Genomic DNA, 116,864 nt, shown 5'->3' with positions numbered 1-116,864 from the left:
TGTTTCATTTACTTTGTGTGTATACTGTTGTGAATAAAAGGACTGTCTGGGCTTCGGTGTTTCTGCAGTGTTCTGAAAGTGTTTATGCTCATGTTAAAATTAATAGAAACTAAGGCTTGTTGCTAGAACCCTGGAGATACAGCTAGGTTCTCTTACCCAGCCTCTGGAGGGAAAAAAAAATTACTCACTTCAGTCCCAATTGAGCAAATAGGCCCTTAAATAAAAGGACATGAGCAATTTCTCTCGAGTACAGGGAAAGCCTTCACGCATCCGAAGTTAATATGCACACAGGAGCGTGGATAGGGACAACCTCCCATCATTTAGTCCAGGCTCCTTAACTCAAACCTTTTGTGGTCTTCCCCCCCTTTTCCCTCCACTCTCATGGCTGCAGGGAAGTTGCAGCTTGCTGGGGCTGCTCCCGTGGGATGCAGCTGCGGCATGTCCAGCGGCCGAAGCCCGGGCTGAGCCCTCCTGGCCGGCTGCGGCAGGGAGCCACGGACGGCAGCAGGACCCCGCTGCTACTCACACAGCGCAGAGAGGGAATTTGCTGAACGCGTTTCGGAGCAAATCCATCCGTGGGATATTTCCTTTGGTTTTGGTTGAGATGGTCCAGCAGGGACACCTTAACAGGGTGTCTAAACTAGTGAGTACTTCTCAGCTCTCGTATTCCAGCTGTGCTGTTCTTCTGATTGCTCACAAATGAGATGGTGGGAGTGTGGCTTTGTTTTTATTGGTAATAATTACAGAAAACTGTTCCAGATGGAAAAATCTATTTGCTCAGACCAGTTCTCTAAAGAGTAGCTTCTCTAAACTGCAAAATAAAACTTTTCTGTTGCAATTCAAAATCTTTTGTACTTTCAGGAAAGCCAAGTGTCTTTACAAAGGTGTTGTTTCATTCAGCCCTTAGCAAATTTGGTCAGAAAGAGCCAAGAGATAGAACAATAACCTGTGACAGACATTATTCTACTAAGATCTTGTTATGCCTTCCCATTCATAATGGTCTGGCTGCATCCAGGTGCTGCAGGAGGACAGGTAAGTGGGAAGAGAAACCAAATACATGACATAGCAGAACACTATTGAGGACTATAGTGCCTGTTCATTTTACTTGTCACTGCTTTTATTTGGCTGCACTATTCAGCCCATGGCTCTGCCAGTTCAGCTGCTGTACACAATTTGCTTTATTTAATAGGAGAGAAGAAAGGGAACCAGGAATTTGCTTAACAGCATGGTGAGATGGTTTTGGTTACTCACATCTCTTGGCCCACACAGCAAAATTTAGGGAGGAAAGAAGTCCTGTAAAAACACATAACAGCATCTTGACATTTCAGGGCTGGAGTGGAGTTTGACAGAGAAAGCCTGGATGGGAGACAGGCTGCTTCAGCAGATCACACCTGAAAGTGATCCTGCTTAGCCCTGCTTCAACAGTGTTTCACTGAAGTGGAAGCTTTTATGGCAATTTTCCCAGTGAAACTGAGGTAGAATATAAAGAAAAGTGATATGTTGTCTATTGGCTTGACAAAGCAGAATGAATATGTTTCTTCAAGATAATAATGAGGTATTAGGAGCTTTGCTTCATGTCGTGTATGAACACATCCTTTGATTTATTAATTCAAAACTTATTTATTGTTAAAAATAGCTCAATTCTCTTTGTAGAGGGGAAGACACTTTTCTCTTTTCACTTTCCTATTTGTAGTGGATTTTCACATTAAAAGGAGACTTGCAGGGATACGCATTGCAATGTTCACCAGGCACATTGCCCCATCAATCACTCTCCCAAAGAGATGATATTCTTCCTCAAATCCTGCCATGGTCCAATGGCTTTGTGGGGAGAAAAGTTCCACCCAATGATAGAGGTGTTTTCATCCCCTCCAAAACTGGAGGACAGGAGGACAGAGGGAGCCAACCCACCCACTGGACTTACCCCAGACTATGCTGGGTATCCCCTGACAGAGTACCCACATGGACAAACCAGCATCCCAGCTCCCATCCCCACTTGTCATGGTCCATGCCAGTGCACCCCTTTGCTGGGCAATGGGGGCTGTCAGGGACCATTGCCCATCTCAGAAGGAGAGGCAAGAGGTGCTGGGATGTGGCCACCTCACTGACCTCTCAGGGGTGAAGGAGGCATAGGGGTGTATAGGAGGTTTCCTGCTGACAAAACAGGAAATTCTCTGTGTGCCCCCCCAGCTTGTCTGACTCTACAGCAGCCTCCTGTGCTACAACTTTTGGGGGCTATTTAAATATAGCTCCAGCCTTTCCTCTTTGGTGCACTCTCCAGCTCATACTGCAACACCATCCAACATGACCACAAAAAGAGAAAAAAAGAGGGACCTAGGTATAAACAGTTAATTTAAGGCTTTTCTATCTGAAAGTAAAATGGTCACCACAAGTTACAAAACCATTTCCAACTCACCACTCTCCTTAAAGCTTTGGTTCTTTCACCTTTTCTAATCAGTGTTTAATTATTAACAAAAGAGTAATTTTTGGATAACAAGTCCTGTCTGCTGACTGCCTTCATGTATGTGGCCTGGAAACACTGATCTCCAGAGTGCTTCTCCATACCCTCTGCACATCCAGCTGACCATCCTCTCAAAGCAAGAGCAGATGTAGCATCTTTTGGATGCACTGTACCGGCTGAAGCTGAGCTCCTCTGCCGCACCTCAGGTACTGGCTTGTCGAGTCCAGCAAGTTAATTTTCTGAAAGGCAGCAGCTGGCCCTGCTGAGCTGTTTCTGGAGTGCAGCTCATCCATGACTCATGTCTCCTGCAGCCCATCTCACTGCACTTCTTTTTTGACAAGTCATTTCTGCCACTCTGGCCGTTGCCCTACTCTCAGGTTTGCTAAGCCCGCATAACTGAGACTTTCAGAAGTGAGTGGATAATCAGTGTCAGGGTCTGAATAAGAAACCTTTCATGGCACAGTAAAAGCTGACATCAATTTTAAGTAATCTATTCCCAGAATCTTCCATTGCTACTGGTATCTTGATAGGGTTACAAGGGCATTATGTGGCATATTTTTGAAGAAACTGCCTTGAGTTCTTCAGAGAACTGCTGTAATGGAGCTGGGAAAATGCCGAGTTGGTATCTGAGCACAAGGGATCTCAATACCATGGACAGGGCTGCTTTATCACTTTAAAAGAAAGAGGTCGTGGGAGGGTAGGGTGGAGGAAAACTCCTGGCTATTAATAGAGAGCATGAGTAGGAGCTTTATTTTGAATGGCTTCTTTAATTAGTGACATGCAATGCAGAAGCAAGGCTCGTGATGCACTGTACCTGCTGACTTCCCAAGCACAGATCAGAGAGAGGCAGACAGATAAAAGACCATTGCCATGCAGGGGAGTTTTGAATAGGCCAAGCTAAAATGCCCAAATTAAAAAATAACCAGGAGATCAATCAACCTTGATCTTCAGAGGGACTGTCTCTTAAGGTAGGCTAGTGGAGTCAGTGCCAGACTCAGGAAATTTAAGTTACCTTCCCAGTCTTGCCTGTCTGCTATGAGTTTTTCTCATTACCTTTCTTTCTCTCAGACTACATGAATGATAAGTTCCCAGAGATGACAGTTGTCTTTTACTCAGTGTTACAGTGTCTGGTACAAAAGTGTGTCTCTCTCCCAGGAACCCTGCTCTTGTGCAGTGCTGCAAGAAATAATATTGCTTTGTACGGTGGTTCTCCAGTAGCACTGTTAATTTGTGCTTGTGTTTTTAGAATTTCAAATAAATCAATAACAACCAGAAGCAACAATTTAGGCAATGTAAATCTAGGAGAAATGTTGCTTCCTTAGCTCTGTAAGTCATGGCCTGACACCTGGACCCATGAAACCAACTGGATTTCAGCAGTACATTATGATAGTGGGTCTATTTTGAAAAATATAGTTCAGGTGCTTGTGGTCACCGTTTGCACCTTGCTTTCAGTAATTACATGTGGGGTGGCAAATGCTCCTTCTAATGGAAAGAGTACTTCACAGGTATGCATGTTATGATGCTTATAAGCAGTAACCAACCCTGTAGGTAAGCTTTAGTATGCAGATACCAAAAGGAGAGGCAAGAGTAAACAGCTACCAAGCTGAGGCAGAGTTCCTTCTTTCACAGTAGTTCCATGGGAATGCTGACTCACCTGCTCCCTGTACAATAGAGGTGGAGAAAAAGCAATTATGTATAATTTCACTGCATTTCTTTTCCTCCTGCACTGCCATTTCACTTGTGGAGTGGATCTGGCTGAAGAGTCAAGAGCTCTCTATATGGGAAGGCCTTATAAAATGATACCTTGGCTGGATAGGTAGCAGTCTGATAAGCAGGTGCTAATAGTTCCCAATCAGTTTCAAGGAAAGGGTGGTGTCTCACAGCTTGGCAAGTCATATCTTAATGCACATAAACCTGTTGTAAATAGTTTGTAGAATAGTTGCAGAGAACATTTACACAAAAGCTGTAGAAGATCTGCTGGTAACGTTTGTGCAGCCTTCCTCACCCTTTTCCAACTGAAGTGCGCATTCAAGGTTTTCATCACATGGTCTCCCCTTTCTTCCCAACCTGGGGAATCTTGTTCTTCTTCTTGAAAGAAGAACATTTCAGCTCATCTGCAAGTACGTGCTCATCTGCTGGTACTGCTCTGTGACCAGTTGTCCAAATCAGTGTGACTTTTAGCACCTGGCACTCTCAGCAACAACATTTCACTTCACCAGTTGAGAAGTCACAGCCTGTCCCATCAATGACTTCTCTCCCTTGGCCAGAGCCAAATACCAGTGCATTAAATGGTTTCATGTGCAAAAGGGAGCAGACATGGAAGATAGCTCTGAGAAGAGCTTCACCACGTGGCCAATCATCCCCTCTGATTATGTCAAGAACTTCAGCTATACTGTTGCTTTCCTGTCCCTCAACGTGACAGCACAGCTTAACTATAATACCAACCAGAACTGATCAAGATACACGATTGTTTTTTCTGCTTAAGTCACAGGGTCTGGATTCATAGAATCAATAGAATGGCTTGGGTTGGAAGGGACCTTAAGGATTATCTAGTTCCAACACATTTGCCGTGGGCAGGGACACCTTTCATTAGACCAGATTGCTCAGACCCTTATACAATCTGGCCTCAAACACTTCCAGGGATGGAGCATCCACAAGTCCTTAGGGCAACCTGTTCCAGTGCCTCACCACCCTCACAGTAAAGAATCTCTTCATACCATCTAATCTAAACCTGCCCTAGTTCAGTTTGAAGCCCTTCCTTCTTGTCCTGTCACTACATGTCCTTGTAAAGAGCCTCTCTCCATCTGTCCTGTAGGCCCCCTTCAGGTACAGGAAGGGCCCAGATAGGTCACCCCCAAGCCTTCTCTTCTCCAGGCTGAACAACCCAAGTTCTCTCAGCCTTTCCTCATAGGAGAAGTGTTCCATCCCTCTAAACATCCTGGTGTCTCTCTTATAGATTCACTCCAAAGGTCCATGTCCTTCCTGTGCTGAGGACCCCCGAGCTGGACTCAATACTGCATGTGGGGGTGTCACCAGAGTGGAATAGAGGGGCAGAGTGACCTCCCCGGACCTGTTGGCCACACTGCTTCTGATGCAGCAGCTGTGATAGCCCTGATGAGCTGAAGAGATGAGGAAGGTAAAAAAAGACAGGTTGCTCAAAATGCCCCTTTGTCCCACTTGTTCATGGTTCTGGTGGAAACATGACCTCTCCCTAAAAGCCCAATGCTCTTCAGATCCTCATCTCCCACTTTGTGCCAGAACTTCAATGCTGTTCCTTGCTCACTAAGGCTGGTTATTTTGTTAACTTAAAGGAAATGCACAAAGAACAAAACCCACAGGGCTTGGAGGGCTCATTGAGTGTCCATTATCACAGGACTGCTGTCCACCTGCCTTTGTTATTCCATGATTGTGGAAAACTGGGAATAGTGGACGCACAGCCCCCAGCCCAGCTGACCCAACATGGCTGTCTGGATTTTACCAGGCCAAAGCCAGCTAGTCCCTGCTGGAAGTTAAACTTCTGTAAGACAGCAGGGCTTGATGCACTACCAGGTACCACAGAAGTCAGGGAGGCACACAGGTAAGACCTCAGGTAAGGCCTCTCTTTGCTGCCCAACACTGCCCTACGAGGCTGGCAGGGCTGACTGTGCCTTAAAATGCCTTTTCTCCCATCCCCTCCCAGCCCCCACTCAGGATCTCACTTTATCTCACTAGATCTGAGTTTCAGTTTTCCCATTTCACATTTCCCAAATGCCCCAGTGAGCTGAGTTGCAGAGTTTGGGGGTGCTACTGTGTCCCATGCACGTCTCCAGGCCGGAGAGCAAAACCAGCCTGGCCATGGGTGGCACCTGCAGTGCTGTTGACTTATGCCTGCAATCAGTGTTTGGAGTGTTTTGCAATATTTTTCAAGATGGCAAAGCAAATGACCCTCTGTTTTAGAAAGGAGGTAAATGGTGAACCCCACTACAGATACCTTATCTCTTGCAGTTATGGAGTGATTAGGACACAGTTGAAAAAAGAAGCCTGAAGTGCAGGAAGCTTGCCTCTGTATTTTTACACTTTTTCAGCTCTTTGGGTCCCAGAGGTTTGTGGCATTTTGCTCCAATCTTTTGCAAGCCCCTTGCCCAGAAATATCTTTTTGCTCAGAGCCACGTCTACATGTGCATCCATGCTGGAATCTCGTTTCCCAGTTTAAGTGTGATACCACCATGGGTTTTTTTCCTTGCTATCATGATTCAACTGCAGGTGTGATTCCAAGGGACACGGCTTAGAGCTCAAATCCAGAGTAAGGCCAGTGAATGAACTGGCTCCCAGCAAATTTCCCCAAAGCTTCATACTTGTAACCTAAATGCGAAATAATGGCAAGTTCAGTGGGGTAATTACCAGTCCTGTGAAGTGTAGATTCTTTTAAAATCACCTCCATCATTAAAATGAAGGAATAGTAGAAGGTCACAATGTCTTTGCACTGCTTTCATTCTGCTCAACTGCACACAGGTTTCAACACCCTGTTAGTCTCTGGGCCACTGTAGACACCTCTGAGGATCAGTGCAAGAACAAATCACCCTCAGCAGCTGTCACTCACCTTCTCCCTGGTGAAGAAACATGCACAGGAGTCCTTTGCCACAAGCACCCAAAAACCCTGATGAGACCTCACCACTTCGTATGTGTGGCATGAAAGGAACATAAACAGGAAGCAAAAGCCACAGGAAATTTCACAACTGAAGTTTCCCTGTTCATAGGGTTTGGGTTTTTTTCTAGTCCTATTGCTATGTCTTATGTCAGTAAAGAGTGTTTGCTTTCTCACTCTGTTTAGACCTTGGTAAGAAACTTACCCAAGGTATTATCTCTTTAGGTTATGGATTGCTTTTTGTTCTGCCTTCTGTAGTGTTACAACCTGGCAATACCAAGCTCTAAAGATTCACACCAGGGGATGCTGAAACCCACCCACAGGGATGCAGCTTCAGCCAGAACTTGGGGAGACTGTATCAATGGGAGTATTGCATGATTTAAATGGGTTTGTAGAGGGTTTGCACCTGTGAGTGTTGCTGCTGTCACTTGTGCATGCACTCGGTGTCACTAATAAGACAGCCTTGTTTCAGTCACTAGGACAAGGATGATAATTACTATTTTGTTTTGAAGTAAGGGGGGAAAAGATATGCGCTTTGTAGCATCTCTCAGAGCACTCTGTTTAATCCTTCACAACACCTATTTTTCTGTTTCTCTTGGTAAAATTCTCCAATCTATGAATTTCATAGATGAGCTGTTTTACTCCCAAGTATTCCCAACTTTCAGCAGTGAATGAGGAACACTCCATACTTTTCTCCTCCTTTTGTCCTGACTCACCTCTCCTCAGAGATTTCTTCATTCACAGACACAAACTCCCTTCCCTCCTGCGTGTCCCTGATCCATGATCCTGCCAAACTGAAACCCAGGCTGTACTGAGGCAGGACAGAGTGAAAGCTGAAGCTCCCAGGTCAGTCAGTCAGTCAGTCCGTCCTGAACAACCTCTCTCTCTGTCTGTGTGCCCGCACTGTGAGCTGGCAGGGAAGCAGCACGGGGAGACCTCAGCTCCTTTGCCAAGGGGGAAGCAGCCGAGATGGACACCAGCAGAGCTCACCTTCCCTACACACCTGCCTGCCGAGGGAGGACCGTGACCCGGCGTTTGCAGGGCATCCCGACAGCTACAACTCTTGCTCAAGAGCTCCACACCTCGGCTCCCGCAGGTGGTTTGAACCCAGGGACAGCTTCCTGGAGGTGGCTGTGCTGCTGGATTTCCCAGTCCAGCACTGGTCATTGCTCCCTCTATTCCTCTTGCATCTCTCTGCTGCTTCATTGCTCTTTTCCAAACACGGCTTTTTGACACAGCTTGCTTGTCTGTTTTCAAGGCCTTTCCTGGATGCCCACGCCCATCAAAGCCATCCTTTCCCCACTGCCCAGCAAGTGCTCCTCCACTTTCTTCCCAGCTGCCACTCCCATTTGGATGATGCTCTAGAGCAGAATCCTGCAAATCTCCGGGCATCTGTCCAGTTACTCCTTAAAATTTCTCTGTATTAACTTAGAAAAACCCACAGCAGGTCTCTTTCTACACTGCCTGGCATCATTTCCTTGCCTCCTTTTCTGCCCCACTGATACTGCCTGCTGTATCCTTTGCTTTTGAAGTCACAGAATCACAGAATTGTTTAGGGTAGAACAGACTTTTAAGATAATCAAGACCAATTTTTGACTGATTATCATCTTGTCAACCAGATCACAGCACTAAACACCGTGCTCAATCTTATCTTGAACATCTCCAGGGATAATGACTCCAAAGTTGAGGAGTTTGAGTTGGATGACTCCTGAGTTTGAGGCTGCAAAATTTGGGCCTTTCCAGGGAGCTTTCCTGGAGCTTTCCTCAACTCTCTGAAAGAGCACAGGTCTAGCAGCCCCTGCTGCTCAAACTCATGGCTGATAGAATCAGCCGCTCCTGGGTACATTTTGTGCCCATCTCACAGGGCTGGGCATGACTCTCAGCTAGAGCAGGTGCCTCAAGCTGCTGGTCACTCACAGCTTGCACTTCTCCTTCCCCACCTCCTTTTCCCTCTCTTTCCACCAAACGCCATTAAATGCTTCCACCTGAACACAATTAGTACTGATGGTTTACCTGGAGGTTTTTCCTTCCAATACATAGGGCATTCCCTTACTTTCAGGTTATCCTGGTTTAGTCTTTTTTGTTGCAGGTTATTGTTGTGTATTAACTCTGAGGTAAGCCTGGTCCATGCCTGGACTGGGGTCCCCCACAGTGACTGTCCTCCCTCCTTAATTTTCTCTGCTCCCTGGCCTGTTCCCCCTTGTCCCTCACCCCCAGTTTTGTAAGGCAGGCTGCTTCCTCTTTCCCCCTCTCCCTGGGATGATTTTTGGAGTATTTTTTCACTTCTGTTTTTCAGAAGATGCTGTGCAGCCATAGATGACAGAGGCACAGCATCTTTAGCAGACACTGGAGTAACCCTCTGCTTCCAACTGCCTGTGTGGCAGCCCATTTTAATCTTGTCAACAACTGCACAAACTATTTATAATCAGCTCTCTGATTACATTCCTGAGGTCACCATCCAAGTTAAAAGACTCAGAGTAGCTGATACACTGCTGCAAAGCCTCTTCCCTCCCAGAGGTTTCCAGAGCTGCTGGTGAGTAGCTCAAGGCTGCAGTCAGAGGTGCCACCTTCTGACCTCCTGATCAGGTCTCCCACCTCACTGCTGCCCTTCTTCCTTCCCCTGCTCTCCCCCTGCCTCTCACAGTGGTACCTTTGGGAAAAGCTGACCAAAACATGCCTGTGTTGACATGGCCCAGAGGGTAAAGCCTGCATTCCATATTCCCCAGCAGGGTGTCCCCAGCTCATCCAGCCTGTGTCTGGCCCTGAGGGGACCCAGCCCTTGCAGCACCCAGCTGGTGACACAGATTCCATTGCTTGCCCTGCTGCTGTCCCTCCCTGCTGCTCAGGCTGTTGTTCTGCCATCACCACAGAGCCAGGTCACTTTGAGCAGCTGAGGCCCCTCTTGTTTTTAAACAGATTTCAGTCTGACCCAAACAGGGACCCAGCCAGGGAGGCTTACACATCACATGCAGGCATAAAATACAGGAACTAGTGAAAGGGGTGGAGGAATCTGGGTTTCATTTTGCCTTTGAATATGGGTTGGTCACTCTGGTGGAGGGAGGCTCTTACTGCAGCCATTTAATACCTGAGAGGTTCTAAAAAAGCTGGAGGGTCTTTTTACAAGGTCATGTAGTGATAGGACACAGGAAAATGGCTTCAAATGGAAAGGAGATAAATTTAGATTAGATAATAGGAAGAAATTCCCTACTGTCCAGAGAAGTTGTGGATGTGCCATCCCTGGAAGTGTTCAAGGCCAGGTTGGATGGGGCTTTGAGCAATGCAGTCTGGTGGAAGCTGTCCAGGCCTGTGGCGGGGGGTGGTGAAACTAGGCAGTCTCTAAGGTCCCTTCCAACCCAACCCAAAACATTCTGTCAGTCTGTGCTTTCATCCAGCAGCATTTCTGCAAGCAGAAGCTACCAAACATAAGGCTGAGCTCCTGTTGTGCTGATGGAGATTCAGTAAAGCTGGATCCTTCTTCTGATGCTTCTCCCATCTTCCACAGATCTCAGGAGACAATTTTATCACAATAGTGCATGCATTCTTATATAGAACCCATCCTGGGAAAGAAAAGATTGACCAAGAATTAGGGACTCCTGGCTTTAAATGTCAAGCCTGAAGAGCAGTGAGATAAAAGCCCTCTTGGGTTTTTTAATTGGCTTCCCGAGGTCTTAATAACAGGCAGGCTGAATGAAGAAAGCAACACCTGTGGGGTCAACAGTTGCAATGGGACCACATGGCAGGTGGAGAAGCCACAGTGTTCTGAGTGCATGTCCAGGCTCAGGACCTCCTGCAGCCACAGCATCCCCATCACCTAAAGGTCATCCCTCATCCAGAAATCTCACAGCCTCACCTGAGGCCAGGTGGGAGTGTGCTGGGCACGGGGAGCCAGCTGAGGATGAGAAGGCAAAGAAGAGTGAAGAGGCTCAGCAGGAAAAGCACTCTGTGCAGAGAAGGTTACTCTTGCCTACAACCAGCCTGTTTGCATTGCACCATGCAGGAGAGGTATGGGCTGTGCATTTGAGGAAGTGGCTTTTAGCTGAATGGAATAAAAGGGAACACAAAATGTTCTGTGTTCAGTATCAGAAATAGAAAGAGGAAATACTTGTATCTGTTAAAAAGGATCTTGCAAATTTAAATCACCCTGTTAGTGTTTACTATTAATCATGTTTTAATGCAGCTGTTGGTAAATTGCACAGTGATGGCTCTTTCTACTATTCTTTGTAAAGGTCTTGTGGTTAGATAAATAGAAACAACATTTTTAATGGTCATGGAGTACAGTGGTTTGTACATCTTTGCATCAGATACTCTCAAACCACTCAGACAATATTACTACTGCTTTATGCATATTCTGGAAAACCTGTTACTGGTCATCCTGCAGAGGTCACGAGACAGATTTGCATGGTACTTTTCTGAATACCATTTGAAACCAGGAGGACTTATTAGACCATCTAGGTTGGTCTTCTAACACCCCATCCTATGGAATTTCATCAGGTAAGTCTCTGTAAACCTCACCATGTTCAACTAGACAGAAATATTCTGGTCTTGTGCTCAGCAGCAAAGGCAGAGCATCATTGCCAGTCCTTTGACAGTGGGGGCAAGCACTGGTGAGCAAGTTAACCTGATGTCAAATCTTGCCCGCAAACGCTAAGCAAAATCACTTTTGGAAAATGTGATTTTCTGTCTTGTGCATCTTGTTTTCTCTTGAGACACTTTAATTACACAACTGTCTTCATGACAGAACATCTTGGTCTCTAGGAAGAAAAGAACATTGCTTCATTTGTTAGGAGAAGACAGGTCCTAATTTTTTTGGTTTGTGATTACGCAGGAAAATCTGAACTTCAGAATTTGATTTGAAGACATAAAATTAAAATTAAGAGCTTACAAGGTTTTGTTCTCTCTGTTTCCACTAATTGACTGTCATGATGCAGGCAAAGTAAACTATTGCACCAGTCTTGTTTGAAGACCATCAGCACAGATACAGCAGAAACCTGTTTTTGGGGGGGTGCTGTGGATTTTTGAATTAAATGTAACAGGACTATCAGTGGTATGACAGGTATGCAGGGGGACATGCTCCATAGTTGGAAGTATTCTCTGTGTAGGTGTAGGGCAGTAAAGACAACACTTTTTGCCCCAAAATCAGCCAATTCTTGTTTACTCTGATATGCAAAAAGACAGTGTGGCTTTCTTGGGAAGCAGCAACACGATGTTCTCCATACTTTGGGTGCAAGTCCCAGGATGTAATAAACACACCAGCTGACAGCAACCAACCAGTGACAGCTGTGAAAGCATTGCTTCATTCAGCAGGCCTTTGGATTTCATTTTGCATGACTCATTGATGCGGGCTTTGGAGATTATTGTGCTATCTGCAGTGACACCCGGTGGTGATGAAGCAGTAGTTTACTTTCTGATCCCTCAGAAAGCCAGAGTTCTGTGACTGTTCTGCTGTCTGCAATCAAGAGCAGGAGGAAATACACAGCTGAAAGGTTGTTTTTCCTGGTAATGAATACCATTCCTTACAGAATATGAGGTGACAAGTCTTACTTTAGCTGTTACTCTTCATATTGCTAATATTTCTAATCACTAGATGTGATTTCATATGCATACTGCCTGGCTTTAGCAAAAACTAACTGGTATTATAGTTAAAAATATGAATTGCATGTGATTGTATTGTCATCCAGTGAATGTGTAGTAATGCAAAAGTTTAAGGACAAACCATATAAACTTCCAAGAGCAACACATCGTGCATGTACATGTTAACCATATCATCATAGAAGCAAAGAATTATTTGTGTTGGAAGGGACATTTAAAGGCCATCCTGGGGATACCTTCCACTAGAGCAGGTTGCTCAGACCCTGTCCAACCCAACCTTCAGCATTTCCAGGGATGGGGCTTTACTGGGTAACCTGCTCCTGTGTTTTACCACCCCCATCATAAAAGAACTTCTTCCTCAAATTTAATTTGAATCTACCCTCTTTTAGTTTAAAACCATAATCCCTTGTTCTATTGCAACAGGTCCTGCTAAAAACTGTCCCCAGCCCCCTTTAGATACTGACACGCTGCTCTAAGGCCTCCCTGGAGCTATCTCTTCCCTAGACTGAGCAACCCCAAATTTGTATTTTAAGTAAGTTCCATGGGTTTTCTTATGGAGCAGAGTACTAAAAGTGTGGATTTTGTTCTCAAGGAAAGACTGTTTCCATGGGGCTTACCAGCATTAGTGTCTGACTTGCCTTCTTTTCTTTTAACAAACTCATATTTGAAATGGGTACTCTCAGAGACTGTTATAGGAAGAAGGCAGACTGACTGCATTCAAAATAAGGACTTGCTTGGCCAGAAAGGAGTATTTGACCTGCTGTAAACCAGACAGCATGAGTTGCCTCCCCAGTTTCAGCCTGGGTCTTTACTTTCTCCCTCCTTCTGTTGCTTAACATTAAAAGTGTTTATTCAAAAAAGAAATTGGTTCTGGTTTTATTGGTTTGGTTTTTTGTTTTGTTTTACTAGAAAACAGAAAAGTTTTTAGGTACCTCATGTGCCATCTTTTTTAACTTCCTAACTACCTTTTGAAAAGTTTGTGATTACCTTCAGGTGAAAACAGTCGTTTGCTTTCCAGCTCAGCTTGGAAACTGCAGCCATGGCTGGCATGAAAGGCCTCCCTCATGGAAGTAATGAACTGTTCCCACCTGGGTAGTATACACTTTCATGGAAGTTTTCACCCAGCCTTTCACCTGACTTGGCTTGGCAAGGAGGTGGTGAGCTAGTGAGCTCATGGATAATTAGGAAAATGCGATCCAGTAAGAAGGTTGAATTTGGGTAGGAGGCAGTGAAAGATTATTGCAAATAGGTTGTTTAGGAAAGACATGAGAAAAATAGGAGAGACAAGTAAGACATGAGAAAAAAGGATGTTATCACCTCTCCCTCTATCTTCTTCAACAGGCTCTGTCTCTACCAGCAAGTCCTACAGACTGGAACACCATCCCTCAGTTAGAAGTACCTAGATACCTCCTTGGCATTGTGAAGGAACTAGTGACTTGGAGTAAAATGTGGCTCTTGTCCTGCAAGGACTTGATGTGAATACCTCATCTCCTAAGCCCTACCTCTACTAAATGACTGGTGCTTTGAGTATTGAAATTCATCAGAAAATAAACTCCCCTGCTTTCCAACTAGTCCTCAGAGAGGCTGAATGGGGCTAGGTTTAATTTCTGATTATAACCAACTGAGCACTGTAAGTCTGGCTGTGTTCAGAAAGATCTCAGATGGACAATGTGGGCTACACTCTAAGCCTGGTCTCATTCATGGCCACACATTAACAAATAGTGCAGTTCACTGGAGCAACAGGCAATCTAACAGATTCTTGTTGGATGGCCAGTGATAAATTCACTAGACCTGAGAGCACAGCACTATGCACAAGTGTTTCCAGGCATGCTCCCGTGCAGGTGGAAATCTTACCAGAGATGTCCCTGCTTTAGGGAGGAGACAGGAGCAAGGCCATCACCTAGGCTGCATGGCAGTCACATTCTCATCCTCTGCCATGGAAGATTTCAAATACTTTCTGGAGCAGTGAGACTATAGTCAAGTATCCTGTTACTGTCATCATGAACAGCAGGGTGGTCCAGCCACTTTTATACATAAAAGAGGGATATGGAGAGAGTTACAGATAGAGAAACTACAGAGACTGTGGGTCATGCCCAGGGTAGAACATGTAGTGTCACTCCCTCTTCCATCTGGCCAGCTGCAGAGCTAAGGTAAGATTAATGAGAACCCCTGCCCCCCATCACCAGGCCATCATGCCCACTGTAATCCCTCCAGCACCTATCTCATTGCATACCTCAAGAAATCCCTTTACCATATATGCCACAGTGTATCTCATGGCTGCAGACCTCATTCCTCCAACTGGCTACTCATTGTAGCCTAGCTTAGGTTTTGTTTCGCTCTATTTTAAGGACCATTGGAAAAGTCATACAGTAATTTTCTTTTAAAGGACCAAGATGAATTAAGACCAGAACTTATTAAATCTAAGGGAAGAGCAAACTCTGTGACAGGAGTTTTTCATAGCAAAATAACTAAGAACTCTAGGAACATCCCTATGCCCCATTACTCTGAAGCAGATAAGGAGAAGCCCTGTCAGTCACAGCATATAACCTTGCAAATGCTTGTTGTAATTCACAACCTACGAGAAGAGGAGGCTTATTTAATTTTTCAACAGGAGCATGGGCAAGAATCCGCCCAGACGTGAAATTTCAGGGAGTTAAAATAGACCTACCCTCTTCTCCAGAACATTTCTATAAGAGAGAGGCAGGATTGCTCCTATCCAGCAGGCAGTCATCAGGGAACTAATCTCCATCCCTTTTGAACCTGCATTTCCCATGTCTCAGTCACTACTCTACTACCTGGTTATACAATGGCATACAACACTTTAAAGTGGATTGTTTTCAATTTCAGGTGGTAAGGTCAATGGGGGAGAAAAAGGACAACAGCAATTTGAGGAAAGAAGGATAGAATGAAAGTTAAAATTAATCTGCAAAAGCTATCAGATCCTAAAGAAATAACACACATAGAAAAGCGTGAAACAATCCAGGAAACAGTATTTAATTTTTAAAAAAAACCAAGTACAAAATGCCTCTGGAAGTGGACATCAATTTGCCAACATTGTTTTTGCTACACAATTTTTAAAGGATTTCAAGTCTTGTTTTGCAAGCACCTATAATAATTTTATATTCTGTCTTCCACTGATCTTAAAAAGACTTCTAGAACTTGAAATATCAGCAAAAATGTTTTGCAGTTTTGTAAAAGTCTCTCACAAAATTCAGAGTCGAGATATAAATTTACTATTTGTAAACACATGGAATTAGCATTATGAAGTGAAATTTCTCCAGTACCACAAATCTAGGTTTTCACACAGATTACATGTGGCATACACAAAGCCAACCCATTCTTATTTAAGGCTAAAAAGAGGAAAGCAGACTGCTCAGAATGCAGACTTCCTTCTGCACTGGTTCTTATAGCCCCAAATATACCCCAACAGCTACACCCTTAGGGAGCTGTAGAAAAAGACATTTTGGAAGACTGGTCCCTTGGGTACTCAGCTTCAAGGTCAGAATACAAAACTGATTGTGAAACAGCTACCATGCTGATATAATTGTTTTATCTAATATTCCATATACAAAGTTAGTAAATTATCACAAATTATCAGGAAAAACTGACTGTACTCTAAACATGCTTCACAATTGTATGTAAAAATATGAAATGGCTGTTTTCCACAGTTTATGCCCAAAAATGTAGAAATAGTTTAGGTTAGTTTATAACCTAAACTTTAAGAACTTGAGTTAAGAAGAAATGTGTGATGACACTACTATCATATTACCAGCAATGATATTCTGAATCTTCTTTGTAAGATTTGAAACCAAACTATTTACAAGAGCAGTTTATTTTCTCTGCCCTTTCAGCCAAGTGAAATGTAGCACCAAATAGCTCCAATAAACGATCTGATCTTTCTCCAGTCTCCCTTTCCTAATCCTCTGCAATACTCAGAGCACTACTTTCAAATCTGCTTCAGCTACTCAGCTTTGCATTTCTACACAGCCATACTATGTTTTATCTCTAACAACAGACATAAACTAACTATGAGACACTTCACTGTGCCACACACAGTAGTGAACAGTTATTCAGATTTAAAAGTGGTATTTTGTACTAATATTGCATATGAAATGCAGATAAATAGCATCAACTGAAAATTTATTTTAGGCAGGGAAATAAAATTCTTTGGTGAGCATAGAGACAATACATGGAATCTGTTTCTTTGCATTAAAATCCTGTAGAGTTGAACAGGACTCATACTCTGCCACTTTGCGATTGACACGAGTTAAAATCTGCATGAGTTCAAGTTTCCCTGCATGTTTCTGCAGCATTTCACACAGTGACTGAATAAACCACGAGCCTTGAACTGCATTCCTCCAGGAGTAATAGCCTGTGGAAGAGAGCAATGTCAAAGTGATGAGACGGAGCAGCCTTTGATACAGGATAGGTCCGCAATTAGAATAACAATGCGTTGTTTCCAGTGGCAACCAATGTTTTAAAATAACTCAAAACTACCAACCAACAACATTTAGATTTTATAATCTCCACAAATTCCAATTCAAATTTTTTTTTCTAATCCTGTCATCTTTTATAATCTAAGAAAACCTTAAGTAGGAAGAAAATCAAAAGTCAGGAAAGTTATCTTCTGCTGCAGCAATCTTAGTCATTAATCACTTACTAATTTTTATGGGGTACACAAATACAAAGAGGTGACAGTACAGATGGAAAATGAGTTTCAGTGTCATTAGTTTCTTGCATATGTGCAGAATTAAAGACTAAACCTACTTCTGCTAAGTGGAAATAGGACATATGAAGGGCTCTGCCGCTACCAATTTTGCTTAAGGATGCAATACAAATACAGACAATAGACAAATACGCTGGTACTTATCATCCATTTCTGCATATCTGATTGTTTTTTTCTCTGAGAATAATATCTTTTCCTCTTGCTGGAAATTATTTGCACAACTCCAATTAACTGAATTTCCAAGAGATGAACACTTGAGGGTTTGCTAATGAGAAGGATATATTCAGGGTTTAGTAAGGTTTTTGTAGGAACTGAGAATACCAACTACTTCTACAAGAAATCAAGTCAAATTAAAAAAAGTGATTGAGGGAAGTAAATATTTATTTCCATGAAGGGGTGTATTGGGTCTGGCTGAGCAGGAGTTCATTTTCCGGCAGCAGCCCTCACCATGCTGTGTTCTGCACTGGTAGCTGGAAATGTGCTGATAACACCCCAGAGCTTTGGCTACTGCTGAGCACGGCTGCCTCCCCAGCATTCCCCCACCAAGGGGCTGGGACTGGGCAAGAGCCTGTGAGGGAACACAACTAGGACAGCTGACTCACAGTGACCAAAGGACATCCCACACAAGTGAATTCACCCACTGGCTGGGTCCCACTCCAAGCTGTAATTTATAGCATGAATACAGGCTGACATGGATACAGTGCCTCACCTGGAGCTGTAGAATAGGCATACAGGAAGTCTGCCTCTACAGGTATCTTCTGACACATTGTTTCTTCTGATCCACTGTCTGTCTCAATACCAGAATCTAATTCTGTCCCTCTACAAGCCTATTTGGTAGAAAGAAGAATGGAAACTAATGTTAAAATAGAAAAGTAAAGGCAGTGATCATTATAAAAACATTGATATTTTGTGTTTTGAAAATTCTAATATCGTGATTAAAAACCAGCAAAAATAACAAGAATTTATGTGTCACATTTCCATTAGACAGACTCAGAAGAAAACTAGTAACATTAATTTAAATCAACTACACAGTTTGGGTAAGATAGATATTAATTCAAAAGTGCACTCAGAAACTCATTAAAATATATCTAATAATTTATTTAATGCATAGAATTAATGCAATGCCAGCTGTTATAAATACAGCCTATCTAACAAGGAAAATTCTGAAGAGAATTTTACTCTGAAAGTAATTACTTTCAAATCTATTTTAGAAAGGATTAACTTTTTGCACTAATAATTAGTAGGAAATTAGGTTTTTTTTTAAACTATCTGGCTGATTTGATAATCATTGTCCAGCTGTACATCACCTGAATGAAAAAGAGCTTGGGTTTCCCTGCTAAGCTTCTGCACCTGTCACCTCTGAAAAGGCTTGTTAGTACTTTCAGTTCAAGAGGCCCATCTGTACCATAGATCAATCCTTCGTCGCCATGGCTTAGCAAGACGCAAACAAAACTGCTTCGCCTGCCGTGATCTTCTTCAGAAACTTGAAAGAAAAAAGAGACTTAACTTTCTGCACTCTGTAAAAATTTGGAACATTCAATCCTTCCTACGTCACAGAAGTCTTTAAGAACTAATTAGCATGTTTAGAAACCTCCAAAGAGTTTTCACTTCTGAACACAAGAAGCCTGCCTACTTTACTCCAGGAGGTTGGGCACAGGAAACCCCAAATTAAGGGCCAACTCTCCCCATTGCAAGACACGGCCACAGAGCTAGGCCAGGAACACTGTCAGGAGACAAAAAGGGTATTCCCACAGCGTCTCAAAGTTGGAATGATACACCTCATTCATGCAATAATGGTCAGCCTCGTGATCTGGGATTGGACTGATGGAATACTCTGGGTTTTGGGAAAGAAAGGAGAAGTCCTTCCTCTCTTTCCACTTGGGGATGCTTCAACTACTTGGATTACATGGGAACTAAATGTAGCATGATGGCTGTGGCTGCTCCTGCAGGTACTAGCAGTACACTTCTCTCTCACTTTTTACCTGAGGTGAGGTCTAGAAGGATTTCTGAGTCCTCCTAATTTCGTACTTACAGTCTTTTAAGCTTGATATAAATTGTTTGTAGTTTTATACTTTTTTTTCATCTTGTAGTATACAAATAGCATAGAATCTATATTCTCCAATGTCTTTTGTTGCCTGACATTGTGGGAAATGTACTTGAGGACCAAGACGACTTTTTCAAATTTATGAGAAGATACAAACAAGGTTAAAAGAAAGGATCCAAAAGAAATTATGAGTGGTAACTCAAAAAGATGCAAGAGTTTGTAGATGAAGAATAAAAACAGTCCCTAAATCTGAAGTCTTATTGTTTTGTGCTTAACAAAACACTAAATTTCTGTTCTGGGAGAAATGAATTGTTTCAACTTTACTCAAATGATGTACACTCAGGCATTTCTACAATTTATGGACAAGCACTTCATTTAGAAGAGTCACATTTTCAGCTACAACAATACTAATGAATTAGCCATGTCTGGGAACATTTTCTAGCATAAATACTAGCTGGCACTAAAGACCTACATCTATGTTAGCAAACACTTTCATTAAAACAAACAAACAAACAAACCAACCAACCAAACCAAACCAAACACAAAAACCAAGACCAGCATTGCTGCAGGCTAACTGCTGTTAGGAATAATCACTGGAACACTGTTAGTGTTAAAGTATGACCTGGAACAGTCTGGGAGAGCACTAGTGGGCATGAGGCCTGGTGATGGCAGAGAACCTTCCAAGAGTTAACTAGAATGGCCTGTGTTCCAGGGCTACTGATACCTCCAGGCACCATTTAATGCACGGGTCTAGATGTAGCCAAGTCCAAACAAAGCTGGACTGACACAGTAGTATGAAGCTCTCACTTGAAAGAAGGGTGTTTTGTTTCACAAGTTAAACAAAATGTGAGTTGTTTATCCAAAAGAAAATTCAGTCCACACACCTGCAGTTCTGGTCCCTCAATCAGAACCCCTCTTTGGGCCACATCACTAAGCATTAAGCACAGAAACCCTCTACCCAATCTAGCAGCTTTCTTTCCAACTCACAGAGCTTCAGTGATCCCAGGGTCAGAATATAAATCAGTCTGCATTTAAGTTTCAGCCTTTTTTCCAGCCTTCTTTAGAAGATGAGAAAGGATACGGAGACAACAGTCATGGCACAAAAGATGGAGAGACAGCTAAGATGGATAAACATAGAAACTATGATGTACATGTCATCCTTAGCAATAAATCACCAGAAGGTGTGAAATAGCATCTAAAAGAACCCAGAAAGAAGAGATGTGAGGGCAAGAGGTGTATTTGGAACAGTAGTTGACTTAATGCACACATACAACATATAATAACTTACCCTTTTTCAACAGTTTAAAAATGTCCCCACATGAAAGATCATTGTTGATCTTTACTTTATATCCCAACTTCCTAAAAACTTCTCTGACACTTGCAGCATCTGCATCTGTACCTGAACGGGGCGACATCCCTATACACAAGAGAAATGTGTTATTTTTTTCATATTGTACAGAGGGCATGGTCTGATTGAGCCAAATTATTTTTCTTGTTTATAGCTGTATCAGTCTGAAGTATTCCATTATTCCAGATCCATTTTAGCAGAGACAACATTGCACTGTTACATGGGCATACCATCTCCCACCCTCTGCACCTATTGTAGATTTATCTGCATCTTCTTTTCATACCTACTTAAGGACATAAGAAGAATTTCATTTGCAAAACAGAAATCATGACTAGAAGGTAAGACAGATTTATACTGCAGATCTGTTTTCTTCCTCATTACTGCTACACTCTGATGTGTTCCCTCTATGCATATTTGGAAGAATGGACTGAAATGAAGCACCCATGACTTAATTTTAGAGTGCAATCAAAACTGGTCTGCATATTTAATTTTGAAGAGTAACACACAGCATGAATTTATCTAAACTAAGGAAAAAAGTAAAAAACTTTTGAGTGGTACTGGTATGTTGCTGGAAGTTCTTGTTGTTTATTATTACACATTCCCCCATCTCTGGATAATCCATTCTGTAACTGTGGTCTGGCAGAATTCCAGAGTCCATAGACTTGCTAGCAGGTAGGCTCTTTCTGTATAGAAACCAGATAAAATTTAGGTGTTAATTTCTGATCTTTCTTTTCCAAATAATGACAACAATAGGCTATTTTAGCAAGCCAAATGAAACTGGTGAGGTTGCATTTGTAGTAACCTTCTGTGGAACTTGCAACAAGATTAAAATTAAAATAAACAAGGAAGAACTGTGTTTAAATTGTAATGCCTCTGCACAGGAGAATATGAAAACTATGAAAACTTAGTTTAAGGATGCCAATTACTGTATCAACAAGAAATCAGTTGGGCTTCTTTATGATCATCTTTTGAAATCTATGTACCGGGAGGAAAGGTTAGCTCTGAGAAAGTAAATCTGTTCTGAATTCTAAACAGAAGTTATTATCATTGAATTTCCACAAGAAAACATTCAAAAGCCAAAAATACGTGGCAGATGGGTGCTCCTTTTCTGCTTAAGCAACAGCCACCAGTGTGATGGCTACATCTGGATGTAGCTGGACTTTGGGGAGATAGCTAACACAACAGCTAAGAGCCATAAGTCTTCCTCAACATCTAAGGGCTAGCTGAGCATGCACTATCCCAAACATGGGTCATATGCAAGTATGACTTTAAGTCAGTTGTCCTACTCCACATACAGTAGGCTGCACACCAGGATCTCCCCTCGAGCAGAGATGCCTCTCTCAGTTACTCCTCGAGGCTAAGACAACCCTTGCCACAACAGCTTCTTGGTAAGTAACTGATAGCACGTTAAACTTTAAAATCTTAGCTCAGTGATATTAAGGATCGATTGTGCACGTATAATCCCTTAGACATAAACCGCTGACCAGACTTAAATTGAAGATTTAAACCAAAAGTACCTCACTTACCCTTTAAAACCTGGAACAGATTTTGCATCTGCCAGATCTTTCCCCAGATGTGATCCATCTCCCATGTCCGTCATTATTGCTTTCAATTATCAGCTTGAAAATGCAAGCACATAGAAGCATTATGACATTTCACAGAATAACTTTAGCCTAGGATATTAGTAGGTAAAAAAAAAAAAAAAGCTTTCTGAGAAATCTCTACACATTTTATATTTGAAAGAAGAACATTAATTATTGCCTTCTAAAAGAGCTCTGGGAAAAAGTCTGCAGATCCCTATGACCAAATCTTTGAAAAGACTTACAAAAAGCAAGGTAAGAGAGAAACAAATAAAAAACAATCTTGAAAATACTGTAATGTCCCCAGATGCATTACAAATTAAGAACAAAAATCAAGCCATACAAGTTATTAGATATGTGCAAAGACTAACATAGATTAGAAATTAGGTCATAGTAGTTTGAGAAACGAGTAATTTCTCTGCATTCCATTTCAAATGAAACATTACTGTGTCCCATTCTAACTGATGTACGAGAAGGCAATTGGAATAGTAGTAAAATAAAACCACAACAATGTAACTAAAATCCTTTAATGGAATGACCCCTATGCTGTGGGCTATTTACTTTTATAAGAACACAGGCCAATAAATTATAAAGGATACCAAATCAGAAATCAATTTAAAAGCATTAAACCTCCTCCACGGTTACTTTGTGTATACTCATGGAATATACTATCAAAAGTTACCTTAAACTCAAGTGTCAGATAACAATTATGCATCATAAATTTAAACCTCCATATAGGACAAAGTAATAATTGCTTAGTAGTGCCAAGACCTCAAGAAGGTCAAACAAGGCATTACAAGGCAAGAATTTTAAGAAAACTTACTTTAGCAGATTTATTTATGGTAAATAAGAAGGCACATGTAACCAGTAGCAAGATCTGCTGGTCACATATGATGAACATTCTTATTTAAGGCTCAAGTTCTTTGGGGCAAACTATATTTGCCATCTTACATCATGATAACATTATTATCATCATCATCTTTATCATATTAAGTCTCAGCTTTGTATCTGTATTCTTGTTAGTACAACACAAACACCCCTTTTTGTGGCAAGTTGCAGATGCATCAGAAGCACTAATTTGGTTATGTATAACCTACTTTCTTAACTTGTTTCTAGGAAGACATTTACTTACATTTTAAGTGGCTTCAAAAGATCTTCTGTGTTGCTCTGAATATTATTTCAGAGCACTGATGTAATTAAATCTTCTTCTTCACCAAATTATTCCAGACTTGACAACTGTATTATGTAATGCAGCAAACAGGAAATTTCCTGAAAATCAAATTACCAAAATACAGAATAAGCTTAGTATTTTAGAAATAAAATGTCTAAAATACATTTTATCATTATATTTTAGAAATTTACCTTAAAGACAGTATCATAGGGTAGGAACTAAATCTACAATGCTGAACTAGACTGCCTGGCCTCTTGATCTGGATTCATCAATCCTAACTTCAAAGTCTAATTCATTAAAACTACCCTGTGGGAAGAAAAAGGCAAGAAACTCCAAAGGGCAATTCAAGTCCCTGACCAGTGGCGTGCCAGTGATCCAACCCTATGCCCTAGAGAGCAGGGAACATTAGCACTGCCTGCAAAGTCTAGTCCACAGTGACAACTGGTGTGTGCACCCAGCTCTAACTGAAGGGCAGAGCTCCTGATCCCCAGCAATTAGAAAGAACACCTTTCATTGACAAGGACGCTGTGAAGTTCTCCTGCTCCAGCACAGCCCAGCTTCAGGATTTTCTATGACTTTTTCAACCATCCCTACTACAATATCCTTGGGTTTAGGTCTCAGCCTGAGCAGAATTTGTAGGAAAACATCCAAGCAGACTGACCCACCATTCTGATGCCACTCATACTCCTCCTTCTCCTGGAGAAGAACTGGGTGCACAAGCACAACCCAAACCCTTTAATGTGGCTGGGATTAATAAGAGAGATAGGGAAATGATTAACTTCCTCCATCTGTTCTTTGCCTAACAACAGTCATAAACAGCCACACCATATAAAAAAGCACAGCATCATGTGTCAACTCTATTATCAAAACCAGCTAGCAGGTGCACTGACAGCAGTGTAGCCATGTCAGCACAGAAATCAACTTCTGCTAAACCCCAGGTGCTGATCCCAGCTGTTTGGCACTGTGAAGTTCTGCAGTGCCAGTGCTGCAAGTCCATGAAGGAGAGAGTGTAAAGTAGAAAATATGTGCCTCCATAAGCTGTGGCTAGCTCCTGTTTATCAGATGAGCCACCTACCAAGAACTACTTGAAGAAAGACTCAGCCAAAGTACAGGGAAAGCTAACACTCTCTGGCCTACAGATGAGCCCTTGGAATCTTGAGGGAGGCTAAGTGGCTTATTAGGCTCTCCTGCATTCACATCAACCAAACTGCTGAACAGCAGCAGCCTCAACTAAACAAGCTGCAGACCCTGAGAGCACTGAATGCTTCTCACAACATAAATGTTAAGGCAGGATGCAAACACTAAGAGATTGTCAACATTTAAGTGACCTTAAAATAAGACTTATGTCCTTGACCCTATAGCGACCTTAAATTTTAAAGCTCTCAAACTGCTGCCTTTGATCCAGCGCCAAAGAAACAATGAAATTGGAAGAAGTAGCTAGCAAAACCTACCATTACAACAAACTATATTAGTTTCTTTATGAAAAAATTAAAACACAACTTGCAATACTGTATCATAAAAATATTTCTTACTAAGGCCTCTGGGAGCCTAGTTCACAGCCTACAGTTTCAATTGTTCAATGAAGTGTTAAAGCTTCCTGCACTCTACTTCATCACACCTGGGGCTTGTCTGAAAGACTTTACAGAAGCTATAGGGATTGTCTAGAAAAACTGGTTGTAACACGTTGAGCATTTGAAATGAACATGGTTTATCTTCAGAACAGAATCTGTAACTCACTTTTAATATCCATCAATTCCTGAGCACCCTCGGGCATCAGGTCACCTGCACTCTTTAAAGAACAAAAGACACCCACAAAAGAGGCATCCCTTTTGTTGCTAGGCACTCAAAGGCTGTGTTTGAGCCAGCAGGGTATTCTGTGCTCTAAAGCACCGGTCAGGGTAGCAGCAATGCTCTCCGGAGAATGGTGCTGATTCTGACAGGCCACTAAGAATTGCCTCATCTTGCTTTAGGTAATGCAGTGATGCCATGCATTTCCCTGTGGAGGATGATCTCATCCTGGTGGGGGGAGATGTGGGGGGAAGAAACCACGGCAGTGCTTTAAAAATTTATTACAGATTTTTATTCTGCTCTTTGATATTATTTTCTCTGAAAGCTTAGATAAAACGAGGTTTCAACTGTAAGGAAATATAAAAAACAAGTTCTTGAAAAGAACAACTGCATTTTTATAATCTAGCAAAATATATTCTGTAGATTTTAGGAAGCTTATTTTATAATACTGTATCTGAAAAAAATACAATTAAAAAAAAGACAGAGACAGCAAATATAAAGGTGATGCTACAATGATCTTTACATATACTAAGAAGTAAGAAATAAAGTGGCTCAAATAGGTCCCAAGCTATGCTCTGCAAGCTACCAAAAAATGAACAATGTCTCTCTGTGCAGCAATAAGAGCAAAACTATTTTTCCCCCTATATAAATGCAGTTTTCTAATGCTTTTCTTTTGGTAAGAGAAAACAATAAATAAAAAACAATAAATAAAACAACTTTTTACTCCATTCCAGCCTGGATTTACTTATTCTACCTGGACCTAATGAAAATAAATTCACATCATCATGTGTCACCCCTGCCATAAGAACCACCAGGTTTCTTTTCAAAGCAATATTTATTTGAAATTACAATCAACAACAAAAGTGAATGGTATAGTGATAAAAATAATACCAAAGCTTCTGAGACTGGAGAAAGCAAATAACTAAACTGTCTTTAGTTACCAACTGGATCAAGAAATATGCAAACCACAGGAGACAACACGTATTTAGTATATATCTGCCACTACAAAGCAATGAGTACAGCACTATTAAAACACATGTTCAAAATAGACATCAGCAATGTAAAACATCTCCCTAAAGATAGAAAAAGGGCAGTTTTCCACATCACACGACTGCAAGAGAAAATGTCAAGCCTTCAAAGAAGGTATTTTTTGTACATGAACATATATGTGACATATCATGATACTAATGCAGACATGCAAATCAAAAATTCTCCCCTCTACAATGTATAATGCTAAACAATAATTATCTGACTAATAACAGAAGGAAAATATAGATGCAGACTACATGAAAAAATGAAAAACATTTGAAATATATCATTACATTTTCTGTGTGACACTATCTCCCTACTAAATACTGCTACCACAGATGGAAGCAGGCTGAGATGGCTCTTCCCATTGCTTCTCGTCTGGATGCAGTTGCTAGAAAGCCCTGACACTAGGCCAGCATTCTGATCTTCCAAAACAAACAGACTTTTAGGTACTCAGCATGAAGCTGTAAAATCAGCTGAAATTACTCCGCATGTAGCTGGGACCCTTGAGTTACTAATTCACCTGTAGCTATTAATCACATCACCACCGCTATAAGCAACAGCCACATCAGATTCCTCAACACGAAGGGCACGGTGTGTTAGTTCCAAGCCTACCACCTAGCAAGCAGATACCTGAAGGAAGAGCTGTGAGTTACAGGGTAAAAGACTACAGAGGGCCAGCCCTATCCTTCAGCCCAGCAGGGAACAGACAGAACACAGCACACCTCGGGCAGGGCCTTTCACATCTATCAAAAGTCAGCCACAGTGCCTACCAGGCTCCCGAGCATGCTTTTCGTCAGTACAGACGGGGTTTAACACGCTTTGTTCTGGAAGAGCCAAACACAGCTTCTGACCCCGTGCTTCCGGTTAATGGGCTACGAGGGGTCACCAGAGAGCAGCTCAGAATTACAGCGCCTTTCTTTTCTTTTCCTTTTTTTTGCCCTCCGTTCCGACAGCTTCTCCACAGAGACAGGCTGAAAGGGAACAAACTAGCTACCTTAAGCTTTTGGAAAGCCAACACCTGAGGCCCCGCTCTGCCCCCCGGCGCTGGGCTGGCACCACGGCCGCTCTCTCCCGCCTGGTCTGCGGGCAAGGCCGGGGCTCATCCGCCCCCACCACCGACCGACCGGCCGACCGACCGACCGCCGGGCCTGCGGGGCCGGGAGCCCCGGGGGAGCGGTGCTCTCAGCCGGGCCCGCCCCAGGCGAGACGCTGCTGCCCTCCGGCTCCCCTCAGCCGACTTCCTCCGGGAGGGATACGGGCGGCCACGCAGACCTGGAGAGCCACAGCCGGTCCACCATCCCCGGCCCCCACCCCCGCTTTGCTCGGCCGCACCGCGGCCGCCGCCGCGGCCGCATCCCGGCACCGCTGGCACCCACCGGCTTCACCGCCTGCTCGCTGCGCTCAGACCGGCGTTTTCCAGAGCCTGGCTTAGCGGAGCGCTGCTCGGCACGGAAAAGCCCCGCCGCCGCTGCCCGGCCCGCCCGGCGCCCCGCCGGCCCCGCCCCGCGCGGGCCGGGCTGCCCGCGCCAATGGCGGCGGGGAGCGGGCGCTGGCGGTGAGTTTGTGCCGGCCGTGAGTCCGTGCCGGCCGGAGCGGCGCCGGCGAGGCGGGCCTGGCTGTGCGGGCCCTCCCGGCGCGGAGAGAGGCGTGCGAGGCCAGGCTGAGGGGCCACGGAGTGGCTGCTCTCTGCTCTGCTCTGCTCTGCTCTTCCGGAGGAGCTCGCTGGGCCGGGCCCTATGGCGGAACACTGAGCCGCCGCGCCCTGCGGGCTCTGAGCCGGGCACGGCTGTCCTTGCTGCTCTTGGGTGTGCATGGTGCAACCCAAACCTTGTTAGGTTTGCGCTGTTGCTTGAGTTCCTCTGCCTGTTGAAACAAATGTGCCGTTCTGGTACATTTATACTATGTTGGTGCAGCCTCATCTTAAATGCTGTGCGCAGTTTTGGGCACCGTGAGGATGGTGAAGGGCTTTGGGGGGAAGCCATATGAGGAGCAGCTGAGGTCACTTGGTCTGTTCAGTCTGGAGAAGATGAACAAACCAAGATGAACAGAGGCTAAGGGGAGACCTCACTGTGGTCTTCAACATCCTTGTGAGGGGGAAGAGGAGGGGCAGGCACTGATCTCTGTGGTGGCCAGTGACAGGACCCAAGGGAATGGCCTGAAGCTGTGTCAGGGGAGGTTGAGGTTGGATATTAGAAAAAGCTTCTTCACCCACAGGGTGGCTGGGCTCTGAAACAGGCTCCCCAGGGAAGTGGTCACAGCAGCAACCCTCAAAGAGCTCAAGAACCATTTGGACAACGTTGTTAGGTACATGGTGTACATGGTGGCTCTTGGAGGTGGTCATGTGCAGGGCCGGGAGTTGGATTAGAGATGATCCTTCCAACTCAGAATATTGTGTGATTCCGAAGGAATGGTGGTTTGTAAAGGAAATGGCTATTTAGAATAATCAGTGTGGACAATTACTAAATGAGCAGCCCCCTTCTTGACCTCAGTGAGCAAGATCCCTGTGGGTGAGCTGTCCTGTACCACAGCAGGACCTTCCCTTGGACAGGGTTTTTGCCCACCTGCATGGTGACTATCCCTGGCTGCCCACAGACCTGCCTTGCGCAACAGCGCTCTGACTCTGAGGGCTGATTTTGGCTTCATCATCAACTTTCAGGTCAGCTGGTTTCATATTTGTACATCGACCTTCAGCAGCAGAAGTCAGATAACATTAGAAGCTGTGTATTCCAGCTTCTCATAACAGGTACTAACCTACTTTTTCAGGTCTGATGTACTGAGTTTTGTACTTGCAATCTTAATTTGAGGAACAGGTTGTCCAGAAGAGTTGTGGCGTCTCCTCCACTGGAGATACTCAGGAACTGACTGGACACTATCCTGTGCCACATGCTCTAGGATGACCCTGCTTGAGCAGAGAGGTTGGACCAGATGACCCATTGTGGCCCCTTCCCCCCTGAGCCATTCTGTGATTCTGTAATTGTAGAGGCCACTTCCCCTAGGAGGAGGGCAAGATGAACATTTGTTGTTGGGAAATGAGTAGTGTTTGTTCATATGCCACCTGTCAGCTCAACGTAAGGATAGCTAGGCTAATTTAATGTGTTCTTCTAAGGCTGAATCAGTAGCTGGGAGAAAATCTCATGGATTTATTTGTGTCAAAGACCATGAATTCTGCCATAGAACTATGTTGCATGATACACACTGGCCAGGAAACAAGTGTAATGTTATTTTGAGTAGCAGTTGATTTGCATGTCTCAGCTTCAGTTGTCAGCAGGTGTGGGTAATATGTTTTGTTGATATCATGAGAAGTAAAGGGAGTAGTCTTCCATAGAATAGAGAAAATGAAATAGCAAGTTCTTTAAGTCATTGCTCAGGAGACATTTTTCCAGGCTCTCCATGCAGTCATCCTGCTGAGTCACTAACACTGAAGTCCAAACATGTTGGTGACAAAATTTCTTTCAGTCAAGTCAAACAAAAATAAGTACTGCTCTTATTTCTGGTGGGACATAAGAGAGGAAGATGAAGTGAGAATTTCCCAGTGAATTCAGAAGGCTGGTCTGTAAGTGTTGATTGTATGTGCTCTAAATAGATGTGTTGTGTTACAGTTCACTCAGGAATTGAAATTGCCTTGACAAGACTTTACATGTTGGACTCTTGAGAGACTGTTTGGACTGCAAGAACCTTGATAGGTTTCAGTTTAAAGTAAGGGTTATTGTCCTGCTCCGATGTTCAGATATCTTCCCAGCTGTGTTTCTGCAAAAGTATGGCCTGATATAATTAGAAAGTTTAAAATTAATAAAGAATTATATGGCTTCTCTTTCACTTTCCTTTTTTAATGGTCACCTTGTGGGAAAATGCTGATGTAGGGATGTCTTTTGCAGCCAGTTAATTTACAGCCAGCAACATCAAAATGAAAACGAAAGTTTTGTTAGCACTTCTGAGAAATGCTGATTGCTGTCTATAATCCAACTTTTCATTCCCAGAGAAGAAACTAAGAGCACAAAAAAGGAGTGAAGAAAATGCACAGTTCAGAAGATGGACGAGGGGGATAGAGGTAATATGTTTGATTCCTGTTGGAGAAAAAACATTCTGGTTTAAACTTGATGCAGGCCCTGACTATCAAGACGTTGGCAGGCTTAGAACAGTGGGTAGAAATGTAAGTGTCCCGGAACTTCTGCTGTGGAAAACTTGGAGGGGGAAATGAGAGGATCTAAAATCTGGGCTTTGGGGCTCCACAAGAATATTTTAATATTTAAATTTGCCTTGTGGATCCAGCTTGTTAAAGGTTTGAATACTTTTGAGTATGCTCATTTTCATTTTTATCTTTCACTGCAACCCAGGTGCTGTTAGGAGAACCAAGTGGTTGTGCTGGACAGAACAAGAAGATTCCCCTTCATGTTTGTTACTTCTTGCCTCTCTTCCTCTGTTTCACAGTTTCCTGGCCATGCTTTTTACTGATTTGCAGGTGTTCCACTTACAGATAATTGTACATGTGTGTGTTGATGCTTTACTACATTACTCTGCAGTATTTGGATTACTTTATGGGACTAGAAACTTAAAGGTTGCAGATAACAAGTCACTGCATTGTTCTATTTCTTGAGAAGAGATAAGATTGTTGTTTTAAACTTGTGAAAAATACACGAGCTTTTAGAGCAGGTGAAAGTATGAGTGATCAATAGCAAAGGTCAGCAATGGAGAATGGAGCCCTCATTTTTTATTTCAATTCTTTTACTTTGAGATACAGAACTCAGAGCTAAAGTCACAGAAGTCTTAACTCCTCCTATGAACTCAAATATTTTACTACTCATAAGAATTAATTATCTCATTTGTCTCCCCAACTATAAAGGAAAAATATTTTTTTACTCTTAGTATTTTTTTACTCCTTACTGATGTTATGTGCCTAGTCAACAGTTTGTATACTTTCTGAGAAGTGTAATACCATTCTGTAGACAAAAATGAAAATTCCTAAGCCTTCTTTCACTATCTTTATTCTGTTGTGTTTATCTTTGATAGTGTTAATATGAAGCTCTTGTACTTCCAAAACAGTGTAGAGACAATATTAAAATGAGTATCCTAGCAAGGCTGGGCATTGATTTGGAATATTGGCTACTCCCAGGTAATTAATAAATTATATTCAACTAAGCCAGAATGGAAAGCAGTGAGGAGTACAGGATATATTCAAATTAAAATTGCCTTGCAAATGGATTAAACTGATTTGACTATCTGTAATTGCTTTAGGAGAAATTAAAAGAAAATGGCAAGAAAGACTGAAGAAAGTGGAAGAACTAGCATCTCACTATGAAAGAAATCCTCTCCCTACAGTTTATAGACCAAGACTGTCCAAACCCTCTATGCCATCCTCTGTTTGGAGAATATTTTCTCGACAGGCTGAAGCTTTTAATTATGTAAAAACCTGTGAAGAGGTATGTTATGTGTTAAAGAAATGTCTCTACTCTTTATATACTTTCAAGATTGCCAAGTGAAGTCTTTATCAATTTACAAGATCTTTTTCTTCCCGATCCTGAAACTGCAAGCTGTTTTTTTTTTGTCCTTTTAAATCACATTGCACTGGAGGTATCTCTAAGTTGAAGTACTAGTTCTGTTCTAACATATAAGTTGATATGTGGTGTTAACTTTGAACAGTAAAAGTGCTTTTTGGGAACGTTGTAGTGATAAATTTGTTCCTTCTCAAGATGAACAAGCTGTCAGGGTGGGCAGGAAAATGGGAGGGTAGTGAGAATTGAGTAGGAAGAAAGAGGAGGAAAAAAATGAGGAAGAAAAAGAGATAAAGAAGAGGCAGAGACTAAATAAAAACAATACAACTCTCCAGTGGCATCTGAGTAGCAAGTTCAGATGATTAGAAGTGATTAGCCAAATAAATATTGTGTGAAAGGTATCCTTTGTTTTCAGTTTAACACTTTTTAAATTGATTGCTACTTTTAAAGAAAGTAATGTGTTTTTTTCCATACCTGTTCCAGGTATTAAAGTAATCCTAACAGCCTGTTTTCTGAAATGGGTTCTCATTGGCTTGGCAGTAGTTTTTTTCTATTTTCTTCTCAGATTTCCATTTTTTGATCTAAAAAACGTAATGTCTGAAGAATATTTGCCCATAAAGCTTATACTGCCATCATGTCCATGAGACTGCTCCTTTCAGGACATTGTTCCTCCTCCCTTTAGATGCACTTGATATTGCTCAGAAAAAACCAAGAGAAAACAGTTGAAATTACTGCACAGCAAAGAAAGCTTCAAAGGTTTACCCATGTAACTGAAATCAGAATGATGTTCTAAACTAAAACTACATGCTACTGAGTGTGGAAAAGGATAAGTGATCTGTTTATAGTTCTCTACTATTTACTAACCAGGAGGAACTTAGGAAGATTTAAACTGTTTTTTTGAATAAAACTAACAAAAAATGTCAATGTTTTTACTTAAAAAGGATGTTCATGTGTTTGCTTTGGAAAAGAGCACACAGAGTGGACAGAGGTTTTACCTTGTGACAACATATGAAGAGCTTTGGTTTTATTACACGTGAGTATTTGAGCGGGTGCCCTGTATGTTACTAAAAGTTAGGGCTATAGTGGATATCCTAGCTAGTGAGAGCTATCAGGGGATAGGTATTCCCAGGAGCCATCTGCTGCTCTGAGTAACACAGAGCTGTAATGGGTTACCTGAGGTTTCATCTTGGCAATGGGAAAAAATCTTCACGAGCACAAAACAATATATTCTATAGTGGGTTTCAACTTTCCTTTGAGTAGCAGGTTGCCATTATTTCCTGTGAATTAAGTACTCTGTCTGCTGAACTGAAATTTATTACCAGTAGATTTGCTTTTGCCGTCAGCTTTCCTCTGGGGATCATACCAACACATGACTAAAATGTACTTCTCTGACTAGTCATGCCCCAGTTTCAGTGGGTGTTAATGCAGATGTCTGGAAACTGATTTATGGGTTTGCATTTGCATGATGGAGTTCCAGGTATTGACAATTCAGTCATGTACTGAACTTTCCCACCCATTTGTTTCTTTTACAATAAAACATTTGGCTATGAAGTGAAAGAAATCTGAGACAATATTTATGCGTAAAGCCTGATTTTTTTCTGAAACTGACCATGGGATTATTTTTTAATTTAGTTAGAAAAAACTCCATATAATCTCTTTTTTTGTGCTAAAGACAGATGAGTGATAACTTAAGTTTTTTACTTTAGTTTTCATAGTTCCTTGGATTCTCAACATTTCTGTATGTATTGTAAGACTGGGGGGGGTATGAGGAGGAGAGTACTCTACAAAATTAAGTTCTAGGCCAGAGAATCGTTGCTGATACTTGGTGCTGGTGTTAGTTACAAATTTTTCAAAGCTGCTACATTTTTAAAATATGGATGGGTGATTGCAGAATAAAATATGTGGGATCCTTGTTTGCAACTGATAAGCATGTTTATCATGGTCATAATGTTTATCATGAGAGGTTGTGATTTGTTTTTGTTTCTCCTTAGCCAAGGTTGCAAAACAAGTCTTATGCATTGCTATGAAGTAATTCCTGAAAAAGATGCTTGCAAACTTTATTTTGATTTGGAGTTTTACAAACCAGCAAATCCTGATGCAGATGGCAAGAGTATGGTCATGAAGCTAATTGAGGTAAACTGGAGCAAAGTCATGCTGTGGATGAATATGAGTTCGTTGTTATTTTAATATGAAACCAAAGTATTTACCACTTTATATTAATTATGCTATAGTAAAATAAAAAGAATTGCAGACCCAGTGATTATTTTTAATTGAGTAAAAATACTATTTTAAATAAAGCAAGGGCTTAATCTAAGTGAGACAAAAATTTAATTGAAAGAAAAAATAAAGAATGATGGCTGTTGGTCTGTTTGTATTCATGGTAGGTTTACTGACATGGTAGGTTTACTTTTGAAGATTGTTTTATGTGCTCTGCCATTTCAAAGTTGTAAAACTGAAGGAATGTTTAGGGACCCTTTAGGTACTCATCAATAAAAGTTCCATTCATATATTCCTTGGTTCATTCCCTTTGCCTAATGGTGCAGTTGTATATCAAGGCTTAGATGAATCTCTCTTGTAAGTTTCTTTAGATGACAGTTCATTATAATTTAGTTAAATGATGATGTAGAGAGCATCATGGGAGTGCATTTACCAATTTGGTACCTAAAATTAAATACCTTTGCTAATTATCTATTTTTATTAAATAGTGCAGTTTCCATTTTATTGCAATTTTTTTGTAAATGAACTCTCTGCAAATTCAATATGGCATTCATATGTTCTTAGAAGAATTTCTTCTGTTTTAGTAAGATCTCATTGTGAGTGGATGTCTGTTTGTGAGACTTCTGTCACCTCCATGTCTCTAGCTAGAAGTGAACAAAAGTAAAAGATTATTGAGGTAATTCCTTCATAAAGAACCCTTCATTGATACAGAATCTTGAGGGGTTTATCCATTGTGGATTTCTACTCTGAAATGTAGAGATTCCTGAGGTTAAGAAGGGGATTTTGGATTTGCTGGGTGGAGGATCTGAGCTGCTAAAACCCAAAGCTTCCAGATCTTTAGGTTTTGAGTCCCAGTCCTAGACATGAGTAATCACTAGCTTGGTTTATAAAAGGGTTTTTTAGAGCTAATTTAGAGTGAAATCTGTTTTCTGCTTAGTTGTTGTTCATTGGGTTGTACCAATGAATCAGCTAAATCATCACAGTGAATTTGCTCACCGGTCCTGTGTATCATGACAGCCTCCCTCTTCCACTCCTGGTGAGTCTGCATTGCAAACATTGTCACTGTGGGTGTGAACTGCTTCATGGTGGAAAACACCTGCAGGGTAAAGCCTCCTAACCAGACTTTGACCTCAGAAACTGGACCTCTTCTCAGCTTATCACTGTTAGTTAAGTGTTAAGTGACTTGCATATTTAAGGAAATAAAGTCAAACTTGGTTAAAACGTCATATGGGTTAGTTTGAATTAAATTATTTGTATGCTCAAAATGAGGAAAAAAAAAAAGAACTTGAGAAAAATGTAGAATCTGAATTTGTGTTAGGTTTTGCAGATACAACTACTAGAGTAAAACAACATAAATAATGTTTGTAATTTCAGCTTGTCAGCCAAAAATTAAAAGAATTTTATGATGTGAATTGTTCATCAAAAGATGTCTTGAACTTGGATTCCAGTACTGATGAAAAATTTAGTCGGCATTTAATTTTTCTACCCGAAAAGACTGTATTTAAGGATAACACTCATATTGGTAAGTGTGTTCTTTTCTCTTACACCTAGAAACAAAAGGTGACTTTATACTGTGCCATCTCCCATATGAGTATTTATTTTAATGGAATTATATGTGGAAACAAATATGTATTCCCAGCATATACATAATTGCTCTCTATTTCATTAAGCCTCATTTTTTCTCATATTCTACTTTCTTTTCATATAATTAGCATGTGTTTACAAAACTGTAACTCTTTTTAGTGCCTGTATGTTTTATTTACAAAAATACTAATCTCTGTGAAACTGGCAAGTCTATGGCTCATTAATTCTCAGATTAGGGTCAGTTTTAACAATTAAAGCTGCTGGTTTTTGCTCTAAATACAGTTAATTTCTGCTCAGCATGTTGTCAAAAAAGCAGGACAAAGATGATTTCAAGCCACCTGTGCATAAACACGCTTATGAGAAAGCTGAAACCAACTTTAGTTGTTTACACGAGTCGAGATTTCTCAAATATGGCAACTCCAACACAGAGAATTGCCAGGGTTGTCTTGACTCATTTGTGTACCACACTAGTCCTGTAATGAATTACGAGGAAGATTATTTTGGTGCTTGATATGCTGAGTCATTCTGCTGATACGTAGCCTGGGAGGAACAGTATTTCATATTCATGTTCACTATGGAAGCTTCATCCAACAAGTGTAAAATCATCCTTGCCAATCTTCCTTCCACTTCATATTTTTTCCCTCACATCTGTATTTATTATCTTCTCTTGCTTTCTCCCCAGAACTAACTTGGCCATGGTTTTTATTTGTCTGTCTTTGGTTACCATCTAGCAAAGCCTGGAGTTACAATGGGAGTTGAATTACAATACTGGGAGTTTGAAAAGTCATTACAAAATACTTTTGTAAAAGTAATTTTTTGTTTAGTCATGCTCTTACATCAGTAAATACACCATGAAGCTGCAAGTAAACATTTCAATCATTATGAAAGTGAAATTAGGGAAATCAGTAGTGAGGAGGACAGTCACAGCCTTTTTAGAATCCTAAATCTGAGCTTGTTAGTGTTTAGGGTTTGGGGTTTTTTTAAAGAAGTTTAGTACAAATTCTTGCAAGGCACTGATTTCTCAGTCACTGGCCAGAACTATTATATACAGTGGGCTGGTCAAAAGATTTCTTTTTAAAAATCCAGAAGGGCTAAAAAGACCCTGAACTTCAACCACTTCCATCTTAGCTGTTTTGAAAAATGTTTGCACAGAAACCCTCTTAAGTTCTTTCTTAATAAATGACATTTCTTCATAAATGACATCTCCTGCTTCTGGCCTTTTTTGTTTGTTTTTAAGGTAACTTTGTGAGAACCATTTTGCAGCCTGCCATAATATTAATGCAGAATAGGGCTGCTGTGATTCCAACAGAAGAAGCAGGGAATGTTTTCCAGTGTTCTGCAGGAGCTGGATTAGACGGTTCTCTTACAAACCTCACAGCTGTTGAAGATGATTCTAAAGACACGCCAGCCATTGCTCATGAAACAAAGGATATGGAAATGCCACACCAGGGAGAAAATATAGATTTTTCCTTCCTAATAGTCAAGGATAAAGAAGGCAACAAGCAGCTTTTTGTGGATCTAGGTAAGTATAAGTGTTTTTAAACCTCTTTGGCATGCAACGAAGTTTAAGAATGAAATGTTCCTTAATCTTTGATTAGTGTTGTCCCTATGGTCAGACTTTAAATACATGCTGAAACTGTCATCCTAAGAGACTTTAAATACATGCTGAAGCTGTCATTCTAAGTGCTGTGCTTTAAAGGAGCCTTAGATTCATGGTCTGTTGAACTTCTTATAGTACTACATTTGATTATTTTGGTATGAAGTTTAGAGTAGTTCTTTCCACACAAGACAATTTTTTTTTCCCTTAAGGGCTTAGTGCTTCCATTTGGATTGAAAGAAGATAGCATATATATTGCATTTTGGTTATTTCAGTTGAATTAGAAGCTGCTTAATAAAGGAACAAGTCTTACAGGCATGGCTTTCTGTATTTTTCTACATGTATGAATTGAGCCTTCTTTCCCTGTTTGGAATGGCAGCTGTTAGCTTTCAGTCATAAAATAGTAGAAATTTTGGATTGGGCACTTCCTGGCCCAGCTGGGCACAGGCTGTTCATGGTATTAAAAATGTTACAAATCTCCAGGAGCACAACACCCATAGTCAAACTAGAGTTTGAAAGTTCCACCCTTCTTTAACTCCATATCCGTTTTTTGTTTTTTTTTTCTTTTTGCCTTATCTCAGGGAAATGAAAATAGCTTAGCACGCTTTTGCACAGCAGTGTGTTACACATTTCAGGACTTTACCTTGGATTTTTTCTTCAGACTCTTCTGAAGAATCTCCATTCCTTCAAATTCTTCTCATGGAATTCAGGATCACTTTTATTGTGGGCCTCTTCAGTATGTCTGATCTATTGAAATATAATCCCAAAGTTGGCTACAGTAGGCTTCTCTGTTACTGAGTCAGAAAGGTTACTTTCACCTACTGTTCATAATTCCTTCAAGCATATTTGTAAATGGAATTTAAATCAAAATTTGTTTCCTGTCTCACTTTTTAAGAATTTGATATTAGTTTCCCATAATTAACCATCCTCAGTATTTATCTTATACTCATTACCTCAAAATTGGAAAGCTAAAGTCAGTATTGCTGAACTACTGAATTATATCATGAGGCTGTAGTGACAGAAAGCTTTGTGATGTTCTTCCTGTATGAGCTCTGTAAGTGCTTTTCTCTTAATGAAAGTCAAATGCAACCTGCAAATAAAACTCACCTTCTCAATCAATTATTAGATAGATTATGCAATGGTAAGATACCTGATTGTTGTTTTGTTGTTTGAGATTGGAATTAAGCTTTCCTGATAACATGCCTCAGAAAAGCTGTGAAGTCCACAGAAAACAGAAAGTTTGGTTAAGTTCTTTCTGGTTAAAATAATTGTGCAGCTTTTTGGGCTCAGTTGTATTTCACAAAGTTATTGTGAAAGAACCAATTTCTTGTACTGAAGGAAAGCTTCTAACAATTCTAATGTCAGAATGATTAAAATGCCTACATAGAGGTGTTGAACATTTGTCTTAATTATTCTGTAACATAAAAGTGTACATGTGTGCATGATCTTGCTGTGTTGCATTTCTTCTATGGGATGTGAGCCAGTCAGTAACAGTTTTTGTCCATTCATTAGACCCTTAGCTGGGCCTAAGGAGAATTGTTTAATTTACAAGTGCTCAGTGTCTTAATTCCTAGCCAGCACTGCCGTGTTAAGAAATATCTGTTTTCCTGTAGGAGTTTATACAAAGAATAGAAATTTCCGGATGTATAAGTCATCAAAAGCAGGAAAAAATGTGATTCTGAAGATAGCAGAGGATAATAAGTTTATCCCCAACTGTGAAAAGGATGTTTCCTTGGAAGAAGCATATTTTCTTTCCTCTTTAATCTGCAACACTGGGTAATTACTTAATTCCAGTCAAATTTATTGTATTTTTAAATATCCATTTTAATAATAATTCTCCTGTAGCAGTTAAAAATAACTATTATGAATAAGCAATTATTCAATTAACATTGTTACAGTGTAATTTAGGAGTTCCTAGTAGAAATTCTTGGTTTTGAAGAAAAAAGTTTCTTGGGAGTATTGTCATTTTGTTAAACCTGCCTTCAAATCTGTTACAGCCTCTGAATTTTGCCTCATTTCTCTATACACACTCAAAATGCAAAATATAACCATTATTAAGTTGGTCAGATTCTGTGTAGTTCTGGAAGCAAAGCTTAACAGATTTCTAGTCAGTTAAATATGAGAAGTCTGAATATTTTTCAAAGTAAGATAAGAAATATAAAGAGTTTCTGTCCATGTGTTTTTGCACACCAGATTTCCCATTTGATGCAGACCCCTCCATTACAGACAATAATCAAGTTTTCTATATCTAATCTAAACCTCTGATATGACATACCTTAAGAGGATCCTAATCATTGCTGTAGCAGAAAGGTTAAAATAGTATTAATATTTTTATTGAAAACATGTATTTGTATTTATATCCTGAAATGTTTGTTATCCTGAACTGATGCCAGGAAACCACACAGTGTATTCAGATCATAGGCATCAGCTGAATACACCATAAATATGGATGAGAAATTCTGCTGTGTTGAATTCAGACTTCTGTTATCATCTGGCTTCCAGTTAGCAATATGGCAAGGAAAAGCAGTTCATTGTAGAGAGAGAAAAAAATAAAATGAAACCTTCCAAAGGGTATATTTGCATAAATATTACATCTAGAGCACATCCTGCTGTAGGAGTGTGGACCCGTAGTCATTAAATGGGAGGATCCTGGGACTCTGGCCAGGAACCAAATGTTGGTGTTGGGGAGGAGGACCCCCTGTCCTGTGGTGGGAGTCAGGGAAACTGCAAAGGCCAGAAGGGAAAGTGCTCCAGGAACAGGGAAAGGTGCACAGTGAGTCACAGGCTGGTCAAGGTTGGCAGGGACCCCTGGAGGTCTGCTGGCCCACCCCTGGGCCCAGGGCTGTGTCATGTTGTGCCACCCTGTGGGATGTTACAGGGAGTTATATTGTACTATGTTATGCTGTAAGAATCATACTCTTCTATTTGTATTCTCCCCTTTCTTTAGAGCGAGTGATGACATTAAAGTTCTGTCATCTGGCTTTTCAGAGGAGGAGAGAAAAATGTCTGCTTTTTTAAACAGTAAAACTTCCAGAAGCAGCAGAGGTACCTCAAGCCTTTCCTACTGCATAGAAAAAAATTCTCTTAATGTGGACGTTGTGTGACTTGTAGGCCTGGTAATTTCTGGGAGGGCCCTTCTTCAGCTGCCTTTCTGCAGGAGGCAGAGTACATCTGCACTGAAGGATGCTCTGCAGCACCTGAATGCACTGACCCTCCCTCCTGTACCACCGCTGTCTTGCTTTGTCCCAGCTCCCTCTGCATTTTAAAGACCTACAAGAAAGTAACAGTGGCTTTCTCCCTGGTTTTATTTGAGTGTGATTCATGTACATTTTCTGCCTATGGTCTATATAAAGTGTTACAAGGGTATATTACAGTGGCAAACCCTCTAACAGTGTATGTTTGTGGCCTTTGGTTTAACAGATCCCATTGAAGGTTACCAGGGTTCGCCATATCCAGAAATTGATAATTTTGTTCGTTCCTTGGTTAATAAAGATGGGCTACAAGGAGGTAAAGAGACCACCTTACTATTTACATATGAGTCTTCTGCAGCACTATTTCTAAAGAATTTAAAGTTTTTGGTTTTTTTTCCTCAGGGATAAGACAATGGAGTTACTTCTCTCTCAAAGAACTACTTATTTATGATATTTCTGGTTACCGTTGGTGTGAAAATATCGGAAGAGCTCACAAAAGTAACAATATAATGTATGTTCTTTAACTATTCAGTTTTAAACAGCTTTATTTATTCTCCTGTTCCACTGTTATTCTCTAGAAATACTGAAAAAACTCTTATGGATAGAATCAGCAACTGTTACAAATTTTGCTGCCTTGCTCTGTGGGGATACAATGTTTTAATTACAAAAAAAACCCCTACAAAACCAAAGAAACTACTTATCCCCTCCTCAAGTTTACTTTGTGATAACTGGACTTTTATTTTTAATAATTCTATTAAGTAATCTTCATGGTATTTAAAATATGGACCCAAAGATGCTAACATAGAGTATGTTAATGTTATTAAACAGTACTATGTTTTGATACTTGCCAACTAGGAAGCTGAAAAATAAGAAAGCAAGCAGACTGCCTTTAATTTAATTTACAGTGCTTCTTAAATTACATTATTATATTATTAAAGTGACTCTGTCATTTTAATAATTGAGAATTGCCATTTTAGAATGGTAATTCCTGCCACATAAATCAAGATGAGTTTTGATAGTAACTCTACAAGGACTCAGACTTCCTATAGTTTTAGCAAAATTAATGAAGTCAGTTTTTTAGATTATATTGGAATTATGGTATATAATTAGTATAAATATTTTAACTTAGAAATAATTTTATGTAACATTTAAAACCCCTGAAACATAAGGAATGTGTTTCTGAGAAACAAGGATATTCCAAAAACCCCACAGCTGGATGAACTTGCTGTTTCTCAAGTGAGTTGCTTGAAGTTTGGTGTTTCCAAAGCACAGCTGAAAAAGCTGGGTGGCCTAATCAGTAGACAGAAAATAGTGATTTTATGAGGCTTTTTTAATGAAGTTATCTGTAACAGCAGCAGCAACAAAATATTATCTTACCGTTAAGTCCCATATGCTAATCTTAATTTGATGACTTTCTCTTCCAAGCTTAATGTAATGAAATTGACTAAATTTAACTTTCAGATGTAATCTTAAAAATTTATTTAACTTAAAAAACCTGAAGTTTACTAAAAATGGTACAAAACAAGTATGTAGTAAGTATGCCAAGAGTATGAAAGCAATGTCCATAGATGAGGACAAACAAAACCTGTTCATTTACTGGTAGAGTTTCCTACCATATGAATTCACTTCATTTATGTACTGTTACTAAAAAACAAAATAATTTCATTCTTAGGATTCTGGTAGATCTAAAGAATGAAGTCTGGTATCAAAAGTGCCACGATCCTGTCTGCAGAGAACAAAACTTCAAATCACAAAGTATGTAGCCTGTGATCTCAGTTATACTTAATACATTTGGGAATGTTAACTTTAATTAATGTCTTGTATCTGATTTAGGTTTCCCATTGCCGCCCGGGATATGCCTCCCATCTCTTTTCAAAGAGGTATGTTTTTGTCCTATTGAGATGCTCAAGTTCTTCTGAGGCTCTGGAAGTCCTTGGATATTCCCACTAACATCCCAGTCTGCTGGGAGAGCTCCACACACTGTTCCAATGGTATAGAAGAGGTTCCCACACCAGCTGTGCTGGTGTGGTAGCTCCATATATTCATTTTTAAGTTCCCCAGCAATTCTAAGTTTCTGGAATCGTCTAACTTCACCTGGAACTAAAAACTTTCTGTTCGGATGTAAACAGCAGTTCCCAATGTCTAAGCCACAAGGTCGCTCCAGGTGCAGAACAGAGAAACTGCCCAAGTTTAGCTCTGCATGTCTGACTTCATGCAAGGTAAAACAGAACTGGTTCTGGCACACTTGAGTCAGTCAGAGTCAAATGTAAGCCAGCGACCCTCATTTCTGAAATTCATTAATCTCCACTAGGAGATTAATGCACTAAAGCAGCATGTTTCCCCAAACAGGCAGAATATTTAAACTGACCTGACCCTGCACCTAGGCTCTAGGTGAACTCCCTGAACAGACAAGTTTTTCCAGTGCTTAGGCAATAAGAATTGGTATTTTTTTCAATGTATAAATTTAACTATAGAGCTCTAAATGTCATACAGCAGAATGGCACGTAAAGCTCTACTCAAGCAGCTTATCAATAGCTATTAATTTTCAGAAAATGTCATTTAACTGTATTTTCAGGTCCTAATAGTATCTTTGAACAGACACTTTCTTAACCTTGTATTATTTTATGAAGCTGTATTCAACAGGCTACGTGTAGGGTGCTAGAAAAACAGTGGATTTCTACTCCTCTTAAGATAGGCTTCCACAGGTTAATGTGGCTATATATGAATATGCTGGAAAATCTTGTAGGGTTGGCCAGCTTTCTTCAGTGTCCATTCTGTGTGACAGCACAAACTCCAAACTTGCAGAGCAGCTGAAGGTATCAAGAGTATTTGCAAATGAAATAAGTAGTGTTCTTGTTTCTTAAAGGAAGAAGAGTTAATGCTAATGGATGACAGGGGGCACACAGAAGGAAAAGTACATCCACATTTGAATGTGTCAGACTTGTCAAAAACCTCAGTATCTCCAGAGACCAGCTGGTCTCAAGACTTCCTGTTGTCAGACAGTGAGTGGGAAAACACAAGAGATGATGCCTGTTTCCTAGAAGCTGCTGAAGATGTGGAACTAGCTGAAGCTGCAGATGACAGTCTGAATTATGCCATGGAAGAAATCCCAGATGAAGTTCTTTTGGAAGCATTAAGGAAAGAAGACCTCTACACTAAAGAAGGCAGCAAAGCACAGGCCTGGCCAGCAGTGAATGACACTTGTGTGGCGCATGCTGGTGTGAAAGTCCTGCGGGGCGGTTCGCAGGCACCACTCCAGAGCTGCAGGACAAAGAATGGAGTGCCTGGGTGAACAGAATGGAGTGCCTGGGTGAACGTCAGCAGGTGTGAGGAGATCATGGAAGATTACATGGGGGCTGAAAAGAACTGGACTAAAATATTCATTATGAATGCTGCTCCAAGCTTAGCACTTTTAACGCTCTTTGCTGTACAGGTTCTGTTTTGTTAGTTGTATGTCCAAGTTTTATTGAGAAGGCAACAAAACAGACTTCTTATTTCCATAACAAGATTAAATAATTTATTTCAAATGCAAATTTAATAAAACTATTTGTTTATTCATCTTTGTTGAACCAGAGTCTGTGTTCTCTTTATGGATATATTCCTCTCAAGATTACTTTACTAGGATAAGATTAACACCCAACATTGTTCCTAGTACAGAAAAGTTCTATTAACTGTGATCACTGTTTCCTTTCATTGATATTCTGAGACTATTTGACAATAAAAAGATATGATCTCTAAGTTGCTGACTTCTTTTAAACACTGAAACAAAATAGAATAACAAAGATTAAACAGCACTGACAATTCTAATAACTGTTCCTGCTGAATGTCTGAAAGTCTTAAAAGGACACTTAATTTTTCTTTGATTTCTGCTCTTTTTGTACAGCCAGAGCCTCTTCAAGTTTCATATTGATATTCTCAAAGTGCCTTTCTGCTCCTAGAATCCTCCAAGACTCCACCAGAAGAGCAGGGAGGCTGGAAGTTCCATACTGTTGATAAAGAAACAAAATTACAAGGCAACATTTTTAACTCTCGGAAAGATCACACATATCAGTATTTATTCTTCCTCTCAAGTGACACAGCATGACCTTTAAAAGTGAACAACAGCCACCATCAGAATGTCCTCTGAAATGCGAGGATTTCCCTTGCACAAGGCAGGTGTGTAAGCCTTGTCCACAGAAAATAGCACACCAGGTCCTGGGTACAATGGGAATGGGTTTTAAGGCTACATGAGAAGTTACTCTGGTCATGACATACCAGCACTGTTCTCAGCATTAAATATCTTACACAGAAGTGCCAGAGCTCTCCCTACTTCTGAACAACAACACAAAAAATTAATTACTTCTGTCCCACTGTTAATCTTCAATTTCTATTAAAAAATTACAACTAAGGACAACTGTTTTATTTCTATGTCCTTTGAATTCCTGGATACTGAGAGCAAGACAGCAGAATCTTTTCTGCAATACTTCAGCTTCTGATATGAGACCAAAAAAACAAGTGAGATACTACAGTAAAGTTCAGCAGTGATTCACAAGCTGCTTCCACAAAGACAATTAACATAATACTGCTACTTAAGAGATGTTAATAAATAAATTTCATAAATTAAAATAAAAACACTTAGAAAACTGAAACACATGCAGAATATGTACTTACTACCACTTTTTCTTTTGGGTTTTCTTCTTTATAATCCAAACAGTCTTGCTGTAGCTCCTTTAAATCAGTAAATAATTCCATTGTTTGCCTCAAGGAAGATTTCCTTTCCTGTAACTCTGCATATTCTCTTTGTAGTTGTGTCAGTTGCGGTTCAGCTCTGAAAGAAGATCAAGACTTTGATGCTTACATCGGCATATTTATTGCATGAATAACTATGACCCTATTTCCTTTAAAGGAATTCTTAAAAGGTTGGTCAGAAATACAAAACACAGGTTACTATGGAATAGTGCTCAGGCAGAACAAGCATAGTACTTAAACAGGGACATGAGTCCAAATACACCAAAAAGACCCAACACTCTCTTTTGAGTCTGTCACTCTTTCTTAAGCATTTACGTTTCTGAAGTGTAGTTTCTTAAATACAAGGTGTTCTGCTTCTGCACACCCCTACCTGCAAAACTCAGTTCAGTGCTTATGCTGAAGCGTATTCAGGATCTACAAACTACCTACACCTCTGCTAAGTAAACTGGAATGCCCAATCTATTAAAGTAGCACTCCAAAAACTGAGCACCAACAGTGATTTTCGTACAACAGGGTTGCAGGAAAAAAGCTTTCTTAAAATGATCAAAGAACTAAAAGCCAACATATAAAAATGTGAAGACAGATTTCAGGGGCTTCAAATAGTTCTCTGAGAAAAGCTTTCCATAGTACTACAAAGAAAAACACCTCTCATGGCCATAGAGAAAAGGTTTTTACCCTGTTTTTGTGGATCCAAGCTCATGGTTGGATGAGTTACCTTACAGGGTGTAAAATGCAGCTTCAGTACAAAGCTTGTCACTAGCAACCCAAGGGATTTGGGGAAGTCTAATGGTTCTTCCAAGCACATAATTCTTATGCTGTGTATTTAAATGACACTTAAGAGTAATGCCAAGTTAGAGAGGGGGAATTGTGTGGCCACATGAAAAGGAAATAAACCATGTACTAAGAAATAACCCTGACAACCTGCAGAGCTGAAATACACTCCCACCTCAAAATCAAAGTCCTCTATTACCTTGTAATTTATGATCCAGCACCTTTGTAATTCAAGTCCTAACACTGGTGTTCTTCCTATCAACATACGGTGTGAAACACCCTCCCAGTAACTAGAGAGCTAAGAGAACTTAAAAGAATGACTGCCTAGGCAACCGAAATATGTAAAGAGGAGGTTATCATGAGCTTTTGTAAAAACAAAAAGCAAAGTGGCAATTCCATCAAAATTAAATGAGAGAACAAAAAAAGTTACTTTCCCTTCCGAGTTACAAAATACCAGACTCTTTAAGTTCTTCAGACTATTATTGTCCATTGTTAGAAACACACCCAATCAGCTCTTCTCTGACTTGCACCAGTTGCTGCCTTTTCTTTTTGATGTTGGTTATTGCCTGAAACAAACAGTGAGCAAAGTCTGTGAAACAGTTTCTAAAACTTTAAAGGCAAACGACTCGAATTTTATTGCCTTTTTTTTCTCTGAAGTTTTATGCTGATTGTCATTGTGGAATATTCAAAGATACCAGATCTGAAAAACTGCGCTGTTACATCTCTATTTGAAACAATTCAAAGCTGTTCAAAGTGTCAAACTCTAATCTCCACCCAAAATTTTTCTTAAGAAACATTGGATTTACAAGCATACAAAAGGAGTTTGTGATTTTTTGATTTCAAACATTATGAACTCCAGGTGGTTTTAGGTTTAAAGATGAAAATGAATGCGAATGTATGTTCAGGATGATTGCCATAACTAAGTAAGCTTTCTTTAATATAACATGCAATTTAAAAAAAATTAACACCCAAAGCTCATAATAAATTTAAATTTAGCAACTAAAATTTAATTTTAAACAAATGTCTAAGAAGCAAACTAAGGATAAATCTGAATAGCTGTGAATGCTAGGTGTCTATAAGGATTTTCATTTTACGTGCAGGGCAGTTTATCATATCACCCCAAGTCAACAAGACTTAAGCATGTTAATTGCTACTTCCCAGGATAAGCTTTATGTTGACTATTTGTTAAAGCTATTTTGCCATTGAAAATTTTGCAGAGGATGTTAATTTGGGCAGACATCCAGACAGTGCCTAAGCTGCTCTTAAATCTCTCTTCTGTAGGGCATTCACCTCTCCCTGATGAAACCACTGCAATGTTTTTCTGCCCTTACACTAATGCCTCCTTCTGTCAACATTCCTATTGCATTTTCAGGAAATTCCTACTTGCTATAAATGAAGAGAGGACCTGTCTTCCTCTGAACAAAAATTCTGCATCAATTTAGGGAATGCAGCTGCCTGAGTCTTCCCTTCTTTAAATTAAGCAATCCCATTCTATCCTCACAGGTTGCTATCTCTGCTGCTCTCCTAGATTTTATATTCATTTATGTTTCTTTAAGGTTAGCTCTCATTATTTAACTGGCTCTCCAGAGGCCTCACTCATTAAAAAAAAAAAAAAAAAAAACAACAAACCAAAAAGCCAAAAGAGTAATTGACATGCACAGATCTTACCCATCCTAATGTGCACTCATTCTTTTTACACCATATAGCAGTAAACATCTGGAGTTTACAATCCATCACATTTACTCAGATCTTTTCCAAAAAACCTCCTGTGGTTTCCTAACCTCCATTTGTGCAGTTGATTCTGAGTACAGTACACCTTTCTGGAAATGATTTTGTCTCTTCCAGTCAAGTTCTCAACATTTCAGTGCCCACAACTGTATGCTCTACAATCTAGTGATATGTATGTATTTACCTTAGCATTTTTTTTCTTCATATTCTTTAATTCCTGGACTCCTGCTATCTACAGAGAAAAAGAATTACAGGTTGACAGGTCATCACTACCCTCCTAAAAACATGGTTGCAAGAATTACTCTGGAATAACATAAGAAGTTGGGGTTTTATTAAAAAAAAACCCTGGTTCAAAGGGACATCACCGCTTGTGTATTGATTCTTTCCTCTATCCTCATGCCAGAGGAAAATAGTTGCACAAAAGGAGGTAGAGCAAATAATACTCCTTGTACCAATTCCTATAATAATACCTACCTTAATTTTTCTGTATCTTTATATAGATGTATAAATCTGGTAATTCCAACACTTGTTACTGCTAATGAACCCCTCAGAACTATAGCTTTAGTACCTAGCCATTGTACTTGGCACAACTCCTGCAAAGTTCTGAGTTCATTTTACTCATCGTAATCACCTTAATCTTTCCAGCCAATAAATCCTAGGATGGCTCAGGTTGGAAGGGATCACAGTGGGTCTTCTGGTCCAACCTCCCTGCTCAAGCAGGGTCGTCCTACAGCACATGGCACAGGATTGTGTCCAGATGGTTCTTGAATATCTTACACTTACAGTTATGTTCAAAATGTTAATTAAAAAAGGATGATTTTCTTTGAAATATGTTAGAGGCCTTGCTAAGAAGTCACTGAGACAGCACAAAAATTAAACCCACCTTTTAAAACTCTAGTCAATGAGCTTTGAAAACAGTGTTTGACATAGCTGTATGCTTATTAAAATTATGCAGCTCACCAGTTTTACTACATGATTTAAATATGACCAACACTTCAGGATTATTGGATGCTTCCCTATTCTCAAAAGCTGACAATTTGGCCAAGTACTTGCATCACCCCAGTGTTGTGTCTAGAGGCAATTCGTATGAAAACCTGCACAGAGGCAGCCAACTCTAACCTGCACACAACAAATTGTGTTTTCGTACTACTTATACTGACAAGAGACTGGAAACCTCTACAGCTTGTAAAATGAATGTGCAAAGGGCAATATAAAACCACAGGTATTCTGACCACAAAACTGATTTTATCTCTGGTGTACTTACAAGATCAGTGATTTGATCCTTGAAAGCAGAAGAAAAGTCACTGATAGCCTTTCTACAAATGTTTGATTCTATGCTTTCTCTGGAGAAGTCAGAGGGACAAAATATTTGGTTTAGTAAAGCGAAAGACTCATCCAAAACTCTTAATCTGAGTAACAAATAAACCCCAAAGTTAACCATCTAGACAACTGCAGATCTTTTATATACTAGCAATAGCTTCATTTCTACCTTGAAAAATATCAGCTGAGATGTGCTGTTCATGTTGGGAAAAATATCAAATCCCTGGAGACCATGTCAGCGTTACATGTGAAGAAATATTTGTATCATACATACTTAATAATCCTTAACATCAGAATCTAACCATGCAATACTGATTCCCTAAAGTAGAGCCCATTACCAAAACCACAGCTATTTCCTTTTAAAACTTTGAATATCCAACCATGGAAAAGCAGAATATTTACCTGTAATTTGCTGCTATCTTCTCAACTTCAGCCAGAACAACATCCAGTTCTGTAATATCTCTAGGAGATCTCTTCAGGTCTTTGGGACACCAAACCTGTAGAGAATGTGGGCTATCCACTGGAACAACACAGTGAAACTAAGCATTGCACAATTCTGGTACACTTTGTAAAACAATAGAAAAACTCTTGTGCCCACCATCAAAATAACCATCTAAAAATTATGAGTATTTTAACATGAAATTTGAGAAGAGGAATATCCTAATGATTTCATCTGTCTTTGCCTGTGCAACTGTGATAGATTTAACTGGGAACACCTTAGAACTGGGATGATCAATGACATGTAACTTAATTCTTATTATTTATTGATTCAAGCAAGCCCAGGAACATGTTAGTAAACTAAGTAATAAACTACATATTGTACTGTGGATGTGATTTTTTGTGTTAAAAACTATTAGCATGAATTTGCAACTTGCATTACTCAAAGAATCACGAGCTTTTATATTTGTATACATTCTTTTAGTAACACCATGCATGCTTCAAAAACCCACTACACACAAACACATTTCTTTAAACCTTGAAATAGCATTATAAACCAATTCCACAAGAAGTTAAACCATGTTTCTTAACACACTCCCCAGTGTAAATCCAGTACTAAAACGTGATGGGGTTCTGTTCAAAGGAAACAAGATGACCCAAGGGACAGTTTCTTCCTACTGAAAAATGCCACTGTCTTGGAGCTCCGATAGCTGCTCCTGCACTGCAATCAGGGGCACTCCAAGTTCTGTCCCACAGTTGCTGCTTCAGCTTCCAGACCAAGGAATGTGCTGACACCTCCTACAGCTTCATAGCCATAGCTCCAGGCTTCCCTCCAAAGGAAAGCAGGCTGACTTAGAGGTAAAATGCACACCTATGCTTTACCCATTCAGGAGAGGAACAGCCAAGTCCAGGGATGCAAACCATGGGGATCAAATGGGGTCTATACCAAAAGTGAAACTGAAACTTCCCATTTCTAGAAGCACTGTGTTGCTACATTCCAGAAATGAAAACCATTGAAAAACTTCAATCTTGAAGGAAGAAAAGATATATGGGAGTTCTGAAAAGTGTACTTTACCAGAAGGATCTGATGTGTTCTCCTCTGGAGACTGCTCCATTTTTGCCTGGAATTGAGTAGTTTTCAGAGTTCTCTGTGACATGAAAAGCAGATTAACTTCCAGAAGAAACCCTAGGTTTACTCATCTGAACTCCTGAGAGATGACAATCAGGCAGCATGCAGAAAGCATTTCCTGACTGAAGCATCAGTAACATTTCCTTTGGCCTGTTCCACCAGTTCCAGCCCAGTGGTCACCCTGCTGCAGGACAGAGGCTGCCTGACTGCACTGGCCACCGATCCATCAGCCACTGGCCAGGCAGCAGGGCTGGAGACATCCTAAGGAGTTTAAGGACCCTTGGTTCAGCACACTCATTGCCCAGGATTAACATTTCTCTGATAAACAGTACCCACTCAACTTCATTTTCATCCACATTCTGTCCCAATCCTTTCTCTATTTTGACTCCTTTGTGACGCCACAACAGCACTTGTACAAGAGTGTTGTTTGCATCCAGCCTACTGATGAAAGACTAACACTCTGTACTGAGTGTACAATTCCAAAAAATTTCAATACATAAAAAACTCTGGTTCCAACTACTGCACAGCTTCTTTCATCATAGGTTACTTTCTTGAGACCGCAGACAGTTGATTCCTGCTGTATGTCTGGCAGTTAAGTGGGCCACAAGCATTTTACACTAATTGTGGAGTAATTGTTCAAAAACACTCATTCAAAAGTGAATGGCTTTTAATTCTAATACATATTCAAAATTAATTTTATCAATATTCTTTTTCCCATAAACCTGTTTTGCTTCAATACCAAACAAGAACAAAGGATTCATGTTCCATCTAGTATGCCATTCCTCAAGAACATATATTCCAGATACAAAGAAGATAATTGAAAAGAGGAAAGGATATACTCCCAAACCAGCAAGAGAATAGGCTACAGGATCCAGGAACACCTGGCTATTACATTCCTCGTTGACGTGATGACTTGCAGCTTTAAGCATTTCACTTGGCCACCTCACTGGAATGCTCTGAGGACTGATTATTTGGGATGCAATTAAGTACTAAGAAACAAATGGAAGTTCTTTTTCTTCCCCCACCCACTAATGCAGGCATGGCATGAAGTAAACTAAAATTAAATTGACTGATAATAATCATGAAACTTTTTTGGTACCGCAGTCTCCTTAAGAGGTTCCTCTTCAGCATCAGCTGCGTTGAATTCCTGAACTTCATCATTGGAGGGCTTTGAGCGATGCAGTTTTTTACTGGGAAAAGAAAAACATACACTACTACCCTCTGAGGAAGGATGATCCATATACACAAAACCTTGTGTTTTAGGGAACATTGTACAGCTGTATCTCATATGAGTACTAATAAAGTTCTTACTTGAATTAAATAGCATGACAATTTCAGATTTAAACCAAATTGGATTAAACATATGATAAATATACTAAAATGTTAATTAAAATATTTTTAAAATAATTTTCTTTGTTACATATAATTTAAATAGAACACTTTCCCCTTTAAATCTAAAAATCTAAAGATTAAATTAAATGCTGACAATTGTATTTTTTGCCAACAGACCGTCTGTCTGTATTTTGCCTTTGTGGTGCTGAAACACGACTGAGTGCCTCATTTTGTGAATGTTCCTCTCCATAAGAATCCACAGCAGTACTGTGCAAAGGGTGATCTATAAAGAACAAAAAATAAACTGTATGAGCACTGCTCCCATCTGTTAAGGCAAAGAGCACAGCCATTAAGCATTTAGTTAGAATATTTGTGGTTTGCTAACTAATAAAAAGGAAGTTCTCATTACAAGTATTATTTGAGGATTATGAAAAAATATACAGTGAAAGGTTTCATAGTTTCTGTACCCATCCACCTGCTATTTCTTTACAAACCCAAACCAAAGGTAGCTCAGCATGTACACATGGCCCAGAGCAAGCAAAGTACCTGGTACAGATTATTTCAAGTCCCTCTTTGCTATGGCATATGTAAATCTTCTATACATTCACACAACTACTTTCTTTTTTTTTAATATAGATTTTAAGCTGCTTTAGTGGATGCTATGAGAAGGCAATCACTGCTGCTACAGAATATTTGTAAATGTAGAATTCTTGAAGGTAGCTACCAAAATAGATTAGAACTCTGAAAAATTTAGGATTTAGCATGCCTTCAACAGTATAAATTTCTTTTTCAAGCACACTGCCACAAAACTTTTGTGTTAGTTTACATTAGTGTCCGTGGGTATCCTTTTTGCAGTCTGAATACATACCACAGAAATAAGGAAAAGAGCTTTTCATTTTGCAGCTTTGCCTTACAAACAGCGCTTTTGCTAAATTGTTTTTTATAGCTCATTGTCAATGCTGTTCCTAAGTCACATTTATATTTTGTAGTTTGCTCAGAGTAATAACTACTACAGTTGAGAAATAGCTCTTAGCATTTTCTCTACAGCTTCTAATTATACACTGGTTTTCAAAAAAAACCATACCCAGATAAAACAGAGGACTCCACACAGAGGAGCATCTATGTCATCTAAATTGATTCTCTTCCTGTATATTGAGGCTTCATTACAGAATTCCAATATAAAGCAGGGAAGTGGTTTTAATCCTTCACCAAAAATTGTATGGCTTGATATTTTTTTAAGTAACACCTGAAAGTGGCAGAAAAACACCTCTGCAAGTCTGCTAACATGAACACTCTTGCAATGGTAAAAAAGTCACCTCATAATTTGTGTAATTTAATAAAGAATAAATTAAGATATTGAACTTTAGTTTTTAACTGGAAGTTGTTACATAACTGCAATATTATGATGTGTGAGATGCTACCATTCAGACTATAAAGGTAGAATAGCCAGTATTTTTCCATTGACTTCTATTTGCACATACTACAGCATTATTCCTGTTACTCCCTAATTACAGAAAATAACACAAAATCCCATCTGTCTCTCCTCTCCATTACTTTCTCTTGCAAAGAACCAAAACCTTTTCCTAGGTAAACACCTGAAGTATTTTGTCCAAGTGGTTGGTTGTGAAAATCCTACATTAAATGACATTCAAGATAATACTAACCAAAGGAATCATCAAGCTCCTCAAGTTGATTTGTATCCACTACCTTCAATATCCTTGAGACATCCGGTTCCTCAAGCGGACGCGATTTCCAGCGAAGATTGGAGTTGGCTTTGTGCTTCTGGATGGGTATGAAATTAACAGCCACTTTACCCAGCTCTTTGAATGTACAACAGATTAAATGTCACAATAAATTTCAAGAACATTTGGCTAGAAATACACTTAACCAGAACCATATTGACTCCTAAGCTATGACATAAGGATTTGAAGCATATTTTCATCTCAGGCTATGGGGTTTTTCCCCTAAAAGAAGTGATGGTATAAAATGTTTATGTTCTGCTATTTGACACTGTATTCTACTGCAAGCTTTATCTTATTTCATAAAAGTGCACAAGCTTAGAAATCTTACAGCACTCTAATACCTGGTTTCTATGATCTGTAGTCTTTTTCTTTTCAGGCATTAAATTATTTATTCTTTCATCTCTACATCACATAAATTTCCACCCTTGTCCAATTTAATTACTTTCATCTTAAGAAACTGAAAAGCTATAGAATAACTCCTTATGAAAAAAAGGTGGAATTTACAAATCAAGGATTACAGAGATGCTTCTGTAAGGCAGAAGGGTAAGGGAGAATGACACTAGTTTATGAAACAGTTGTGAAAATAGTTGTGTGCCATTCATAAAATGCACAAGTGAGTTTCCTCACTAATTTCTGTGTGTACCTGTAAGGTGAATTATAACGAGAAAAGACTGACCTCTGAAGCTTTTTAATTTTACCAATGCTTAAGAGCACCCCAGCATTTCTATTATAGCACTAAATATACACATAAACTACTTTCTCTATAAATCTTCTTTTATGAGATTGTTTTTAAACTTTTGCCTGTTTGAAAAATCAATGGTCCATTTTGTGCTACTCCTAAAAGGAAAAAAGAAAACTCCACATCAGCACCCCAAGCCCACCCCAGCAGTTCCCAGTGCAAAGCAAGCCCCGCATTAACCCCTGTGCATCCACCTCCGGAGACAAGGCCATAACTGCACAGTAACACAACACAATCACAGAATATCCTGCACTGGAAGGGACCCACAAGGCCCTGCACAGGATAGCCCAAGAACCACACACCGTGCCTAAGAGTATACTCTCCAAACAGTCCTTGAATTCTTCAGGACTGGGGCCGTGGCCACTTCCCCGGGGAGCCTGGGCCAATGGCCAACCGCCCTCTGCGTGAAAATATCCCAATATCTAACCTCAACCTTTGAGGCCGCTCCCCTTGGTCCTCTCACGGGTCACCGGAGAGGTCAGTGTCTGCTCCCGCAATTCCCTCGGTGAGGAAGCTGAGCCCACGATGAGGTCTCCCCTCAGTCTCCAGCTGAGCGGACCAAGAGACCTCAGCCAGCCCTCACACGGCTTCCCCTCAGGGCCCTTCACCCTGCCCGCCTCTGAACACCCTACAAAACCGAAACACTGGCTGTTTGAATTCTGCCCTACCTAGCGAAACTTACCTCTAGCTTAGAGCTGGTATGATTCTTGTTTATTTTCTTCTTTGAGGACATTTCGCTGTTCAGTATGTACTGCTGAATACAAAACCGAGGATGAACTTAATGAAAAATTGTCCCCGATACAAATCGGCTTTCTTTGTGTCGGTACTTGGGAGAGAACGCGAAATCTGTGTTACTTCAAACTATTCCTTGTTCCTTCAAGCTATTATGCTCAGCTCACTTCCAAAGCGGTAAAACCCCGTTCCCGCCGGCCCGGCCCCTCAGGGCAGCCTCCCGCCGCCTTCGGAACGCGCGCGCGGCCGGCGGGAAGGAAGGGGAGGCGCTGCCAGGCCGGAAAGGGAAGCGGGACAGCGGCGGCACAACGCCGCTCTGCTGGAGCCCGCTCCGGGGAGCTCTGCTCACCGCCGCTCTCCTCCGTAGCTTTCTGTTAATGACTCTGATTAAATACAAAAAATAAACCGCAACAACTCCCCGGTTTTCTCCTCCCCTCTTCCCTTTCCCTAAACGGACGTTGTGCATCTGGAAAAGCAAGCGAAAGAGATCGCTTCTGCAAAGATAAAGTGAAAGCTATGGTCACAAACAGTTAAGAAATGAATTTACACAGCGCCAAAAAAAAAAAAAAAAAACAAAGAAAAAAAAGGAGGCTTTAGCTTGAAAACTTAAAATTCCATCTCTGGCAATTAAATTGTTCAGAGGAGATTTAGGAATTTGTCAAGTCCCGTCAGTTGAGAGGGACTGCCACACCTCTATCCATGGCGGTGGTGACACTGACACCCACACACACCCCTTTGGCTTAAGCCAGACAAACTAAAACAGTGAAATACACACTTTAGGCTTAAGAGGTGGTAAGCTCGCTTTAGACTTCTGTTTTGCTGGCTACAGCACCTACCCCCATGAGCCACAAATAGTACAAATTTGTTTATGTAGTGATAGATGCTTTTCCAGAAAGGTTTCTTCAATAGAATGTTTTTAAGAACATAAACCTTGGATCCAGTTCTCATCCATTTCTCAGCTATCTCCAATAGGAGACGTGTGGTGACACTTCTCTACCTTTCCAAGCAGCATACAAATTTGAGTAATTTATTCAATAAGTGACAAATTTGGTTTGGTTTCCTTCAGTATGGAAGAAATGTATAAAGGAATATACAGAATTACTTAAGAGGAGAAGCTCTACAGTGAGTAGGAGCATAAGTTTGCTTAGCATTTTGCACGGACATCTATATTCGTGGGGAGCTTTAAACAGTGTGCCAGTGGTGGTGCTTCCTCCTACCCTGGTCTGGTAACTCCATCCCTGAAATCTCTCAAACCTGATTTAAGTCAAATGCATGGTGTGAGGGCAAGAATAAGGAAACCCACTACCACCCAAGGCAAAATTTCAGAAAACTCCACCTTTCACTTAAGTCATTTGAGGTGATGGTAAGAACACAATTGCCAGGAAAAAGACAAAAATAAAAGATTTGCTTGTTTAGTAATGTACTGAAAGAGCAAGTTACATACAAGAGCATCCTTTTCTTACAAATATTGGCCAACACCTTAAACATAAAAAGTCACTTTCCAAAAGCAAAAGTGAACAACCAGCCTTTATACTGTATTTAGTATGTCTGTAGCAGTGGAGTTTTACAGCTTGTCAGTTAGAATATTACACCTGGGCTTGTTAGTCAGCAGCATTTTTCCTTGATAAACAAACACATCACAGCATTGAAATGCAGAAATATTTATTTTGGTTTCCTTCATTGGTTTTGAAAATTGTTTTGGTTTTATAAAACATAGAAATAGCCAACACTAAGCAAACATTTGAATTTCAATGTAAAACTACTGCTCTAACAGTTGACTTGGATTTGTGTACCTGAATTGTATACACATACGAAATTATGCTACAGAGTAGTGCATTACAATCACACACAAATCTTAGTGCAAACCTTGTTGTGCTTGTATTTTACATATATCCATGTTTTCAAAAAACAGCAATGAATGTTAATGCAAAACCAACTCTGTTAAGGATAGCAAAAGACTTATGCTGTAATAAGGCTTATTTCTGCTGATTTTTCAAACAAAAGATAATAACTAGTTATTATTTTGCAATTTATCTGGGAATTAGGTTTTTATCCCTGAACAAATACCTATCCTGGGCCAACACACAGTTCTGCTGGCATGTACAAATCATTCCAATTGCTGCAAAGCATCAGGCAAAAACATTCTACCTGACCTATTTTGCTATTCAGTGAAGAGTACTCAGTGGCTCATACATTAAGCACAGAAAACAGGTTATTTCATAAGATCTTCCACTTAGAGAGGGCCTGGCACATTTTCATAAAACACATTTGAAATACAAGTTCATTACAGGGAAACAAGTATCTGGTACAGGTGCAATGTTTACCCTGACTGTTAGCATAGCCCAGCCTTCAGATTTGGTTTTTAGGTCTCTAGTGTTCTTGCTGAGTTGGGATCTGCTCATTTGCAGGGCTGGCACCACTGCAGAATCATACTAATGTAGCAGAGGCTACACTTGCTGAATGAACTGCATCCACACAGTGCAGAACCACCATATGCAGACTCTGAGGAACTTCTATTTGTCAGTCTTTGTGTGGAGTGCTGACTTCTACCTTATAGAAGTACATCCCATAACTGGGTGCAGATGTAGAGGGGAGATACAGGTCAGATGCCTTGCCCCAGTTAATATTGGGACTAACAAAAGATGTGATACCAGCCATGCAAACTGTAAGTGTTTGGGTTTTTTGGTGGTTGGGTGGGGGGGGTTTTTGAACAGCTTAAGTAATTTTTCTGAGGATGCAAGATACTTAGAGGCATCTTCAAAGCTACCAAATCCTTTGTGGAATTGACAGCTGCAAAACACACTGCAGACAGCAAACATGCTGGCAATAAAACCTTAGCTCCTTGGCAACGGTGAGTCCCATTTTTGACCAAGGAAATATTAAATAACTTACATATAGTTACCATTTATAGTTAAGGCTCTTTTTGGAAATTGTAGGTCACCATAAAAACAGTACGCAACACGACTTGACAGTAAGGCAGTGTTCCATTTCTTCAATGTTCCTATGGCAAGTACCCATTTTTGTACAAGTTAATGATTGCACAGTTTCCTTCCCTATTTTTGCTGTAGTCAAAATATAGATACGAAGGCCAACAGTAGACAGACGCGTGCCACTTTGCTCATTCCACTCGCAGTTACATTTTGGCATTAGCATAGAGTTCATCTATCTGTGACTGGAAGTATTTTCGCAGTTCTGGTCTCTTCGCCTTCAGTGTTGGTGTCAACAGGCCGTTTTCAATAGAAAACATTTCAGTATGCAGGACAATGTCCTTCACCTGGAAAATAAATAGTTACTAGGTGAGCTGTATTCCTTGAAATAGATAAGACTATTAAAAACTTGCCCAGAGATTAACAAAGCCCATCACTTGAGAAGTTCTCCAGACACAAATTAAAAGCAGTTTTTGGGGAATCAGATCATATTGGTGTTGACAAGTTTAAAGAATTAGGTATTTGGTTCTCATAAGCATCATACCTGTTCAAATGACTTCAAACCAGATTCTTTCCCAATTCTCAGCATGTCCTCCAGAATATTTTTTTTTACATCCTGTGGATACAGAAATACATTGTATAGCTTCATGCTGCCATAAGCAGCAACTTGAAAAAAGTTGCTAAAGGTTCAGTTAGATATGCCTTACTTTGTTTCTGCATAGGTCTTGATAGGAGCCTTCAAATCCCTTTTTCTTGGCCCAGTTGTGCAGAGTATCAGGATCAGGTACCACAACACCTACTAAGAAGGCCTAAAAAAACAGAGAAAAGCTTGAAAAATTCCTAAGTCAACACTTTAGTTCCTACACATTTATTTGGGGAGCATTTCTGATCCTGCTGTAAAGTCAGCAGCCTTCTCTGATGCCTACCTGAACACAGCACGTGGAGTTCAGTTCAGCTGAATTGAAAGAATTAAGACCTGCATTTTTATTTACACTTGAAAACCCCCAAGATATCCAGGTTCTTTCTTGGTGTGCATGGGTTTTTCTGTTTTTCCCACTGCACACTGTTAGCAATTTATATACATTCATTAATATACAAATTAGTTCAGCTTCACCACCTGCTGTGAAACTAAATCCAGAAACATGCTATGTAACCACTGGAATACAATCAGAATCAAAATTCATAATAATAATAATTTACAAAAAAAATTTAAATTTCAGTCCCAAAGTCTGGGGTGAGGGGAAAGAAGAAAGGAAGACTTTTCTGCAGTCTTCCTTTGCATTAATTTTTAAAATTACCTGAAAAATGCTTACCTGCAAGCTCTCTCCATGGACAAACACCTGTGCAACAGCTTCACATCTCAGGTACACATTCTCTATTTTCTCTGGTGCTATGTACTCTCCCTGGGCTAGTTTAAATATGTGTTTTTTCCGGTCAATGATCTTCAACGTACCATTCTGTTGGCAGAAATAACTTTCACTCAGAGGAAGCACCTCAAGTGAAGAGCCAATCTACACACCTTAGGCATGCCACACTGGCACAGTAAAACTGTGCTAGAGCCACACAACTGTCAAACTAGCATTGGAAGAAAATAGGTTACATATCCATCTAATCTAAACTGCGGAAAGCCTCAGCACTGGCACTGTACTTTTTTAGTCCCAGGCACACAGATTCACCTACAGCAGTGATTATCCACAAATTCTTGTCTTTCGCTTAACTAATTCTGTTTAATACCAGATGCTTTCTAATCTACTTATTAAATTTCTGCCAGTAACTATGAAAGTATCATTCCAAATGTGTAAGTTAACTTACTGGTAGCCATTTCCCAATATCTCCTGTGTGAAGCCAGCCATCTTTGTCCAGAGCCTCCGCTGTTTTTTCTGGATCTTTCAAGTAGCCACGAAACACATTTACCCCTTTAACACACACCTGAAAAGAGCCATTTATTAATATATGCCACAATGAAGGAAACTTAGCAATCATTACTATCAACAAATGCTTCCTCCAATGGTTCTTAATGTCCATTAAAAAGGCAAGATGTAGTTTGTGTTTGTACAGGAACTTCTGCTCATGGTTTTTGGAGACCTAATGTTTTCCACTGGTATGAAATAGAATAAGAAATTGGAAGGATCTAATCTCTTCCAGTCTAGCAGTAGCCTTCCTACCCACTATTTGAATAATTGGAACCTATCAGAAGAAATTTGGTTTTATTTATGTGAAAAAAATGCTGCTAGATCTAGAAATACTATCTCTCAGCCTGGCAACACGTTCATTTCAGCTTTGGTAAACCGCAGGGGCATTGTGGAGGAAAAACCAGTTGTGTATCAAGCAAATGACACATTTGTTGTCCAAAAATTAAGCTAGAAGGAATTACTAATGTAGCTCAGCCATCAATTTTTGAAAAACTTTCAGTACCTACCCAGTATGCTGATGAACTACAATATAATGAACATAAGATGTTGTCAATAGGCGGGAGATCAGAGCATTAGTGAGGGTTCTCATGACCTTATGGAGACAGTACCAAACTTGGGACCAAACTAAAGTAATATTTTGCAAAGCAAATAACTTCTGTTCTAAAACAGACCTTATCTGTAAGGATTCAAGTAAAAGAGAACTCTACATGTCCCAGTCAAGTCAAAGACTGACCAATCAAATGTTAATTTTTCACAGCCCCTAAGATCACAGGAAGGCAGTAGGTGACAGCTTGTCCCAGGAGAGACAGCCAACCATTTATCTGTATCCTGCTAGCTGACACTGAGACCTCCTCTGCATATGCTCATATATAATTCTATTCACATATTTATTCTTCTTGACTGGCAAAAGTGAAAATCAAGGCTGACAGAGCAGAGAATATTGCAAGCTTACTCTCAGAGGAGGGGACTAGAAATATTTAACCCAGATGAAAAGCAGAAAATAAGGAAGAATATTTCTTTTAGGCAAATACATAAGGAGAGCCAATTCAAAAGCCATGGGCTTTGAATTCTGTGAAGCAAATTACAATGCTTTTTTGTTATATTTAGAATAGTTTATACTGAGGAAGTTAGGCCTGAAACACTAAGATGGCACCTGATACATTAAGGGGCTACCATTTTTATTCAAGTCCAAACTAATTCCTAATGCAGCACATTTTCACATTAAGTGAAAGCAAAACACTTTTAGGAGATTTTTAAAAACTATTTAACTATTTCTCATTATAAGAATTTGTACTCCATTCCTCTAGCAAACCAAGCTCTAAGAACATACTGAAAGTGAAGCAAAACTTGCTGTTGAAGACAAAATATGGAGTCATATGCAAGACAGAACAATTTTGATGTTCTTCACTTGCAGTTTCCCACCACGAAGGCCAACTAAATCCTTGAGTATTTCTGGGAGTTATAGCTCAATGCTTTGTTTCTAGTCTCATACGAATCACAACGCAAACAAATAATAAATATTATAAATCCTTTATAGCCACAAATTAGTTACTTGCTTAAGCCACTTTTAATTTCTCACTCCCCCAGTTGCTCCCACAGCTTCTTGAAAGCACATGAAAGACACCACAGTTGATCTGCTTTCGAGGCTTGGGGAAAATAAATTACTACATTAACATCTGTTCAAAGTACATGCAAAGTTAAATCTGTATACACTTAACTTTGAAAAGCATTTTAAAAGACAGCATTTAGCATCACATATAAAGCTGAGTCCTCAAAATGCAAATTGAAACCTACATGTTCAATTTGTGCAGATTGCATAAAAAAGTTCAGAAAAAAGTGCAGGCAGGCATCACAAATCATCAGCAAACTTCATGGCACTTGAACTCCATTTCTCAGAAGTTCCCAGCCACTTTAAATTACCTCATCTCACACATCACAAGCTGGGTAACTGGCTGTATGCATCGGCTGTTCTCTGGCCCTTGGCAGTAAGGGTGGGAGGGAAGCCCTCTGCCAGCATTCTGCTGAAGGGTAGCTGCAGTATGAGATGGCCACACTTCCCAGCTATTCCACAGCTGGAAGATGTTGCCTTGTCAAACAGCCTTATGTATGGTCATAAACCCATCTGTTAACCTGTGGGATAACATTGCTATGTAAGCTCTTTCTTCTCTCCTCCCATATACTATTTCCTGATTCACTTCTGTGAATCATTAACTGGTATGGCAGCAGGCATCTTAGATTTTAGATAGCAGGCCATGTTTAGCACTTTTACTAAACTTAGTTATTTCAGGAACAAAAAAAAAAACCAACACATTTTCCAAAATTTCCCAATAGGCTCATGCTGACTTTCTGAAATTACTTACCTCACCCTCTCCTTTGGAAGCCAAGTAATTCATTTCTTGTACATCAACAAGCTTGATGAAATTGCATGGCATTGGTGCTCCAACATGACCTGTTAAATAGAGTAATACTTCAATACCCTGATGCTTTTTAGTCAGATTCTGAAAAAAATAAACTGCTTACACACTGAAGAAAGATGGAAAACTGATTTCTGGTAGCTTAAATTTGCCAGGACTGAAACTTTAAATTCTCAGATATCCCTAAGAATGTTACAAGCAGAACCATGTATTCAAGCTTGCTTTTTCTTATAATCAGGATCCTCACTCTACAGACATATTTAAGTAGCAGAAGTCCCATATAGTTTCCATTAGCAATATTATTTCAGTTAGGGAGCTGGAGATGTAACAGCTGAGGGAAGTGCAAACTCTTGATTCCAAACACCAAAAAATGCCATTTCTATTTCCAGTACTGCCTTTATACACAGAAGATTTGTGCTTGATAGAAACTACAAGGGTTAATACTATGACCTCTCTTCTCCTCAAGCTACTTCAACTTACAAGAACAAATCCTATTAAAAGTCTGAATTACTGAACATTCATAGCTATTTAGGGGTAGAAATGTCAAGGGATCTCTTCAAAATTTTTTTATTTCACTTGAAGAAAACCAATCTTATCCTTCATGACAGGTCGTACTGAAGATTGAATAAAGTGACCAGGGACCTCTAAAAATTTCAGTAATCCTAAAATTTAATAGACAGATAGACAGCTGAACATCATACCTGCAGTCCAGTCACCAGGCAATGACAGGGAGCACCCAGCTGTGCATTCAGTCTGTCCATAACCTTCATAGAACTAGAAGGTGAAATCAAAATATAATTTCAAGACCATTACTTTTCAACACAAAGTTTCTTCATTAAAAAGCAATTAATATTATGTTTATTTTCTTCTAATTGTTTAAATTTGAGTGTACCAAAACCCTCAGCACCTTCTAAAAAACCCCTGAAATATTAGTTTTATCACAATACACAGTTTTAAGTGCTAATATTCCACACCTTCAGCTCCAATATGTACTCAAAAGTTTCACAAAGCATGCGACACCTGTTTAAATTAAAACAGAAAACAGCAGAAGAAGCAACAAAGAGGTGAAGAACTATAACACAAGCAGTGAGTTAATCCACATAATTTAAAAATAGGTTTGTCTGAGACAGCCAGAAATGGAATCCCTATGCCTCACGACAGCTCTGTGATTGCTATACACAAGACAGCCTTCCCTTTTCTATGCAAAATGCATTATTACACCAGCACACCACTGAAAAACTTCTGGAAATTATGAAAGCCTGATATTTTAGATTATTTTTACTTTCTATCCTTGGAATTTATCTAATGTCAACACATTTGTTCTATTTTATGCCATTGCTGTTCAAATTTTACCTCCACAAGCACATACTTTGAAGAGGCTCTGAAGATAAAATGCCATGTGTGCAATTTGATTCGCCCACCTCATGTTCAAAACAACAACACTACAATATTACCACACTGATTATTAGATTTTCTACAGTAGTTAAAAATACTTCTGTAAGCAAGGCAAACTCCAGTAAATTAAATGGACAATTTATTGTTTACTGCAGCCCAAGAAAAAAAAAAATCTTTCCTCTAAGACAGATCAGCTGGTTACTTCAGTTAAAAGACTCTGGGATGAATACAGAAATTTCAGGGGACTGAGAGAAACTCAGGAAAAGAGCATGTACTTGTATCATCTCCAAGAATACTAGAAAGAGTTACCCATATAATCAGACTGCTAGAAAAGTTCTAACAATGCTGGAGCCAGGTGTTAAAATATTCAGGGTTTAGGACTAAGGCCAGGCAACTCACCTGACAGCCAAGAGCTGCTCTCAGGAAGGTCAGTACACTTGCAGACACAGGTGCTGCTCCTGTGACCATCAGCTTTACTCTTCCTCCCAAACTTGCCTACAACAGACACAAGATACTGTGGACACCAAAAGCATTTTAGAAATATTTCCAGAGTCATCTTCTATGACACCCTTAGCCTTTGTTCACCTACAGTGCCACCCACAAATGTTAGAGAGTAAAAGTTTGGTCTGCTATTGCAAGCTGCTTTTCTTGCAATGTTTCTAGTCTCATTAATGGCTGGAAGACCAGAATCTCAAACAAAGTATCTGTACGTGGTGTCACTGCAATGCAGACTCTGCAATAAGGAGCTTAAGCCATGGCCTTACAATGATGGCTTTATATTTAACTGCCTTGTATCAGTTTCTCATACATCCTGAATACTGGAATAAAATAGAATACGCTATTCTATATATAGCACAGAATATGCTACAAAAAGCAGCAACATAGGCATGTTGTACAGCCAAGGTAAAGGCCACAGCAAGTGAGTGTCATATAACAGCAGGCATGGCTTACTAGTGACCAACAGGGAGAAGACAGCAAGGGCTACAGGTGGCCCTGTGTCATACTTAGCATTCTTCCTTCAGAAGAACGATGTTTGCTTTCAAAGTGGTAAGAGAGAAGCACCAGACCGTTTCAAAGTGACTTCCTTGATATGGTTAGCTGCTACTATGACAACTAAGGGAATTGAAAAAATGAGGTTGAAAATAAAAAGACAGCTCTGATTTTCACTCTGCGTAGCCAGGTAGTCTTAGCTCCGTGAAAAAGCCATACCAGATTAAAAGTATTGGTATGAAATCCAACAATTGCAAAGTTTAACTTAGAGGCTTTCAAGCATACCTGTATTTTACGGAAGATGACTTTATCCCAGAAACTGTTATTTCTAACTATACCACTTCTGAGTTCTGCTTCTTTCCTCTTGGAAGCAAAGTCCAGCAGCCACCTCTTTATTGAAGAATCTGCCTGCCCAAAAATCTATTAAGAAGGAGAAGGATGAACTATGGTTAGAATTCTCACAGACTACCCTTCCCTTTTTCTTACATATGCATGCATAGAGACTCTTAACAATGAAAACCACATAAATTAAAACAACCTTTATTTATAGGCATCTTAATTCTAGTAAGAAATACTTGTGAATTTTTATTTTGACCTCAGTTCAAGAGTTGAAATCGGCACTTAACTAATTCTTGATATCCATCAAACTGTGTGATGTTGTTTCAATGCATAAGTTCTTCATTAAAATGTATGAATGAAAATGGATGGTTTACTTCTCTATTCTAGTATCATCAAAATTCAAATTGAGCATAATCCTCAGCATTTTCTGAAAAGAACCCTATCAGAATACATAATGTAAAGCACAGTGTTGTGAGGAGATGCAGTTCACTTCAGAAACCCCAAATGATCTGTCCTGCATATACAAATTTGCACTTCAGGTCACTTCTCAAAAGCTCCTTCTAGTTGTTCTTAGGAAGGCAGAGAGCAGGCTCAACAGCAAGGCAAACATTACTACATTCATTTGGAAAGAGGAAGATTCAGCATTATGACTGAAAGCATGCAGACTGCAGCATTATGTCCTCCTGATATGCCAAATCCCCAACTTGCTGGCTTCACGTGCTAGGTTACTGAAAGGGTGGGTGAGGCTGAAATGGTGGAAGCCTCAGGGCCGCAGACTGAAGAAGGTGGAGGAAATCATGAGAACAAAATCCCAAGCTTGGACTGTGCTTCTCAAATTCCAGTAGAAAATGTGTGAGCAGAATAAGGAGCTACATTTTAAATACTAAAAGCTAGCCTCATATTTTCCTCCCCTCCAAACAGATTCCAGTTGCACCATTCTAGTTGCACCTGAGCCATACAGAACCTTGTGTTACTTCGTGTTTCTCTAGCCTCATGATCAGAGAAATTTCCTGGCTAAGACAGCACAGACAGCTCTGCCATTTCTTTAGCAGCCATAGGATTTATTATATCCTTTAGCTCCCCTGGCTCTACCCTAAAAGGAGTCAGTCACCCATATACAAAAGGCCAGTTAAAATCTGAAGCTCAGGAAAGAATCTACTTTCAAATTCCCATCTCAGTTAACTGGGAGCAGGCACGCAGCACACACAGGACAGTGAGGCTACAGACACCTCCCCAGCACTCCCAACTGGCTGGTTTACAGTTCTCCCAGCTAGAACACTCTGGCTGCCATGTAGGAAATTTGTATGTGTCCATGCAAACATAGGCAAACACCTGACCTTGCTTTGCAAATTCCACTCCATGAGTCAGATGCTAAAAGTGTGGCATGCAGATGCCAAGCCTCATTTTCGTGTTGTAGACTAAACTTAAATAACTTGCTCAGAGCAAAACACTAAGTCATGAATCAAGACAGAGAGAATCAAGTCCCCTAGTCAGACTTTTCAACACTAGTATTTGCTGCCTGAAAGTGTTTTAATGCAACTAGTACTATTCCCGGCACTTTTAGCTTTCTTTTACAAAGAGATGCACACATTTGTTAGCATGGCAATTTAATATCCAGACACAGCAGTTACTCCTACTCTGGCAGAACAGACTTTATGGAGTCTCTTAGAAGCCTGCACTCATGCCTGTAGACTTACCTTGTCAAACATTCTGTTCAACAGTCTTGGTACTACAGGAAATACAGTTGGCTGCAGTGTTTTTAGGTCATCCATGAGTAGTCTGATATCCCCTTGAAAGAATCCTATCCGGGCTCCATGGCACAGAACCACACACTGTTAGAAGAAAGTAAACACTCTGCAAACGCACGAGGTACAATGTGTTCCAGCTCTGTACATATGACAGTCCTATGCAGTGTAGATTGACCTTAAAGCCTCTCAACTTCTGGGCTGGTTTTGCAGCATTCTCACACTAAGATGGAACTAGAAAGATCAAGTAGCAAGACACATCTGGTGTACACAAACCACATTTTCAAGCTTAGCACAAAAGCCTCTATCCAAAAAAGGGTCAAATAAGGTAATGCCAGTGACTCAAGAGCTAGCAAAAGATGGAAAAGGAGAACTTCATTTGAAATACTTAGCAAGCTTATTTAAAAATATTAGACTTGTCTGTCCTCTGCTTTATACCTAGAAATTCTGCATTTATAGTCCACACATGCTGTTTACTAGGCAGCCAGTGAGGGTTTCTGCCTACTTGCTACTTCATTTCCAATCCTTGTTTTCCTTCTCATTTCACAGGACTGGTGTGAGCAGAGAACTTGTATCTTAGGTGATCAAGATGCTCTTCAGAAAATTCTAGCAGAGCCAGAGCTTATTTCTGTATCACTTCAGACCTACATAAAGCTAGGCAGACTTCATCCTTTTGTGTTTGATACTTTCTGTCTAGAAGCTAGAAGACTAGAAGCTTCATCACCTACCTTACACACCTCACTTTATTTTCCTAGTTTTTTTAGTGTTTAACATCTCTCTTCTCCCTTGGGTTTATACCTATCTGCTTTTATTTCTTCTGCTTCCTGTTACACCTTTTCCTTCATTCCCTACTATCCATCCTCTTATTTACTGCATGTGACATGCTGAAGTGTCACTTTCCCTCTCTACCTACACTGCGACACCATCTGCTAAAAGCAGCAAACATATCAGCCCAAATGATCTGTCTTGCATATACAAATTTGCACTTCAGGTCACTTCTCAAAGGCTCCTTCTAGTTGTTCTTAGGAAGGCAGAGAGCAGGCTCAACAGCAAGCCAAACATTACTACATTCATTTGGAAAGAGGAAGACTCAGCATTATGACTGAAAGCATGCAGCTTTCACACACATTTACAAGAGTCAAGAAGGAAGAGCATATTTCACCTGGATGCATTCTGTAAAAAAAGTAAGCTTCTCAGTAATTTAGTACAACAAACAGATGCTTACCTCAACAATTCTCTCAAACATATGAGCCAGGGGCAGGAATGATATCAAAACATCCTCAGAAGAAGGCACAAATGATTTCTGGAAGTGTTAGCAAAAGTTAAATTCTTATTGAGTCTATTTTGCCTAAGTTAAACACAATAGTAAAATCTAGCAGCTAAACTCTAGAGCACAGCCCCTGCTTTAGTTTTGCTTGTAATGAAGCTGCATTGTCTTTCTTTCATTAAAGACTACAGCAATGACTTTCTAGCATGAGTAAAGACACAGTAGAAACAATCTTTTAGAGTTTAGTGACCAGATTATTACAATTTATCATTCATAGAATTCTGAAAATAAATTCTGATATAAATCCATTACATATATTGGGAGGGTAGGGGGACAAGAGAGATTAAAATAGCATTGGTTTGAAAAAATACACTTTCATCTAAGATTAGGAAGTTTGTTTACCTGATTTTCACTAAGGTTAATATCAAAAATACCTTACATGAGCTAATTGTGAGACCAGTTGCTTAATTTAGAAACAGTACTCCTTGCACTTACACGAAACACTGTAAGCCCATGGCAGAATGTAATCTACATTCACATCAGGATCATTATATCCCTTTGGTTACATCAGAACAGACTGGAAATCTGTTGGGTTCTTGACCCTGAGAGAACAACCAGTAAACACTGACTTCTGACTAGTAGGCACAGAGTACTGTCAAGTTACATTTTCACTTGGATCTTACTAAAGCTTAAGACCAAAGTTAGAGATTTCAATGTTTGTTTTACTCATAAGATTATTTCCCTTCAAGCAAGTCCACAATCTTTATCTTTTCAGTTTACCTCTGTAGTTTTCATAAAAGCTGAAGCATTGCTGACTATGTTTTGATGAGTAATCATAGCTCCTTTAGGGTTTCCTAAGGAAGAAGGACAACAGGATTCAACAGTGAAATTCAGATCCTAATGAGATAGCATTCTTTGATATTAACAAATTTCTTTGTGTATCAATTAAACAAAACACTACCAAGAACAGCTGGCAACAGTTAAGTAATCAGTTTATGATGAAGTCTTACAACTTTTTAAGGAGCCCAAAGCTTTAAGAAATCGCCATATTTTTGGATATGTTTCTCATTCAAAATTCAACTCTTCTGTGAAAATGCAGATACCAAATCCAGATTAATTTCTGTTCTCACATCTGTTTTAAAAATATAGCTTGCTGCTATATTCTTTCCGTATGCTCCATGCCAGAGGGTATGAACTTCACAAATGTCAAATGAGTGGCATCTAGACAGTCTGTTTTGGTCTTACAGCAAGGTTCTTAGACCTATGGAACAATCTTGCTGATAAAGTACAAAACAAGACTATGAAAGAATTGATAGTCGGAAGTCTGATGCAGAGCCCTTATGATTATGTAAATACAAATGCATTATTTGTTTCCAAGTCCAAAAACATAACACCTCCACCTCCCAATACTGCAACTCTGTGCTAATAAACAGGAAAAAAAAATTAAAAATCCAAGGGAACTTTAACATAACACTACCCCAGCTACTACTTGCCAAAAAGGTGCAGCAGCAGGGGGAAATCTTGGGGGGGTAAATAGGAGGGCTTCTGAATTAATTTTGCACATACAGAATAATAAATTCTACATAATGTAACGAGGTGTACCTGTAGTTCCACTGGTGAAACAGATGACTGCTAGATCTTCTGGCTTTGGAGGCTATGAGAGTGAAGAAAGTATTAGTATGGTTAAGACAGCAAGGGAAAACATTTTTTGGGACAATACATCAGGGTACTGGTGTTATTTCTGAGCTATGGGAGATAGGGAGATTTGCTAATTTGATCTAAAGAATGCTAACCAGTATCACATTGTCACTTGAACCAATTTCACACTTACCATCGGTTTTTGCCTGTGTGCTCTTCCTAGATCCTACAGAAAGGAGAAGGGAGAGAAAAATTGTAGACAAACATCTAGTTTTCTTGTTTTAAATTTACCAAACATTACTAAATACCATAATACTTTTAGACACTCTGTTAAGGCATTTCAACTTGTTTAGCAACCCAGTGCCCATGGCTGGAGGGTGGATGGGAACCAGATCTTTAAGGTTCCTTCTGACCAAACCATTCTGTGATTCTCTGATTAATGTAAGAGTAACAAAAGCTTTAAAGCACATTTCAGAAATACACAGAATAACTACCATGTTCTACAAATTAAAAAATGTCAATTTATCTAAAACTCACAAGGCTTTTCTCCAGCTAATAAACTAGAAGTCATTCCCTAGGGAAGCCCAAGGTTATGATAAGACAACAGACAATCATTCCTATACCTCATGCAGAAGGTGTGCTGCCAACAATTATTGGTTAAATGACAAAAGATTCATCTCAGCCAAGCACCTCCAAGAAAGACTGAGTTTCCTTTCTGGTTTGAACTCGTTCTATACAGGAGAAACTCATCCAGAGACCTCCTTCCTCAGTTATTCAGACCTGACCACTAAATGTTAGGGTTCTTTAGGCAGAAGGGAAAGGATACCAAAACAATCCTTTTACCACCAAGGGTATAGCAAATAAGAGGAAATATTTGCAAGCCAGTGTTTCAATGTTTAGTATTTATAAGCTTTAAAGTTTCAAACCAAGACTTACTCTACTGTCATGCCTATTTAAAACTAGAAACAATACTAGCTTAAGGGCTTATACAAGTTAAAGAGGACCTTCTGTTAAGTGTATCTTTGGAAGAAGTGTACCTTTGAGGATACACATCAACTTCATCACTGCCTTAACATTCCAAGTACACAATAATAGCATATGCACTCCTTTGAATTCTAGACTTCTTTAGTATCGTGTACCTCTTAGATTTACCCAAGGAGGTTTAAGACAAAAGGAATGTCTGGAAGCACAGTTAACATTCCCATACCTGTAGGCTTGCCTTTTTGAAAGGGTGCATTATGCAAAGATTTACCACTATGGCAACATAGCTGCCTGCTCAAAACAGCACCTCCACTTCAGGTACCACCGACAAGCTCAGTACCTCCCTACAATGTGCTTTGAGTAAAATCTGGGATTTACTGAATATACAGCTAAAGTCTCCAGACACTTGTTTTGATCTCTTACAACAAAACTCCACCATCTCGTCCCATTAAAGAGCCATTTATTTACTCAGCTACAAGAATCCACACAATACATATAGATATTGGGCATCAGAAACGAAGCTGATGGCTTCTGGGGCATACACAGAGGATGGTTCACATAACACATGCACAGCTGAGCAAGAAGCTCAAGCCAGAAATCCAGAAAACAGCCACTCAAAGCTAGAAATAGTCATTCTAGTCTAAGCTCCTAAACACCTCATAGTTACCTTTCCAGAGACACTAAGTCTCTAGCCCCTTAAAAAAAAAAAAACAAGTGACAAAACTTTCCTGTTCACTGAAGGACTATTACAATTATTTAAACTTGCCTCTAACTTCTTGTCAGAGATTTAAACAAAAGGCTTTTGGAACACCTATTACTTAACACTTGATGTTTGCATTAATGAAATAAGAGCTATAAGGTACTACTGAACATCACTACTTAAGCATACAAACACCTTTTGTAAAGACAACATTTACCCTCAGTTTTGTTTTTCCATAGCTAGAAGATCCAGTGGAAAGCATCTTCCTCTGTCAAAAACTGCAGTTCAGCTCAAGGAAAGAATCTCATTTTAGTCAAACAACTTACAGTTGGGCCACTTTTTCTAAGCTTAACCCAACCCTTTGGCCAGTGAACTGTAAGCCATTTAACTCTAGCTCTACTTCCTGTTCTTAGCCCCATTTTAACCTTACTGACTCTTACTGAGGCCAGTTTGCTAGTCAGTCTTTTGAAAGAATGTGTGCTGACATTTTTCTATCTTTACCAGAAGGTGGCCCTATTAACATAGCCATCTCAACTGCTATGATAACAAGTTGAGTGAAATGAGGCATTTCACACCAGTTACTGACACCTGCACAAGACAAGTACATACATCTGGAGACAGTCAAAGTCTAGTGAGCCAAGCCTTCATCAGAACTACAGCTGAAACCAGGCTAAACCCAATTTCATAATCTCAGAGCAAAGATATATACTTCATGCAATTTGATCCTGTAAGAGGGTTCTCTAAATGAGTGAAGTTATGAAATAAACTTGCATAAGAGATCTACGCAGAAAAAAAGTACATGCAAAACCAAGACTTGGCATCAGGTAGTTAATTAAATGATTGATACTTCCAAAGCCTGAAAGTTCATTCCCCTATATCACCATAACCTTATTCTGTAAGAGGTTGACTGACATGTTCCTTCTCCCCCAGAAAACATCTTGTAGATACAGCGTACAGGGAAAAGTGCTATTTTTCACAAGACCAAAACCTACACATGCTCTTCTTGAAATAAGAATTTCTGAAATATTAGTCACAGTATATAATTATCACATTATGCTTCACATGGGCAAGCCTTAACACTAAGATCTAGTCTTCAGTCTTGGAGGAAGCTTTCATGCTGTCATCTTGGTATATCTACTTTTATACTTTAAGAATTGTGAAATACCATTAGCAAGTTGTTTTCCTCCTATTGCTTTTTATATTTTTGTGTAAACTTCAATCCAAGAGATAGTTAAGGATTTTGAAACTAATCCATGGCAAGCAAACGGGATTAAAGCAGTTAAGCAGGTTAAGCATTCTTACCTCTATTTCTCTCATGCTGAAGACTTCCACACCACACTTTTTACCACGTTCCACAAGATCCACGCCAAAAGAATCCATTATAACAATGGTGTTGAGTATTGGAGTTTCTCCCTTTTCCACACTGGTTAGCAGAAGTCTGGCCTTGTCAGGTTTGTCACAGAAAACCAATGACAAGTCAGCTGATGAAAAAGAACTATATTATCAATATGACAAGTTCAGTTTAGACTAGATCCATACATACTACAGTATGTTGCAACGGAAGGCTTTTCTGAAGAAGGCTACAGTTCTGCCCTCACTCAGCTCTGCCATCATATATTCAGTTGCTGAGCTACTGAAAGCATCCTACCTTTGTTCACAATGTACGTAATAGCTTCAGCTCCCAGTGTATCATAGAGTGGCACCACCACCATGGAGAAGGCATAGCATGCCTGTTCAATGATGACCCACTGCACAAAGAGAAGAGATAGAAGTCACTACATTTTGCTTATTGTAACAGACCTCCAAGAAAGATTCATTTTTAAAACCTAACAAGGAAGCTAATAGGACACAGCTCACATGGACAAGACTTTTTAGAAAGTGACAGTTTGTATTGTTTTTTTCACTTTGAAGACCTACTCAATTTTTATCTGTGGAAGAAAGAAAAAAATCCCCAAATAATAAAGAGCTATAGGAAACAATCTAATATAATTCAACCATATCCCTAAAAGTATTATTAAATACTTCTGAAAAAAGCAGTAAACATTAACTGTCTCCTTAGTTTACCTACTAACAGAGAGTAAGAGTATAGTACTTTTTATTGGGTTTATGTTATTGAGATAGGCAAAGCTTTCAATTTTCCTTATTACCATGAATCAGTGAAGGACTCACTTATGTCTTGACCACACGTTAAATTTATATACACACAGTATTCTTACCCTTACATTATGCACATCTCATTTGATGGTCAGACATGCAACACATGCAATTAAAGTAAAAGTCCTTTGGAGAGTCAGCCCCAGAAATTTTCTCAGCATTACTCAAGACTAACCATTCTTATTTATAGGAGGACTTCTATTAAAAAATGCAATTACATCCCTGCAAGCTGCAGTAAGAAGGATTTACCTGCTAATGAGTATAGTACTCAATAAGCATAATGAATATTGCAGCCTTATGATGTGTTATTCAAGTTATGCTTTATAGCCAGCCTATTTTCATCTGAAGTATCATCAAGGTAAGACAGTAATGCAATTCTTTTTTTCTGATAGTAACTTGTTTGTAACCAACTAGCTACACCAAAATACAGAACAGCATGCAACTTCTCAAATAGGAACCTCCAGACACATGAAGAGGTGAGCAGAACTACAACATTTCTGATTTTCCCATCAAAGACTGACAAAAACTCTCAGTACCTTTTGTCAGTTCCAATGACAGAAACTGAACAGCACGCATCTTTAACTTACCAGAACTTAAAATTCAGTAAGACTTGGACTAACAAGGGTGTTTCCTTTACCCTCCTTCAAATTGTTACACTTTCAGGGCTTTTCAGGACGAGCAGCTACTTCACCCCCACATGATGACAAGTTTAAACATGATTCAGCTGATTATTCCATAAAATATCTAATAGAGACTGTGGTAAAGTTGCCAAATCTTAGTTTTACAAACTGTTTATTAGGGACCAGTTTCCCAAAGTACTCTATTGATTCAGACAGCCTTAAACACAGGAAATTTTTCTGAGAGAATTCATGCAATGGGCAAATTGTACACCTCTTGTCCAAAAAGACTTCTTATAAAACTAGTGCAACAAAACAGGTAACTAGACTTTCATGAAGACATTACACATACTGGTAAGTCTAAGCAGGCACATTTATAATAGCCATGAAAGGGTCCACTGAATAGTTCTTGCTAAATGGCATCCTCCAGGACATGTAAAAAGGGAGCAATTGGGCTGCTGTTCAGCAGCCAGAAGTTTAGAAGTTATTTTAATAGGGTGGGGGTCTGCTACAAAAAGACTTCAGAAGACTTCTATAGCTATGCACACAGCCATAAAAGCTTCCTATTGCAGCCTCACGCAACTCTTGTACAACATTCTCAACAGTACAACCAGCATCTTTATTTTCTGGGCTACCAAGACACTTTTTTCTATTTTGCATCTAAAATTATGAGTAAATGTAAATGTCAAAAATTACACTCAAGTTCTCTCAAAGCCCAAGCAAGCAACTATTACTAAATATAGGCAGTCAAGACTTTTAGTTTCTTTTCTGACATGGCTCTGATCTTCTGTTAGGGAAAACTTCATTGTTGTGTTTTCTCTCAATGAAAACAAAACCTCCCCACTTCCAATAGAGATGACTGTTTTCCAGGAACTCAAAGAAAGTAATACTTTTATTTACAAAATTTTGGTTTTGCTAGGATTTTCCCCATTAGGGGATTTCCCCAGCAGCTGTTCCCTGAAATAACAAATATGAATAATTTCACACACACACACAAAAAAAATCTTCACATATTCTCCTGTCTGGATTAGTGATTATGACTGGAAAGTCACAACATCCATCCAGTAGTTTTGAGCAGGGAAAATCCCAGATTTAAAATTGCTGGTTAAAAAAAAACCTTTTAATCTCAGTCCTGACCCAACTCAAACTTAAGCATTTTATTTCTGTGATCCAAGAGCAAAACTCCATGCTCTCCTCCAGAAATTCACTAACCCAGCAGAGACTTTGCACACTTAGATCTATAGGGAAACAATTCAAATTGGCACAACAAAAACATCTGTCTCCCTTTTTTACTTCTGGTTCATCATGTCGTTGCACAGGAAGCTGAAGTGTAGAGTCTGTACCTTCATGTCATTTAACAGCTTCCTAACTGAGTATATTCCAGCCTTCTTTATTACAGAAATAAATCTACAGCTTTTAGAAATAGAATTCCATCAGGAAAACCCAAGACCTTTGGAGTTTCTTAGGGTGTAGCCTGAGAGAGAAAGAAGGACGCCACAGTCACTTGCCAAGCAGCTTGAATTTCAGTGGCAAAAAGAGACCAAGACACTGATAGAACTTCTAACTCTGTCAGAACTGTGGATGCCCTTTGATAATGGCAAGCACAAACAGGAGTGTTTAATCAAGAGGGACTGCATCCTTTTGATAAAGGGTAAGAAGCAGTCCCCTGTCTTAATATACGTTTACACTGAACTAGCTCAATGCAGCAAGTACTAGCTCAAACTACTAAACACAAACCTAGGTTCAAGAAATTCAGTTCCATAAAACAGATTTAATAAACAAGTCTAGCAAACTGAATATTTCATAATTTTTTTAGAAAGGGCAATCTAGAACCACTTTATGGATTAAAATGGATAGGCACTATCAACCTGAATATCCCAATGGTTGTCTCAGGTGATTTTTAATTGTGCCCCTTTCAGTCTTTCTACCCATTTTTATTAAATTAGTTTACAATTTTTGCTTTCAGCAGTTGTCCCCTCCCAGAATCTTTGTGCCCAGGGCCTCTGGCAGAAACAAGAATTATCACCTTAACACATTTTTGTCTAAATATTTAATCACTAAGTGTTCCTTGGTGTTTTAAATTTTAAACACCTTCTTGTGACTTCCTGTCACTTTCAACTATCTAGGCTCTCCAATGTTATTTTTAAAGAGAAATGAAGTAGTGTTTACATTCACTAACTACGTTCACTTCCTATTAAACAAGCCATCTCCATAACATGGAAACAAGACAATTAGTTAAGTTCTTCTGAATTCCCTGATTTTTTTTCTGCTTTCCAGCCTTCTGCATTTAGCTCTAGAGGCAAAAAAGTGAAAAAAAAACCAAAACAAAACAAAAACCAAAACACAACAATGTATGATATTAACCATTGTGGCAACTACTAGTTTTGGTTCTTAGGTAAAAGGCACCATGTCTATAGCTCATGGGTCTACAATGTCAGTCTTTAGGCTTTTCCTAATACCAAATGGGCTCTCAGTAGGGAAGTACCCTGCCAAGAAGGAAAGGAGTAGACCATTTTAGTAATGGCCAGACCACAAATACACAAAATGTTAGTTCAATTACCTCAGGTCTGTTTTGTGAAAAGATTCCTATATACTGAACATGAGACGGTTTGAAGCCTCGGTGGAGTAATGCAGAACCCACATTCTCAGCTCTGTCCGAAACCTGGAGGGGCAAGAAAAGAGGGAGAGCAAATAAAAAATAAGAGCAAGCTCATAACTGCTAACTCTCCTCAACAATTATTAATTGGTATGAATGAGAGAAGGAGAGAAGTTTTTTTAGGCTATTTTGGATACCCTCTGTGCTCTGATAACCTAAACAGTGAAGTGCCATTACACAGCATTGATTGTATTTATTACACTTGTACTCAATATGCAGCAGAAGAAACACTTGATCCAATCAAACTTGAAAGTGTTAAGTATAAGTTTACAAGTTCAGCACACAAACACAGAAAAGGCTGTTTTGCTGTACCTGTGTTAAACCCAAGAAGTGACCCTGGAACAATTAAACATAATATTTCTGTTTAATCACAGGCATTATGTACATCCTCCTTTTACTTCATTCAGTGCCTATGGGAATAGCATTTCTCCCTTCAAAAAACAATAGAATAAGGAGGCAAAACCCACTTAGTTCTATTAACAAAGCTTGGGAAGGCAATTTTCTAAATTCTTTTTGTATAGCACATGACTTGAAACCATGTTAGTCACATGACCCCAAAAGCAAAGTTTAATAAAAGAGGTATGCCTAACAAATTCACAGCAAAGTCACCTTGGGAAAAAAGTGAGGTCTGTTACACACAGAAGGTTAGTGACCTTAACACTATCCAGTAGGCGAGGTTTATGCAAATTTGAAGACCAACTGATTAAATCAGGAACAACCTGAGTGTGCACAGCTGTTAATGGAGATTTGCATACAGATATTTTCAGAGATCAAGAAGCAGCATGCTGCTAGTTAGAAGTACATCTGCTTGCACCCTATACAACTGTCATTCAGACTATGGAGACAAGGTGTCAGCAAGCCCAAACATCACCTGTGGACAGAATTTCTCCTAGTGTAAAGTGAGCCTCTTGGAAGCAAGCACAGTCTGAGCCCCTGAGCATTACTTCAAACCCGCTGCTTCGCCCAAGATCTAAACAATTAATCATTGAGATGTCAAGATAACAGTTTTATTTCAGAATTATTTGGGGTTCACAAAACAAGTGCAGGAGGTGCTCTTCTTTCTCTCCCTTGCATATATTTAACGCTGTTCCTTTAAAACACTGTAATAGGAACTAAAAGCTTTCTGCAATATTCTGCTACTACTTTAAAACATATAAATAATTCAGATTTGTTATATCACATTACTGGATGCTGTATCAATGGTCTCAGCAAGCAATAGCAAGTCTAGTACTAAGAGACTAGTTACCTCTTTATAGGAGATCCATTCATACGGCTGGTTTGGTTTTCTAAAACCAAGACATGGACCATTATCTAAAAACAAAAAAAAAAATAATTACTCAAAATTCAACTCCAACTCCTTTGTCCCGACACCACTCTGGGTGTTAAGCCCCTAGATTCTCAGCAGACACTTTCAGATGACAAATGGGGTTTTTTCAGGGGTGCAGAAAAGGAAGCTGAGAAAGGACAGATGCTACAAAGTTTAGGCCAAGGAATACAGGACTGACTTTATTCACAGAACTCTGTTTCACAAAATAGCAGTTTAATTTGTCCTCAAGACAATTCACATCCAATACATTCATCATATTGCTAGACAGAGACCCCCTATGCCCAGCTGCATTCCAGAAGAGTTCAAATACGTAGTTCCTGACATATTTAAAGTATCTTTAACTTTAGACTTACTTGATACTTGTAAACCCCTTTGGAAAATATCATAAACTGTTCTCACATCATCATAGTAGTACAACAACAGTTCATTGCTGTTGAGAAGAGAGGACCTTCGAGCATGCTCACCGCCCTAAGAAAAGCAATTAGAAAGGTTAGACACCCTTGTTGGCTTGAAGGAATATTCTTCTTGAGAGAACTTGAGAACTATGCAAGGCTTTCCAGGACATTGCTTCAAGAGTCAAACTGCTCCCTACATTACCAAAAACCTACCAGGCAAAATCTTATTCCTCAGCTACCTATGATAGTAAAGAACAAATGAGAACAGTAAAGCCTAACAAGGGGCATTTTGTCCAAAACACTCTCTTAACAAATATTTTACTCTATTAGTGCAATATAGACCATAATTAATTTCATCCAGCTTCCTAAATCCAGCCTCAGAGCAGTCTAGACAGAATAGTAATGGGGCAACCCCAATATATCTTTCTAAGACGACAGAACATAACCTCACTTCAATACATAGTTTCAAAACCTAAATTATTTTAAGCATGGTCACCAATATCCTAAACAAGTGTTCTCATAAGCAAAATATTCTGTTGCAGATAGAGTCCTTTAATCAAATTAAAAGTTGCATCTTACAAAAAAGGCTTTCCTCCTGATTTATTTGAACGCAGTCAAGACAATACTGTCTCGAAACTTGAAATCACCAATTTTTAGCTGTTGAGCACTTGGATAAACTAAAACTGGAAGTCAATACAAGAATCTAATAATTCGGATATAATACTGCTTTTTTTTAGAGTGACTGATTAAATAATCTCATTTTATAGAGAGCAATCAAGTTTCACAAAGTACAATTATGCAATTATTATTAGGCCACAGTTGTTAATTAGTCCTGTTATGATGACAGGCCTACAAGCAAGTTTTTATCAGGAACAGCCCAGCTGGTTAAACAGAGGGTCTTGAGTAAACACCATGTAAGATTTTCTCTATCAGCATAATCAATTTCTGGCTCTTTCAGAAAGTCAAACCTTAGACAATTCGGGCACAGATTTAGTTAGTCTATCCTTCACAACTAACATCTGTTCATATGTAGTCATGGTTCTTCTCATGTTTTCAAAGTATTCTGGAAGACCAGACACCTCCTGTTCATGTATAAGCTACATGAATACAGGTTTGTGTACAGAAGATGTCATATTAGCCATGTCTATAGAAATCAGCTAGCACATAAAAGGCACAGAGAGGAAAAATATTTTTACACTAAAACAAGCCTAACTTGTTTTAGCAAAACAGTATGAGTAATGCAGTGCTTGCCACTCCTTTGACAGTAAGCAGAAACGTACACTGTGAACATGACCCAGAACAAGTTAATGAGTGGCTTACCTCTAAAAATTCGTAACATTAGAAATTCAAGAGTATACTTGCTCTCAGACCAACATCTACTCTACAGGAAATTAACAGATCACCAGTACATGTCTCTGCCTGGAACGAAAAGCAAGACTGCTTGCTTTATTTCACTGGGTTCTCAGATCTTGGATAATCAAGGTCATCTTATAGGTTTTCCCAGTGTTGCCACTCTGGAGCTAATCTAAGAAAGATCACACAAGGTAGTTTGTTACCATGGCCACAGGTAACATCAACAAGCCCAATGTATCACATGTACCACAACTGACATGCTATAATTCCCACATCAGGTGAAATACAATAGCCTAGCCATTCCTCAGCAAGAGTCAAGAAGTATTTGTTTCTCCTCTTGTGGGCTACTACAGTTTTGTTTACATGTCCTATTACACAGCACTACAAAAGCAATTTTTTCAGGGCCTGAGGCACGAACCAAATTTGAAGATGAGTTATCAGACAGTACACTGCTTAGATACAAGACTGAGGGCACTGTCCTTCTGAAAAAAGAGGAACTCTGTAACAGACTGCTGTTGAAAAGTTCCCATTGGTCCTTTTAAGTTTTGGTAAGGGGAAACAAACAACTTTCAGTTTTGCTTACTTTGTTCTTTTCCCTATAGTAAAGTAGAATTCACTGATTTTCAACAGTCTTAGAATAAAAGTTTTTCAAAAAAACACCCAGCTCCTTGTGTGAAGGCCGTAAGGAGTTCAACATTATTGATGCAGTGAAATACTCCCAGATACGCTGAAGGTCAAACCAGGAGCATAATGCAAGGTCTGAACTTACTCATCTACTAAGCAACAGAACTCAGCTACATTTTGCTTGAAAGCAGCAAGAACTACTGTTTTAAGACCTAGTTCAAATGGTCCTTTATCCAGAATGTTTGTGCAAATATGAGGGAAAGTTCTGTTTGCAGCAAACCTTTTTAAAGATCACTGGTCATTACCACTAGGTATCTGAATCCCAGGACTGGGATGTTTGGCTGACTTCACACAGGTTAGTTTGAATGGTATCTAATAGATCAGTCCAGTAAAAAGATAAGCAGTCAAAAGGGTTGTCAGTTTTAATAACTGTTCTTAAAATAGCCAGGCAATAAAATCTGATTAATTTGAGAACAGATTCTAGTTACTTGTGCAAAGCAGCCCTTGCAGCAGCTCAGGGACTTGCAGGAAATTAACCTACTACACATCAAGTGCTAGTCATTAAGTAAAACCTTGGCATTGGTTAAAAATAGCAGTATCTGAAGGAAACAGAGTGTATATTACTCTATCAAGGCCTATTCAGGTCATATAAATTAACTGCTTTTGTTCAATCCAAGGGTTTGCCTCTTGTTGACAAAGGCTTCCTAGGATTAGCAGTAATGTCAAAGCATGCTGTAGACTCCACCATGCCTCAGAGAGGAGAGAAACTTCCCTTTACCTGAGAGGGAAAGTACACTAGCAAGGAGTGCTTACGTCACCAACACACTTATTCTGAGCAGCAAGTAGTATAAACCAGAGTTTTCAAGCCAGCCATGTAATTTTAAGCATGCTACTCCCTAAGAAAGCATACAGCACCTAAAACTGATCATTCACAGGGAGATAAGCACATGTGCAATCACATGATTCTTGAAAGACAAGGCATGCTAGAATTCTGGTAGTGTATCAGAAGAACGTAAGAAGACTTAAAAAGTTTTCATGAGTTGAATACTTCTTTCCATATTTGATTATCTTTTCTTAAGGGAACAAAAAAGCCAGTCAAATCCAGTCTTACTTCTAGAAAATACTGACATCCTAATATTTATTTCTATTCTATTCTTCTACATAGCATAAATTGGAACAAAAGTTTTTAACTGAGGATTTCATATATTTGACAGCCATACACCTGCACACAAAATCAACAGCTGTTAGTCACCAGTGGAAAGAAAGCAATCTACAGGCAGACAGATCCAGATGTGGATGACATCCCTGGAAGTGTTCAAGGCCAGGTTGATAGGGGCTCTGGGCAACCTGGTCTAGTGCAATGTAACCCTGCCACGTCAGTAACTCTTTGCACTCATTTTCAACTACGTGTGCAATCTTTTTGCTCATCCAGAGATTGTTAAAATGGGTCATGGGGTACTGGCCTACCAAATCAAAACTTTGGAGAGAAGGGAAGTGACCTGGAACAACAGTAAACAGGATCTTCTTTCCCCGATATGAAATTTTGAAGATACAATCACAGAACACGTAGAAACCCTACTCCAGTCAATGACCTCACTTATTTCTTTGGCATCTAACAAAGTTAAGTCACAAATAAGAATTATGTAGAAGCTTTTTTCTGGTTCAAATTTCTTTCTGTAAATGAACAGGTAGAGTAGATAGTAAAACAGTAGCAAAGAGGCATTGCCTTCTGACATGTCTTTATTGGAGCAACTGCTCAGGCCTTTTAAAATTGTATTGTTCAGGCAGAAAAAAATGCTTAGACAATTTCAGAGCAGTATTTGATTTTTTTTCCCTGTAGCAGTGACAACCCACCTTTACATATACATGAGAAAATGGAGTATATGAAGTTAAATTTTAAGCAAAATATAGTGAGAACCTGAATCCTGAGCACTGTGACAGTCTTGTCACTGTTATAGGAGTAGCAATTTCAATATGCATTTGGAACTTAATCAAATGAGATTGTATGCTTTGAATCAACATTTTAAACATTATTAATAGTTCAGATACAACCCTTAAAGAGAACAAAATTAGACAGATCTTATTCATTTCAAGATATTCTCCAAGTTTGAGCTCTTATCACTGCAACATGCTAACACATTCAGGTGTTTCTCATTTAAGTCTTACTAGTATTTAGTCCATTAAAACACATTTTCTAAAGAGGCAGTGAAAATAATACTGTCATACCTATCTTGCTCTGATCAGAGAGCCAATTAGTGTAATTGGATCAATGATGCATTAAGTAGCTTAGTGAAGTCTCATACCACCAAGCAATGATTTCAATCTCTGAATTCAACAGTGACAAGTAATTTAACTTGAAGAAGTAAAGGCAGTGAACTGAGACTGCTGTCAAGAGTCTCAAGCAAATAAGCATTTTTCAAGGGATTTATGGACAGCTAAAAGCTACTGTCTTACCATCTTAAAATGCAATGCCCCCCAAAAATCTGCTGAAGTCTACACTGCCTAATGAGGCACTCAACAGCTGGAAAACTTGCACTGCTAGCTCATTCCAGCAACCAAGATATGCTGGTTTACAAGACTATTGTCTACACGTCTGCTCACAGACTTGGAAAAGCTCATCAAGAAGTGAGATCTAACTTCTAGATCCTTACTCTACACGTTGCTTGAACAAAGGTTTTTTTTGACACTTATCACATTATGACTGGAATTTTTTGTTTCCCTTTTGTGTTCTTCTCATAGCAGATCACTATCTGCTACAGTAACACAATGTGTCCCTACACTTGCTGCAGGTTCCACCGAGATCAGGAAATAAACTGTGAATGGAGGCCAACTAATGTGTCATTCTTCAATCTCAACAGTATAAAACATTGAAAAAAGTGCCCAATTTGAAGTAATGACAGGAGTTTGCTAGAGTTCATGAAGTTGACCTACTGTAAGTTTCAAACTCTGCCACATTTGTTCACATCACTTTGTAGTCACATCTGGTCTTAAGCACAAGAGTCATGTTAATTTCATTTGATACAGGACAACTAGATGCAGTCTATCCATGCAGAAGAATGTAGTGTAAAGGGAGACTTCAGTTCCAAGTATATATGTGTGCATAAAAATCTACAGTAGTAGGCTCTGACTATCATCAGTAAGGCAAGAAGCTGTCAGCTTTAAAATTTTACATTTTCTAATTATCGCCCTTAAAGATCACAACCTTCCAAAACTCCCCTTCCTTCAAAAGGAGAAAACACCTTGTCTATCCTGAATAAAGAGAACACTCTTGAAAGAATTAGTATTTGACTTGTAGTGAGCAAGAGAATCAATAAAATTACAACACCCAAAAACCACCAGCCTTGCAATCTGCTGTCTATATGTGCTCACAAAGCAACAGTTTCTCCCACTCAGACTCTTCTTCTATTTGACTTCACTTTTTAAAAGCCACCACCTAAAAGTAACTCTGCTTCTAAAAAGTGTAAGACAAAAGCTAAGCTAACATCCAGAGTTTAGTAGGTGGCTGGTTTAATTTCAACTTACTCTATGGCTGGGATCTCTTGGCAGACTAATATTTCTTTTCACAGATCATCTGAGGACAATTAGTACCCTCCTGATGCTTGTAACACAATATAAAGTCTCATGTGTCAGCTATTATACACTAAAAATAACAGAAGAGTTATTAGCCTAATCAGTATATACCAGTATACATACTCTGACCCCAAGAACTAATTTAATAGGTCATCATGTGGCCAGGAATTGAAAACTACACTGTGCCAACTCTAATATGAACAAGTTTTGTCACTAGTGAGATCAGAACCTCAGTTGTCTCAGCAGAATCTGCTTCTCCTGTGATAACCAGCTTGAGGCCTGAGGAAATAACTTTTCATATTCAGAAAGCCAAAACCATGAGTTCAAGCCACATTTCAGAAATGTATTCTCCCCACAGTACAGGTTTAGAAACACCCTAATGTAAATCAAGTCTTTGGTCTCTCTCAATGCTGCATTTAGGGTTCAAATTTCAGTGAACTACAGCATCCATCAAGTGGCACTTACCTCTACTTCCACAGACTGCATTGCTAAATCACATGGTGGCTTTATTGCTTTTGGTCTTGTTGCATACCAGTAGGTTGTGAGAGCTGCAAAGGCACCGAAGCCCATCAGCGTGTTTGTCGGAAGGGTGCGTACATACTGCCTGACATCCCCAAGTTCTGGAATCCGTAGGTATCTGAACAACTCATGTGCTTGCATTGCAGTTCAGTGCAGTTGTTTCAATGCTGGAATCTGTTGGTATGAAAAAAAGTTGCACAAAAAAATCTGAAATCCGCTTTTGATTTGCTGTTACTGTAGGGCAGCGACATATGCTTTGTCCTACTGGCTTCCCACTGTCAAAATAACTTGATCTGCTACTAGGCCGGCAATATCTTTAGAAATCTGTGCTGCAACTAGGCAAGCAATTATTAGTTTATACTCCAGAAAATTAGCTGGGGCTGAGAAGCGGGAATTTCTTCAGGGTTTTAATATTTCTTTCAGCAGAGACTGCACTCAAATTTTAAAAAAAGAAGACCTTTTGTTAAAGAAGAGAATTTTACAAACGTAAAATAGTTATTTGTAGAGTAGATGTACTGTAAGATTGTTTAAACAGTTAGTCATCAAGTAGGGAAGTCTGGGAAATGAAGGGCAGGGGCATATGTTATCTTGCCTGCATGTAACAGAGTATCCCAATCCTACAGGAGCATAGAAGGAGCACCATTTTTCCTTTTCTAAGTATGTCCAGTAAAATAAATTCTTTTCTACTCTCCCCTCAGACATGCACAGAAAGGTCAGTACAGCAAGCTGCTTTCAAAGCCGGTATCCTCCCATAGCTCCTCCATGGTACTTAGCAAGTTTCCTATTTCTCCTAACACCATGCCAGTAATTTATCTCTGGTCATGAGGCAGACTAAGGCAGTGGCAAATGAGGCCCACAGCAGCAGCACGCAGCAATATAATCAAGCACAGGAAGCACATTTGATTTGTCACGTTCGCACAGAAGAAGAGCTGGAAGAGGCTGCTCCCTGCCAGCACTCACTGACACGGATATTCCACAGCAAGAACCAGCTGCAGAAAAAAAAAAAAAAAGGATTGCAGTCCGCTAGGCTGGTGCTCTCCTCTACAGCCAAGGTCTCCCGGGACGTCTGTCACATGCCAAAGGCCCGGCCGAAGCCCACTAGGGGAGAGGTGAGCGGGAGCAGCCGGCCCGCGCGGGGCCAATGGCAGCCGGCAGCGCTCACCCCACCGCGCTCAAGGGCGCCCGCGGGCCCCGACACCGGCACGGCCGCCCGACACCCAGCGACGGCTGGCAACGCTGCCCCGCTTGCTCGAAGAACAAAGAGATGTATTTACGTAGGTAATTTAGGTCCTAGCCATTTCCTACCGACAATAGAATTAAACAAAGGTCCTAGAGAATGTCAAAAGAGGTAGCTAACAGCTACAATCATTCACTGCCGCAAGGAGCCATCGCTGCAGGATGTGACATAAAAGACTCTGAAACCCAAACGTGCAGAATTATAAGTCTTAAGACCAATTAACGCTTCATATTTCTACAGGAACATCTCTAGTTTACAGTCTGACCTTGAAATCCTTACTGCTGCCATAAGTTATTCAGCCAGGCAACAGAAACGTGGTCTGGTTCACAAAATCTAACCAGTATTTGGACAAGATTTGCTAGAGACAGCAAAATAGTAATAAAATTAGTTCAAAGGGCCCATGCTTTCACAATATTAACAGGACAGGCTGAAATAAGGTCATGGATGGGGGCAGTCAGGATGGAGTCAAGTTCCATCTCTGGAACAGTCCTAGACCCAGAGTAATTCCCAGCCAACAGGCACTGCTCTCTCTCCCCCACACTTTTCTCTTCTGGCATAGCCTTAGGGCACAGGGCTGCATCACCTTGACAGGCAGTGCAGGGCCACTACAGAAATGCCTTTTTGTTATTTGCACAGAGATATACAGCAGACTATAATCAAAATCCACAACACGCCAGGCTGTAGCAATAGAAGGTAGAGATGAACTGAATATATAAACAAGCTCTTAATCTTCCTTTTTTAAAAAAGGAATCAGTTATTGACTGGAAGGAATCAGTTAAGATCACCATGCAGTTATGCAGTTGCTTTTTATGCACCTAATCATGTTCATTAGCATTGCAGGTGTGAAAACTACTTCTTAAGTTTTACTTTACACAGCTGAACAGTAAAAATAAAAAAACCCATATACCAACAAGGAAGTCTGCACTTAAAAGTTAATTTCACATTTATCATAGACACCATGTTATGGAACTAGACAAGGGGGTCTATGATGTGGGTAATGGCTAAGAGCAAGCATAACTCTTTCCTCAAGCTCCACAATGAGCACCTTTGACTTTTAAAACTGTTTTCCTGTCTTGATTAGTCATGAAGTGTCCTGCAAACACACTATGATTTAGGAATGCAACGTAATTGAATTACTCAAAAGGCTGTGACGTCTTTACAGGTAACAAGAAATGAAACAAACATTTAATTCACACAACAGTCCCAAGGATCAGCTATGATTTCAGCCTGGGTGAAGAGAAGAGATACACACCCTCTGCTTTTCATTTCCTTGACCAGCTCTTTCTAGGGAAGCCTGCAATATAAAACTTTTCTTGAGCAGTTATACCACAAGTTATCAGGTATACCATGATACATTTTACTGCTTATGTTTATATTGAGATAATATCCTATTATACCTTCTGCCTCATTCACACAAAAGTCAAAGTGAGGACACAGTTTTCTGCCAGACTAAGCCATTTCAAGCTTTAACACTATCTGTTAAGTCATATGGGCTCATCTTCTGCATTTAGGGCAAAGCCAGGTGTAACCGAGACAATAAATTTGCATTCTTAACATATACATCCAAATATACCCCATCAAGAAAAGAGGCTTCAATGCCTTCCAGCCTTCAAGTCATCTCAGTATCTAGTTTGGCTCATGCTCCAACATCACCAGACATCCTGGGTTTTTATCATGACCAAGGAGAATGGTTTAGAGCCCTCACACTGAGATACAAAGATCCTCAAAGTGGAGCTTGCATCTAGCTTTCAGTTTTCCTCAAGGAAGGGCCCAGCTAAGTTTGCTCACTCAAGACAAGTAAAAAAAAGCCATGCTCCCTTCATAAATTTTAGTCCTGCAATTCTTTCTTACAAAGCAGGATCTGGAACACAAGGGACAGACTCAAACTAAGCCCCAGTGTGAGACACAGCTGAAGACCAAAAGGAAGAAGTGCCAAATGAAAAGTACCAGTCTGTAATACTCAGATTGCTACATGTGGGGGGGAAAGAGCAGAATCGATATTTGAGGTCAAAAGCACTTTTTTCTCAATGCAATCAATAGACCTTGCTATTTTTTTTTTTTTTTTTTTAAGACCAGAGGGAAAGCAGTTTGGGTATTGAGGCAAAACTGCTTCAGAGACAACTATCCATCTTGACAACCTCCAGGGAAACAATTTCCCTAGTGCAGCCCAAAAAGGCACCCCTCCGAACTCACCATATCAAATTTGGCTAAGGAGTTCTATAAGTTTCATACAAAGCTGGCTCTCTCTGCTCACACACACACCCACCCACCCTGCAGCACCCAAGACTCACTCTTTACAGTACAGCCAGTATCTCAAGGCAACAACCCGAGTTGGCAGGGCTCTGCCCTTCTTTGCTACTCCTACTCTCGGCATACAATGGTCTATTTACAGTGGGCAGCAGCCTGCCTATTGTCTATCCATAGCCAGACATCGTTCGAGTGCAACGGAAGAGAACAGGAGAGCAGCCATCAGCTTCTGTATTGCAGAGAAAACAACCCCAAGAACCAATGGCCTTTCTTTCTCTCTATTCTAATATTTAGATAAACAACACACTAGCACTGCCATAAAGGCGGGTCCATCACGTGGTGTAAAAGAACAGGCTGTGTTATTTCTACAGCCTCTTGCCGGGAGGAGAAATCTACAAGGTAAGTCGCCTATCTCTTATTATGAGCAATATACCACAAAGATGTTTTCATTATGATATGCTGAAACAGGGAACCAGCCACCCACATATCTTTGAGTTGTCCTGACAGCTACCTGCCACTGCGGTCTAGTTTTCTTTACTTACTCTTACAGGTTGCACTGCACAGCTCCCATGGATCTCTTTTTCCTTAAGCCTTTCTCCACTCAGCCTTTGAAAGAACAAGTGCAGAATCATGTTCTAGCCCCTTTATTATGTATAAAAACCAGGTAGAACAAACAGCTTTGGCTATTAACCTGAGAAATCCTTTTGTCTGAATAGAATATATAATCCTAATCTCAGAATGCATTTACAATCACCTTAAATTTGAGTCAGTCTGCCCTGTCCTAGGTAACATGCTACCTTTTCCACACTAGCCAGGCAGTCACAAGGGAGGTGATCTGGCAAACACAATCTTTCTATATTATTTGTGATGCTAGTTCTCAACTAGATCAACTCTCATTTCAATGACCATATAGCCATTAGCTCCAGAAGGAAACACAACAGCACAGCTGGCGAAGAGGGTGGACTACTGTAATACTACACATTAAGCACAAACCGTAAACACTGCTTAAAAATCCTCCCATTATTTTCTGCCTGTCCTGCAGTCAGAGGGGGATCTGACAGAGGTCTTGTAAACACCTGTAACATAGCCAAACTAATCAGAAAGCAAACCACAACCACCTTCAAGATACAGGAAAAGAGCTTTGGTATTTGAGACCTGAAGGAGAAATCCTAGTTTAAGCTCTGTATAACAAACAGGACAGCAATATGCCTACTGTGGTGCAGCCTGTCGTGTCATATATGAGGAGACATATGCGACTCAGCCAGAGAAAATCCATCTGAATAAACCAAATACATCAAACTGTCTAATCCACTGCTATGACCTCCTCCTCTACCACTTCTGTCTCACTCCCTGGCCCCTCCCCAACTTTTTTTTTTTAAATCTTACCCAGAAATCACCTAGTTTATCCAGCCAAGCATGAGCGCTATAAACCCTTTTTTTAAAGCAGTAACTGACCTATTTACCCTTCCTGCAAGAGTGAAGAGGAAAGAACTAGAGAGCTGTTAATAAGGAACACATCCCTGGCAGGAGGAACCACTAGGTCCTTAATATTCACACCTCACATCCAACTCCTCTTCAGCTCCCTAAGTCAGGCTCTCAGCAACCATGGGGCATCATGTACTGGGGTGTAGGTTGCGTCTACTAGTTCAGATTCTGTTCCTGAATTTGGGACAAGGCAGAACTGGAGGGAAACAACCTACAAGCTAGATTCAGACCCATAAGTTAGGACACAGTGACTTACTTCATAAGGTGCAATCAAAGTTAAGGCTTCTGCTGTAACCTTTAAGGAGCACTAAATCTGAAACTAGTGTGTCAAGGTTATGTTCACATCAACAAGGAAAGTCACAGGCCTGTCCTCAGACATTTGGCCTCAGTACCCCTGCAATCAAGTGGAACTCCACCTGGATTCTTGCCTCTCACTGATGTCCAGTAAGTAATTTGAGTGCACACTGGTGAGGTCACTGGAGTTTACTCCAGTTCAGGAGTTGAAACACGTGACAAGAATCTGCTCAATGCCTTTTGTGCAATTAAAAGTCCTCCAACAACATTTGGTAACCCTGTGTATAAAGGAAAACCAACACTTACCGCTAAAACCTTTCAGAGAATGCTCGCTTTAAGTTACCTTTAATCCATGCATATACATACACAACATGGCACAAAGCAGCCTTACTGGTTTCTCATCTCCAAAAACCAGACCAGATGCCTGCAAATATTGTTTTTCAGCCTACGCTGCTATCCATTAGAATTGCATTCCTGCAACTCTCATTTGCAAGTACATCATGGCACTAATCTGTCAATCTAGTGTCATTCCAAACACCATTTAGATGAAAACCACCATACAAAACCAAACAGCTTTTTTCTGGAATGATCTACTCAAGCTGAGTAGATCATACCAACTTGCTCATTCTGCTCCTCCCAGGAAAAGGCTACTATTCACAAAGCCCAGTATGCAATATCAAGCTAACACAAGGTTTAAGTGCTCACTTGAGACTCTGTGAGAAGGAGCTTCTCACTCATACTTCTGATAGCTGAACTCTCGCCAAAGGCAACTTGGGTCAGGCACACTAAGCCCCACTGCACTAGACAGGGTTTACATCCAGCAGGTTGTTACAAAAAAATAACCCTTAACACTCTGAGACTGGAAGAGATCTGAGATCAGCAAGTACTTACAAGAAGCAATTGGCTCACTGAGTGACCTCCCAAACCAGCAGCCCAAAAAATAGTATGAAAAACAGAACAATCTTTTGACCACAGGTATTGAAGTATGCCTGCATCTATTCTGAGTCAATGATAGTAAGCATCATCTTCTTGCTTTCCTAGGAAACTAACTCAACCTTACTAGGCTATTACTGCAGTCTGACTGCAGAAGCCAAATTTCCAAAACGTGGCACATGCAGTATCAAACTAAAAAGCTTAAGAGTTTTGGGTTCAAGAACAGTAATTCATAAAAAAAGGGAGAAATCCTCTTCTGGAAATAGAACATCATGCATTTCTGGTATAACACTTAAATGGTTCAATTACAAAAGCAAAATCCATTTTTCCTCTACATCTCTATAAAATCATGCAAGCTGTTTTCAATCAGTTTTGAGCAAACTACCAGTACTACTAAGATTCAAATACTAACAAAAAAAAATTACTATGGTTTGGTTTGAAAAATATCTTAAAAATTATCTAGTTCCAAACTCCCTGCCAGGGGTAGGAAATCATATTTTACCCTGTGTAGATGAGTAACTCTCAACATGAAAGGCAGCAAGAGAGCAGAAGCCGTATGCTATCAAGTGTCCTTGTTTCAGGAGTCAGGTGGGATCTGCGGAAATGCAAGCCCCACATCCGCTGACAGGGTTCAGCCTACAGCCTGTAAAGGTCAACTCTGTACAGCACAGCTCCCCTGAGCCACACAGCATTGTAAACTCCCGCACAAAACCATTCACCAATGAATAAACCATCATCCCTCTTACTTGTGAGGATTTCTAGGGAGTTACCGCTGGTTTTATTTACAATAGTGAAATATTTAACATATCTGAACTTTTAATTTAGCATAGCAGGGAAGCAGGATATGGCAGGCAATCTGTTTGTAAGACCACCAGAAGCCCAATTTATCAAACAATGTATCCCTTGGGCCAGAACATCTCTCTTGTCTCTGCTGCACATTCAAAAAAATTCATGCCGGTAGTTTTCTTCAGTCTACCCAATTCCATCAACCATATTATCAAGAAAAACAAACCACAAAAATCTATTATTACCTTCTGTTGGTCACTTTAATAAAAGTGTTTTTTTCTTGGAAGGATAAGAAAGAGAAAAGAAACCTTTTACTCTGCCCCACTGGAGAGCAACACACACAAAACAGGGAATGTACAACCCACCTCTGCCTCCTCCCAAAAATCCCATGAAGTATTCCTTTCTAGTGAAGTAAGGAGATAGGAGAACCAGCTACCCAGACTACGCTCAAAAAATAGGCAAGTCACTTACCCACAAAAATATTTCAAAGTTGTCTTACCATCCACTATAAATTGCTGGGTTTGTTTTTTCTACCAATATCAACCTTGTACTTGTCCTTGAAGCAAAAGGCTACTTGGGGGCTTCCTTCTCAAAAACTGAAGACTTACTTCCAACCTCACGCTACCCAAGTTGTAGTTGTAAAACAACATCTACCAAATTCAGAAGCTACCTTTGTAAATTCATTGTAATCATGCAGTCCTCAGACTAGGCTAAGGCTGTTTGCTTAAGACCTTGAATTGATAACACTACACACAACAGCTACTTATAATGACAAGCTTTAGATTTTTTCCATCAGCCATCTTTCAAACATTTTCCCATCCCAATACAAACAAGTTACATATCCTTAAACTTTAAAAAGGCAGTAACAGCAAAAGTCCATGAGGAACTCTATGTATCAGGTTTTGCATTATTAATACAGCTATCGTTGCAAGAGGAAGAGAAAGGTATTTTTCAGTAAACTCAATGCCCTCTTATATTCAATTTCTTGATGCAAGAAATCTGATCCAAATCCTGCGGCTGAGAAATCTCAGCTTGTGAGTTCGAGAGCATGTTCCCAAGCAAAGAGGCAATAATAGACTTTCCTGATCAGGCTCAGGAGAGTGCATGAATCCCTGTAAAGCAATGCAGATGAAAAAGGAAATCTATTAACACCACATGGATGAGGTCTGCTCTTTCCTATCACAGAACCTGACCATCATATCTCGGACGCTAACCCTAGTGAGGCATATGTTTAGATTACATAGTCCAAGAGGGTGTCCGTAATACTCCAGACAGCTCACAGACATGCCGTTTAGAAATTTAGAAGGCTTCAAGTGTTGCAATTCTTGTTCAACAGGAACAAGAAATGTATGCATCCTAGAACAAAAGCGTCGGGTAACCAGGCTAAATCTCTGTGCTGTAGCACTGCAAGTCCTACCTAGCAGCAGAGGAGGCCTGCAAAGTCAAAGCCACTCAACCTTCCATTTTAGGCCAGTTTGGCTCACGCTGCATTTCCATACGCACTCTAAACTGCTTTAAAGGAAGAAGAAAAAAAAAAGCTGTATCAAGTACATGCTGCATTCATGCCCAAAAGAACAACCTACTTGAAGGCACGGTCCGGCAGGTAAACGAACGTGAAGCCCCGGGGTCAGCAGGCACTGCCCAGCCCGCTACCTGCTGCTCGGCCCGGCCGAGCCGCTCACCCTGCGCCAGGCCGAGCCGAGCCGGGCTGGAGGGCAGCGCCGGCGCCGAACAATGCCCGGCCAGCCCGAGCTGCCGCAGCGCCGGGGGAGGCCGGAGACAGACTGCTACGCTTTCCTGAAGGCTTTTGTGCAAGGGGAAGCCGAGCCGGCTCCAGGGGACGCTGATCCCACTGCGGGCGGGGAAGGAAAGCCCCGCGGCCCCGCAAAGACAGCCTACAGGGACCGGCGGCGGGATAGGACGGGACCGCCCGGCCCCGCGGTGACAGCGGCCCCGCAGACCACCCCAGCCCCGCGGCGGCCGCTCCGGCAGGCCCGGCCGCCTCCCTCGGCGGCGCGTCCCTGACGACCCTCGGCCCCGACGGCAGCAGAGCCCCCAAACCGCGCTCACCTCCTGGCAACAGCAGCGACCACGGCCGTGCGCGCCGCCTCGGTGCCGCCCTATTTAAGCCTTGCACGGCGGGAGCGGCGTGTGCGTGTGCCGAGCCCGCCTCTGCCTCCGCCTCCGCCGCCTCCTCCGCCTCCGGCCGTCCGCGCCGCCCGGCGGGGGCTGCGACTCGGCCTTTCCGTGTCTGTCTCCCGTCCCTCCCCCTTCCCTTGCTCCTGCCCACAGTAACGCACACAAACCCGTGGGGAGGGCCGTGGAAATGTTGTACCGTGCGGGCACAAATGACAGAGACGCACAGGGAGCTGAGGGGAGCACTGGCACTACTGCCACTTAACACCTTACAGGTCTGAGGTGACAGCTTGCAAAGCAAGGGCTTTCTTACGGCTTCCGAAAGGACATCGTCATCCGGTGTAACTATGCTAAAAGGACATAGTTTGAAGTATGAAGGTGTTGGAAGAGGACAACGACCTTGTTGCAATTTGTTGCTTACCTCTGCCAAACTTTTTTTTGTGAGGTGTTGTGAATTTGAGGGGCGTGTTGAGGCAGCTGGGGCTTTATCAGGACCTCTGTAGTTACCACAGAATCATAGAATCGTTTGGGTTGGAAGGAACCTTAACGATCGTCTAGTTCCAATGCTTCTGCCATGGGCAGCGACACCTTTCACTACACCAGGCTGCTCAAAGCCTCATCCAACCTGGCCTTGAACATTTCCAAGGACATGGAATCCACAGCTTCACCAGGCAACCTGTTCTGGTGTCTCAGAACTCTCATAGCAAAGAATTTCTTGTTCAGATCTAATCTAAGCCTACCCTCTTTCATTTTAAAAGCCATAACCTATTTTCCTATCACTAAATGCCCATGTAAAAAGACTCTCTCCAGCTGTCCTGCAGGCCCCACAACCTCTCTTCAGATACTGGAAGGCTGCTGTACTTTTCCTCCAGAGCCTTCTCTAGGCTAAACAACCCCAGCTCCTTCAGGCTGTCTTCACAGGAGACGTGCTCCTGATCATCTTCATGGCCCTCCTCTGGACCTGCTTGAGGACATCCATGTCCATTGCGTGCTTGGGACCCCAGAGTGGGATGTAGTATTCAGATGGTGTCTCATGAGAGCAGTGCAGGAGCAGAATCCTGTCCCACGCCCTCCTGGCCACATTCCTTTTGATGCAGCCCAGGACACATTTGGCTTTCTAGGCTGCAAGTGCACATTTGCTGGCTCATGTCCAGCCTCTCATCCACCAACACCCCCAAGTCCTTCTCCCCAGGGGTACACTCAATCTGTTCTCTGCCCAGCCTGTATTCATGCTTGGGATCACCCCAACCCAGATGTAGGACCTTGCATTTGGCCTTGTTGAGCTCTATGAGGTTCATGGCTCCACCTCTCAAGTCTGTCCAGGCCCCTCTGGATGGCAGTTAAGTTACCTCAACTGGTTTTGGTTTGGCTACGTGCTGCAACAGTCCATTAGATGTGTAAATGATCAACTCACGTGTCAAAGTCCCACTATGTTGCACATTCTGCATTGCCATAATTTCCCTGTGTTTCCTGGGTATTATTTATTTTAAGTGTGTGTAGGGGTGTTAAGGCTGTACACTTTCATATAGAGAGATACACACACACACACACACACACACACACATATATATAGTGTTCTATAAATTACTGGAGGTACTTTTATTTTACATAAAAGTGACTACTGTCTCCTAATGCTTCAGTTTTCAGTGGAGTATACCAGGCAAAGGACTTCCCACAGAACAGCGTTTTAAGAAAGGAAGGAGCCTATATTCACTTTTTAGCACAAAGGAGGAGGACAATTGTGAAGCTGCTGATAGTCCCCACATAACTGCACTTGGTTCACGCTATGGAGTGACTCAGAAATTCAAAATAAATTCCTTTCTCGGGAAAGGAAGTGAAAGCATTTAATCCAGGAGTGCATCTCACTGACTGCTGCTGCTAATGGGCACAGAGTCTCTAGCACCACACTAAAGCTACTTGAATAAAGCCCCAGAGCACAAGCAGCATGGACATCAGCTGCTCTGCCATGGGTAGGCTGTCCTGCTTCTCTCCTATTGCACCACACTTAGTGCTCACGTAGACACAGCCAGACTCTGCCAAATGATTTTTGCATTTTGTCCAGGATTTTGGATGAAAGAAACAAGTGAGGTAGAATTGCATACACCATCTCAGGCACTGGTGATTTCATGCTTTGTCCTGAATGTGTTTATGTTCCATCTGCCAAACACCAAAGCTTACTGTTATTTTATCTGCTATGCTAGTTAATCCTTTATTAGCATGTTTCTCCACATCTGGGTTTCTAAAGGCCATAAACCACATTTTAATGCTTTCTTCAAGAAACTTTAGTGAACTGGTTTTCTCTTGTCTTTCACTGGAAAGAGAGTCTGTAAAAAAATCTCTCTCTGTATGTCTCATACCTTTTAATGAATTCTGTCAGCAAAATGAAATTGCAAAAGTCTCAGCAACACAATATTTAAATAGGTATCTCAGTAGTGCCAGGTATCACTCCTCTGATGCTCCTTGATGCTCACCACATTATACATCCAGGGACTACATTACTCTCTGAAATCAGCTTTTTGCCAGCTGATCAGAGAAGATAGGGACCTAGTATCAACCAAACTGTGTAGGGAAAAATACACAGGTAACATGGAGGTAGGAGCATAAACAAAATCTACAGTGAAAATATTGGACTGTCTTACACAGGGGAACAAAGGAACCTGGTGTTCCTCTGGATCAGGATGGGTCTAGGACCCTTTACTAATTACATACACATTTTAACTATATTTGAGGTTTCACCAACTCTTTTTATTGGTGTACAGGGCTTACACGCTCTGAACCCATTTCATTAAGGAAATCGGCTCTTTAAGTACATCAGATATACGAAATAAGTAAATAAAGACATCCAAAAGGAGATTCTGGCTTTCTTGTTTAAAGGGAGTTCCCTGTATTCCAGTCTGTGTCCACAGCCTCTTGTCCTTTCATCAAGAAGGGTCTGCCTCCATCTTTCCCTGCAAAACAGGTATTTACACACCAGGACGATCCTCCCCTAGCCCCAAGTTTTTCCTTCTTGAGGTTTAACCTACCTCATACAACAAAAACTCCAGTCCCCTTACCATATTCATGGCCCTCACTCAACTCTTTCCAGTATGTCCATGTTTCTTTTGTATGGAGGAGACCAGAGTGCAAAGTGCTCCAGGTGTGGCCTCCCCAGTGCTGGAGTAGAGGGGGATGATCATCTCTGCTTCACTGCATGTGAGGATGGACCATTCTTGAGCTTGGAGAAGGTGATCCTTAGAAAATCAATCCATTTTCTTGGACCTCTTCTCTCTCCAGGATCATGATATTAACAGAATGTTAACAGATGTCAATAATTATCCCATAAAGACATTACCCAAAACAAAGGATTTCCATTTCAGCATATGAACATTATAGAATTTTCAGCTTGATATTGTCTTTTCCCTGTTGATATCAGAGTATTGTTTTATATATATATATATTTTATATATATATATATATATATATATATATATATATATATATATATATATATATATATATATATATATATATATATATATATATATATATATGTGCTGGTTGTCATTGCTGTTTTCTTTTTATTTAATTGTGCTCTTTTTATTTTTCTTTACAGGGTATGCATATCACTCTACTAAATCGGGTAATCCTAAGTGTATCATCTCAGAACCATCCCAAGTGTATCAGTTTTACACAAAACAGACTGTTTAGCCTTCTGCCATACTATACCTGCATCTGCTAACACTTGTTTGCAATCTCAAGAGAAGAAAACTAAAGAAATGTTATATAAATAAGCACTTTAAAATGTCTGACATATATAGCAATTAAAACCCATGAGCTACTGAGTCCATGGAGCAGGAAGAGTTACTTATGTCTTGACAACCCTCTTCCTAGCAAGAAATGGAATAATGCTCATTTTGCATTTTTAAATTTCATACACTTGAGAAATGGACAGTACTGCCAGGGAGCAGGGAAGGGGGTTGGGGTCTCTCTAGACTCAGAAACCAGCAGGACCTGAGGAAAACTCCAGCAGAAGCGATGCTTTTCCCTGGGAGCTCTGCTGTCCCCCAGGGCACCCAGACAGGTGATACCAAGCAGTTTAACCAACAGCCTTGGGCAATTTGAGGTGACAAGTCAGGTCTGGGGTCTATGTGGAGGCCCAGTGAGGAACAGCAGGAGCCAGCACTAGGACTGGGGACAAGGCTAGGACATATGTCACCTCCCTTGACCTGCTGGCCACTCTTCTTTTGATGCAGCCCAGGATGTGGTCAGCTTTCTGGGCTGCAAGTGCACATATTCCTGCCACATATCGAAAGACAATGGTGACATGGGGACCTAAGTTGGAGGTTATATGACTGTTACATTTACATAATGGTTGGATTTAACTTTAGAGGTCTTTTCCAATCTAAGTGACTCCATGATTCTATGACAACTAGAGCTGGGATAAAAAGGTAGTGTGTGAAGAAGATACTGGAACAAGATACTGCAGGCTTGCAACAGATGAACTGGTTTGTTGAGGAGAACTGAATTTGGTTATCTCTATGCCCATTTTTATCCCTGATCTATGTCATCATCTTACAAGTGCATTTTCATCTAAGAAACAACATATCATATTGGGCACTGCAGCAAACGTCCCAAAAGTAAGAGAGGCCCAGAAGTAAGAAACTCTGTCCTAGATCAGAGATGAAAAATATATGTAAGGGAATTCCCACAGATGACAGTCATCTGCCTCCTTTTCACATGGATGAAAACAAACTCAGACAAACTGAGTTAATGAATGAGCTGTACTGGCAGGGCCCTAGATAAAGGTCTGTGCAGACCCAGCCTAAAGCTTGCTTCAGTTACCCTCAGTATGTAGCCTTAAATAGTTCTTCAACTTAGAAAGACAGAAGTTAGGAAGTTATGAGTGTGTTGAGTATTAAGTCTTCTGAACAATGAGATACCTAACCAGGAAAATAAAATGCTTAAAAATCCTCTGTATAGAGGCACAGATAAAAAAGTTGTGACATTTCTATGGCACACCAGAAAGGGTATCTGATATATATATGCACACAGATACATACATACAAAAAGATATCTAGAGAGATCGTTCAGAAAAAAAAAGGAAAGAAATTAGAAAGCAAATTTAAATAGCAATTCCATGTTTTTAAGCATGTAATGAGTTTGTTGGGTTTTGAGGAGTTTGCAGGTTTTTTTTCAAATACAGGAAGGATTTTTCAGCTATGTTTACTACTCCTTCCACCTTCTATTACTGTCTCTCTTTATCAAATATTTTTCTATCTCTTGCTCCCTACCCTCTATAAGATAAATATGTATCTTATGGTTTGGGATCTGAGGAACTTCTGAATGAGCTGGAAAATGTCTCTGTTTAGCTCACACTCAGCACACAGGAACTGCCCTTTGCACAGCCTTAAGGTGTCAGTCAGAATCCCAGAAGATATGAAGGAGACAGAGGAGTCCTATGGAAACAGTATTCTGTCCAGTAAAAACAAGACAATCTTGGTCATAGCTGATTCAGCTTGCTTATGTCAGGCTAACAAAAATGTTATTTCCTCAAATGACAAGGTGTCTATGTAATGACACAGGACTGGTAAAGTCAGTCTAAACCAGCAACAGACTAAATGGTGCCAGTTCATTTACCACCAGTGCTTCTTCCTTCTCTGAACTTTGGTTCACAGGCTACATTTACACCCCTTTCCTCCTCTAAGCTGTACACTGATGCAAGTTTATTAGCAAGTTTACTACTTACTTCATCAAAATGATCAACAGAAAGCTTTTTGAATTTGAAAGTTATTTAAGTGAAATGACAAACATAACAAGAATGTTCTGTTGGTTGTTTATGCCAATGCAATATGAACAAGACAACTTGTTCCCTTTTTCTGTGGTAAAAATTTTCCCCAATCATTATTCCACTCTATATCAATCTTTCTGAGGGTAAAAGGCATCACACAAAAGAGATAAAGTTTATGTTCTTTACTTCTAATAACTACTTGAGACATTGAAATGTATAAAGCAATATTGCTAAAATAGATGAACCAACAATAATGTTTCATCTGCTTAACTGAATATCAAGTAAAATATTACACAGAAATAATCAGAGCAAGAAAGCTCAGAAGTTAAATATTTATTATGTTTAGACTCCAACTAAGAAGCAAAGTGTATGAAAAAATAAAATACCATCTATTCTGCTGAAACATATCCTGATCACAGTCTTTTCTGGCTGACAAAAGGAGTAAGTTGTTCTATTCAGTAGAATTTACAGGTCACTGGCACATGTATAACACAAAGCCCAACAGGAGAACCCCAGATAGTGCCAGACTACAGTATATTGAATATCCCTCACCAGCAATGACCTCTAAATGCACAACATGTTCTCACATTCTTCACATACCCACACCTCCTTGCAACTCTCTCTAATGAGAATTGATGCACAAGCCAAGTCCAGCCCCAGGAGCAGGCCAGATGTCATGGTAAGGAACATCTCCTTTACAAGGAGATGTCTCAGTCTGAGTGTGCTCACCTCCCCAAAGCTGCCAGCTAAAAAGCATGCTCCACCTTTGCAAGGATTCATTTGGGTTCCTCCGACTCAATGCTAGTGCCTACAGGAGACAGAAAGGGATAGCAGAAAGGATTAAGGAGCCCCAAGCTTTCTCCCAAAGCCAAAGAGCTTGTACATAGTGATTTTGAGGCTCTGATTTAAAATTAGTGCCTAGCATTCAAAAAATCCTCTTATTTCTTACAAAACACATCTGCAGACTAGAACATGTACATTAATCCTGTCACTTGCATTTTCATGTAACACTTATGTCACAATATTTGAATTGTGTGTAAACAGAGCTCTGCTTTTGAAAGGTTGGACCCACATCTCATCTGCCCCCGGCCATCAAATGCCAAACAAATCAAGCTTGCAAATGCCAGACCAAAACAATGGACAAGGAGGCACTGAAGTTATCGGCTGCCTGCCTTAAATGAATTGAGAGGAGGCACAGGAGCCACCCCTGTAAGCACAAACAGATGCCAAAGAACAGGCTTCTGGAAAAAACTTACAGTTCCCATGTGTGGCAAGCCCCATTCATTCCAGTGCTTAGCTTCTGTGGGAACAAGGGACTAAGTGCAGGGAGCTCAGGTTGGCAGCTGGAGTAGCTCAGGTATTAGTTAATGCTCCTTCGTACCTACAAAGCTGAGGTTGCACGCTTCTTCCTGCCTCAGTGCAAAACAGTGTTTAGACATGGAGAGAGACAGAGCCAACTTATTGTTGTGGTGAAGAAAAGTCCTGGGAATACTGTCAATAAAAGGCTCGAAGGATAATGATAAGATCATCATACAGCCCATGAAAGTATTCCACAGCAAGGTATGTCAGTAAAATACATCTTCATTTGGGACAAAAGCCAATCCAGGGATTAACTGAACAACCTGTCAAGGCCCTTCATCATCAATCACCTGCATTGTCTATGAAAATGTGTGGAAACAATTCCACCCTCCTTCCTCCACTGCAGTGGGGTGATTCACAGAGCCACTGCCGGGGAAAATAAATAGGTCTGGCATGTGAATAGCAAACTTGCCTACACAAACTTGTGTTTATGGGAAATAGACATGAAAAACAGGTTAAATATGCCTCTCCTTGGTTAAACATTGATTATAAGAGGAAAACAAGCATTTTTTGGCCATGTCTATGGTATAAGGAACCACCATAAATTGAGTTATCTGTAGCACATGTATCCAGTTATCTACACAAAACAGGTACCAGATATTGGCACTGTTTCCCTGCAGGTGAGTGCTGGCTAGCATGAACACTGCCATCATGCATGGACCCAAGAAAGTTTTAGAGCTGGGACACCAGGTAGTTCTTGGAAATGAAGCTTCCCTATCCAATTCCTGAAAAGCATGAGCTGTTCAGGCCATCACTTCTGCTTCCCCAGCACATCCCACTTACAACACCTACCACTCCAATTACCTATTGGAGAGATCTCACTTTATCATATGCCTGATCATTCCTTGTTCCGGCTGTGGCCTGCCATCCATGCAACCCTCCACTGCCTCATGTAACACCACAGCCACGCTGGAGCAGAGTTCGTTCCCTATGTTGTTTTAAGATGCAGAACTCCTAGAGTGATGAGAAGACATTTATTTATCTTTGGAAATATATCTTTTATTATGCATCCTAGTAATGAAATTCCCATTTCTTTCTATAGAGATGGGTCTATAGGAATATTCGACTACTACTTCTTGTAACAAACCACAAACCAATGGTACTAAAAATTATTATTTGAAGCGCTTTGCTTTATTTTTATGTAAAAATCATGGACACCTACATATTGGTATATTAGAAAACTAATTTTTCAAAATCTCTGTCTAGAAATATCTAGCAGCAACAAAAATTTACTAGACAGAAAATCCCCAAACTTTATCTGTCTCAAAAATTAATACATCAACTTTCTTCCTTATATTTTCTTCTATGAAGCAGTGACAGATCCTACTGCAAGATTGTTTACCTGTGTGTGATGATGCATATTTTATCTGACCAGGTCTCATATGTATTTCTGAGCCTTGAATCACTGCCAGCCTGAATGGTGATATATAGGCAGAAAACCCAGCAGCTGGGTCACTATTTAGATAATGCTGCCTTTTTCTCCACAAGGCAAAGGCAACATATATATATGCAGGAGAGCTGTAAACAGTTAGAAGCTAGAAAATTGATAGGTGAATATGATGGATGAAGAGAGCAAAGATTTTAAGTTCGGACTTAAAGTTTAATTTTAAATAAAAATTATTTAAGTTGATCTAGCCAAACTTTAGATTAGTTAAACTAAAGGCAATTATTTTAGGTGAAGTTATATAAAATTTTGTGGTTTCTTTTTCTATTTGATCCTCCATTCATTATTTCTTTTTGAAATTATTAATATTACAAAGATGCTTAAAGAGCGATCATATGCTCAATCATTTTGAAAGAGTAGTTTTAACCCAGGCTCCCTGCAGCAGCAGCCAGCAGTGCCTGGTGTATCTGGCCATGGTAGTGGCAGTACCAGGTGCAGGTGCTGGCAGTGCTAGCAGGCAGAAGCAGTGCTGGCAGCGTGAGGCCTGGGGCTCTCGTCCTACTCACAAGCATTTCACGTGCTCCTAACCAGACTGTTCTGCCAAGCTGCTTCACTGCCCTCATGAGCTCTTCTTGCTTCTCCCCAGGGAGGTCAGTGCTTGCCCTTGCTGGCTGGCACAGGCTACTTTTGTATAAAAAGGGCAACAGGTGGCAAGGCTCGCCCCAAGGTCATGGGGAAGCCTGTGCCTTCCAGCTGCCCAGGAAGGAAAACTGACTTCACGTTCCCAGTTCACCTGCATGGCAGCAGGTACTGCTGTGGTTACATGTGAAGTTTCCATTACATAAGCATTTACTGACAGAACTTTAAAAACCCCACATATTTAGGGCAGTTCTTTTTTTTTTAATTTTAATTTCCTGATGTGACTAGGGAGAATGATGACCCAGAGATATGAGCTTTGAGCACTGAGTACATTAAAAAAAAAACGAACAAAGCCCAAAGTGAGATTGAAACACACTCCTAAATGAAACTACTAAGGGTTGAATCCTATGATTTGACACAAATTACTGAAGACTGCAACAGATATCAGTTTGGCTTGACAGAGCTAATGACAAGCTGAAAATTATTTCATAAGCCCATAGAAGGAAGCCTTTGCTTCTTGTTTTTGTTCTTAGGTTGTTAAATGGATGCCTGCAAGGTTAAATACAGGGCAGGGTGCCTAGAGTGAAACCACAAACTCCAGAATTCCTTACCCCGTTATTCCCCTTTGGGTTTTGACATTAAAAGAATTGCAAATGGGCAGCTTGCATAGGCTCTTTCCCATTCCAAGAGGGCAAATGCAAACTTCCCTCTTCTCTCTTTGGCTAACACACCTGAACTGGCAACATAAAGCAGAGGTAACTTTTCAATAACAATTTAGAGATTAGCTGGTAACAAATTAGAGAAATTAAAAATTTAAAATTAACTGTTAACAAAAACAAAACAACACAAAAATATTTGCAATAACTAATAACCTTTCCAGAAAGTGGGATAATATTTTCACCTCCATGGCAAGTGTTTAATTGTCCATAATGGCACTGCTCTGCCTGCAGCTGGCCCGTGCCCTCCTCGGACACGGCTGCAGGGTGCATGATCCCCATATTCTGTACCCCCTTCAGAAAGAAAGCAAAGAAAACAACAACACCAGGCGTGTTCAGTAGCATGTCCTTCTCAGTAAGCACAGACTAATCTTGGATTGTTGATGGTAGTGATGAAGCTGAAAGTAGCTTTTAGCTTTGTAAAAATACAGGTTCATTCAGTTTCCTTCAATACACCCAAAATTCTCTTTTTACCTTCAAACACTTGTTGAATGCAACTTCCACTCAACTGTTATCTACTCAACTAAGCACAGAAAAAGAACTTTCAAAGTTCACACTATAAACCCTAGAGAGAGCAGCCACAGTCCCAAACTATGCTGAGTTACCAGAGATCTTCCTTCCACAGGGATGAAAGGACCTTCAGCATGTTCTGAGAAAGCAGTGGAGGGCATGGCTTTGCCCCATGCAGAAGGAGTTACCCCTCCCATGAGAAGGTGGTTTCAGCTTGCCTGGAATTCCATCATGGTACGCTGGTGTCCAGCTGGGCGCTGCAATCCTTCAGAACACAGAGTGAAAGCTGTATAATTCTAAATTTCAGGAAAAGCTACCCAACTGAAGCACATCAACAGATGGTTCCTGACATATGTTATCATCTTATGCAGCATAGGGTAGTGAACCACAGGGACATTTCTGACAGGTTAATTCAATAAGAATTCTGAATAGAAATACAAAGGGAGCAGGAGGAATGCAGAGATCCTCTTCAACCTTTTTTCAACTAGTCCAAATAGGCCATATTCAGTAATGGTCTCATCCTTATCACTATAGTAACTAATAAGGCAGCACTGAATTTTTGAAGTTCTTTAGCGTGATTACATGGGCACATGAACACTGTGGTCAGCTAATAACCTTATTTAACTTTTTCTGGAGTTGATGAAAAATTTTCCCCTAGCTTCAGTAGAATCTAGATCAGGATATTAATTATACACAGAGTACTGCCTATAAGATCTATTGCTGCTTAGTGAGCTTTTATCTAGAGTAAAATGGCACTGGTTTTCCACAGTTTTATTTACCCTTGGTACAGTCAGATTTTAAATGCACATACAATTTAGAGAATTTGCATATCTTAAAGTGCAAGTTCTCCAGCAAGAAGAAGATTCACTTGATCATCCACAAAGGATTCCCAAAGAGTATTGCAATCCCAATGCAAATGGCTTTGACCAAAATGTGTCTGAAAATTTTAAAACTTTAAGTATCTAAACTCTTCATGGTATCAAAAGTATTTCTGAAGAAAGAACCTTTACTGAGCTTTTCTACTGATAGGGCATGTGGCATGTTGACAGAGCAGCAGAACCCTCCCACCAAGCAGGGTCTTTTCTGCAGGACATAAAATATGGATGGGCCTCCTCACCAAACTGCAGTGCTGCAGATGCACAACCACAGATCCTGGTTTGAAAAATAGCAGTCTGAATTTGCAGAAGCAGGAATACTCAAGGTATCTTTTTTTGGAGGCAATGTCTTTCTTTTTAGCCTTTTGAGACAACAACTGTAAAAGTAATTAATTCATTACCCTTTAGAAATAAAAACATGAAACAAATTCTAAATGGAAGGTCAAAAATACTGTTTTCATTAAGAAGAAGCTACTAGTGTCTTTTAGATAATACTCCAGTTTACAGATTTATGTGATCATTTTTGTGCATCAAAATTCTTGCAAATAACTCCCAGTCCAACAAAAACAAGTTACCATTGATGCTGAGGGACTCTCTTAGCCCTACTTCCACTGAAATCTAGGATAAGATTCCCCTGGCTTTTCACATGGTATGGCCTGGTAAAAAGAAGGTCATCACCAATTTGCCTAGTATTTCCTCTTTAAATCAGCAACTCCAAATTCAGACCTAAATCCCTAGTAAAAGAAACATAAAAAGAGTTTGTTCTTCCTCAACATTCTTGCTCAGCTCAGTGTACACTTGCTTATTTAGTAACCTTCTGGCATAAAAGTGTTTCAGCTTCTCAGTTAGGAAAAGTGGGAGGATTCTTTTAAAAAATTTGTATTAGGACCTGGGGCTTTTTTGCTTGTTAAATAGGAAGAGGATGAAGAGTGAGAATACGTGATCAGTGGGAAGAACCAAAGGGATTTCACCTCTGATAAATTCCCCTTTCTTCCCCAGGAACCACATTTCTGTCCTTCTTCCTTCCATGCAGAAAAATTGAATACTTTCCAAAGCAAGCAAAAAAAAAAAGAATTTTATTTCAGTCCTTTAGGTCATAGAAAATCACTTGCCTGGGGACATTAGTCAGGATTAGTTCTTCTCTTTCCTGTTTGCAATGTCCAGAACTCATAGACCTTGTTTCAGGATGGTTATGAAACATTCATTTTCAACATGATGTAATCTTGTAGAATTTCAGTTTCCTTATCTGTTTTATTCATACACATTTTGTGTGCATACTGTTGAAGTAGACTTACTCCAAAAACTACACGTATACAGTGATATTAGATTTGCTGCAAACTTCACAAGAATACTTGGGTTAGTGGAAAGCAACAGAATTGTTCAGCCAATATCTACGTTTGTCAAGGGACCAACAAAGTGGAAAATGTTCTCATTTATATGTACAGCATCTGAAAATACCTAGTGCAAGTGAAATTCAAAAAGATTATTGAGAGATAACTAATCAAAAGATCTCTGTCCAACGAAGAAGCATGCAATTGGCATCTTACCTTGAGTGAATGAGCTTGCAAATAAGTACAGGATGTAGTAAGTATTCACTAACTAAAGCACCAGGCATAGAATGGTATATTCATCTTAAATTTCAGCAGGCTAATTGTCCTGATAATACTGACAGTGCTTTCCAGATAAAATCAATAGCAACAGGAAAATCATTGGATCGTGGTTAGGAAGAAGAAATCATCAGGGTAAGCGTGTTACTTGATGAAAATTTGTTTTCATACCTTAATCATTACTTCCAAACTTTTTTGTTCAGTTGTGAATCTCTGGATTGACAGTCTGCATGCTGTTGTCACACCATGATCTCATTTTTCCTTTCCTCCACTACACTGCTACCCCAGCACAGTTATTCCACAGTCCCACACCAGGACAAGAGGTCACTCTAGGCATCAAAAATTATTCTAAAGGACTAGAAATGAACAGTTTTACACAGGCAGGTTGTGGACCAAGATGAAAGATGCAGTGTTTAAAACAACATTTGTCTGGGGTTCCTGTTGGGGACCCTGGTATGTGACCAGTCACAGGGTTGAGCTGACACATACACTGTTAGGTAATCCAAATCCCAGGCTGCATAAACAGAACAAGCCAGCAAGGACTTCTGAAACCAGCATCACTGGGTTACTTAGAAGCATCTATACGCTCTGCTTCTCTCTTTGCAGAAAGCTACTATCACATCTAGGTTGGGAATCAGTCCCAGTCGGGCTTTCAGGAGCATGACTGGGAGACAGATAAATCAAGAATTAAAAAATTCACAAGCAGCTGATGGGTTAAGCATGGTTACAAGGAAAGAAAATCAAGAAGCTTTTCTCAAGCTAGGGGAAAATCATCATTCTCATGATGAAGCCTCCACCCCACACCTTGGGTGCAAAACCCCAGTGCAGTGAAGGCTTCCAGAACCTTTCCCTTCAGTTCACCCAGGCCCTGCAGGCAGCTCACATGCATCTTCACACAGTACAGCAAAAAAATGGAAGCGTAGGTATAAACTGAGTAAACACCATGCAAATTATTAAGTGCTCCAGAGACATCTCCACACTTGTGCTCTCAGGGGTACAAGATGATTAAGTAATTCACAAGATTAGCCTGGAGCTGACACTCTACTTAGACAAATGAGTCCAAATGGCTTTGAATAGCTCATTATCCATCATGGTTGCATAGAGCAAGCAGAACCTGAGAAGTGCAACAAATGCAGCTCCCTCTCTGCAGTCACTAGGAGTTAGAGAGGCTCAGCCATCTGTGGACATTCATCTCATTGTTACAGCAGAAAACAGCACAGTGCAACTCTTCATACTGTGCCCCTGTCTGTGCTTTAGCTTTATTCTCCTCCATTACAGAAGATCCAAGACTCCTCATAGCAGGCTTCACAAAACTCAGCGTGGATAATTTTCAAGGGAACAGCAGCAACAATAAAAGGAACACTTTGAGTTCCAAGCCAGTGCCACTGCACAGCCATAGAGGGCTGTTCATTATCTTTCGTGGCTATTAGAAGATGTGAGAAGTAGGTTACCCTACTGTCCTGCAGGAAGGGAAAAGCAGAAGTGTTTCTAATTCCAGGGAATTCTTCCAACTCTGTCTGCCCTCTGCAGCATCCCACACCTTGCAGTGACTTCAGGAGTAGTCAAATGCCAAAAACTGTGTGTCAATGCATTTGACTCCTCTACAATTCCTTCAAGAATGCACACCATTTTCTCCTTAAAAAGCTTGCAAGCTTCATTTATGTGAAGACAGACTAAACTTCTCCTTTAACCTTTAAGTTCCAGAAGAAATTAAGATCAATAATTGTTCTTTCTAGCAATCCTCTCTTCTGTGTAATGAGCTGAGCTCAAAGCAAAGCTTAATCACCTCTAGGCTTCCAAAGACATATGAAATCACACTGAGCTTTTGCTGTAACAGGCTACTCTTCTCCAGCCCCCTACTCAGCTTCCCTTACACAGCAACTTAATTTTGAAACCTCAGACGTGCACTGTGCTGCTTGTGCACTGTGCTGCTTGTGCACTGTGCTGCTTGTAGCCATCACCTGTTGAAAGACCAAGCATCTGAGTGTTATTTTGGTGGAAGTGCTGTAATAGTAGCTTACCTGAATATTTTTATTTTGCTACCTCGTGTTCCTCACATCTCCAGTGAAATGTCATGTTCACTTGCACATCCAAAACCAGCATCAATTTCTATTACACAGTGTAAGGCTCAACAACCCTGGGCTCACAAGGATTGCTGGCAAGCTTCCTTATTTTTTTTTCAAGTCCCCTACCATTTTCCAGGAGTTGCACTTCCATTTTCCTTAGGAGATAAATAGTACAAAGCATCTACAGATAGGTTGATTGATAAATTCTGAGTATAATATTGATATCCATATCTCAAACACCTGCAGTCTTTTACCACCAGAATTATTTACAAGCATCAGTAATAAGCCCTCAATAAGACAGGAGTGGGTAATACAGTGCCAGGCTGGACCTGAACACAGAAGGTCCCAGAAACTTCTGACTGATAAGAAGGGCTGATCTGGAAGTGTTACATTTAAGCAAACCATTAACAATCTTAACAGTTATTTAGGGCCTCATTTCCATAGTAGGTAAAAATGCAAGCCTGGATTTTATTATGAAGGCTTTATCACTTTAAATAAAACAACACAAAAATCTCCAGTGCACGGGAAGAAGGGCACTTGAGGCTTGGCTGAGATGGATAAAATTAAAAGCAAGACTGATTTTTCAGCCAGTTGTGGCACAACAGTGGCAGAGTACTTGATCATTATCCCTTGAGGCACACGGCACTGTCAACACATAAAAACAGAGAGAATACCCACAAAGAGATGGAAAGAATTGTTTTAAGATCTGTGACATAGTCCACTACATACACACAATTGGTCAGGCCACAACAGGAGAGGAGCACAACAGTGAAGACAGTCACAACTACATCTCTAAGCAAGCCGCTGGTCTCCATGGGTAGTAAGCACAACTCTGACTTACCTTCTCATGCAGCACACAGTTGTCTGTCTCTTTCCTTCTGACTACCTCAGCTAGGAGCAAAAACTCCCTGACTACCCAAACAAAAGGTTAGCTACAGTAATATCTTGAAAGAAGGTATTCAAATAGCTGCTGCTCCCCTGGATTAACTTCATCCTCTTATTCAGTGTGAATTGCTAATTCTTCATTAGTGTGGTTACCCACTCACATCCACACTGCACCAGTGTGGTGTCTACAGACAGCAGAGTTGGGAACTTGCAAAGCTTACAAAGTAATTTAAAGATGATGGATGGGCAGGAAATTATTTTCTAACTGCAAACTCTCTGATAAGTACACACTTCTTTCTTCCTTTCTCCTTAACAGAGGTGCACATGGTGGTTGGAACTCCACCAGCTCACAACTCCACACCATTACATGCAAAAGCAGCTCTCTCCCACTTCTGCGCTACAGATCACTGTCATGAAAACCAGATCATTTCCCACATTAATCCAACAATAGTGGTAAAAGTCCACTAATCCTATGGTACCTGCCCTCACTTCTGGGTTAAAATCTACCCTAGGGTCACTTCAAGGATTTTATATGTTAATAAGTTGGGAAGGGAAATGTTCTTAGGGTTAATTTGTTTCCAGGTGGGCTATTCCCTGCTTCTCCTGTCTGGAGAGAGGAATTTATCACTGAAAGGTTCACTTATAGAGCTGACACCTCTTCAGAAAGGATGGAGCAACTGAGTTATGAACTCACCACCTCTCTCTGCAGTGATGTTTTATAGCTTTGCTGCTATACAGCTATGGTGCTGGGAAGCACTTTATGCCAGAACAGTCTGATATAGTGCGTGCTTGAGCCAAACATTCATCCATGCTCCCTATGAAAGTCCAAGAAAAATAGGATTTATTCAGGCTTATACATGCACTGGCATATTTGTTCAAGGATGTATTAAAGAAACAAGAAGTCCTGAGCTGTCCCCTGTGACACAAAGATATTGTAATACTGCAGCTGCCTTTAAGGAGGAACCCCTTTTGCTTCAGAGAGCTCTTGTGGGGCCAGCTGGGGAGAACCAGAGGTCTGACTGGATTAAGCAGTGCTACTGCAATCCTGACCCAAACCACCCTGCCTATGCTTCAAGCACTCTGATAAGCACAGCTAATTTCCATGAGTGGGGGAGGAAGGGAGAAAGCTTCCAATATTATCAGAGAAGGATGAACAGAGTAAGAAGCAAAAGGTACCTATGTGCTACAGTAAGGCCAGAAAAGTTCAGACACATCTGAAAAACAATTGCAGAGATTCTTTCTTTAAGTATTGATCATAGTTTTGAAACAGGAACAGAAATAACAACTAATGCAGAAATCAGGAATCTGGGAGATAGGGTAGTATTTGACCTTTGCATAAATCTAGGCTACAAAACTTGGTGCTCACTTAAATATTATTTGTTCTAAATATATAGTTTGGCCAGTGGTCAGACAGCAGCAGAGAAATAGTCTGGCCTTCCCCTGAGCCCCACCATGCCTGTGAGCACAAACCACCTGACTGTGGAGCCTGCACACATTTTTCCAATTTGACTCTTTGTCAACAGAGAGCTTTTTGCTCCCTTACTCCAAGGTGCTATGATCCATCAGTGATCACAAATATTGTTTCTACACCAAGGGCTCCCTGCTCCAGTCTCCTCTCTTGGGAAGTAGTCCCTCTTCCTTGTCAATTCTCCCAAGGCATACACTTCCTCTCTCTTGGCAGGAGTTTTTTTGCTTGCTCTCCCTCAGAAATGGGAGTCAGCTCATGCCAGCATGTACTCCAGCCTTCCTTCCCGCACCCAACTCTTCTTACACGCACAGCATTGGTAAACACTCCCCAGCTTCAAGAAGACAACCCAGAAACTTGGCATCACAATTTTTCTGCTGCTCTAAGCAGAAGTCCAAACATAGAGAAGGGAGTAGTAACACCCTCAAAAAAACCCCCTAGTTCCCTTCCCACTCCAGATCAGCACAGAGGTGCAACACAGGAGTATCTCTGGGACTAACTTCCAGAGACACATCTGCAACAGCCACTTCCAGGAAAGCCACCTGCTTCCACTGCGTGCTGCAACACATCATCAGGCTCATACGCATGTGATGCAGTCAGAGAGAAGAGGAAGTCCTGACCCGTTTTTGTCAGCACAAGTTTCTGGTATGTGAAGAAACTTCCTGGGGGCTGAGCAGCCAGACAACTGTGATTAATGGGATCCTGCAAATCTTAATGGCGTAAAATTGGAAGGTGACCATTTTCCACTATGATTTTACTCTTTGTATGCATCAGTTCTCTGATGACTCCTACCTACCCCAAATACCTCTCAGAGAGAAATAAGACTGTACCAGCTTCATCAGCTAGTAGCAATGCAGCAAAAGCTCTGGCACAGAGTCATTGCAGGGACTGCATGGGGAATGGAGAGCCAGAAACAAGGACTTGTGAAGACACCAGTGTCCTGTCCTTCCAATCAATGTTCTCTGAGATTTTACTTTTCAGGTAGCATGTCAAATTAGACAAGAACTCTACAGTACATTAAACCTCCTCTGCAGAGATTTTGGGTGATCTCTTTTTGCTGCTAGGGTAGGTTTGAAAAAAACCCAACCAAACAACAAAATACAATCGGCATTATAACCTGGAGTAATTTTGTTCCCTTCAAAGCAGAGAGAAACAAGAGCAATAGCACAAGGGCTTAAGAGCCTCCAATGTGGCAGAAAGACAATCTCCCACAGCACAGGTACAGCCTGACATTTTTCCTCTGAGCATATCCTCCAAGCCTTAAATAGGGGGTGGTGAGACTATAAACAAACCATCAACACTTTACAGGGCTGCCCAGAGGGCAAGCTGGAGTGTGACTGAGGAGAGATTGCTATAACTAACAGAGCCAGCCTTTCAAGAAGCCTCTTTGAAATAAATATATCTTATTTCCAATCATAAAAGAAAACAGTCAATTCCTGTTATCCTATAGGAGAGAGGGTAATTGTCTCCTAGTGCTCCAGTCAACATATTTTTTTCTTTCACAACCACATTTCCTAATTTCCTTCCAGACCTACAGCTACCACAGAAGCAACCACAAAACACTTACATTTTGAATGTACCAAAAGCATGTCTCCTTCAAAACTGCAGACCTTTCCTTGCATTTCACAGCATTGTCATCACTAGTAGAAAAGTCACAGTTTCAATCTTACCCTCCTGAGGTCAATTTTTCTGCTGACACATGCCTAGACCAAACCAGGACTGTTCCCAACTAAGTCACAGTGATGCTGATTCCTTCAGGTTTCTGAAACTGCTCTGGGATTTAGACCACAATAGCACTGCCCAGCCATCTCGAATCTCAGAGCAGAAGCATCTCTGTTTCACAGATTGAGAAAGAAGGGCAAAGAGAAATGCACTGATTTACCCACACAGCAAATGAATATCAAGAATAAGATATTATTAACCTCCAAATGTTTCTCCCTCTACACCTACTAAGACTTCAATGAAAAGTGGCAAGATAAAAGTATGTGTTTGTTCACTGTTACTCTTTTGAGTATTCATTAGAGAACAAACCTGAAAAAACAAAGATCTTTACTTCTATTTTGCATTAAACAGATCAGATATAAGTTGCAAAACTTCTCTGATGTAATTCAGGGAAAGGTGGCAAAAGATAAAATCCCATATCAACACAGTTTGGTAAGGCCCCCTGGTGCCAACACAATGACTCGAAAGAACTGGCATGGTTTATTTCATCCAGAAAAATAGGGAGTCTTACCATGTGTGCTCTGGTTATTAAGTGCCCTGACAGCACACTCCTTCACCAGATCTGGCTGTGCTGTTTCACTCAGGATGGAACTGCTGCAGCTGAAGTTTTTGTAACTCCCTTTAGTGCTAAAGTCATTTCTTGAGTAGTAGCTGAAAAAAACCAGAGAAAACCCCACCCATTCTGTGTATGTTCTCTTTTACACATTTCTCAATATCAAGTATTTTTCTCAAAGAACATAAAAAGTGATCAAACATTTTTCAAAGCAGAATGTCAGTATTCTAGTTTACTTTGTAATTATCAGTTTTGAGCTTTTAAATTGTATAGAATGTATTCGGTAGCTATGATGATTGCAACAGGAGTCAATAAAAACGAGTTCTTCCTGTTCCAACCATAGCACTCACTTTTCTTAGGCTCTTCTTGCTCACAGCTTGGCAAATTCCTGAATTTCTCCTCTTGCAGACATCCTCAGAAATGATGCAGGAACACCACAACTTGAATCACACTGTTGACAGCATCAAAGCTAGCAGATCTCACATTCAAGTGCACAGCAACCTCATAAACTTAACCCTTGGGTTTTCCCTACTTTAGTAAGTAGGGAAAGAAATCAGCATTGAGACCAAATAATTTCCCTCTTGTTCCTAAAACTATTTTTGGTGCTTTGTGCCCTCTACAACCTTCCAGGATTCCCACAGGATATCTGGAATCAGAAAACAAATCATGGTTATTCACCTCTGTCTGATGATCATAATGAAAGGAAGCAAAAAGAGATTAATTCTTTGAACTTTCAAGAAAAAGTTCTACAATATCCCTGCTCAGACAAAAGCTATTGTAGGACAGAAATTTATGCTCTGGGTGTTTTTCATTACTTTAAGGATAATTATATGCTGAAGCTGATGTTTTGTCATATCTTTCTCCATTAAAAAACCTTCCATAACAATAAAACATCTGAAGAAATGAGCCTGAGGCTGAATGTAGAGTGGCTAATGTCATCAATGCTGAGCTAATAAGTGACTAAGCTTTGACTTATATTGGACTGTCATGCAAAGCTCTTCTGTGTTCTCTTCCTCTTGAAGCTCCCCAGCAGCTTTTGGCACTTGCCTTTCCCAAGATTAGCCCAAATTGGGTCAGAGTTTATCTGAGGAGCGGGGAAACTCTCTTTTCTGCTTTCTGAATGCTCACTGCTGGGGAAGTGGTAACAATAAGAGCTAGTGTTAGGATCTGTCAGATGCAGTGGCATAAATAAAGAAAAACTCTCCAGAAGTAATGAAAAATGAGGGATGAGATGCACATTTTGAAGTTCATTCTCAGATTACCCCTTGTGACTATAAACCTGCTGTATAATAGCACTAAACTCCAAGAAATACTATTTCTTCAAACCGATGAACAAAAATCTGGACTTCCAGAATTGGCATGTATTTTGTTCTTCCATAAACTACTTTTATGGTTAATGCAGAAATGTCACTTGTGCTGATTTGTTTTTTAAGGAATTTAAGGTCATTTGAATACCTTGAGATACATTGGAAGCTTGTTCAAATTAATGGCTTTTCAGGGTAAAGCCTCCATCCTACATTGATCCACTATGGACAAACTCCTTTCTGCAGTTTGAGGGAGAGTAAATTGTAGAAGGAGTCAGAGTTAAATAAGAGCATGATTTTCCTTTAGTGATTCACTAATGGCAACAGAGTGCTGCAAGAAGATGTAGTGGATACCATATAAAGCCAAGATGAAAACAGTAGTAAAAGGGCTCACAGATGCAAGATTTGGGTAAAACCTCAGGTATCACTGGAATGATAAGATGTTCTCCAGATCTTACATGGCATTCCCTGAACATTTGTTCAACTACTTTGTTGAGGATTCCTTAACAGCAGGAACAGGCCTGAGACTTTACTGGGCTGCACACTGTAGGAACAGCAGAGATGATCAGTAGAACAACAAGATCCTGGAAAAATGTGTCAGATTTGAGATTTACCTGAAAAACACAGGGGGAGGATGGGCAAGAAAATGGGAAGGAAGCCAAGCACAGCCCGTAGGATGTGAAGTAAAAGTAAGTAAAAGTAAACTTAGTTTATACACACAGTGAGGATCCCTGAGCCAGTTTTCTCGCTAGCAGAATAGGAGTCATGTTCACTTTGAACAGAAGTACTAATTTTCTAAAAACATAGAAACTTTCTAATGAATAAAGAGATCATGAATGGAATGCCTCTATTCTTCAGAAGTGGTAAAAATTCCTCCAAGTTACTACAATGCCACTGTCAGCATTTCCTGGCATACTTGATATTCACTGTTTACAAAAATCTGCAAAGTAACAATGCTAAAAAGTAAGCACTGAATTTCACCCTGTTAAGTGTGCACAGTGGGAACCTTGCTCTTCTTGGAAAGTCCTCTTTTGAATGCCCTCTTTTGAATGTGACACAGTTATGCCAGATGAGGAAAAAAATAAAAAGGAAAAAAAAAAAAAGCTGTACCTTCCAAATGTCCAAATGCCATTTTTAAGGCCATTTTGGTGCAATCCATCAGGAAACATTAGTGCAAGCACACAATTATCCTAGGACTGTAAAAAAGATAGCCCAAAGGAATTTTGGACATGAACAAAATTCAACTTTACTGCTTTGCAAAAAATTGTAGCCCCCCTATTGAAGGCAATGTAGTCTCCCCATAGCCAGTCATTGAAAAGGACAGAAACTATGTAGGGACTTATATAATATAATATAGTAGTTGTCAAAATTTAGATGCCTGTAATAAAGATCACTACAACTGCTCAATTATTGCTGCTTTCTGCAACATGCATTGACAACCAAAGCCCAAGGCCTTGCAAAATAACCAGTGAGCAAAACAGACACAAAATCCACAAAATCTCACCGAGATTCTGAGCAGTGTGGTTAGAGTAGGGGTAAAAATCCACACCCAGAATAAGGCATGCATCAAGTGATTTTAAATCCTTTTATACTATTGTTTGTTTTAGTGACATGAGCTCCCCTCCCGCCATCACCCATCGAAAAAACAAAGAACAAAAAAAAAAAAAAAGAAGAGAAAAAGATTGGAAATTTTCTCTGCAAGCATCTAACATTTGTCCAGCACTGTCAGGGTGGTCTAAGCTCATACAGTCGATAGGCACAGCCCCCAGCACCCTGCCCTGCCAGGCAGTGCTCACCATGCTCTCTCCTCCCTGGCTTTTAATTATGAAGAACAAGGGAACTGAGCTTAATGGATCGAAAAACAAATTAAGAAGACATGCATAACTTCAAAATTTACTCTCCAATACATTACCATCCAATTAATCTGCTGTAATTTCAGGGTATGTGCATCATGCCCTTGCAGGTAATATAGCTTATGAGGAGCAATCCTGTTGCCTGCAATCAGGTTACTTTTTATGAATAAAGACTTCAGAATCTTGCCCTTAAGCAGAAAGAATTCAAGACTCATTCATGCAGTCTGAATTAAAAAGTTAAGTAGTGACAGTACAATTTGCAACTTCATTTCACATAACTTGTTTTCCGATGACTTTTCTTTCCACAAATCCACATTGGCATTGCCTATAATGAAGGTGTATAATAATCTATGATTTAATAAACAAGACTTTTTAAAAATACAAGGAAGAGTCTCCCTACCCACTGCCTACAGAAATTTA

General features: G+C 40.2%; 4 protein-coding genes across 6 annotated transcripts; 1 reads left to right on the top strand and 3 right to left on the bottom strand.

Annotated features, from left to right (window-relative positions):
- Positions 1-15,645: 15,645 nt before the first annotated feature.
- On the bottom strand, positions 15,646-27,854 carry CASP3 (caspase 3). The gene is made up of 8 exons (XM_084204334.1): positions 27,737-27,854; positions 23,502-23,638; positions 22,316-22,408; positions 21,348-21,472; positions 20,730-20,858; positions 18,705-18,880; positions 18,107-18,224; positions 15,646-17,043 (listed from the first exon to the last, which is right to left on the bottom strand). Exons 3-8 carry the CDS (start codon positions 22,387-22,389, stop codon positions 16,817-16,819), a joined length of 849 nt encoding a protein of 282 aa, XP_084060460.1. The 5' UTR covers positions 22,390-22,408; positions 23,502-23,638; positions 27,737-27,854; the 3' UTR covers positions 15,646-16,816.
- A 22-nt stretch (positions 27,855-27,876) lies between these two features.
- PRIMPOL (primase and DNA directed polymerase) lies at positions 27,877-43,730 on the top strand (the record flags this gene model as incomplete). Its single annotated transcript, XM_084204005.1, has 14 exons — positions 27,877-27,915; positions 30,338-30,408; positions 31,593-31,777; positions 32,791-32,882; positions 33,841-33,982; positions 35,441-35,588; positions 36,888-37,172; positions 38,861-39,023; positions 40,195-40,292; positions 40,668-40,754; positions 40,841-40,949; positions 42,111-42,193; positions 42,272-42,318; positions 43,305-43,730. Exons 2-14 carry the CDS (start codon positions 30,390-30,392, stop codon positions 43,728-43,730), a joined length of 1,884 nt encoding a protein of 627 aa, XP_084060131.1. The 5' UTR covers positions 27,877-27,915; positions 30,338-30,389.
- A 532-nt stretch (positions 43,731-44,262) lies between these two features.
- CENPU (centromere protein U) lies at positions 44,263-55,816 on the bottom strand. 2 transcript variants are annotated; one of them, XM_084203819.1, is made up of 12 exons: positions 55,221-55,258; positions 55,048-55,119; positions 53,549-53,666; positions 52,062-52,167; positions 51,652-51,742; positions 50,499-50,571; positions 49,388-49,505; positions 48,930-49,008; positions 47,850-47,897; positions 46,442-46,503; positions 45,089-45,245; positions 44,263-44,424 (listed from the first exon to the last, which is right to left on the bottom strand). In XM_084203819.1, the coding sequence occupies exons 2-12, from the start codon at positions 55,096-55,098 to the stop codon at positions 44,287-44,289; spliced, it is 1,041 nt and encodes a 346-aa protein (XP_084059945.1). In that variant the 5' UTR covers positions 55,099-55,119; positions 55,221-55,258; the 3' UTR covers positions 44,263-44,286. The 2 variants fall into 2 exon arrangements, with proteins under 2 accessions (XP_084059945.1, XP_084059944.1); XM_084203818.1 differs by having other exon boundaries at positions 55,048-55,816.
- A 779-nt stretch (positions 55,817-56,595) lies between these two features.
- On the bottom strand, positions 56,596-93,800 carry ACSL1 (acyl-CoA synthetase long chain family member 1). Of its 2 annotated transcripts, XM_084204148.1 has the most exons (21): positions 93,674-93,800; positions 84,568-84,795; positions 78,514-78,628; positions 78,080-78,144; positions 76,738-76,839; positions 73,055-73,154; positions 72,709-72,887; positions 69,919-69,951; positions 69,690-69,741; positions 68,868-68,941; positions 68,046-68,123; positions 66,773-66,907; positions 65,022-65,156; positions 64,146-64,241; positions 63,053-63,125; positions 62,298-62,386; positions 59,837-59,953; positions 59,338-59,481; positions 58,732-58,833; positions 58,569-58,640; positions 56,597-58,371 (listed from the first exon to the last, which is right to left on the bottom strand). In XM_084204148.1, the coding sequence occupies exons 2-21, from the start codon at positions 84,760-84,762 to the stop codon at positions 58,231-58,233; spliced, it is 2,097 nt and encodes a 698-aa protein (XP_084060274.1). In that variant the 5' UTR covers positions 84,763-84,795; positions 93,674-93,800; the 3' UTR covers positions 56,597-58,230. The 2 variants fall into 2 exon arrangements, with proteins under 2 accessions (XP_084060275.1, XP_084060274.1); XM_084204149.1 differs by lacking the exon at positions 93,674-93,800 and having other exon boundaries at positions 56,596-58,371.
- Between the last annotated feature and the right edge of the window lie 23,064 nt (positions 93,801-116,864).

Source organism: Fringilla coelebs (assembly GCF_963513975.1).
Source record: "Fringilla coelebs genome assembly, chromosome: 4".
In the NCBI taxonomy this organism is placed as follows: Eukaryota; Metazoa; Chordata; class Aves; order Passeriformes; family Fringillidae; genus Fringilla; species Fringilla coelebs.
The sequence above is the reverse complement of the archived record's forward strand: the minus strand, read 5'-3'. Positions and strand labels throughout refer to the sequence as shown.

Bases quoted from the DNA above. Each gene is read 5' to 3' on its own strand.
- CASP3 (XM_084204334.1), bottom strand. From the start codon at position 22,389: ATGACGGACATGGGAGATGGATCACATCTGGGGAAAGATCTGGCAGAT. The intron at 18,881-20,729 runs GTAAGTTATTAT...TTTTCTTTCAAG, and splicing joins TTTTAAACTGTTGAAAAAGG to TTTCTGAAGAAGATCACGGC. The intron at 18,225-18,704 runs GTGATGTACAGC...TCTACCAAATAG, and splicing joins CCAAGCTCTTTTTCATTCAG to GCTTGTAGAGGGACAGAATT.
- CENPU (XM_084203818.1), bottom strand. From the start codon at position 55,098: ATGTCCTCAAAGAAGAAAATAAACAAGAATCATACCAGCTCTAAGCTA. The intron at 53,667-55,047 runs GTAAGTTTCGCT...ATACCCATCCAG, and splicing joins ATACCAGCTCTAAGCTAGAG to AAGCACAAAGCCAACTCCAA. The intron at 51,743-52,061 runs GTCTGTTGGCAA...TTCTTTTCCCAG, and splicing joins AGGCAAAATACAGACAGACG to TAAAAAACTGCATCGCTCAA.
- ACSL1 (XM_084204148.1), bottom strand. From the start codon at position 84,762: ATGCAAGCACATGAGTTGTTCAGATACCTACGGATTCCAGAACTTGGG. The intron at 66,908-68,045 runs GTAAGCATCTGT...TTCTTCTAACAG, and splicing joins TGTTTGAGAGAATTGTTGAG to TGTGTGGTTCTGTGCCATGG. The intron at 58,641-58,731 runs GTAAGGCATATC...CTGTATCCACAG, and splicing joins AAGACCTATGCAGAAACAAA to GATGTAAAAAAAAATATTCT.